The sequence below is a fragment of the Oryx dammah genome, unplaced genomic scaffold (assembly GCF_014754425.2).
Source record: "Oryx dammah isolate SB20612 unplaced genomic scaffold, SCBI_Odam_1.1 HiC_scaffold_8, whole genome shotgun sequence".
Lineage (NCBI taxonomy): Eukaryota > Metazoa > Chordata > Mammalia > Artiodactyla > Bovidae > Oryx > Oryx dammah.
Genome location: NW_024070192.1, coordinates 23,254,332 through 23,376,227, shown reverse-complemented (window position 1 = coordinate 23,376,227; position 121,896 = coordinate 23,254,332). Strand labels below are relative to the sequence as shown.

The 121,896-nt window shown below is 48.4% G+C and overlaps 4 protein-coding genes and 3 long non-coding RNA genes across 7 annotated transcripts in view; 5 read left to right on the top strand and 2 right to left on the bottom strand.

Annotated features, from left to right (window-relative positions):
• Positions 1-3,455: 3,455 nt before the first annotated feature.
• LOC120867254 lies at positions 3,456-9,291 on the bottom strand. Its single transcript, XR_005721829.1, has 4 exons — positions 9,194-9,291; positions 6,556-6,659; positions 4,193-4,318; positions 3,456-3,757 (listed from the first exon to the last, which is right to left on the bottom strand). It is a non-coding gene; the product is annotated as an uncharacterized LOC120867254 (long non-coding RNA).
• Positions 9,292-9,384: 93 nt separating this feature from the next.
• Positions 9,385-25,775, top strand: MRPL45 (mitochondrial ribosomal protein L45). Its single transcript, XM_040245546.1, has 8 exons — positions 9,385-9,567; positions 10,446-10,623; positions 11,013-11,130; positions 14,657-14,755; positions 23,006-23,054; positions 23,955-24,104; positions 24,470-24,643; positions 25,054-25,775. Exons 1-8 carry the CDS (start codon positions 9,502-9,504, stop codon positions 25,138-25,140), a joined length of 921 nt encoding a protein of 306 aa, XP_040101480.1. The 5' UTR covers positions 9,385-9,501; the 3' UTR covers positions 25,141-25,775.
• Positions 25,776-27,118: 1,343 nt separating this feature from the next.
• GPR179 (G protein-coupled receptor 179) lies at positions 27,119-43,921 on the bottom strand. Its single transcript, XM_040245545.1, has 11 exons — positions 43,128-43,921; positions 41,749-41,857; positions 40,033-40,120; positions 39,377-39,612; positions 38,536-38,604; positions 38,066-38,175; positions 37,532-37,770; positions 37,224-37,362; positions 36,504-36,609; positions 35,546-35,692; positions 27,119-34,156 (listed from the first exon to the last, which is right to left on the bottom strand). The coding sequence occupies exons 1-11, from the start codon at positions 43,919-43,921 to the stop codon at positions 29,159-29,161; spliced, it is 7,035 nt and encodes a 2,344-aa protein (XP_040101479.1). The 3' UTR covers positions 27,119-29,158.
• Positions 33,123-34,534, top strand: LOC120867253. Its single transcript, XR_005721828.1, has 2 exons — positions 33,123-33,209; positions 34,331-34,534. It is a non-coding gene; the product is annotated as an uncharacterized LOC120867253 (long non-coding RNA).
• A 6,249-nt stretch (positions 43,922-50,170) lies between the features above and the next one.
• On the top strand, positions 50,171-85,611 carry SOCS7 (suppressor of cytokine signaling 7). Its single transcript, XM_040245543.1, has 10 exons — positions 50,171-51,286; positions 58,627-58,691; positions 61,256-61,360; positions 61,837-61,938; positions 62,840-62,970; positions 63,441-63,609; positions 65,676-65,804; positions 75,821-75,956; positions 76,371-76,523; positions 79,955-85,611. Exons 1-9 carry the CDS (start codon positions 50,319-50,321, stop codon positions 76,492-76,494), a joined length of 1,929 nt encoding a protein of 642 aa, XP_040101477.1. The 5' UTR covers positions 50,171-50,318; the 3' UTR covers positions 76,495-76,523; positions 79,955-85,611.
• A 19,644-nt stretch (positions 85,612-105,255) lies between these two features.
• Positions 105,256-121,896, top strand: part of ARHGAP23 (Rho GTPase activating protein 23) — a 71,170-nt gene continuing 54,529 nt past the window's right edge. Inside the window, exon 1 of the mRNA XM_040245542.1 lies at positions 105,256-105,345. Coding sequence (XP_040101476.1) covers positions 105,283-105,345 — 63 coding nt within the window. The 5' untranslated portion in view covers positions 105,256-105,282. The remainder of the gene's footprint in view (positions 105,346-121,896) is intronic.
• Positions 113,892-115,319, top strand: LOC120867249. The gene is made up of 2 exons (XR_005721827.1): positions 113,892-114,274; positions 114,467-115,319. It is a non-coding gene; the product is annotated as an uncharacterized LOC120867249 (long non-coding RNA).

Below are 121,896 nucleotides of genomic sequence, written 5' to 3'. Positions count from 1 at the left end.
ATGCCAAAATCAAGAAAATGAAACTTGACGAGGATAAAATAAAACTCCAGATGTAGGGGACTTCCCTGGCTGTCCAATGGGTAAGACTCTGAGCTTCCACTGCAGGGGGCATGGGTTTTATCCCTGATAAAGGAACTAAGATCCTGCATGCTGGGTGATGCAGCCAAGAAAAATCAATTGTATCGGAAGGATTGGGGCTGCCTTGACAGCATTTTATGTGAAAAAGATTTAGGACTCACCAAACCCAATGTAGTCACAGTTTCATGAAAAGACACAATGTTAGATCAAAGAGATAACAGTGTCACTGTGTTTTAAACTGACCAGTTTTGGGTACCTCATGTTTAAAAAGATATTGATGGGGACTTCCCTTTTTTGGTCTAGTGGCTAAGACTCTGTGCTCCTAATGTAGGGGGCCCAGGTTCAGCTCCTGGTCGGGGAACTAGATCCCACATGCCACAATTAAGAGTTCAAATACCACAACTCAAGATCCTGCATGCCACAAGGAAGATCAAAGACCGCATGTGCCGCAACTACCGGGCACAGTCAAACTAAACAAACAAATGAGTGAATATTAAAAAAGAAAGAAAGAAAGACACTGATGAACCAGTGTATGTCCAGGGAGAGATCAGGTTGAAAAAGGATCTAGTAACTTCCCAAGTTAAGGAAGAATTTGATGGAGTTTAAAGATATTAGGCAATGGCACCCCACTCTAGTACTCTTGCCTGGAAAATCCCATGGACAGAGGAGCCTGGTAGGCTGCAGTCCATGGGGTTGCTAAGAGTCGGGCATGACTGAGCGACTTTACTTTCACTTTTCACTTTTATGCATTGGAGAAGGAAATGGCAACCCACTCCAGTATTCGTGCCTGGAGAATCCCAGGAACAGAGGAGCCTAGTGGGCTGCCGTCTATGGGGTCGCACAGAGTCGGATACGACTGAAGTGACTTAGCAGCAGCAGCAGCAAAGATATTAGATACTGGGAAGAGAAGAGCGAGGTAGATAAATAATAACTGCCCTCAAATAACTGGCTTTTTTCAAGCACAGGCTAACAACATGAAATTGCCAACCATCCTACTATCTTCATTTATAAACAGGCAACTTCATTTGTTTCAACCTAATAGAAGGCGATGTCAACTCCTTTTGCTATGCTGCAGAAGGTAAATGAGAATCAATGGTTGAACAAGGGAAGCAATTACATCAGTACAGGAAGGAATTTGTCACAATCAGATGCTCAAGAATACAATGAGCTGCTTCACAAAATTCTCGGTTCTATCTCATTGAAAGAGCCCAGGCAGAGCTGTCTGTTACGAATATTAAGCATTTCTGTATTTAGTGGGAGACTCTCCATGATCTAGCCTAAGTATCCAACCTCTCCACAGTACAGGGACTACACACGAGACCACTTTGACAGCAACCCTGGCCATCCTTGTGTTGTCTTACACTGCTGTGTCTTTGTGCACGTCAATCCTCTTGCCTCGAATTGCACATCTTCTTACTATGTATCCTGCAAATTCTTACTCATCTCTCCACACAATACCCAAGCATGGCCCCACCTGAACTCTAAACAATGTGTCATACTCTTTTATTTATTCATTTTTGGTCACGCTGGGTCTTTGCTGCTGCACTCAGGCTTTCTTTAGTTGTAGTGAGTGGGGCTACTCTTAGTTGTGCTGCACAGGCTTCTCACTCTGGTGGCTTCTCTTGTTGTGCGGTACATGCTCTAGGAGTGTGGGCTTCAGTAGTTGTTACACATGGGCTCTTATCTGCTCGAGACACGTGGAATCTTCCTGGACCAGGAATCGAACCCATGTCCTCTGCATTGGCAGGTGGATTCCTAGCCACTGTGCCACCAGGGAAGTCCCAAAGGGAAGTCTCTTTTATACCCTGTACCCTGTGCTTACTTCTGCAATGGGACTTAATATTCTTTTGCAATGTTTTTGTGTACTTCTCTCTTTCCTACTAAATGCGAGCTGCTTGTGGACCAGAAATGTCTCTTTCATTTTCCATATTCCCAGTGATCAGAGCAATATCTATGGTAACTCAATAAATATTCATGAAATGAATGAGATTAGATGTTTTGATTTTATATATAAAAAATTATCATATAAATACATTTTGAATCATGTTAATCAAAACTACTGTCCTTACTACATGTGATACACATTGATATTTTCTATTTTTTTCATTTTAAAAAATAGAATTATTCTAGTTTCCAAAATTAACTTGGGTTCTCAGCTTTACAACTGAAACACATTGAACTACAGGGTCAAGAGGCAGGGATCTGAATGGAAGATCTGAGAACTTGATAGGAGCTCTGGGCCTTCTTCCAGAAAGACACATATATACATTAAATCAGCATTCAATTTCAGAGGCTCTATGGACCCACTGAAGTCCTTCCATACATCACAGGTGGTGAGAAAGTTCCTTCTAATGCTTCAATCTTATTTTTGTGAGATGCATTAAGAAGTAGTCTAGGAATATTTTAGAGTCACCCATAGGGAGAGCACAAAACTGGCAGGGAAGTACATAAAGAACAAAGAATAGAGGGAAAATTCTGAGATGGAATAGGCAAGACAGATAAAGACAGATAAATACATGTGAAAAGTTAAAGGAATGGGGATCAGAATAAATCCTGGCTAAGAGTTAGGAGGAAGGGGAAGGTAGGAGCTGCCAGGTCAGGGTTTCAGGCCTGCAGAATCTGATATTCTTTCCAGACAACGGAACTTGGGGTTCCAGCCCTGTAGCTTTCATCTTCCCTCCAGAGGGCTCACTATTCCTTCCTCCTCTTTTTCAGGCAGACCTTATGGAAACTCTGAAACTCTTTTTCTCTTTTCTTCCAGATGGGAAGCTCTGGCAGAAAGAATGTTCTGGCCTGTGTGCAACGACTCCATTCTCTCTGCCAAAGGATAAAGCAAAAATCTGCTTTCTTGGAAACCAGCTCCTGTCTTCAGGAAGCATGACCCTAGTGAAGGAGTGACTGGGACCTTTGTATAAAGGGGAGATAAGGAAATAATCGTCAGCATCCACTAGCATGGTGGCACAGAAGGACAGTAATAGGTGAACACAAACAAATGATTTAAAAATGGAATCTCCTGTCTCCAAGATCTCAGTTCACACAGACAACTTACTACATTGGTCTTTGAATCTTAAATAACTCTGAAGTGTTTTCAACAGTCTGTTGAGGAGGAAACATACAACTCGCATTTCCACAGGACAAACAGTGAGAGGGACATGTATGAGGTCTAGAAGCTCCTATTAAGCTCTCAGGAATCTTGGAGATTTTAAGAACTTCTGTGAGGGTCCAGAAAACCTGGAACATTACAAAAGTCTAAAAGTAACTAGACTGAGGCAAAGAGAATGGAATTTGGGGTGGGGTTAGGAAACCTGAGTTAGTCTCTATATAGAATCCTGACTCATTTTGTGATAACAGCCAGTCACTTCCTGGCTCAGTGTTCCAGTCCTCGTCCACCCTTACCCCAGCCCCTTCCCCTGCCCAAGAAAAATAAAATCACAATTTTATTCTCTCTGGAGAAAGTTAAACATGATTATTTCTGTAAAGCAATCTGGAAAATAGTCGATTTCTCAGGGTGAGATGATTCTGTTTACTTTATAACCAGTGTAACCTCCTGGGTGGTATATAAAGCCATGAGGACAGCAAACTAATTTGTTGTTCAGATCTTCAGATGGGCATGGAGTTCACAGGTGGTGCGCTTGCTTCTTCTGTTTTCTAGGATGACACTGTTGTGTTGTAAAGGCCTCTGGAGAAAGGTTTGGGAGATAACTGGGTAACACCCAACTAGGTCAGGGAATGAGTCAGGGCTCAAGGACTCGATACCAACCTCTCCCACTCCTGCCAGGAAACCTCTGGGGTGAGAGAGAGATGAGAGAGGAGCCGAGGGGCGGGCCTTACTGCTGCCTGCCCTGGGGCCTCTGGCTTGCGGTTTCACCCTGGTTTGCCCTGCAGCTGTAACGTGTCTCCTGACACGCAAGCCCTGACATGCTCGCCCTCCCTTTTCCCCAAACTTCTGCTCAGTCTCAGAAACAGATGGCACATTCCACCCCAGAAGTGAATATAGGAGAGATGAGAAGGGAAGAACAGAACCAGGTGGAGAGGTGGCTTTTCAGAAAACGCAGGGCAAAATACAAAGGACTTTTTGTCAAGGAAGTGAGGAGGAAGTAGAAACTAAACTCACCTCCAAGGAAATCAAGATGAGAAAAAGGCAGAAGAGTGCCATGGCTGGGCTGACACAGAGAACAGAATAGGAACGAGGGCTGAGGCTGAGCAGGACCAAGAAGCACAAGCCTGGAAACCTGTAAGACTTAAGAGCAAAATGGCAAAATCACATCTCTTGTTTGGAGGTATACTTGGCTTTCGAAAATTCATCTTTCTTTCCTCAACACCATTCCCTGTTTGTGACAATTCTGAGGACTCTCCGCTAGTTAAGACACAATTTTATGTACCTACTGTGTACCAGTCACAAATTTTCATATAGGATTTCATTTAGTGTTCACTAGAGCCCTACATGGTAAATTTTGTTATTTAAAATGGTAAATTTTATTATCCCCATTTCACAGATGGGTACACTGGGCCTCAGAAGAGTTAAATAATGTGCCCATAGAATTCCGAAGTAGCGGACCCAGCCAGTTGAATTCCACTATACCAAAATGCATTTGATTTGATGTCAAATTAAATCAAAATAACGTCAAGAGTAGAGACTTCTTAAGCCTTCCACGAACAGTAAGAAGCAGACCAGGTAAGGAATAATGAATGGAGATCTCTTAATCTCTGACTGTAAGTACTAAGAAAACCCTGTAACTGTTGGGTTTGCATAGGCCTCTTTGTGATCGGAGATGCCAGTGAAACCTTGGTACCCTCTAGTGGAAGTTTTCTGCATTCACAGAGCTTCCACCCCGAAGCGCTGGAACTGGAGAGCATCCCCAAAGAATGGCCAGGTAGGAGATACATGTTCATATGTCAGGGTCCATAGAAGGTAAAGGAAAGAACAAAGACCAGAGGGAAGGTATGTTGAGCAATTGGTTCACAAGGGTCCCTAAAGGGAGTCTTTGTCAGGCCTTTATGCATTATTAATAGGAGCTCAACCCTGGTGGCTCTCTGTCAGTAAAGAATCCGCCTGCAGTTCAGGAGACTGAGTTTGATCCCTGGGTAGGGAAGATCTCCTGGAGAAGGAAATGGCAGAACACTCTAGTATTCTTGCCTGAGAAATCCCATGGAGTGGGCTACAGTCTATGGCGTCACAAGAGTCGGACATGACCTAGCAACTAAACCACCGCCACACATCAGGAGGGAGTGTAGGTTTTTAAGACTCTGGAGTGCTATTTTTTTTTTAATGGGGAAAATTAGTGATCAGTGATATGAAGTGACTCCTAAGGCCACAAGGAAGTCAATGTCAGCAATGGTGAGACTAGAACCCATGTTTCCTGCCTCCCAAACCTTTCCATTATATCACACTTTCTGTTTGTTGGGAACCCAGCCTATGAGAACAAGCTCCCAGGCTCCTGAACCTCATGCCCACACTCTGCAGGCACTGCTGGAGCTTCTTCCGCAAGTTCTCAGTGCCAAGATGTCAGATTTATTCCTGTCTCTCTCCTCCTGGAGAGGTAATCCCTGGGAATGGAAGTGGGTTAGAAACAGATTACTCTGATCCAGGGGCTTTGCTCTCTCCTCCCTGAACGTGGTGGGTAGGGAGTGGAGTGGGGAAGTCACAAATAGCCTGAAATTCCCTTTCAGGATTATCGCTTGATTTAGCCAGCTGGGGTGAAAGTGGAGCAAGAAGAGGGGAGGGATTAACTTGAGACCTCACTTGAACAGCAGGATGCATTGGCTTCTTTTCTGGCTGAGCCAGGACGAGCAGTATCTCTTCCTAAACATACCTTTAGAAATAAAGAGTCTGAGGCAGGCAGAAAAAGATAAAGGAGAAAGCCTTTGTCTTCAGCTGCAGGGATGAACGGAAGGATGGATGAGACAGAACAGCGAGGAGAAGAAAGTCATGCAGCACAGAAATAAGGAATCACTTTGGGGTACGGAAACAATCTACATTTTGATGGTTTTAGCTTTAACATAAGCTTTTCGCTTTTCCCTAGCAAGAGACCTAACACACATAAGGCTTCCTGAGGATTTCCAATTCATATGCAGGTTATGGGCTCTTTTGCTTTAGGGACACTGCACTGGGGTGGAATCCAGGACCACTGATATTATCTGTGTCAGCACAAGGAGTTCCGCTTACCAGGCCCCTGCTAGGCTCCATCTATCTCTTCCATGGCTATGATGGGGCTTGGAAGCAGTTATCCTACCTAACCAGAGCAGGACATGTATTAACTCATTTACTAAGTTAGTAACAATTCTATGAGTTAGGCACTTAATTACTCCTTTTCTATAGTGAGGAAAAGAGGTGGAACTAAGATGTACGCTGAGGCACCATTAAAAAAGAGCCTTGTCAACTCTCCAAGTGACGTAAAAACTCTGCTAACGTTAGCTAAAGATCAGTTGAGACCATTTCTTAGAAAGTTAGAAGTCATGGTTTCTATGTTACCTTACCTTGGACAATTCACTTCCTTTGCTCTTCATGCTCTCATCAAAGGGAGGGAAATAAACACAGGGCAAGCCTACTGCTCACTTCAATCCAAGTGTCATATTGTTTACTGTAATCAATAAACATATTGTAATCCAATTCTTCCAATTCTCCAGAAGTATTTTCCTTGTTCAAATCACCAGTGCTTCTCTGGGAAAGTAGGTTGGTGTTTAGTCGCTAAGTCGTGTCTGACTCTTTTTGTGACTCCATGAACTACAGACTGCAGGGCTTCTCTGTCCATGGGATTTTGCTAGCCAAGAATACTAGAGTGGGTTGCCATTTCCTTCTTCAGGGAATCTTCCTGACCCAGGGATCAAACCCACGTCTCCTGCATTGGCAAGCAGATTCTTTACCCACTGAGACAGCAGGGAAGCCCAGAATGTAGGTCTACCAGGCAGAATTTCAGAAGTTCCAATCTTTAACATCGTCTGCCAGTGTGGTGGTCTGGGGGGGATGCAGGCACAGTGTATGTCCCACTGCTCATGGGCTATCCCATCCTCTTTGGATCCATTTAGAATAAGACAATGAGTGGTCCCAGGAACTCCCTATATTTGGGGAAACAGAAATCAACTTTGCCTCTGCCTCATGATAGGTTTCGGAGAAGGCAATGGCACCCCACTCCAGTACTCTTGCTTGGAAAATCCCATGGACAGAGGGGCCTGGTGGGCTGCAGTCCATGGGATCGAGAAGAGTCGGATGCGACTAACCAACTTCACTTTCACTTTTCACTTTCATGCATTGGAGAAGGAAATGGCAACCCACTCCAGTGTTCTTGCCTGGAGAATCCCAGGGACGGGGAGCCTGGTGGGCTGCCATCTATGGGGTCGTGCAGAGTCGAACACAAGTGAAGCGACTTAGCAGCAGCAGCATGATAGTTTATCTGGGATTCTACTGATTCACTTATTTTTTCCCATGATCCACTTAATGAATAAATGTGTCTACTATGTGCAAGACTGTTTATTTGCAAGGCTGAGCCCCTAACCTTATTCCTTCCTCTAATTACAAAAGAGTTTCCTTTTCTTGTTCTTATCTTGATTTTTCTGTAGTGTGAACTTCTATGTTTGTGGAATTAAGAAGTATCCTTTTCATGTTAACATCCCCAGGTAGACAGCTCCCAATTTTCCATGCAGTTAATGAGACAGGAAGATAATATGAATTCTCCAAAGAGCAGCTATAGAACCCATTTACAACTGACCTCAGAATGAATTAAAAGCAATTGACTCCCCTTATTATTTCATACAGGTTGATATGAACAAGTTTGTGTTCCCTGGGAAACTGACCAGAGGGAAGGCGGAGACAGTCTAGGATGTGTTGGCTACCATGGGAGACAAACATAAGACTACAGTGAGGCAGATAATTCCAGAAAGACTGTATCAATGCTCTGCATTAATAACCACTCATCATGGAGTGGGGTTTCCTCACTTTTCAGGAAAACCAGTTAAAAAAAACCAATTCATGTTCTATAGGACTTTGTTAACAAATAAATATATCTCATTTAAATGCTTAATATATTCTTTAGCATATACATATAACACCTAACTTCATGTCACTGTTAATGTGTCATGCTATAGGTTCAAGGCTATGGCTAAGACTTGTGAGAAAATCCTTAGCTTTGAAGACTATATAGGTACTTTCCTGGCAGTCCAGTGGTTAAGACTGTGCTTCCACTGCAGACAGCATGAGCTCAATCCCTGGTTGGGGAACTAAGATCCTACAAGCTGCGGTGAAGCCAAAAAATGTGTGTGTGTGTGTACACAGTATAGTCAAAAAGTCGAGATTTAAGACATCAGATCCCCAAATCCAAAAGTAATCTCCCTTTCCTTTGACAGTTGTTAGCATTTTACTTGGACCTTTGTAGCAATTCTATTGTACAGCTCATAGATCCCAACTCATTGCAAAATACCATAGGTAAGTGTTCAATAAACATTAATTGGCAGAATGAGATAAAAACCTAAGGGTAAGTATGAAAAGTGCTTATTATTCACCTATGGTTACAGTACTGGATTTTCCAGGATGATCCCAACAACATGAATCCTTTAACCACTTAATGTTAAGAAATACAGTACAGTAGTCAGTGCATGGGTTCTGGAGTCAGACTGCTTAAATTTGAATCCCAGTTCTGCCAATTATCAGCTGTGTGACCTTAAATAAATTACGTACTTAATTTCGAGCCGGCACATCTTGTTATATACAAGAATATTACTCTTGTTTGTGATGAGGATTGAGTTAAAATATATAAAATAATCGGAAAATTGCCTAGCATCTGGTAAATGATTTCTAAGTATAAGTCATTTTTTGTTAATAAAACCTGTGCCTCTATCCCCAAATGGCAAACAAATGCTTTTGTCAGTCCACGTGTTTTTGCTTCAATAAACATAGTTGTCATTAATTTCCTTAATTCGATAGGATATTCTTCTGACGGTATAGACTGGGAAAATTAGAGCTCTGGCTAAGGTTACCCACCATATGGGATACAGACCCACAAGCTAGACATTTTCGTCCTTCCTAAGATCCAAGTAGGCACTGAAGAAAACACTTGTCTCAGAAGGGAAACACCTTTTCGTTCTTTATGGAATGGAAAAAAGGTGCAGCTCTGTCCCAAACCTGGAATGCAGTAGCTCCTGGCCGCCAGAAACCTTGGTGCGCAGGCGCAGTTGTAGCTCCACGCTCTCCGCCCGGCGCGTGACAACCGTGCTTCCACCCTACCCCCAACGCCATCTTACTGCGCAAGCGCAGCCCAACTCCACCCTCGCTCCCTCCGGAACGCGTACGTGCGCGTTCGCGCCCTTCACACTTGGCGGAGGGCGCGTGCCCTGGAAAATTCCACGCCCGAGCTAGCTCCGCCCTATGCGCCTTCTTTCCAGCCTCCGGCTCTTCACTGTTTCCTTCCCAGCTGCCTTTGCGTGAGCAAAATGGCAGCCCCCTTGCCGCGGAGTTTGTCTTGCTTATCCAGGGCTCTAGGACGATGGTCTCGGCAGGTGGGTAGGGATGGGGTGGCTGGAAGTCTGCGGGCTGGAGGAGGACAGAGTAGAGGGAAATACTCATTTTACGGTTGTCCTTGGTGAACTTGGGCGATACAGATCGTGCCTAAGTAGGGAGCAGTTGAGGTAGGCGAGACACAGCTGTCTGGCTGAGTGGGGAGAGCCTTCGTAGGGCTATCAGGGCGGGCAGGTTCTCGGGGATTAAGTTTCTCCGGTTTGCCCTGGGTCTCACTGGCGTACGGGTGTTAAATGGGAAAGAAGTAATGGTTTGGAAGGTGGTCTCGCTTCCCGTTGATTTTTTATAAACGTACTAAATTGATTAGTAGCTGTAAAGGAGGGAAAATCGTTCCTGCCTCAACAAACTTCATGGTCAGCGAGAAAAGGGATCTGGCCTTTAAAGAGCTTATGGAGCTAGAACGACAAAATAAAGTTTACGTTGAGGCTCCCAATAGAATGAGCACAATGTAATCTGAGTAAATGTAGAGATTTCTGAGTTAAGGTAGAGCAGAAGAAAAGAGAGTACTGGGTTGGTGTTTAAGTTCCCCATCAGACTGAGCGTTCTTTCATCAGTCTGATCAACCTTGCTTCCATCAACTTTCATCAACTCTGCATTCTTGAGTTGGCATAGCCCTGTAGTATGAAAAGTACTGAAAGAAAGCCTTTAGTAAAGGTTGAGTGGTATTAGTATTAGTAAAAGTTGCTTACTGTCTTTTAGTAAGAGACAGCTATAATTGTTAAGACAGAAGCATTTCCCCATGATGTGTGGCTTTATAATTGTTCCTAAGTCATTCTTTGGATGTGCCCTTTCTGTCTTTGCTTACAGTTTGTATAAGATTTTTTCCCAGGTTACCTAACCTTTTTCTGCTATCCTCCAGCCAATCCTGATGACTCAGTCCTCAGCAGTAGTTCCAGTGAGAACTAAAAAACGTTTCACACCCCCTCCTTATCAACCCAAATACAAAACAGAAAAAGAATTCATAGAATATGCCCGGAAAGCAGGACTGGTCATTCCTCAAGAAAGTTTGGAACGTCCCATACATCTGGCCTGTACAGGTAAAGCCCTAACCCAGTCCCCTTCTGTCAAAGGTCTTGAAAAATGGAGTGATTTGGACTGTGAATGATAGCATTTAATTAACCCCCAAATCAGTTCAGCTTTAATAATTTGTATACATTCATGAGGTCATCTTTGATCTTGTTTTCACAATATTCCTGGAAGACGAGGGTAAAATTTTTCCATTTTGTACAAGAAGAAGCTAAAACTCTTCTGAAGACTAAAGATTATCTTACTCTACTTTTTCTAATCCTGCATGATGTCCTCTGCATGGAAAAGTCTGTGGATAGTCTATTTTGTATCCAGGAGCCCTCCCAATTTTTTATGACCTCAAGATGACTTTTTCTCAATCTTGCAATGCTTGCTTAGTTTTCTCCTTCTCTCTTTACAGCTAGTATCTTTGATGCCTATGTTCCTCCTGAGGGGGATGCCCGAGTGTCAGCTCTTTCTAAGGAGGGACTGGCACAGAGGACTGAGCGATTAAAGAAGAATGTGGCATCCCAATTGTCGTAGGTATCTGAGACAGCTGGGAGTTCATACTAGAATAAAAATTTCTTGTTGCTACTTAATCCAGAGAGGCCATCTTGGATTAATTGTGTATAACTCCTCTGATAACTTGACAGTATATTCTTTCCATGTAATAGACAATGTATAATAGTATGGGCATTCTGAATCTTAGCATCTCAGCCTTGACTTCTCGTTTTTGTCACATCATTTAGGAATTTGACATTGAAGTTTGTAGGACACTTTTTTGATCACATATTTAACAATTGAAAGTAGTAATAAGAGAGAGCATATTTCTAAGAGAAATACCTGAGATTTTAAGAGAGTAAGAAAAACCAAAAAAGGCTTAAGAAGACAGACCTTTTCTAGGGAGCTAACTGTGCTTTCGTTAAGGAGCAGAAGCCAAAACTGTCTTCCTAAAGAGATTTTCAGTATCTGTCACTCTGGCTGTGATTATATGTAAATTATAGGCTCTTTAAGGTTATATATAGATTTCTATGCATAAGTGTATTGAGTTAGTGTCAATTCTTCATGTGGCTACAACATTCCTCTATATACAGATCTTATCATATCAACGCCTCTGCCTCAGACTTCTTGTGGCTCCTTATTATCTGAAGAATAAAATATAGATTTCTTCAGTGGTATTCAGGGCTTTTTAAAAAATGATTCAGCTCTTACCTTTCTTTTCACCATTGTCTATTTCATTTTTCTCATCCTAAACTTTAACATTTCCAAACTAATTGCTAGTTCCTTGACAGTTGCTGTGCTGCGTCTCTTTGTACATCCTTTCCTTTTTCTGAAAAATGTCTTTTTTCCTCAAGCATTGTGTCTGCTGTTTTTTGGGGTTTTTTTAATATTTATTTTTGGCTGCAGTGGCTTCTCTTGTTTGTGGAACACGGCCCTACACTAGGCCCTACACCCCACACTACATGTGGGCTTCAGTAGTTGCTGTATGTGGGCTCAATAGTTACAGCTGCTGGGCTCCATAGCACTGTAGCTGTGGCTCAGGGGCCTAGTTGCCCTCAACATGTTGGATCTTCCCAGTCAGGAATTGAACTGGTGTCCCTTGCATTGCAAGGCGGAGTCTTAACCAGTGGACCACCAGAAAGCCCTGCTTTTTTTTGTAATATACCCCTAGTTCTTCCCTCTCCTCTCCCCTCCCCCTTGGCAACCACAAGTCTGTTCTCTTTGTTTCTTTGTTGTTGTTCAACTGCTAAGTTGTGTCCAATTTGTGTCCACATGAACTGCAGGACACCAGGCTTCCCTGTCCTTCACTGTCTCCGAGTTTACTCATGTTCATTGGGTCAGAGATGCCATCCAACCATCTCATCCTCTGTCACCCTCTTTTCCTGCTCTCAATCTTTTTTGAGCAGCAGGGTCTTTTCCAGTGAATCAGCTCTTCGCATCAGGTGGCCAAAGTATTGGAGTTTCAGCTTTAGCATCAGTCCTTCCAGTGAATTTTCAGGGTTGATTTCCTTTAGAATTGACTGGTTTGATTTCCTTGCTGTCCAGGGGATTCTCAAGAGTCCACAATCAAAAGCACCAGTTCTTCAGTGCTCAACCTTCTTTATGGTCCACCTGTCACATCCATACGTGACTACTGGAAAAACCATAGCTTTGATTATGTTTGTCTTTCATAGATATGTTTCTTTCTGCGCCCCCCCCCCCCTTTTTTTTCTGGCTGCACCACTCAGCATATGGGATCTTAGTATCCTGACCAGAGGGATCAAACCTGCACTTTCTGCAGTGGAAACTCAGGGTCTTAACCACTGGACATCCCTGTGTTATATTTTAGACTGCACATATAAGTGATATTGTATGGTATATGTTTTTCTCTTTCTGACTTACTTTTTTAAGTATGATAATCTCTAGGTCTGCTTTTAATTTCTGTGTCTGCTTTTAAGCCTTCCCTGACTTTTTTTGGAGTTGCCTTTGTTATAACAGTATGCTTATTTTTACTATCTCCAATAACTCTGTATTGTGATGATCTCCTCTCATGTATTTCTTTCCTGGCTTGTGAACTCTTTGGTGGAAGAGTTCATGATGTTGATGAACACAACACTTATTGTCTAGGGGAGGAGACCAGTTACTGATTGTACACACATAATTACAGATAGGGTGAAGTATGAGTGCCATGGAAAGTTATCTTTCCCCGTCTGGGAGTTCAGAGTCGGCTTCTCTAAGAAAATGACATTTAAAGCTGGGATCTAAAGGGTTGCTTGGAGTTAGCTGAGTAGAGAAATGTGGTGAGGAATAGCATTCCAGGGAAACAAAACAAGGCTTTGAGGTGAAAAGAGTGTAAAGGAGTTGATTTTGTCAAATGCTTTTTCTCTGATCATTGACATGATAATGTGATATTTGTCCTTTATTGTATTATATGGTATATTACATTAATTGATTTTTTAGTGTTAAGCCAACCCTGCATTCCTGGGATAAATTCCTCTGGGTTATGGTGTCCCTCATCCTCTTAATACATTTTTGGTAACACTGATTAGATCATAATTCCCTGTTTACATTATTATAACTATGAAAATGCTGTTGACAGCTGAGTCATGCAGTACATTATTATTACATTTCCTTTCCTGCATAATAGTTTTTTATTTTCCTGGTATTAAGTGTCTTTTTTTCTCATTTCCTTGTAGAACTCCTGGTTGTGTTAATTTTCTCTCACTGTGTAGAAAACGTTATTCGATCAATCTCATCATAAAGAAGAAAGCCCTTCTGGAGCCTTCTTACCTTTTTCAGTCTGGACTGGTCACTCTTCAGGCTCACTGTACATTGTGGGATCTACTTTTATCATCATCCTGCTAATCCATTTGCCTTGCTTTTATATATAGTCCCTGTTTCCTGGATTTTATGTCTTTCTCCTTCATGGTACATTCAGTTATTTTGGTGGTACTCATTCCCTCGCAGCTTCCTGAGAAAGAGTGGAAGTTAAATAAATGAAATGTTGCAAGGCTAAGAAAAAGTCTTTCTTTTAGTCTCCCACTTCATTTATAATTTGCCCATAGGGCTTCCCTGGTGGTCCAGTTGTTAAGACTTCACACTTCCCCTGCAGGGGCCACAAGTTCAATCCCTGGTTGGAGAACTAAGAACCTGTCATGTTATGCAGTGTGGCCAAAAAAAAATAATTTGCCCAGATATAGAATTCTGGACTGGGAGTCATTTTTTTCTCCATGAAAAATACTCCTCCATTGTCTTTCTAATCTTTCTAACTTCTGATGTTGCTAGTTAGAAGCCCAGTGTCTTTCTGACTCTTGAACCTCTGTATGAAACCTGTTTTTTCTTCGTTAGTGCTTATAGGATATTTTCTTTGATGTCAAAATTCCAGAAATTCACTATGAGAAACATTGGTTTTTCTTTAGAATAATTGATTTAAGCGTAAGTTAGAAGGCTGAATTTATAGGACTTGGCACATTCAAAAAACAATTACTGAATAAATGGACAGAACATTAATGGAGGTAAAGTAAGCTGTTAAGTTATGGAAATTGAATGACATCTTTAAAATGATTCTCATGCTTAATTTTACAGAATCCGGAGGATAAAAGAAAGTGATCCTAATTTTAAAGTAAAGGACTTCCCTGAAAAAGCCCAGGATATCTTCATTGAAGCTCACCTGTGTCTAAACAAGTATGTGAACTCCCTGTCTTATACCCATTATGTTCTCAGAAGCTATTATTCTAGATGTTTCGTTTTTTTTTTTTTTTTTTTTTCTTCAGGTAAGAATTCTAGAGTGAGAGACCTTCCTCTCTGGGAAATAATTGGAGCCTGGAGCTATCTTTGACTTCTCTCACTGCATCTGGGAATTTTCACCATTTGGTCTGGCTCAGCTCCACTGGCAAGTGTTAGGACTCTGCTTAAAGGCAGCTGTTTTCAGCCCACCTGATCCCTAACTCATCTTGATCCTTTCTGGTGTCTGTCTTTTAGTCACTAAATCGTGTCCAACCCTTTACAAACCCCATGGACTCTAGCTCACCAGGCTTCTGTGTGTCTCTCAAAGTTTGGTCAGATTCATGTCCATTGAGTCAATAATGCTATCTAACCATCTCATCCTCTGTTGTCCTCTTCTCCTTTTGCCTTCAATCTTCCCCAGTATCAGGGTCTTTTCCAATGAGTTGGCTCTTAACATCAGGTGGCCAACATATTGGAGCTTCAACATCAGACCTTCCAATGTCTGATTGATTGATCAGACCTTCCAGTCTCTGATTACTCAAGGTTGATTTTCTGTAGAATTGACAGGTTTAGTGTCCTTGCAGTCTAGGGGACCCTCAAGAATCTTTTCCAGCATCACAATTTGAAAGCATCAATTCTTCAGCACTCACCCTTCTTTATGGTCCAACTCTCACATCCATGCCTGACTACTGGAGAAACCATAGCTTTGACTCCACATACCTTTGTCAGAAAAGTGATGTCTCTGCTTTTTAATACACTGTCTAGATTAGTCATAACTTTCCTTCCAAGGAGCAAACATCTTTTAATTTCATGGCTACAGTCACTGCAGTGATTTTGGAGCCCAAGAAAGTAAAATCTGTCACTGCTTCCACTTTTTCCCTTTCTGTTTGCCATGAAGCTATGGGACTGGATGCCATGATCTTAGTTTTTTGGATGTTGAGTTTTAAGTCAGCTTTTTCACTCTTCTCTTTCATCCTTATCAAGAGGCTCATTAGTTCCTCTTCACTTTCGGCCATTAGAGTGGTATCATTTGCATATCTGAGGTTGTTGATATTTCTCCCAGCAGTCTTGATTCCAGCTTGCGATTCATCCACCCCAGCATTTCGCTTGATGTACTCTGCATAGAAGTACATAAATAAGCAAGCTGACAATATACAGCCTTATTGTATTCCTTTTCTAGTTTTGAACTAGTCAGTATATTTCATGTCCAGTCTGTTTCTTCTTGACCTGCATGCAGGTTTCTCAGGAAACAGGTAAGGTGGTCTGCTATTCCCACCTCTGAGAATTTTCCGGTTTGTTGGGTTCCACACAGTCAAAGGCTTTAGCTTAGTCAATGAAGGAGAAGTAGATGTTTTTCTGGAATTCCCTTGTTCTCTATAATACAGCAAATGCTGGCAATTTGATCTCTGTTTCCTCTGCTTTTTCTAAACCCAGCTTGTACATCTGTAAGTTCTCAGTTCACATATTGCTGAAGCCTAGCTTGAAGACTTTGAGCATAACCTTACTAGCATGTGAAATGGGCACAATTGTTTGATAGCTTGAACATTCTTTGGCATTGCCCTTCTTTGGGACTGGAATGGAAACTGATCTTTTCCAGCCCTGTGGCCACTGCTGAGTTTTCCAAATTGCTGACATATTGAGTGCAGCACTTGAACAGCATCATCTTTTAGGATTTGAAATAGCTCAGCTGGAATTCCATCACCTCCACTAGCTTTGCAATACTGAAATCAGATTGACTATATTCTTTGTAGCTGAAGATGGAGAAGCTCAATGCAGTCAGCAAAAACAAGATCTGGAGCTGACTGTGGCTCAGATAATGAGCTCCATATTGCAAAATTCAGGCTTAAATTGAAGAAAGTAGGGAAAACCATGAGGTCACTCAGGTATGACCTAAATCGATTCCTTATGAATTACACAGTGGAGGTGACAAATAGATTCAAAGGATTAGATCTGGTAGACACAGTGCCTGAAGAACTATGGACAGAGATTCATAACATTATACAGAAGGCGGTGATCACGACCATCCCCAAGAAAAAGAAATTCAAGAAGGCAAAGGGGTTGTCTGAGGAGGCATTACAAATAGCTGAGGAAAGAAGAGGAAAGGCAAGCGAGCAAGGGAAAGATATACCCAATTGAATACAGAGTTAAAGAGAATAGCAAGGAGATAAGAAGGCCTTTTTAAACAAACAATGCAAAGGAATAGAGGAAAGCAACAGAATGGAAAAGACTAGAGATCTCTTCAAGAAAATTGGAGATATCAAGGGAACATTTCATGCAAGTATGGGCACAATAAAGAACAGAAATCATATGGACCTAACAGAAGCAGAAGAGATTAAGGACAGGTGGCAAGAATAGACAGAAGAACTATATTCTGAAAAGTTAATGATCAAGATAACTACGATAGTGTGGTCACTCAGCTAGAGCCAGATATCCTGGAATGTGAAGTCAAGTGGGCCTTAGGAAGCATTACTTCAAACAAAGCTAGTGGAGGTGGTGGAATTCCAGCTGAGCTATTTAAAATCTTAAAAGATGATGCTGTTCAAGTCCTTCACTTGATATGTGAAGCAATTTGGACAACTCAGCAGTGGCCACAGTTGGGTTGCTATTTTGTTATTGGGTTGCAGGAGCTCTTTATGTGTTCTGGATAGTGATCCCATATCAGATATATGCTTTATAAATATTTTCTCCCATTTCATGGGTTTTTACTTTCTTGGTAGTGTACTTTGATATAAGAACGTTTTAATTTTCCTTAAGTCCAAGTTACATGTTTTTTCTTTTGTTGTCTGAGTTTTTAGTGTCAAATCTACAAATCATTGCCAAATCCAGTGTCATGGAATTTTTCCCCAGTGTTTTCTTCTAAGAGTTTTATAGATTTGGTTCTCACATTTTGGTCTTTGCTGTAAAGTAAGCATCCAACTTCATTTTTTTTAAAATAATATTACCTATGTATTTATTTGTTTATTTTGGCTGTGTGTGCTGGATCTTTTGTTGCTGTTCTCGGACTTTCTCTAGTTGCACCAAGCCAGGGCTCCTCTTTGTTGTGGTGCCTGAGCCTCTCATTGCAGTGGCGTCTTCTGTTGCAGAGTAAGGGCAGTAGGCACACCGGCTTCAGTAACTGGGGCTTGAGGGCTGTAGAGTATGGGCTCAGTCGTGGCACACAAGGTTCATTGGTCCCAGGAGTGTGGAATCTTCTGGAACTAGGGGTTGAACCAGTGTTCCCTGAATTGGCAGGCGAATTCTTAACCAATGGACCACTAGGGAAGTCCCAGTGGTATACCTTTCTGATTCCTTTCTTTCCTTTTTTTACCGATTTTTAAAAAATTATTTTCTTAATGGTTACTTCAGGGATTAGAATTAGTATCTTAACAGTCTAGTTTGGATAATATCAAAGTTTCAATAGTGTACAAGCAGTCTGCTCCTAAGTATCTCTGTCCCTTCCCCTTTGCATTGTTACTGCCACTGATTATATGTTTATACACTATATGCCCATAACATACATTTGTAACCCATGTTTTATGCATGTGTCTTTTAAATCAAATAGGAAAAAAATGAGGAATTACAGATCAGAAGTACAGGAATACTGGCTTTTATGTTTACCTATATAGTAACCTGTACCAGTGCTGATTATTTCTTATTGCTTTAAGTTACTGTCTAGTGTCTTTTCATTTAGGTCTGAAAAACTCCTTTAGTTTATCTAATAGGACAGATCTCCTGGTAATAAACCCTCTCAATTTTTGTTTATCTGAAAATATCTACAATTCTCCTTCATTCTTTTTTCTTTTTTTTTTTTCTTTTGCCATACCTCATGGCATGTGGAACTTCCCCGACCAGGGATTTATTTAACCCATGTCCCCTGAAATGGAATTGCATTAACCACTGAGCCACCGAGGAAGCCCTTTCCTTCATTTTTAAAAGATAGTCTTTCTATCTATAGAATTCTTAGTTGACAGATTTTCTTTTAGGCCTTTAAATATATCATCCCACTGCCCTTTGGCCTCCATAGTTTCTGATAAGACATCAACTTTAACCTTTTTAAGGTCTCTTGTATGTGACAAATTACTTCTCTTTTGTTGCTTTTAAGATTTTCTCTTTGTCTTTTGGCTTTGACACTTGCACTGTACTGCGTCTCAGTGTGGATTTCTTTGAGTTTATTCTGCTTGGAGTTTGTGGAGTTTCTTGCATATGAACATTTATTTCTTTTACCAGATTTGGAATGCTTTCAGCCATTCTTTCTATTCTTTGTCTTTTTGGCTACACTATGCATTATGCAGGAACTTCCCCGACCAGGGATTGAACCTGTGTCCCCTGCAGTGGAAGCACAGACTCTTAACCACTGGGCCCTTAGGGAGGGTCCTTCAACTAGTATTTCTTCAAATGTTTTTCTGCCTCCTCTCTCCTCCTTCCGGGATCCTATGCTTGTGTGTTCATGCACTTGACAGTGTCCTACAGGTACCTCAGGCTCTACTCGTTTTTCTTCATTTTTTTCTTCTTTTTGCTCCTTAGATTGGATACTTTCAATAGTTTTATCCTCAAGTTATGTGGCTGAGCTGGTAAAGAATCTGCCTGCAATGTGGGAGACCTGGGTTCGATCCCTGGGTTGGGAAGATCCCCTGGATAAGGGAAAGACTACCCACTCCAGTATTCTGACCTAGAGAATTCCATGGACTGTATAGTCCATGGGGTCGCAAAGAGTGGGACACAACTGAGCAACTTTCACTTGCTCCTTAGATTGGATGCTTTCAATAGTTTTATCCTCCAGGTAACTGATCCCTTGTTTCTGCCTGCTCAGATCTGCTGTTCAACCCCGTAGTGAATTTTTTTTAAGTCTTTATTGAATTTGTTACCTTATTGCTTGCTTTTTTTTTTTTTTTTTTTAATGTGTTGGCTTTTTGGCCAGGAGATATGTGGGATCTTAGCTCCCTGACCAGGAATTGAACCTGTGCCCCCTACACTGGAAGGTGAAATCTTAACCACTGTACTGCCAGGGAAGTCCCTAACCCCTGTAGTGAATTTTTAATTTCTTTCACTGTATTTTGCAGTTCTAGAATTTGTTTGGTTCATTTTCATAATTTTTCTCTCTTTACTAATGTACTTATTTCGTAGATTGTTTTAGAATTTCCTTTAGTTCTTTTTCCCTGGTTGCCTTTATCTCAATGAGCACGTAGGACAGTTGATTTAATGTCTTTGGCTAATAATTCTAATGTCTGGGCTTCCTCAGGGTATGGCTTCTGTCAAAAGTTTTTTCCTGTAGGTGGGCCATAGTTTCATGTTTCTTTGTATACTTTGTAAGTTTTTGTTGAGAATCGGACATTCTGAGTAGTAGTGTGTGGTAGCTCTGAAAATCAGATTGCTCTGCTCCTCGGAAACTGCTGACTTTGTTGATTAGTGCCACTGCCATCCATTTGTGACTTTTCCAAACTAATACTGCTAAGTGTGTATTCTTTGTTGTGGGTAGTAGTCATTGAAGTTTCTGTTCCATTATCTCTGCAGTTGGCCAGTGACCTGACAAAGATTTCCTAAATTGTCTGACTGAATAAAAACAAAATAGGTGTTATTTTCCCTTTATCCCTTTATATCTGTTAATGGGAAAAACTGCTGCAGCCAGCAGGGCCAAAACAGTGGCATGGTTTGTGCTGGTCTCTCTGCCATCCACCAGACTGACCAGAATGTGCAAACTCAAATTTTGGAGGGGAGGGTCCCTGCTGCCTGCCCAAGTACCAGCCATCCACTCCAGAATACAGACCACTGTCCCACAGTCATGGCAGGGCTGAGGGAAAGAGGAGGGTAGATGGTTTGTACATGTTCTTAAATCCAGACTCATTGGCTTCTCCCTTCATCAGGCACTCCCCTGGTTGTTATAAGTATCCAGAGTCCTGAGATTTTGTTTTTCTTATTTATCAGTTATTTCAATGAAGGGACCCACCCCTAGTGCTTCCTGGTCTGTCGTTTTGCTTGATGTCTGTGTCTGTTGATTTTGCTAGGTTGATTCCAGGTCTGTTTTGTAGTGTTGATGATGGAGTGTGTTTCTTCTGAGGGAATTCCAGACAACCTAAGTTATGAATATGCTCCCAGAGAGGTTTTCTCTGTGTGTTTCTGCCAGATCCTCTAGGGATAGCATTGGCAAGGTATTAGTTTTTATGTTAATTTCTTAGTTTAGGAATTCTTGCGTCATAGAGATACTATAAATTTTGTGTCTACATCTGAGTATAATGTGTACTTAGAGCTTTAATTTTTCAGTTTTCATGGGGTTTTTTGGTGGTTGTTGTTTGTTTTTTAGATTTTTTCCCCCTCCTCAGAGCTCTAGACAGAGGGAAGCTTTGTCTCTAGGTTGGTGGACTATTTTTCTAGTTTCCTTTTCCTGCAGCTGCCAGACTCTTTTGAGGGTCATAGCTTTATACAGGGATTTCGATTCTAACTCCCTGTCGTTCCAACATCCTGGGTTTTAGGAAAAGTCAGGCTCTAGCCATCAGATCCTATTTCTCGATCCCTAAATCATCTCTTACCTGGTTGTGGTATCAACTTATGTTCTTTCCATTCCACTTTTAATTCCCTCTTCCTCTCTGGCACCTATGGACTTAGCTTCCTTTCTCGTGTACTACGCTAGAGATTTAAAAATGTGTGTGTGTCTGTGTTTATTATATTCTGTCCAACCTTTCTGGATGTTTTCAGTGGGAGGGTAAATTTTATTGCAAACTTACTTATAGGATAAGTTCTATTACAAAATACGGAGTCAGCTCATAAAAGGAGGAGTTTATTTCTACTGAAGATTTCTAGGCCGGGAGGTGGGAGGGGGGTTCAGGATTGGGAACTCATGTACACCCGTGGCTGATTCATGTCAATGTATGGCAAAACCAATACAGTATTGTAAAGCAAAATAAAGTAAAAATTAAAAAAAAAAAAAAAAAGATTTCTAGGCGAAGATAGTGATGAGGAAGAATTCATTCAGAGGTGCCAGGTGTGGTGGTTGTGGTATCTGTCACCACAACTTGATCTAGTCTCGTCTAGAGCTACAGGGAGGGGAAATGACTCAGAGTCTTTTTTATTTGGAATAGAAGTGGAAGTGAAACAAACAACTAACATATCACCCACTCTGGCATTAGAGGCACAGTTTTTCAAAGAGCAAGACTTTAACCACTCAGGAAGTGTTAAATTGCAGAAGACAGAAAAAAAGCAACAAAAAAAAATAAATTTCAGGAGAAAGTCATGAATGTGTATCTGAAAGAAACTAATCTGTGGTCTTAGGTTTACCTGAAGTTAGAAACCCTCCTAAAATCTTACATGTACAGGAGCTTGGGTTTGTTGTCTCATTTTCTTACTGAACAGAATCAGCATAACTTGGTCACTCTGGCAGCCACAAAGATGGGATGGAGGGACAGTTTGTGTGGAAAGGACCAGAAATGACAAGTGGTTATCTTTTATTTTTTCCAAACCTTAAGCTTTTTATTTTGTATTGGGGTATAGCCATTTAATGGAAGCCGTTGACTTCCCTGGTGGCTCAGACAGTAAAAGCGTCTGCCCACAATGTGGGAGACCCGGGTTGGATCCCTGGGTCAGGAAGATCCACTGGAGAAGGAAATGGCAATCCACTCCAGTACTCTTGCCTGGAAAATCCCATGGGCGGAGAAGCCTGGTAGGCTACAATCCATGGGGTCACAAAGAGTCAGACACGACTGAGCGACTTCACTTTCTTTCTATAGCTGTTTAACAGTGTTGTAGTGTCAGATGAACAGAGAAGGGACTCAGCCATACTGGTTATATCTTGGCTAGGTTCAAGGATGAAAGTGTAAAAAATAAAGCTAAGCAGTTGGTATTGATGATGTATCCATGGTAAAAGGAGATAAGCTGAGCTTTTGATTGTTGTTTGTGTTGAATCTTGTTCCAGCTTAGAACAGAAATCAGTCCCCATGTCCCAGTGAGGGTCTCTTACCCATCTCAAGGATATATAGTAATTTCAGAGAAATTTCTTTCTGCTCCTGAGATTCAGACATAAATTTGCACTGCTTTTTTAGCTCATGGTTTTCTGAGAAATTATGTTATTCTTTATCTTTATGTCTCTAGGACTTAGTATATTACCTGGCTTATAGTAGGTGTGCAGAAAATATTTGTAAAAATGAAGGGAATAGTTTTCCACTTTCAGGGCCATTTTCAACGTTCATAGGGAGTATCATAAAAGCAGCAGTCAGTGATACAAATTTCTTTCCTTTTTAGCTCAGACCATGACCGACTTCATACCTTGGTAACCGAAAACTGTTTTCCGGTAGGTTCTCATCTTCCTTAGAATTGTGGGATGCCTGAGTAGACAGATTCTAGATAGCACCTCAGTTTTCTTAAGGATCAGTTTTGAGAGTTCAGGAAGTTTAAGGCAAAAGACCAAAGTTCATTATGTTTGGCTGCATGGTAATGACTTGATATGGAGTCTGGTAAAGGCCGTGCAGTTGAAGATAGAGGAGGTCCCTGAGCAAGCAGTACTAAGACTACAGATCCTGAGGTGAGGGGATGGTCACATTAGGCCAGCCCTGCACATGCCTGTGCTACAATAAAGGATTTAACCAGTGTGCATGAGGCTTACACTGTGGTAACAAGGGTGCTAGGTACTTTGGGAGACTCCTGACTATGAGGACTTTGTGGTTTAGTTAGAAACTCAAGAATAAGAATTTCAGTTGCTCTCAGTTCTGCCTCATCTCCCCAGGCACAAGGATAGCTTTCTTAGTCTAAGCAGGTTATTAACCTTTATAAAAGTCTATAATTCCTATAAAAACTGCAGAAAGGTAAGAGAAAAAAACAAACGTGCAGCCAACAGAAATGCATGCAATAGTGAGCAGATTATGAAAGTGTGTGGGAGGGATAGCATATTAGGTAAGCTGGCAATTTGGAATGAGGTCTTCATTGATTTGGAGAAGGGTCCTCCAGGTGGTAATTGGCTCTTGAGTCATGATTTAGAAACGAAAAGAGAGTTGTTGTAAGGTGAGCTGGAGCAGTAGCTTAAGCAAAATTTAGAAAAGTGAGACAAAAAATAAGCACCAGAGCGCATTTGATGGGAAACGTTGCATGTTGACTGTGGCATTGCAAGAAGAGGAAGCATGGAAATAAGCACCCACTTCCGTAAGGGGGCGGGAGGTGCGGGCAGGAATCCAGTTGAGCTCTTCTCTGCCCTCAGGACATGGTCTGGGACATCAAATATAAGACCGTCCGCTGGAGCTTCGTAGAATCTTTAGAGCCCCCCCGGGTGGTGCAGGTTCGCTGTTCGAGTCTGGTGACCCAGAGCAACGCGTATGGCCAGGTCACCGTCCGCATGCATACCCGGCAGGTAGAGGCACCACTCTGCTTTCCTCCCAGCTTTTCTTCACTCTCAGGTTGAGCACCTACCTCTGAGTCCTGGGTATAGCTACCCAGGACTGTGAGTTCTAAGGAAAGGCTCACCATGGTCTTCCTTGCCTTGTCACTGCACCCTTCCCACTGCTGTATGTTAGCTGCGAACCCAGGTGTGGGGATATTATTCCCTCCCCTTCCTGGGACCCCTCCTACCTCCTTCCACTCCCTCCACCCTGACCACACTCCCCACCCAGTCAAAAACCCTCTAAGAGTAAAGTGTCAGTGGTTGATCGGTTAGTCTGGATTCAGAATTAAACAACTCCGAGGGCTAACCAACTTGATGTGCTTTCATCTTTGCAGACTCTGGCCATCTATGACCGGTTTGGCCGGTTGATGTATGGACAGGAAAATGTGCCCAGGGATGTCCTGGAGTATGTTGTCTTTGAAAAGCACCTGGCGAATCCCTATGGCAGCTGGAGAATGCATGGCAAGATTATTCCCCCATGGGCACCCCCTAAGCAGCCCATCCTTAAGGTAAAGCAGCTCACATGGTTTAAGGTGTGCTAAGTTGCTTGAGTCTTAGGTCCAGCTCTTTGCGACCCCATGTACTGTAGCCCACAAGGATCCTCTGTCCATGGGATTATCCTGGGAAGAATACTGTAGTGTGTTGCCATGTCCTCCTCCAGGGGATTTTCCCCACCCCGGATTTGAACCCCCCGCATGTTACGTCTCCTGTATTGGCAGACGGGTTCCTTACCACTAGGGCCACCTAGTTTAAGACATGGCATCCTCAGCCACTCCTGTTGGGCACCTCCTAGTGGAGAGGGAGGGTGATGCAGCCCCAGGAAGAGGAATCCTTTAGGGATAGGCCTGGAGGCAGGTGTGAATCTCTTGGGTAAACCATGGACTTGGATAGTAGATAACTCAGCTTCCTGCTCTTTCAGACGGTGATGATCCCTGGCCCCCAGCTGAAACCTGGGGAAGAGTATGAAGAGCTGCAAAGAGAGGCCCATAAGCCTCAGCTAGCGTGACAGCAAGAATGACTCCTGGGGTGAAGCATGGTTGATGAAGCAACTGGAAGCTGTGAAGTCTGGGTGTCTGGAAGCTGTGAAGTCACCTGTCTTTCTTCACACTGTAGAAAGAACTGCCTTTGTTCTCTTACCCTGCTTGGGTCTTTTAAGCAGTCTTATCCTCAATAACAACTGCTGCTGGTTGGACCCTGGTGGGTTGGTTCTATGCACAGCAATGGCTCCGCTTCTTTTTTTCCATCTTATATCTAGTTTCTAACTCCAGATGAAAGACAGTGTGTTTCAGAGAACATGATACTGGCTTGCCCATAGCAAGAACTGTCAGGAGCAAACTGGCAGGACTTTCTAATTACAGGGCAGGGATCAGAGTTGGAAATAAAACACTATCAAGTATTAGACAAATTGTGGGTTCTTTACATTTCTCCTGGTTTAGGCTGGAAGTGGACAAGCCTTCAAATGGTAGAAGTGGAATTTAACTGTGACTGATGTGACTTATAGGAAATCCAGACTTGAGAAAAATAATTAGTGTTTATAAAAGTGATGTCATTTAAGAGGGTCTCTTCTCATACACTGATTCACTAAATCAGTATCTGTATTTCACAAATGAATGTAAATCCAAAGAAATCATTTAGTCTTCAGCTTTTGGATTTTGTTCTTAATTATCGACTGTATCCTGATATAATCCCAGGAGGCGTTGGTGGAGGCAGGGGCCATGGGAGTGTGGATACACTTGGGAAATTCATCAGTAAGACTTGGTTCCCTGATTTCTAGCACCTTTTGGAGATGGTGACTATTTTTGCAGCTCAAATTTGGAGGCAAAGATTCCAGGATATGAACCTGTGGAGAGTGAAACAGCCCAGCCCCTACTTGTGCCTTAGCTCCAGCTGGAGGAGGATGTAGGACTTCACATGCTCATGTCCTGGGTCATCTGAAGTGTGACAGGGAAGTCAGTGTCCCAGCAGCAAGGTTGGCTTATAGCACTATTACACTGATCAGCCCATGAGGTCTCCTCTTAAAAATTAGAACCTTATTTCTCATATTTATGTTTTTTTTAAGTCTAGAGTTTTCTTTTAAGAAGTTTATCACTTGGCTAAGGATTAATCTGTTCTGACCTTATCTTGATAGTAGAGTCCAAAGAAATGAATCAGGTTGAGAATAACCTGATGACTCTCTGTAAAGCTACCATCTCAGCAAAGCAGCAAACAGACCAGGCCTCACAGGGGAGAACTAAGGTTTTAATAACAGCTGCCAAAAGTGCAGACCACAGAAACGAGATGTGTATGCTTAGGGGAGAGGCAGCACTAGAGGATTAATCCAAAGCAGGCACTCTCATAATGCTACTTAGTCTCAACCCTTTTGGCTTAAAAGTGTACATCAGTCTCCAGCATTGCTGCCCAAATGAGGTTTGGTCATATCCTATTTGCCTGAGCCCCGGATTAAGGCAAAATGAGAAGGGAAGTGCTTGCAAGTAGGGTCCACAGCTGGGAGGGTGTGGAGTAAGGGAGAGGCAATCCTGGGTGGGACAGGGAGCAGAAAATGCACACTTAATGACCAAACAGCATTTGGATTTCTATGAAAATATATAAAGCTTTCAAATAAGCTATTTCACCCCCACTCCCCTAGATCTGTCTCAGGGGTCTGCAGATAATCCTAAATAGCAGCTAAGCAATAGCTGCCACCAGGGAGCCAGAGGATAAGTGCAGTTTTCATTTCCCTTTGGGGTCAAATCCAGCTGAGCGGATGGCCCAGATGTACAGGATTGGCTCGTAGGGCTGGGCAGAGACCATCTGCAGTGCTAGCCATGTAGCTGGACACTGGCTGAGGATTAGCCAGACCGCCCCATAGTCTAAGGCTGCAGTGTGCCTACCTTGGACATTAGAGCAGGCACTGTCTTTTCCTTACGTGTCTACTATTAATGTTTAGAAATGTTGAAAAAGTAAATTTACCATAACAAATAAGCTAGAAACAACTACCATAGTCAAGAAAGCATTCTTTATTTTTTCCCCATGGCTTATTTCACAGCCATGATTACAGGGACGACTTTTCTGTTCCCAGCTAGTCCATTCTCAGTGGGATTGTTCTGAGGTGCAGAATTTGCATTGGTTCAGAAACTATGAGGGCTTCCCAAGTGGCTCAAGGGAAAAGAATTCTTGCCAATGCAGGAGATACAAGAGATGCAGGTTTGATCCCTGGGTCGGGAAGATTCTCGAGTAGGAAATGGAAACCCACTCCAGTATTCTTGCCTGGAAAATAACCATGGACAGAGAGCCTGGTGTACTACAGTTCACGGGGTCATGAAGAGTCAGATACAACTGAGTATACACACACACAGAAGCTGTGAGGCTGAGAATTCAGCCCAGAGCAAGAACACATTGCTCTGGAAGCCTGGGGAAGGGCTCCTAGGTAAGAGGGAGAGCTTACATAGGGAATGAGGATGTCTGGTCTCTGCAAGTGGGTTATTCCATGCTTTCTCCTCCTTTTTGGAAATGGAGCACTTTTGCTACTTTCTGTGAAGCCCTGTAGCTACCTAGAATATTATTTACATGCAGACTTTTTTTTCCCATTGGGTATTTGGTTGCCGCCTTTTGTCTTTTTTCCTCCTTGTGAATGGCATCAGTATCTGTCCAGTTAGAAGGTGGGTCCCTGCCCAGCTCTGCCGTGTTTAGTCTGCCTATTTCCACCCCCTCACCTCTGCCAGATCTGGGATGTCTGTGACCAGTGTTTTTCTCCTTTTTTATTTCCCTTTGGTAGTATCACCTATTTCCAGCACCCTTGTTATCTAGGACCGCTTAAGTAAGAGTAGCCTGAATTGGCTTGAAAGAATAGAACAAGAAAGAGCTCCCTAAGAAAGAAGGCTTTGTACTTAAGGATGCCCTTTCCCTGGCCGTTGGGCTCTAACCTGCCCCCACCACTACTCTTTCTGAGGGCAATTACAGTGCTGGCTGTAAACAGGACCTCCTTTCTTGCTCAGGCTTCTTGGAAAAGAGACTGATGTGGGCCTCTTGTTACTGAGCAGGTGAGCTGGAGTGGTTCTTGTCTCAGAACCAGAAATTTCCCAGGCTCCTGTTGCATTTGACAACAGAGAGGAGTCCCTTTGATGACAGTACTGAAAGGCTAGGAGAATGAGGCAGAGGGGTGAACTCTGCAGACTGTCAAAAGTTGGGGCAGGAAGAAGGGAAGGCCATCTAAGAAGGCTAGCAAAAGGCAAGCTTCTTCAACTGTGAGACTGTCTGGAAAGGAGAACTATCCCTCGGCCTGCGTGGGCAGGACCTGGAGCCTTTGGCTTTCCCTTTACGCTCCCTGTCTCTTAGGTTGCTTTGGATGCCAGGTGTTGATATGGACGTAAATGCGCTTGATTGACTCTACTTCAGCAGTCAAGCAGGGCAGGTAAGAGGATCAATAAGCAGAAACTGGAGATCCAAAGTCAAAATGACAAGATCTTTAAGGCATTACAGGGATCTCTTTTGAGCCATTTCAGTTTTCCTCCTGATTTGCCTTTGAACTTGAATTAAGTAGCTTTTAAACTTTCTGTGGTGACCTTTTATAATCTTCAGCCCCTATGTTGCCAATGCCTTGAGTGGTTTAGTTTCTTCTCAAAAAATATCCTTGGGAGACTTCAGAGAAGAATGGGTCTATCTTTGTGAAAGTGTTGCCCGGGTACAGCTGACTCCCTTTTGTCATTAACAGTTTTACAAGTGATGTCATAGATGGCTTGTGTTGAGTACTCTAGCTGGATGGGAGGATTAATTAGAAGCAGAAGGTCTGGCCCTTGTCCTCTGGAGCAGGAAGAAGAATTGGAAGTAAAGAGAGGATGGTACTTTCTTTTGGAGTCTGAGTTGCACTCTTCTTGTACAGTTTGTCTTTGGAATAAGTCGACTTCTGGCCTTCTTGGAGAGGGAAAGTGGCCAAGTTTGTTTGATTCAGTTTTTTGGAAACACCTAGAACTTGGAAAGAACCTTGACTGTTCTGAAAGCTAGCCACCCAGTGTATGACCTCACTGATGTAGTTGTTACTCCCAGTCCTAAGAATAGACAGGTGGAGGGGTGAGTTCTTCAAGTTGAGCTTCAGAAGCTACTTCTTGGTCTTCAGTTAAGGAGGAAGACTTCTGAGTCTCAGCTTCTTGGAGGGTTGGGTCTGGGGCTAAGCTGGTCATCGGCCCAGGTTCTGAAGGGACTTGGAGTTCTCTGACACCCTCCAGAGTAAAGGTACTGGTTGGCTTGTTCACTTTGGGGCGGGGGCTTTTGCTGTCTGGAAGGAAGCTACCCAAAGGTCTCTGGACTAAAAGGCATGGTGGGTTCTCAGGGGCTGTGGGGCAGAGCATTTGCTTCTGAGTTGCTGTTAAAGCCAGGAGACCAGATTCCTCAGATGGGGCTCCAGTTCCCTCCCAGAGACATGTGTCGATGTCTGCCATGGTGCCTGTTATTTTATTTCCTTCGGGATCTGTGACTTCCCATTGACACAGCTCTGCCACCCGGCTCCCCATACTGCTTGCTCCATGGGGACTGACTTTGGGTTGGTCCATGGCTGGAGCATCTGGCTGCGGAGAGAGCCCTTCTGACCTTGTGCCTTCCCAAGGGCAGATTGACTCCATCTCTCCGCTGACTTTTACTTCTTCTGAAGAGTGTTCTTCAGTCCCTCCAGATTCTGCCTTTTGCAGGAACATTTCTCCTTGCCCTTGAGATTCTCTGTCCACCTCTTGTTCACATCTCCCTTTCTCTGCTGTTTCTTGGCTCACCTCCCAAGGGCAGATTTCTGTTTTCTTATCAGGGGGAGCTTCTTGCGCTTCCCGTGGACACACTTCCGCTACCCTGGCCCCCACACTGCCTGCTGCCTTGGGACTTTCTTTGCTACTGTCAGAAGCTTGTGGGGCTGGTTCCTGCTTTCCATCTGCCCTCTCAGGCTTTTCCTGAAGGGCCACAGCTTTGTACTCTGATTTTTCTGGGGCTTTCCCCTTCTCCTCTTGAGTTTCCTCATCTCCATCCTGTCTTGACACCCCTTTCTCAGGGGTTCTTTTGGTCACTTCCCAGGGACAGGTCTCAGCCTTGGCCCTGCTGTCAGGTTTGGGAGCGTCCGTGGCGGAAGCGTCCCATGGGCAGACCTCAGCGAGCCTGTCCCCAGCGCTGGGCAGTGTCTGAGAGCCAGCTTTAGGTTGGACAGGGCACTGACTATGTGGGTGGGAGGAGGAGTCCCTGGGGGCCGTGCTCTCCTGTAGATGGACAGGTTGTAGTTCACTGCTCGCTTTTTCCTGCTCTTCAGCAGTGACTTCTGCTTTTTCTGGGGCTATGTGTTCTGCGGAGGAGTCCATCTTTGGGTCTTGTATCAGGCCCCCTTTTTCTGCTGACTCATCACTCATTTCCAGGGAGGGCTCCTCTGCCCCTCTGCTGGACACGTCTGAGACCTCAGGGTCCTGAGCAGAGGGTGCCCTCAAGTCCTTCTCCCAGGGACACACAGCTTCCTGCTCTGGACTCAGCTGTGTTTCCCATTTCGATCTGTCTTCTCCCAGGGAGGGGAGTCTCCCCTTTTCTAGCATTTTCTCCCTCTGCCCTACTGAATCAGTTCTCATCTCTTGTTCTAATTCCTTCCCAGGGGCTCCTTCATCCACCTCCCAGGGACAGACCTTGACTTTTTCACTAGTAGGTGCTCCTTCCGCTTCCCAGGGACACACCTCCACTGGTCTGCACCCGGCACGGTCCAGCTCCTGGAGCCCAGGTTTTGGCTTGTCAGTGCCCAGAGTGTCTGAATGCCAAGAGGAGCCCCCTGGATCTATGCTCTCCCACGGGCAAGCCCGTTCCCGCTCCTGGGCCTGCCTCTCTGGAGTAGCAACAGCTCTCTTGCTAGGTCCAGAATCTGCAGAAGGCTTCCTCGTTTTGCTTGAAAATTGCCTAATGGCCTCCATTCCCAAAGGCCTTCTCTCCCCAGCTCCAGCACTCACCTCCCAGGGACAGACCTCTGCCTTCTCGGCAGGCAGGGTTTCCTCCACATCCCAGGGACAAATCTCAGCAGTCTTGCTTTCCACACTGCCAGACACCTGGAAACTGGCGTTGGGTCTACCTGTGTCTTGAAGACCAGGCTGTGGGGTGAAGCTGCCAGGGTCCACACTCTCCCAGGGACAGACTGCTTCCTGAGTTGGCATCTGTCCCTCAGGCTTTGCCCAAGTTGGGCTAGCTTTGATGCCTGTTTCAAGCATCTCCTCCTTGTCCTTTTGAGATTCTCTTCCTTTTGTTGCCTGCCCTGATGTCCAGTCCTCTGTCGTTCTCTCACTCACCTCCCAGGGACAGACTTCTGCCTTGGCAGGTGTTGCTCCCTTTCCCTCTGACCTGAGATCTGGTGGGCAGACCTGCGCTGCTCTACTTCCTTTATTGCTGAGGAGTTGGCCATCAGCTTTGGATGAGGAATTGTCTAGATGTGGGCCAGAGAGCCCAGCAGCTGTGCTTTCCCACGGACACACTGACTCCTGCTGTTGGCTAAGTTTCTGCACTGCTTTCCCAGTCCATCCCCCCATCTCTCCAAAGCTCCCTGTTCTGGAGGTTTCCCACTTTTCCTGGGGAGATTTGCCACCTGGACCCTGACTCAGCATTTCCTTCCCCACCACCTCATCACCCAGCTCCCAGGGACAGATCTCTGCCTTGCCGATGGCAGGAGTATCTCCCGCCTCCCATGGACAGATTTCAGTGATGCTACTGCCCAAACTCCCCGAGCAACCGGGGGTTCCTGGAGCCTGAGTAGAAACCACAGAGGGGCCCCGGAAATCTGTCCTTTCCCACTGACAAAGAGACTCCAAGCCTTCACCCAGTTTCTGTTCTTTCCAGAAGATTGTTTTCTTGGGGGTTTTCTGCTTTTCCTGGGGGAGTTCCTCCTGGGATGGTTTCCCTGTCTCTCCTCCTTCACTTGCCTCCCAGGAAGTGGTGATGTCAGATATACAAGCTCCTGGGCCAGCGGCTTCCCACCGATGCGTCTCCACCTCTCTAGGCTCCACATTGCCCACTGCCTCAGACCTGCCCCTGGCTCTGTCCGAGTCCTGAGGGGCTGACCCAGGAGACAGACCCCCATGATCAGCACTCTCCCAAGGACAAACTGCCTCCTGACCCCTGACCAACCTCTCTGGCTTTTTCCGAGCCACAACCACCACATCTTTGGGCTCTGATTTTTCTGAGGCTTTCTCCTTCTCACTTTGGGAGGCATCTAGATATTGCCTTAGGGCCTCCTTCTCAGGGACTCCGCCCACCTCCCAGGGGCAGATTTCAGCTTTGTTGCTACCATCAGGCTGACACAGTTCTGACTCAGTGACTTCCCAGGGGCATACTTCTGTCACCCTGTGGTCAGCACTGCCCAGGGGCTGGAGGCCAGCTTTGGGTAGTTCCCGCCACCCCACAGGAGCTTCTTTTGCTTGCTTAGCATTTCTGTCCCCAGCTGTGCCCTGCCTGAGTTGCCTCAGTGTGGCAGGGCCTGTTTCACCTGCGCCCTCAGCCTTCCCCTCCCCTAGACACCGGGAAGTCCTCCTGCCTCTTTCTTCTTGCTCCCTGGGGCCGTCCCGGTGACAGGCTTGGAGCACCCTGCTGGTGTGAGCATTCTGTTGGTTTTGGAGGGACTCTTCGTCATCACAGGGGGCAAGCGCTGCCTGCTTACTCACCCCCTTGGGCCGGCCTGGCCTGGGAGATCTGGGGCATGCCCCCACACCCTCTCCAGAAGCTCGGCCCTTCTCCTCCTTCTTAGGACTCCCTTCCCCGCTCTCCTTCTCTCTGTGTGTGCTCCGAGAACGGGTCAGAGCTTTGAGAGCCAGGCCCAGGCTGCGCATGGAACCCTGCTGGACAGGGGTCTTGAGGCTGTGGGATTTAGAGAAGACCTTGGGCCTGTCCTCATCCTCCTCAGTTTCCCCCTGGAGACGCCCATCCTCTGTGTCTATCCCGTTCTCCCCAGGGCCCCTCTTCTCTACCGCCACAGAGAGGGCCCTCCAGAGACGGGCCCGAGCTGGGACATGAGACAGGTTGCCTTGCTCTGGCCCCGAGGGGCCTTCCTGAGCCACGTTTTGTTTCTTCACTGGCAGTTCTGCATTCTCCCAGGGGCAGATGTAGGTAAGTAGATTGGGGCTTTGTGGGGATACTGGGATGGGTGCCAGGGCAGGGGCAGGAGCTGGCATCAGAGCTGGGGCCAAAGTGGAGGTGGGAGACAGCATCCCTGGCTCCCCCAGGCCCGGGCCGGACGTGGCCATGATGGGTGTGGAGATCTGGTGCCGGACGGGTGCGTGCGGCAGCCTGCTGGCGGCCTCCCCGTGCAGCCGTCCGGAGATGTGGGAGCTGTCCACGCTGCGGCTCTTGGCCGGGGAAGGTGGGGCCGACACGGGGGCCGCTCGAATTCGCTCCAGCCTCCGGGCCGAGGGCCTCCGCGCCGGGCTGGCCAAGGCGGCCTCTGCCTTCCTTCTCTCCTCCCGCTCCTTTGCCTGCCGGTAGGTCTCCTCCAGGTAGGCCTGGCTGGCCACGAGCAGGGCCTTTTCCCTGGCGCCGGCCACGACGCTCAGCGACTTGTGCAGCGAGGCGGGCCGGGCGCGGGGCAGCCGCTCGCACACCGTCAAGTTGTGGGCGCTGGCCGACCTGAAGCCCAGCGCGGGGGGCCCGGCCGCCGACTCGCCGGACTCGCGGCTGTCGGATCGCGGCCCCTTGCGGGCCAGCTTCCTCCGCAGCAGCGAGTCGACCAGAGGCGGGCTGTGGTCCCCGTGAGGGTCACAGTCCTGCTCGCAGGCGCTGCGGGACTTCCGCAGGCCGGGCGGCGCGGCGGGCTCCCGGAGGCTGGCGCTGAGCAGCCGGCGGCGGGAGGAGCCGGGCAGGCTGCCGCGGCCCGCGGAGCCCGAGTCCCGGGAGTGCTGGCGGGCCAGCGCCTCGGGGAACTCGGCCAGGTACCTCATGAAGGAGCGGCCCAGGCCCTGGCGCCAGCTGGCCCGCTTCTTGGGCAGGTGGGGGTTGTTCGCGGCCATTTCCTTGGTCTTGTGAACCTCGAGCTGGGCGTAGAGCTTCTTCAGCTCGTCCTGGGGGCCAGAGAGCGAGCCGGCGTGAGGACCATCCTCTCCATCCCCTGGCCGCGCTGCTCTGCCCCTCAGCTGGTGCTAAGACCCTTTTTTCTGGGGGAACGCTTTCCCACCAAGCAGTGTCCCTTCCTGGCTTTTAAAACACTTAGAAAATTCACCTCTCCGTTTCTGCAGGGCCAACACCAACCTAGTCCTGAGCCCGACCCACTCAACCCTGAGGACGCAGGGCCCTGCCTTCTACCCGGCACTGTGGTCTGGTGGGCGGTCCCAGCTTGGCGCACAGGAAACCTGGGTTTGAGGCTGCTGACCTATGGTATGCCTCAAGGCTATTTTCTTGCCCTCTCTGAGCCTCTACTTCAATAAAGGAAGGAAATCTGACTGCCTAGTGTTCACTGCCTTAAGAGAAGTGGTGCGACCAGTGGGTGTGAAAACGGTAAGTGACAGGATGGGGCTTTGAAAGCTGTTTCTACTTTGGCGCTCTCCCCACAGTGAGCCCAGGGAGACCACACCCACTGCTGATCCCCAAGCTGGAGGGTCAAGGATGGCACCCACGCGGCAATAGCCACCTGCCTCCACTTAGGCCTACCTGATAGATTGGGGTCTCAGGTCAACCTATCCCCAGGAGGCAGGACACAGGCAGAACTCAGAGGGTGAGGAGAACACGGAGGCAGTTGAGACAAGGAAGGAATTGGGGGATGTAAACAAGTCAGATGTGGAGGGGGCTTCAGGGAAGGTGGAGGGATGGACCCAATGGCTTCCTGAGACTGTTCCCACTGTAGATTCTACAAAACAATGAGCTTTACTGCCAGTCTCTTTATTTCCTACTCTGTGAGCCTCTCATCAGGGTTGCTATCACCATTATGATATTCTTAAGCAGAAAAATAAGGTAAGAATGCTCTCCTGATGGAAGACTCAGGAAGCACTTCCTTTCTCTAACACTGCTGAGTCCAAGGAAAGAGGATCCTGGTATGGAAATCCTTGGTAGCCACTGGCTGAATCACCCAACCCTAATGGCCCTAGGAGCACTAGCTGCTGGGTGTGCTGGGGGCTGAGGGGCTTCTTAGTCTGCCACTCATGGTGGCCCTGTTGAGTGGAGGACACAGGTGATTTGCGCTCCACTCATGGTTCTGCCTCTACCTTGCCAAGTGGGCCTCAGGATGTGAGTTTCGGTATTTGGGGGCATCTTTTCATGTGTGTGGTCTCCTTTGTGTCGAAGCAGGAGAAGCAGCTTGGGGCAATGGTGGAGAAGAAAGGGAGGCAAGTCTCAGAGGAAAAGCTAGGGGGAGGACAGGGGACCTGCAGTGGCACACAGCCCGAGTGGCAGGGCATCACTGCTCGCTGTCCAGGCCCTAAGTAGCATCAAGAGGAGGTCAGGAGGGCAGCACCTACCCGAATGTCTCCGGGGTCCAGGCTGCGCTCACTCCAGGCGGAGGCGATGCTGCTGTTGAGGTAGGAGCCTGAGCGCTGCAGGTCCAGCTCGTCCTCGTACACCTCATCCAAGATCTCCTCTCGGGGAGGAGCCCCCGGCTTCCGGAGCTGGCCAGGGTGGGCATGATCAGGAAAAAGACTCCTGTTGGCTCCCTACCCTGTGGCATACGTATTTACTCCATAAATCCTCAACCCCTTCTCTGATTTGGGATTCTGGAGGTCCAAAGAGTATTGTTGCACCTCATCCTTCCTGATTTTCTCTAACTTAGAGACCAGGGGTGTCTAATACCCTGTGCCCACAGTTCCTAGCCACATCCTTCAGCCCCCCTCACCTATCTTCTGTAACTGCTTCCGAGTTGATTTTCAGTGTCTGCCAACCTTCCAATTGTGTTACAAGGACCCCCTTCAGCTCTAGCTCTTATTTCCCTTGCCCAGGGATTGGAGACAGAGCGTTCTTCCCCAACTCCTATATGCGTGCTAAGTCACTTCAGTCTTGTCCAATTCTTTGCAACCCCAAGGACTGTAGCCTGCTAGGCTCCTCTGTCCATGGGATCCTCCAGGCAAGAATACTGGAGGGGATTGCCATTCCCTTCTCCAGGGGATCTTCCCCACCCAGACATCAAACCTGGGTTCCCACATTGCAGGGGGATTCTTTACCATCTGAGCCACCAGGGAAGCCCTTAGCCAACTCCTAAGGTAAGGTAAGGTAAGGTGAAGTCGCTCAGTCGTGTCCGACTCTTTGCGACCGCGTGGACTGTAACCTACTAGGCTTCTCCGTCCATGGGTGGGCTCCAAATCCCTCTGGGCCCAGGTGTCATTCTCGCCCTGACCTGGAGAGGGCACTGTGGACACACTGGTCCACAATGCCCCTGGCAAAAGGGCCGGGGTCACCTCACTTCGAGGCCAGAGAAGACCTCACCTTAGGGATGAAGATCAGAGCCAGTGTGGCAGTGACTGTGCTGTGGGTGTGAAAGAAGAAGAGGAGGAGCGTCCAGTCCGGGTGCAGGGAGGGAACCAGCACAAACCTGGGGGCGAGGTGGTGGTGGCGGTGGGGTGATGGTTAGCTGCAGGTGGGAGCGGCCTCTTCCCTCTCACCTGTCCCAGTGGCTCTCCCCCCAACCCCAGCCCTGACCTCCTGCAGGTGCTCAGTGGAGTGGGGAGGGCACTCTTCCTTCTTCCTGCCCTCCCACCTCAGGGCTCACGTTAATCCCCACTTCCAAGAAGCCTTCCCAGACTACTCCAGCTTGCCCTCTCTGGCTGCTTACAGCACTATTATGAACCGCCCCGTGGGCTGGTTCTGCCTTCACCACAGGGCCAGGTCCTTGTGGACACGCATAGCAGGTCTGCTGCTGGGACGGCTGAGGTGTGAGGGGAAGAAGGCAGGGAGAATGGAGCCCGTGTCGGGAGGAGAGCAGTGGGGGATGGAATGCGAGAGCACTTAGGGTGTTGGGTGAGACATAGGGTACAGGAAGCATGTCTTTAGGGTAGGGAGAGAACTCCATGTGAGGACCTTCCTCATCTTGCTGTGGTGTAGCTGGTGTTGCCAGCAGGGTTGTGGGATGGGGGGTACCCTCACCTGGGAGAGGTGAGGAATGGTGTTAGGGTGGAAGGCGTGGTGGGTAGGAGGGCCTGTCCTCACCTGGCTGCGTGGAAGGCGGCAGAAAGCAGCAGCTCGTTGTGCAGGGCAATGCCCATGTACCGTGGCTCGTGGAAGGCTGAGGGGACAGCCCGGGAGGCGTAGCAGAGGAAGCTGCCCCAGCACAGGAGCAGTATCTCAGCTGTAGGGAAGGGAGGAGGGGACAGAGCCAGGTACCACCTCAGCAGTCACACCACCCCTTTCTCTGTAGGGGGTTCTGGGGGGAACCTGGTCCAGGTACAGGCGGAAGAACCCTTGGAGGTACAGGGCGGGGGACCAGAGTGAGGCTGGACTCTGTGGGAGTAACTCACCCACCACCATGATGTAGTCCCAGCGGTCGTGGTGGCAGAAGTAGAAGTGGAGTCCCGTGGGTGTGTGGCCTCGTGTTACCAGGGACGTGTGCTGAGTGCCTGGCTCCAGGACCCCTGCCGTCCACACAGCCAGGAAGCCCAGCACCAGCAGCAGGAGCAGCCCCAGACGCCGCAGCAGCCGCCCGCTGCTCAGGTGGGGGCCCCGCTGGGCCGTTCGAGACAGAAAGAGCTGGAGCACTCTACAGGGGTCAGGGTGTGGCTGGTAGACGCAGGGAGCGGGGACACCTCTGGCCATTGCTTCCCTCCCCTCCACACATCCCTGTTCTCCCATCCCTTCCATGGGTCACTGCCTCCTCTTACCGCCCCCTCAAAAAAAGTTAGATGGTGGGGAGGGCTACAGGGACGGGAGCAGGCCTTGGGGGTCCAGGGGAGTAGAGTGGGTAGGGGGTCTGGCAGTGAAGAATTCCATCCCATAAATGAGTTGGGGGGGCCTGGAGGGAGCTGCATGAGAACAAGGCCCTACCCAGACCCTACCTATAAAGCTTGAGTATAATGGTGCCGTAGACAATGGCAAAGCCCAGCAGCCGGACCCAGCGGAGGGCAATGCAGCGAAAGACACTGGGCTTGAAGTACAGGATGAAGACCTGGTGGGAAGGGGGTAAAAACAATCACTCTCCATTGCACTTGCCCTGGGTGCCAGGCCTACGCTAAGCACCTTGCTGATCCTTCTCAGCCCCCTCACAGAGACATCATCACCTCCACTCTGCAGAGGAGCAGCTTTGTTATCAGAGAGGTTAGATAACTTCTCCTAAGTTACACAACAGGTCATAGAGCTCTTTCAAGCCTCACTAGGCCAGCCTGTCACCTGTAGGTATGAGCAGGGGGATTTTGAGGTCTCCGAATCCCCCCACAGGATACAGAGGACAGATTCTGGAGTGTGGAGGGTACCAGGTTGGGACTGGGGGGGATCCCAGGAGGTGGGGTCAGGCTCCAGCCACACTCACAGGGAAGTAGAGCAGCAGGGATCCGAAAAGGATAGCTTCCAGGAGTACCACTCCAGATGCCCGGATCCTCTGTGAACCCAGGAAAGAAAGACGCATGTAAGCAGGACAGCAAGAGGATAGAGCCTGGAGGATGGTGCAGGAGGGTCTCAGGTCTGTTCGAGGGGTCACTCCGTGGCCCTGAGCTAAGGCTTCCCCCTATAACTTCAGCTCTGCCTTCTTCATCCACAGGCTGTTAGCTCCACTGGTACTAAGCCTGGCTGAGGCCAAGGTTTCACATAGCCCCTGCAGCCCCATGCCCCTCCCAATCTCACCCTGGGCCTTGCTGCAGACCTGGGCTGGAATCAGAGGCTGCTGGAGCTAGAAGGGATCTCAGAATTTCCCTCAAGCTTTGGGTCAGACAGCTTCCTTGCCTAGAAACTCCCTTCTCTGTCAGTTGACCTTCAAGCTTGGCTCAAGTGTCATGTTTTCCAGAAAGGCATCCCACACCACTCAGGTGGGATGACGGGGTCCCCTGTCTGACCTGCCCCAGCAACTGACACCTCCATCCTGGCCCCTGTCTTACTGTGCTGTCATTGCTTCTTCCACTCAACTGGGAGCTCCATAAGGGACCAGATCACTTCCCCTAGTGCCTACACAGTGTTTTGAATCAAGTCCAGCGACTTCATTGCACAGGTGAGGAAACAGGTCTACAGTGGTGAGGTCACTTGTCTAATGTCACAGAATGAGTTAGATTAAGGATCAAACTTGTATTTTCCAAGTTCTAGCCTTAGGTAGTCTTTGGTCTCCCCCTGATGCTAGAGATTCACATGTGCAGAGAAGAGAGGTGTGGGGCCTTGCTTGCCTTGCTCTGGCGGCAGCGATAGGAGACCAGCATGCTCAGGAAGACGACCAGCATACAGCACGTCTGACAGGCCAGCACCGCTGCCCTCAGTGTGGGGGCTTCCTCCGCCAGGCACGGCGTGGCATCCAGGCAGCTGGCACAGCCCTCGGCACATGGTTGGCAGCGCAGCAGCCTCCCAGGGCTGCCTTGAGGGGACCCAAATTGCCCAGGAGGCTGGGCAGAACCCTCCTCTGAGCCTATAATGAACAAGATGGGTACAGGGAGAGGGGCGTGGCTGGGGCATCCTGAGACCCCAGCCTTCTCTCCTCATGGTTGGCACAGTTCTTATCCTGCCCTCTTAGGGTCTGTGGCCCCTGGGGGAAGGAATGAGGAAGTGAGTACTTGCAGGAGAAGGCAGGAGAAGAGGTGATACCAGGCTAGGACTCACCATGAGGTCAGCTTGCATCAAATTGCCATGTTTTAGGCTCATTCTCAGAAGGCATAGACACCCCCAAATTAGACCCTGCCTGTGTCTCTTGCTTCTCTCGACAGTCTGCCCTGGCCCCACAAGTTTTTCTCCCAGTGTCTCACCCCAAGCTGCCTTTCTCCCACAGATACCCACCTCCAATCAGCCCAGCCTGTAAAACACCTGCCTGTCCCTCACCATTGTTACATACCCAAGGAGTTGCTTGCCCCGTAGAAGCCAGGTCGGCAGCGGCAGAGGTAGTGGCCAAGGACAAAGCCCTGACTCTCCAGGGGGACGCACTGTGGGCCAACAAGCACCATAGGTATTTATTTATATGGGGCTTTCCCGCCGGCAAGAGTTGGAGGGCCATCTACCCTCCTATCCACAGCCTCTGGGTCTACGCTGGGGAGCCCCAGTCCTGGGGAAGGCTTCCCTCCCTGCAAACCCTACCCTGACCCCACCATTGTCTCTCTTATCAAAGAGACCTCCAAACACAGAGTTTGGAGACGGATCAGCCTTTTATCCAGACTAGCTGTGACAGGAGCCTCATAGGTCCCATTTCCCAATCCCCAGCTGTTGCTAGAGCAAGGTGCTGGGGCGGTGGAAGCAGAGAGAACTCTGAGATCAACCACACCTGTGTGCCTACATCCTGCTTCAAAGGGTCAACATCAGCCTCCCTCTTTGGCACACAGGTGGGTTGAAAAGCACCCACAGGGGAGCAGCTTCCTCTATTAGGGCCATCTGCCTTTGGTGTAGGGCTGCTCTCCCCAGCCCTAATGCCAGGCTAATGCCAGGCTGGTGGGATGCCAAGGCCAGCTCTTTATTCCAACTCCACCCACTGATGTTTGCTCAGCAGGAGACAGAGCAGACCTCGGAGCCAGGCAGGGAAGATAAGCACATGGATGAGGTCAGATCTACTGTAGGGAGTGGCCAGGAACAGATAGCAGTGGGGCAAAGGAAGGAAGAGTCCATATCCAGCCCCTGACTTCACCTAAAAGGTGCTTCTGAAATCGTGGCCCAACTTTCCCCTCTGCTCAGATTGCTAGTAAACGCTCTGTTCCTTCCACAGTCTGCACCATCAGACAAATGCATACCCAGAGACATGAATGTGGCTGGGTTTAAAAGTGCACTGGACAATGGGAGCCTTTATGCATCCCTGGATGTATAGCTTCAGACACATGTGCCCTGAAGAGCAGCAGATGCCCAAACCCGTTCCACTTCCCAGCAGGCTGCAGGGCTCGCCTTGGCTTTGGTTCAGCTCAGGAACAAGCATGCAGTCAGTGTTACTGTGGAGTGGATTAGTTCACTGGCCTCCCAGTTGCCCAGTAGTGGGTTTGCAGGATTACCAACCATTGCTTTCCATTATCCAGATTCTCCTGCACCCACGGCTTTGATTTTGCCAGCACCTGGCGCAGGTTCCATCACCTTTACCAGTCCCAGAGCTCTTCAAGCTCCTTCTCTGGTTAGTATCCTCTTACATCTCAACTTTTTCCTACACTCCTCCTACATCCCGATTCCACTTATTTCAACAAACACCCAACAGAGGGTCCTTTGTGGGTTAGAAGGAGCCCAGAGCTCTGTTGACATGGAGAATGTGGTTCAGGAAAAGGAAAGGGGATGATTAATAGACGCTCAGGAAGCGGTCTTGGGAAGGGATCCTGAAGCACCCAGTACCAGAAGGGAGAGCAGACAGGGAGGCACATTGAGATTCAAAGGAATGAAGGTGGCTGTCTCAGATGGGGGATGGGGCTAGGCTGTAAGTGTCCTCCCTTTTAAATAGCCTAGTATCTCACCTCTATCTGTCTCATCAATAGGGACTTCCCTGAAGCCCTGAGAGGCTGGTGTGCCTTTGTCAGCTGCTCCTGATGGCATGATGGCAAAGGGGGAGGGAGGTAGGAAACCCATACTCCACCCTCTGTATCCTTACCTGGGTGCTGTTGAGATCACACAGGTGTGTGTTAGAGTACCAGCCTGGGCCACTGGCACACTGATTGACGTCCACGCTCTGAAGGTCTACATCCATCTGCACCTGCCCCCTAGGGCAGTGAATTGACAGTTAGGGGTATACTGAAGGGTGCCAAGGACATGTATCCTTGGATCTCAGATCCTGGTGCAACGCAAGCTTTATGCACTTTAGCACAGTGGCTATAGTGTGCCAGGAGACAGGGCACACTTGCATGCCACTTCTCCAGTGCTGTTAACCCTCGCTGTCTCTGCAGCAACAATCCTCCTCCCACTAGATTTTCCCCCTGCCCCACCCCCCATCCCTCAGCTTTTCAACATCCTAGCATTTCCTGATTTCTATCAGTGGGTAAAGGGAGTGGGCAAGACATATGAGAGCTGCGGTTCTGATGATCTGTCTGAAAGGGATTTTCACACTTCCCCACTGTGTGTATACACACTCACACTCAAACAGGCACACAAAGCTCAGCTCTTAACAACGCCCCGCTCTGCCCAAACCAGGTCTGAATTGATCACAGTGAAGGAGATATGGAAAAGAGGGGCCCAGATTCAAGAGCTGCCTGGCCCCAGGGCTCTCAACCCTGGCTCTGAGCCCAATGGGGAGAGAGCTGGCAAAAAGCCAGGCTGCCTGTGGCCAGGAGAGGAACTCTGCTGGGGACAATGAATGGGGACACAGAGCTGGGAAAACAACGTTGATTGTTGAATGTCTAGCGGTATAGTATCCACCTGCCCCCTCCTTCCCATCACGGCTCCCACTCAGCTCTTTACTCCGGTTGAGGGAGGAGGTCAATTGTTTGAGGAGCATCACAGGCTCCTGGGTCAGGACTTGATGTAAGAATACAGCCATGGGAGTGATGCTGGGACCCGGCCAACTTCTGGGCAGAAAGGGCCATGGTTACAAGCCTCCCCCAAGGTGTTTTCCTTCACTTGCAGAAGCCTCCTTTTCCAGTTCTAGATTGCTAGAGAGTAGCGGGTTTCACTCCTGGGACACCCATCTGACTCCTCCGAGAAGCCGGTACACAGATTGTCACGGCTATCTTCTTCATTGTACCTATTACTCAGATCTGAGAACCAGGACCTATGCCCAGCTGTGCCCCCATCAGTACACACGCACACGTGTGTATACCTATATGTAAATGGATTGATCGTCCACACACCTGTATATGTTAACACATAGATTCCTAGAGTCAACTGCAAATATACACAGCTGAAGGCAAATACACACATCTATGTCCCCCAGACGCACATGTGCATACCAAGTAGCCTATGCACAGCTAGGAGCTCCACTCCCCCGCCACCTCCACAGAGCCACAATAGCATCAAATCCTGCACAAACCCGCTTACCTGACCTCCGGGCTGAGGTCTGGCTTGAGTCCATAGAAGGTGGCTGAGAGTGTGATAAGCCAGCCGGGACGCAGTCGACCCTCCTGGCATTCCAGGAAAGGAGGAGACAGTCTCACGTGCTGCACGTCCCCGACATATCCATCCCCCTGTGGCCACTTGGGGCTGCCAAGGCTCCCTAGGTCATTGGTCAGCACCCGCTTTTGCAGGTCAGTGGGGTGCAGGGTTCCAGTTGAGCTCTCCTCCTGCACCCTGTTCCCGGACAAGTCCTGAAGGATGGTCTCCTCCCCAGTCCGGGTGGCCTGCAGGGCCAGCTGCAGGTGGCTGGCCCCCGGTGGAGGGTTAAAAGTCAGCAAAGCCCGGTATGCCCTTGGGTCCCCCTCGGCTACACTGCGGACCAGTGCCTGGTACCATTCCACATCCTCCTCCACACTGGACTCCCGGATGTCGTTGGCTTGTAGCAGCATGTTGAGGAAATTGGCGGCCTGGGTCACAGTGCCTGCTGCCCTCCATAGGACTGGGGGGAGCCCTGGTCTGGCTCCTGCCCCAGGAGCTTCATAGCGCTCACTGCAGTTAGCCCCAGACAGCTGTTGAGGATCTCCAGAGTAGAGAAAAGCCAGAGCTGCCTCAGCCCCCTCTGGGGGCACCCAAAAGGGTACAGACCCTGGCTTGACTTTGGAGGACAGTGCAGGCAGAGAGCGGAGGGTCCTTGGAACCCCCAGAGCCCAGCCAAAGAGGAAACAGCAGCCTAGCAGCCCTGCCGCCGGAGAAGGCATAGCCACTGTCCTGGTGTCCATCCTCAGGGCAGCCTGCAGGGCCCTGGGGTCCAGGCTGCCTGCGGAATTTGCTGGCTGCAGTGCTTCCACACCTCGTATCCTCGTTTCTTCTCTTCCTCTCTCTCTCTCATGCTTACGCTGTCTTGCTCGGGTGTTTTTTTTTTTTTTTTTCCTAACATCATCATCTGGCTTCTGGACGTCAGCATGAGGGCTCTGCTCCCTCCTCTCTCAGTGTGGCCCCTCACTGCAAACCCTCTTAATCCTGGCACACCACTCTTCCCTCCCGCTCTTATCCAATATCCAGGCTCCCTCCCCCTACTCCCCACTGTACATCTGCTCCAGAGAGACACAGAAGGGAGGGGAGACAAGGGACCAGCAGTTCTGTCTCTTCCTCCCTCCCTCCCTCCCTCTGCCCTTTGCTCCATTAGGAGAGATGGGCAAATCCAGGATGGGGCGCCATAGCAACCGCAGATGAGCCTGTGCCCCTCTCTCCACTCCTCTGCTCCACTTAGCCTCCTGGCAGCAATTTCGACGGCCATGATAAAGGGCCAAGCTGCCGCTCCCCGCAATCTGCTCTAGCTGCCTGTGCCCGCACCCCCCTCACCCTGACACTGTGCTGCTAAACTGGAATTTGAGACTAGGGATGGGGAGGGGTGGGCCAAAGAGCTCAATAGAACCTTAAGTGGTGTGTGTATAGACTGTGGCAGTGTACAAAGTCTTTTTCATGTGTGTTGTCTCAATCTCAATGAATCTTCCTCACACCCACCTGTGCTGAATGTTCTTATCCCAATTTCATAAACAGTAAGGCTCAGAGACTCACTTAGCTGCTCCATTTGAGTTGAGACTCAAACCCAGAGCCCTGACTCCCCTACCATGTCCCACCTGGGACATTGGTTTTTCCCTTGTCTTCAGACCTGCAGTCAACTTTTCCTGAGTACTGAGCCTGCTGCTCTTTGGACAAGAACTATACCACTGGCTTTCGTGGTTCTCAGGCGCTCAGACTCAGCCTTAAATTATACCATCAGTGTATTAGTGAGCTGGGGCTGCCACAGCAAAATACCACAGACTGGGTGACTTAAACAATAAGAGTATATTTCTCACAGTTCTGGAGGCTACTGAATCCAAGATCAAGGTGCTGACCAATTTGACTCCCTCCTGAGAGCTTTCTTCCTGGTTTGCAGATGTTGTTGTTATTGTTGTTTATAGAGACCACGTGTAAAGCAAGGGAAGTTTTTAGCAACCACCACCCAACCCTTCCTACCTGTACTCGGGGATCTGGGGCATCAAAGACTTCAGAAGGAGGGTGGGGCCGAGTGGGAAGGAAAGAAACTACCAGATAACACAAGCACGGGAGCCAAATCAGTGGGTGTCGGATCAGCAATGGGAAGGTGGTGGAAGAGGGGCAAAGAGGAAGGCTGAGGCTTTGTTTTGTGGTTGACTTCAAGAATCCACACTCTTTGGGATCCAAAAACATCAACCCCGTACCATCACCCTGTTATTCATCCTTAGAGACCTCAAGAAAGCCTCACTATAGAGGAGGAAAGCAAGGACCAGAGCTGAAGCAACTTCCCTAGGATCACGCTGTTGCTTGTGATGGAGCAGGTGTCCACTACCCCACCCAGGGGAGCCTTCCTTTTCCTACATCACAGTGGTTAAGATTCTGTACTTCCACTTCAGGGAAACAGGTTCGATCCCTGGTCGGGGAACATCTAAGATCCTGCATGCCAAGCAGTGTGGCCAAAATGAAACAAAATAACAAACAACAAACGCCTGGAGGTGGGGGGAGTCCTGGTGGAGGTGGAGTCGGGTAAGAGAGTAGACAGTTTTCTCTCCGCTTCTTTCACCTTCATTTTGTCCTCCCCAGCCCTGTCTTCTTTCTTTTTCGTGAAGACCGTGGCTAACCTCTCCTGCTTTTCCCAGTCTTCTTACCCACCACATCCCTCTCCCTGTTGGACACAGTAACTGGAAAGCCCAGAGTTAGCACTGTCTGAGGCAGCCTCCTTGGATCCAGAAGGGGGTGGATTCTTGAAGTCAGCCACCAAACGTAGCCTCAGCCGTCCTCTCGTCCCTCTTCCACCACCTTCCCATTGCTGATCCGACACCCACTGATCTGGCTCCTGCGCATGTGTTGTTAGTTTCTTTCCTTCCTACTCGGCCCCACCCTCCTTCTGAAGTCTTTGATGCCTCAGATCCCCGAGTACAGGTAGGAAGGGTTGGGTGGTGGTTGCTAAAAACTTCCCTTGCTTTACACGTGGCCTCTACAAACATCAATTCTGCTTTGGAACCTTCGTTGGGAATGTAAAGGGTGGGGGAAAAGATGGAGGCTAGAGGACAACCCCCCCCACAAAATCCCTATAATGCCTACAGCAAGTGGTCACTGCAGTCACACCGTATCACACATCCATAGTTCCCTCCTTTGCCTCTCTGATCCCATGTGCTAACAGAGAGAGGGATGGCAGGGAGCAGGCGTGGTGAGCAAGTGCCCCATTCCACGTTCTTGGTATTACTGGTTACCGTTAGCCAAGAGCCAACAGGACACTTTTGGTGAAGACATAATAGTTTTTTTTTCCTCCAAGAAGTTTTTCATAACAACTAATGTTTGTATAGCAGTGTAGCATTTGTCTTCCAGGTGGCGCTAGTAGTAAAGAACCGACCTGCCTGGTGGGCTCTAGTCCACAGGGTTGCAGAGTCTGACACAACTGAGGTGACTTAGCACACATACACGTAGCATTTGCATGTTAAGTTTTCATTTAATCCCTACAAGAGCCCCATCAAGGGGGTATTGACCTATTTTTACAAATGAAACATAGGTTCAAAGGTGTTTAATTATTTGCTCTTGGTAATACGTTCAGGAAGTGGCAGGACTAGGACTCAAACTAGATGGCAAGCTCCAGAGGGGCAGAGACCGTGCCTGTTTCATTCATCACCACACTCCAGAAGCCGCTGCTGAATGACTGCGTGAACTCAAGACTGGTTTAGATTCTCTGTGTTGTCCTTTGCAAACCTTTAAAACTAGGGTTCTACCACTGCAGAGACAACTTATATAGCCCTCAAGAGAAAGGTATCTATGGACACAAAATCCACCCAACACACACTCACACAAATCCAACTCACACAAAAATACACTTCCTTTACTCGGAACTTATTTTTCAATATTTTTTCCCAGGAACTGGGCTACAGGCCTGGATATTAAGGAAATGGAGAAAGGCAGCATTCCTTGCCCTGGCCTCCGTGTGTTCTCGGCTGGTGGAGATAACCCAGGGGGCAGACATGGCCAGCTTCCCTCTGGGGCCAAGAAATTAGCTGGACAGCAGAGGGTGCTGCAGAGCTTCAAGACCTTGCATTGATGGGGTCATCTGTTCCCCAGCCAGAATTTTCCAGAAATAACCAGGGTCTTGTTTGGGTAATCTTCTTAGGCCTCTGGTGTTCTATGCTGCTGCTAAGTTGCTTTAGTTGTGTCCGACTCTGCGACCCCATAGACAGCAGCCCACCAGGCTCCCCTGTCCCTGGGATTCTCCAGGCAAGAACACCGGAGTGGGTTGCCATTTCCTTCTCCAATGCATGAAAGTGAAAGTGAAGTCGCTCAGTCGTGTCCAACCCTTCGAGGTCCCATGGACTGCAGCCTACCAGGCTCCTCCGTCCATGGGATTTTCCAGGCAAGAGTACTGGAGTGGTGTTCTATGATCCTATAGCAATTTCTCTTCTTTTCTCCAGAAACTTAAGTGACACCTAAGAGGGAGCTGAGGGAGAGAGGGTAGAAAATATAGTCTGGAATCAGAACTGGTTTTGAATTACACTGCACCTTTTTGGACTGTGTGACCTTAGGCAAGTAACTTCAGTTTTTTTTCATGGGCAAGGGAGCTTATTAATTCTGTTGTGCAGAATCAGAGATCAATTTCTATTAGGAGTCTTTTACAAGCATGGAACAATCATTCCATGTATCAAGGGCCTACTCTGTGCCAGGCAGTCCTTGGCACTGGAGAGTCCATGATGGACAAAAAGCAAACTAGACCCCTGCTCTCACAGAGCTGAAGGTTTAGTAGGGAAGACAGACTTTAATCAAATAACTCCACAGACACATGAAAATCACACTTGTGCAATTAAGTGCAACAAAAGAGTAGTCTTAGAACTCAGTGAGGAGGAATTACCCAGGCAAGGAGAATTTCCCTGAGGTAGGAAGGAGTAAGTTTAACTTGAAGGATAAGTAGGAAGCAAAAAACGGAGGGAAAAGGCCTTTCAAGAAAAGGGAATCACGTATGCGATGGCCATGAAGTGTGTGAGCCTGACCCAGGGGCTACTGGAACTGCAGGGCAGAGAGAACAAGGTGGAGCTTGGTGAAAGATGAGGCCAGAGAAGCAGGGGTCGGATCACACAGGACCCCAAAGGCCTCCTTAAGGAGTTCTATCTTTAGCCTAAGAACAACGAGAAACCACAGAGGGTTATAATCACAGGCTACTGGTGAATATTCAGTTTTAAAAGGTCTCTCTGGCTGTAAAACTCAGAGCAGATGGCTAGACTATCTACCCCTCAATGCACCTTCAGGTACTAAAGTTGCTAAATACTGCTGGACGATCCTTCCTCCTTATCCTTTGGATCCTCAACATCTCTTCATGGGATGACTGCAGAAACTGGTCTCCCTGCCTCCAGTCACACCTCCTCTACACAGGCTTGATTTTATTTGATCTTCACAGCATGCTTGCAGGTAAGCAAAGGAGCAATCTTTATCCTGAGTTTGCAGAGGAGAAAACTGAAGTGTAGTGGTGATGTGGGACTGGCTTGTGAAAGACAACTGTCAAAATTTCAGAAATTCTGTAAGCCAGTTGTTAAACACAGCCAATTATTGAAAATTAAATCATACAAACTTATAATTAAATGTATTTTAAAAAAGGTAATAAATTCCCCAAACTCATCACTTCTTAATAATCTTACTGTTATTATTTACCTATGCTCTTGAGGCTATTTGTATTACTGTTTCTGCTACATAATATGAAACTACCACATAACAGTATTCTCTGCATTCAATAAAGTCAGGATGGTAGATTGAAACCAGCCTTGGTGGGAATCTGTGCACCATAGAATTGGCAAAGACTACAGAAAGGGACTTGATTTATTGTTTCTTTATCTAGATTTAAGAAAGTGATGAAGAATAATAATTCAGATTTTAAATGAATGTATTATGTCTGTAGCCACTACGTTCTGGATAGACAAAGCTTGAGGAAACATTCTTTCAGTTATTTGAAAACTGTTTTCTGATCAGCAAGGAAGTTGCTCCCATAATTGACACTTAAGACGTCTCTGTTTATTCATTTTCTTCTTACACTGACACAGAGGACATCAACCAATAACCCTGTCGCAATTACATTCCCCCCCTCAACCGAAACCAGTTTGGCTACCCATATAGGAGTTTGGCAAAAATCAATGAAAGTATTTTGTGAGAATAAGTTGGTTATAAAGAATTTGCAAATATACATTATTATTTGTAAATTCTGTGCTACATATCCTTTGAGTGAGTGAGTGAGTGAGTGAAGTCGCTCAGTCGTGTCCGACTCTTTGCGACCCCGTGGACTTCAGCCCACCAGGCTCCTCTGTCCATTCGATTCTCCAGGCAAGAATTCTGGAGTAAACCTACTTCCTTCTCCAGGGGATCTTCCAGACCCAGGAATCGAACCCAGGTCTCCTGCACTGCGGGCAGATGCAGGTAGACGCTTTAACCTCTGAGCCACCAGGAAGCATCAGTACAATTTATGTACATATATATTATATGCATACATTCCCCTTTTCAGTCGGCTGTTCAACATTTATCAGCACAGCCTGGCTCTAGAACATATTCCTCATGTGTCATTCTATAAATATTCACTGGATGCCAAGGCGGGGATACAGTCAATGAACAAATGACCCGGCCACGGTCACACATCCCAAGCTGCATAGGTAGGACCAGAGCCAGAGGTATTGTCCTCTCAAGGCCAGCGGCTCTCTCCCAGGACGATACCAGGCTTTCCAGGGCCATCCCATCTTACCCTCACCCGAAGGGGTGGTTTCGCTCAGAGCGCCTGGGAAGTGAAAAACCAGGATCGGGGTTGAGGACCAAAGCCCAGGCGAGAAGCAGCTCACGACCAATAGCGGCCCAGGCTTCGCTCAACGTCACTCTCTGAAGAGGCCAGGGCAAGCAAGCCCTGGGGGAGGGGGCGTGACCACCATCTCCCGGAAGTGACGCCATCTGGGGGTGGTGCTCGGTGGCGGCGACGCGCGGCCTGGGCTCGCGCTGGGCTCCGCGCGCCCCCCGCCCCCTCTATGAGGCAGAGGCCGCGGCGGCCGTTAGCGCTGTCGCTCCGGGGGCCGCGGCGGGCGGGGCTCCGGCGGGGCCCGGCCTAGTCCCCACCCCAGCCCTGCTCCCAGCCGCCCGCCCTCCCTCTCTCCGATGCAGGGGGCCGAGCTCCGGGATGGCGAGGCGGCGGCGGCGGCCGCTTCGTACCGCGTCCTGAGCCGCCTGCTCGGCTATGGAGAGGCGGCCCCCGAGCCAGGCCCGCCGCCGCCGCCCCCGGGCCATGGCCCCGCGCCGCCACCCTTCCTCGCGCGGCCCGGCCCGCGGGGCTCCAGGCCACCTCAGCTGATGGTGTTCCGCAACGTGGGTCGGCCGCCGGAGGAGGAGGACGCAGAGGCGGCCCAGGAGCCGGGACCCTCGGAACTGCTGTGTCCCCGGCACCGCTGTGCCCTGGACCCCAAGGCCCTGCCGCCGGGGTTGGCGCTGGAGCGGACCTGGGGCCCGGCGGCTGGACTAGAGGCGCAGTTGGCCGCTCTGGGGCTCGGGCAGCCGGCGGGGCCGGGGGTCAAGACGGTCGGCGGGGGTTGCTGCCCGTGCCCGTGTCCCCCGCAGCCGCCCCCTCCGCAGCCCCAGCCTCCTGCTGCCGCCCCGCAGGCCGGGGAGGACCCCACGGAAACGAGCGACGCGCTGCTGGTCCTGGAGGGCTTGGAGTCGGAGGCAGAGAGCCTGGAGACTAACAGCTGCTCGGAAGAGGAGCTCAGCAGCCCGGGCCGCGGAGGAGGAGGGGGCGGCCGGCTTCTACTGCAGCCCCCTGGCCCTGAGTTACCCCCGGTGCCCTTCCCGATGCAGGACTTGGTCCCTCCCGGGCGCTTGAGTCGAGGGGAGCAGCCGCAGCAGCCTCCCCCGCCGCCGCCTCCTCCTGGGCCCCTCCGGCCACTCGCCGGCCTTTCTCGGAAGGGCTCCCTCAAAATCCGCCTCAGTCGCCTCTTTCGCACGAAGAGCTGCAACGGTGGCTCTGGCGGTGGGGATGGGGCCGGCAAGAGGCCTTCTGGAGAGCTGGCTGCTTCAGCTGCGAGCCTGACAGACATGGGCGGCTCTGCGGGCCGGGAGCTGGACGCGGGGAGGTGAGACCGGCTCGGGGGCATTGGGGTTGGCTGACAAACTTACTTTTCTCGTTTCATTTCCCTTTTATCCTACTGCTAAAAAAAGATCCTGACAGTTCTTAAGATGTGGCCTTCATCAAGAGGCAGAGACTTGGGGCTAAAGGTGGTAATATCGCCCAATAGGTCAGAGCTGTTTGTGGGAGCAGCCTTCACTCCCTCCCACCCCCACCCCGACTTCTCAGCTGGTTAGCATTTCTCTAGTTGGGCGATGATTTGAAACCACCCCGCACCGGCTCAGCTTTTAAAGGTTTTTCAAGGTATGTGTCTACCATTACCCCTGGCAGGAAGCTTGCTGGAAAGGTGTGGCCTTTGGGGCAGAAAGTTTGAGTTTGACCACCTTGCTTATTTTTTCTGTGTCCCAGCAACACACCCTCTTCACGCTCATGCATGCAAATAAGGTGACCGACTTGTGTAGCTGTAGGCCAGCATTCAACTGGGCATCTCTAATCAAAAGTTTAATGTTTTCTTGATGGGTTTCTTAGACATACTTGATACCTCAAGCCTGTGTGCTAACCACTGTGAGAACAGAAAATAGCCTTGTTCTCAAAGCTGTATGAGAATTCTAAGTATGGTGTGCAAGCATACTCAGTCCTGTCTGACTCTTTGCCACCCACCAGGCTCCTCTGTTCATGGAATTCTCCAGGCAAGAATACTGGCATGGGTTGCCATTTCCTCCTCCAGGGGATCTTCCCCACCCAGGGGTCGAAACTGCATTTCTTGCATCTCCTGCACTGGCAGGCAGATTCTATACCACTGGGCCCCCTGTACATGAATTCTACCCCAGTTGATGAAAATGACAAACTTAGACATAGATTTTTTTTTCCTGCATTTCTGAAGTGCAGACAGCTCTCTGACATCCAGTGTTAGATTTTCTCTTGTGGTAACTGCCACTGTGGTTTGCACTGCTGAATGGGTTCTTAGAACGTTTGGAATTGGTTTTGGTGCAGCTCATGTGATGGATTCATGAGATGCACCAGAAGCCACAACCCAAGGCTGAAAAACAGGTAGACAAATTGAGAATTTTACTGTGCACCAGAATCACGTGGGGAGCTTTAGGAAAACATCAGGCGGCCCCAGTTTTTGAATTAAAAAAAACTCCCGCATATGATCTGAACTGAAAATCGCTCATCCATGGACTTCTTTCAAAGGATCTTTACTCCAAGAGGAAAGTATGGGGTCACTTTTTTGTTATTCTTGTTGGCTGCATGGCCTGGGGAATCTTAGTTCCTTGACTCAGGGATGGAACCTGTGTTCCCTGCAGTGGAAGTGTGGAGTCCTAATCACTGGACCTCCAGGAAATTCCTGGTCAGTTTGATTTTGTTGCCTTTTCTGAACAGCTTGCCAGGGTCTCATCTTGGGATCAGATAAAACCTAAACTCCCTGAAGAAACCGGTAATTTGATGTGTGTTGTCCCTTCAGGTAAACGTATGTTTCACCATTTGCCTCCCAATAAACTCACGCTGGGAGCTCAGGTCTGAAAAAGCGTGTGGCTGCTGAAGCAGCTTTTTTCTGGTAGACTCTGCATTCGATGCTCCACTTAGCGGTGTAGATGAAATTTTCATTTGCTGGGGGCAGGGCAAGATTGAAGCTGTGGGTAATGACCTAGGATAGATTGCTAATTTTCTTGTGGTTTGTCCTGCCTTTGTTCCATATTGACCAGGACTTGGTCTAAGATTCCAGAGACACCAAATATGAGGTGTGGCGTGAAATTAGCTGCAGTGTCTAATAGATTAGGAAGAGGAAAAGGCGTATAACATTATACGGTTTTTGCCTTTGGAAGCAGAATTTAATGGTCATTGGCGGCTCTGTCACCAACCCTCACGCTAAGCACAATACCAATTTCTCCTGCAGAGCGAATTGGTCTGTGGCTCTGCAAAGAAGCTGAGTTCCGGGCACTGGAGAATTACATTTTTTGGTCCAAGAACTTTTTCTGATGAATTGGAGAAGAGCTAGGTATTCATGTATGAACGTTTGGTTGACTGCTCTTAGGAGGCAGCATGTTGTACAGAGAATGTGAACATCTGGATTCCATGTAGGACTCCAACATCACCTGTGAGATGCAGGCCAATTTTGTTTTCTTCACGCTTCCCTCCTTTTTTAATCTGTAAAATGGAAGTGATTCCTGTCTTGTTCCTGACCTTATTATAGGACTAGAGTGAAGACAAGAGAAATTGAGATGGAATATTTTTTGCCTTTGGAGGAGAGGTAGTAAAATAGAACTGGTGAAGTTTTTAAAAATGCTTAGGATTTGGTACTGTTAGATTTTCTCGTTAGCTTTTCCATAGCTTACTATGTGCCAGTCTTGCTGGCAGTCTTGCAGCTGTGAGAAACTTGATAAGTCTGGCCAGGGTAGTTGTGATTTCTATGGATCTACACCTCAGTAAGTCTGCCCTGTTGGGAGGAAGGATAAGTTTGGATTTTTAGCTTGTTCTCTTGTTTCAATTCGTAGGACCTGGAAGCCATGAGAAATGTCAGACCTTTGCCAGAAGGTGTATGCCTGCCTTCTTATTGTTGGTTGGAGTTAATTATGAGTCTCTGCAGTCTTTGCTCTATAATTTGGGGCTTTTGCAGTAACCTCTAGGCATGATTCTCTTTGCTCTTCTCAGTATTTGCCTTTCCCACGAGAAAGTATCTCCAACAGTCTTTTTGTTTTGGCTGTTCTGGGTCTCCATTGCTGTGCACCAGCCTTCTCTAGTTTCAGTGAGCGCGGGCCACTCTTGGTTGCAGTGCACAGCCTCCTCGTTGCTGTGGCCTCTCTTGTTCCGGAGCACAGCCTCTAGGCTTCAGTAGTTGTGGCTTGTGGACTCTGGAGCACTGAGTCAGCAGTCGCTTCAGGGTATATGGGATCTTCTCAGAGCAGGGATTAGACCTGTGTCCCCTGCACTGGCAGGCCGCCTCCCAACCACTGGACCACCAGGGAAGCCCTCGCACCATTATTTTAAATTTTGTTTATTTTTTTGGCAGTGCTGCATGGCATGTAGGATCTTAATTCCTTGACCAGAGAAACTAACCTGCACCCCTGCGGTGGAAGCACAGAGTCTTGCTGAACCACAAGGGAAGTCCCCCGATGGTCACTTTACAAGGCTTAACAGTTTCCATATTTTAAAAAAAATTACTTATTTATTTGGCTGCTGTCTTTAGTTGCGGGACACAAGAATCTAGTTCCTTGACCAGGGATTGAACCCAGGCCACCTGCAGTCTTAGCCACTGGACCACCAGGGAAGTCCCTCATATTTTAACATTAAGCAAGACTTTAGTTCCTTTCAGATGCTTTGGATTCTGCTAAGTTGACCTTCCTGGATACACTGAGTCTTAGGTCCTGAGGTCTAGTATGAGTTAGCTTAGAGAACTCTTGAAGTGAAGGAATACATGGGCTCACCAGCTAATCAGGTTTCTGTTCTGGAGAACTGGGCTAGGCTGTGTAACACACATATGTTGAAATTCAGAGAGCTGGGCTTGATGCCTGTGGGCTTCGGTGTTATATAGGATTGCTATTTCAGGAAAACCAGTGAAGTTCCCTTGTCTGGTTCACATATGTTTAGCTGATTGTCTTCCTTTGTATTTGGTGAGAAATAGCATTCAACCCGACTTTTTTTGAAGCATTCCATAATACACATTTGGTTGGAAATGGGTACCTTGTTCATTTCTCAAGGTTTTTTTTTTTTTTTTTTTTTTTTTTATCCTACTTAACGGTTGAGGCTATTGCTGGCAGTCTTCATAGTTGTGAGGTGGAAAAATGGAGAACAGTTTTGTAGTGGTTTCCTATCTATTTGTTTGGGGAAAAAGATACAATTTTGGAAAGAGAGGCTGCCTTGGCATCAGTTTGGGGCCCTGCTGTCATGGATAGACCTGGCAGACATGAGAAACCCTTTTCTCTGTTTTCTTGAGTCTTCGGGTCTAAGAGAGTCTTTTTGAGAAAGAGCATGACATACTGAGAGAAAAATGATTTTATGGTGTGGTGAAGAGGGTCTGCCTTAATGTTTAGGTTTTGGGTCCATATTCTGTTGATCTTTTCAACTATTTTTCCATGAAGTGGTTGTGGTTGGCAGCTCTGTTTTGGAATGAGCAACCTGGCTTTAGAAATCTGTCCATTTGAGTCTTGTGTCTTTTACTCCTTTACATTTTGCCCACTGACATCATTTCTAAGGTTTTAGACCTTCGGCTGCCCCTCTCGGCTTTTCCCTGAAAGTTCCCTCCATAGGTTCTTTAGTTGGTTTATGGTGGAGTTTTGGATCTGACCTTGTTGCACAGATGTCTGTGTATTGGAACTAAAAATGAGCACATGGTTTTTGTGCCTGTAGCACATGAACAGACACTGGCTTGTGATGTGTTGGAAATGGCACAGGCTGGCTGACTTGGCATTGTATGCTTTAACAGGGGCAGAGGTGAATTGCGGCTGCAAAACCTGATATTTGGATCCTACTTTAAAAGTTAGCAAAGGACATGTGTAAGTCTTAGGACACTGTAGAAGGGATTTACGGACAAGAGAGAAAGAACATTACTATGTCATTGTTTGTATTTTAGGTTTCAAGGAATTTGAAAAGTGGCCAGTAGTTACATCAATGTGTTGTCAGCCTGTCTAGTCTAATGTTTTTAACTCCTTTTATCCCACAGATCTGTTGCCATTTAATTAGTAATTTGCAGAGTGGAAGTGGACAGAGACATCCTATGTCTTTGTTACTCACAGCACAAGCAGTGCATAGCTGACACAAAGGACTGCTAGCCGCAGAGAAGACCTAAGGTCTTCTGCTTGCCACCTTAGGTATAGCCCACCATGTCCTATCCGACATCACCCTTCAGGTCTTTCTGCTGCTAAGATGCAAGTGGTCCACTGGCAGAGTTACAGTGGCTTAACTTTGTACCCTAATGCTTGTCAAAGTGATTTGGGGAGAAGAATAAGATGGGAATGTCGTATAGAAGGGTTAGTTTAAAATTTTATATGGAGCCATATCATTCTTGTTGCTTTCCAAAAAACAGCATATCTAGCTTAGAATGGTTATTTTAAATGTTTCAGATATACAAACAGAAATTTATAAAATGTATATACTATAATAATAACGAAATGTATATTTAGGTAACCATCACTAAGCTTGACAAATAAAATATTATCAGTATCTTTGAAGACACCTGAGTGTGGCTTCCTGATTACAACTCTCCCCTCCCCAGTGTAACCACCATCCTCAATTTTATGTTAATCATTCCCTTGCTTTGTTTTTTATAGTTGTCTAGATTGGTCTTTTCATGAATGACTGCCATTAGAGTGCTCTCAGGATCCTTGAGACAGAAACTGCTTTGGATTTTTAGTTAGACAATATCTCCCCAAAGAGAGAAGGAAGCACTCATATTTGTTGTTGGCCTTTCAGCCTCAGACCTTCTACCTCTCTAAGCTTCCTTATTTGTCAGAAAAAAACCATTCTGAGACCCTCAAATGGCTCTGCCTGGATTTAGAGTCGTATATATTTCTTTTTCTAGATCCTAGAAACTGATTTTCTTCTTCAAAATGTCGAGAGTGGGGAGAAGATGAGCTGGAGTGAGAGGCCTCGGCAGGATGTGTGCATTGGGCGCTGCTGTTCTTCAGCGCCTGGCACTGAGGAGCTTTGTCCTCAGCATGGGCAGATGGCAGAGCATTGCAGCTTCCTTTGAAAAGAGGCAAACAGCCAAATGGCTGAGGTGTAAACCCTCTTGAGAGGCCAGTGCTTCAGGTTTCTGCTTGCTGAGTTTAATGTTGTATCGGCAAGTTACCGAATAAAAATCAGCCTGGACATTCTTCGGTCTTAAAGTTAATGTCCAGTGGAATTCATTTTCCATCCCAGACCTCTGGAGTGTTGGGACTAAGCTGCAGACTGCCACAAGCAACTTTTATAAATAGAGGGACTGTGTGTGCCCCCGTCTTTTCCTGATGCAGCCGCCTCTCCTGTGTGTGTTGTGGGCGGGGCGTTCACAGTGGGCACGTCATTAGACTTCTCAAGTCTCAGCATGGAGGCGGCTACAGAGGGAGTGTGAGATGGGTCAGGAAAGGGAATCCAGCATCTCAGCTATTTCTGAGTAAGGTCTTCACAGTATGGTCTTGAAATTCTGTTTGAAGTGAGTTCTGAGAAGCACAGACATCTGTGTTAAAACATAAATGCATAAAGATCTTCCAAAGTCAAATAATTCAAAGTAGGATTTCATTTTGGATTTTCTTTGCTTTTCCCCATCTCTTGGTGCAGTTGAAGTTTTATTTAAACCTTTGGGTGAGAGTAATTTTGGAAAGTGAGCCAGCTCTAAGGTGTGGAGTCAGGCATTTAATTTGGCTGTGGATTTTTTTTTTTAAAGGCTGATTTGTTGAGATACAATTTATATACCACCTAAAATTCACCTTTTTTTCGTTGCTTAGTTCTGTTAATTTTGACAGATGTCAAAATCATAACCTCTTCCACAATCAAGATATAGCATATTTTCATCACCTCCACTTCTTTCCCTTATAGTCAGTTCAGTCATCCTGAGGTGATTAGCACATTTCTAGTCAGAATGACTTTTATCAGTCTTTTGGATTCCTTTCATTTCATTTCTCACCCAAAACCAGTTGAAATTGGTGCAATGTGAAGTTACCTTTGGTGTGTCTTCAGAGATCTGGGTTTTCCAGCTGGTTTGGGAGCAGCATCAAGAACAGGCATGGGGTGGTAGGGAATCTATGACTGGCAGCTCAAAAAAGAAGAGGCCACCTTCTTTGGGTGCCAGGCAGAGCATCTTAACTTGAAGAGGCTCCCTTGTTGGCCTTTGGCTTTGACTCGTGGCTTGGGGACATTTTGCAGAAATCAGAGGCCTTACTGGTTGAAGATTGCATGTATATCCTGTAGTTCTATTCTCAAATCCAAAAATCTTGCCTGGTTCACTTTGGGACCTCCTGCTCCTGAGAGCAGGCCCAGAGGGAAAGCTGGTGCTCTGAAGAGGCACCTATTCAGGTCAAGAGCCTTTCTCTTGGCTTTCCTGTGAGAATCAACTCTGCATTTGAATTTCTTCCTCTAGAAATGGACTTACTAATTACCACTCAAGATGTTTTACTCTTTTAAGGTGATGAGTGTGGAAAGCTCCAAAGAGATTTCTTATTGCTTTGTAGGCTGGTGAATTCTGTAGCCAAATCTATCTAAGGAATCGCCTTAATTATTTTTCCCTCTTTAAATTTTAGTCTTTAAAGTGTGGTTGAGAGTGACTCGGGTTTGCTTTATTTTTCGGTGCATCTGGGGTTGAGTGCTGCAGTGATTTAAATGCATGTGTGTGCATTCTCCGCCTCATTCCCTGTGTGCTTTCTCACCCCTCAGGAAACCCAGGTTGACAAGAACTCAAAGTGCCTTTTCTCCAGTCTCCTTCAGCCCGCTGTTCACAGGTAGGTGGTCTGTTTCTTTTTCTCTAACATCTAAAAGCAGGACTGTTCTGAGACGTGTCAGGAAACACTTGCAGATGCATCGCAGAGGGAGCTGCAGGCGTGTCTGCAGTTATTTTCTTCATTCCGTGCCTGCTGGGTTTGGGGTGACACTATTTTTAAGGTGTAGAATATGTTCTCAACTTTGGATGCTTTATAGTTTGAGGTAGAGACTGCTTGCTGGTAATTAGGTGGCCCTGGCAGTTATGCAGGCTTTAGTTCAGGGTCATCACGTGTAAATTAAAAGTAGGAAATACAAATTTATAGGCTCATAGCACATAAAGGACTCTGGAAGTCATACAGTTCCTGTGCCTGCTTCCAAAGGGAGTTCATGGATTATCTAATAAACATAATCCACAATGATCTGGTCTATTTTTAAAGACTTTGGGCAAAGGGGAATCACATGAACTCTTGTCTTACCCATTTTGGGGGCTAATAGTTCTTGCAGCTGTTAAGCGTTCTTATTGGATCTAATTTAAGTCTCTCCTCATGCAGCGGGGAACACAGTTGCTAAAGTAAGAAAGTGGTCAGATATCCTTTCACCTTCTCCTTTGAAGGGGGGCTTTTTCTGAGAGGGAAACCTTTTGTTCTGTGAGTCAGGTGTGGAGTTTCTGCTTGAATGAGCTGTAGAAAAGGACATCTGAAGCACACAGCCTCAAGTTTCAAAAACTGAGTGCTCCTCACTGGGTGTGGCCAAGAATCCTTTAAACCTAATCCTAGTTTCAAACTCTTGGGTATTGTGTCCCTTGAAAAAGATGATTACAAGATGATCTGGGACTGGATATTTTCAGGAAAATAAATGTTCAACAGTCTGGTGGAACCCCCATTACTGAGTAGACTGCTGTGAACTGTCAGAACAGGTGAGTTTGGTGCCTGTAATAGGCACCGGTGGAGAAGGAGGTCCTCTGTTCTTAGCCCAAGCAAGGAATTAAAGGATCTTACCCTGTAGCAGAATGTCTTTCTAGTTAGTAGTTGTTTCCCTTTTAAAGTTATGAAACCCACATTTGTAGTTTCAGGTCCCATGTTCTTATTTCAAAGAACCTTAGCTCTCTTGAATTATTTCCTTTAAGTGCTATACTACCTACAAGCTAGACCTCTCTGACCCTTCCGGAAACCTGGGCTCATTGCATTGCTCTGGGCAGCTAAAGTGAAATGAAAGTCCCTCATTCCTATCTGACTCTTTGAGACCTCTTGGACTGTCCATGGAATTTTTTAGGCCAGAATACTGGAGTGGGTAACCTTTCCTTTCTCCAGGGGATCTTCCCTACCCAGGGATGGAACCCAAGTCTCCCACATTGCAGGCAGATTCTCTGCTAGCTGAGCCACAAGGGAAGCCCTGGGCAGCTAGGCCCTCAGTAATTAAGCTGTGTGATGAATTCCTAGAAGTTCCACTGATGACTTTTGGAAGAGCTTTTCTGCTTATCTTAGTGTTCAAGACCTTTGTTGGAGGGAAAAAAACAAAACAAAACACCACAAACTGTATTAGATTCTGAATGCCCAGTTTCTGGTCTTTTAGAGATATTTGTTACCTCATTTTCTTAACTGGGAAACATTAAGATTCTGGCTAGGGGCTAATTCAGCTTCCTACAAAAGAAAAGGTGTTGGAAATAACACCCTAAGGGCCAAATTAGAGAAATCCCAAATTCTGACTTGTGGATAAGATCTACCAAAACAAACTGACTCTTTGTGACCTTCGACAGAAGGTTGATAAAATAGCCTTCATTCTCTGGTGATTCATAAGGAGAGAGGGTAGCTGTGCTGGATGGCAAGAAGGAGTGAATATGGTAGAGAACAGAACTGCATAACATGCTGGAAAGTAAGAGAAACCATGTGTACCTCCCCGCCTCCTCCCAGTTCCTACTGAGAAGCTTCCTCTAAGCTTACCTGACTTTTGCCTGACTGTGGAAGTAATTATCAGGATTGTAAATGCACTTTTCAGCCTTTGTAGCCTCAGCTGTTAGGAGTTAGTTGATATCTGAAATGGTTGGGCCTCTTAGGAGTGACTATTCTGGAAAATCTCGATGTGGAAAGCCCCATTTAGGAAGAAGTTGGGGCTAACATTGGGACCTTTATCTGGATTCAGCGTAACAGTTCTTATATTTTAATGGTGCTTGCTGTCCTTGTCCATTTGGGCTTGTAAAAAGTTGCTTGCCTTGCTCCCCGAGGCAAAAATTGATACACAAATCTGTAAAAATAAATGGTGTGGGTTCCATTTGAATAAAGAAGACTTCTTGTTCAAGGTTATATCCTCAGTGACAGGGCCAGCATTAGTTGGCTTTTCCACTGTCAATCCCATGATTTTGTCTTAAAGATCCTTGATCTGTAACAGTAAAGGAATAATGGATTTTAAAATTGACTTCTTAGGTATCTGGACTGGGGGGATTCCAGCCTTGGGAGCGTTAGATTTTGCACTTTCTGTGAGCCATGGACCTCTGGCGTCCCTTGCTTGCTCTCTGCCTCCTTTTGTTTCCTGGCCTTGGCTTTGGGCAAGGTGCTACTGTAACATGCTTGCTCCGTGAATCCCTCAGGTGAAACAGTGTCACTTGTGGACGTGGACATCTCTCAGCGGGGCCTGACCTCTCCACACCCTCCAACTCCCCCTCCTCCTCCAAGACGAAGCCTCAGCCTCCTAGGTATAGTTTCCTCCCCTCTTCCTTCTTGCCCTGTGGGAGGGTGAGCTCTGTCGACCTGTTGTTCTTTGCCAGGAACCAAACAGATTCTTGGGTTTCTAATGATGACCCATTTATTATATTTCTTGTCCCATTCTCAGCACCCCTCTCATCTCCAAAGTGGTTAAATGGGTCTCTTACCTGCATGCTGTAACATCTCCTGTCCATATATTATTTCAATCTTTATTTATTTATAAAGAGTATTTATCTTGTTCTGAATCTACTGCCAGTGGGCAGCTTTGGGGATATCCTTACTTTCCTACTTTCAAGCAAAGGAAACCAGATTAAGATGATTGTGGCCCTCTGTGCAAAAAAGACAGGGTGAAGCTCAGGCCATTTTGCCCCAGAGGGCAGCCTGATGATCCTTTTCCCTCTCTGCCTTTCCTGTGCTCATTCTGTGCTCATATTTCTGAACCTCTTGCTTTTGTTCTCTCTTCTAGATGATATCAGTGGGACGCTGCCTACATCTGTCCTTGTGGCTCCGATGGGGTCTTCCCTGCAGTCTTTCCCCTTACCTCCGCCTCCTCCACCCCATGCCCCAGGTTAGCTTAGCTTAGAGGCAAGACTTGCAAGAGTGGGGAGTACAAAGTGAAACACTTTTGAAGGATGGGAGAGATCTATTTATGGAAATAAAAGAACTTAGGAGAAAGCTTAAATCATATCCCCTTGGCTGGACCAGAACTCCTTGGAAATGAGGCCAAGCACTAGTTATTTTAGCCTGTTTTCTTTATGGAGGCAAATCTGATTTTTGGTAGAGATAAAAGACTGTTGGATTTTTTTTTGTCTCTTTGCTACTGAAACTTGTTTGCAATCCTTGAGTCAGTATCACTTAGGAAACTGCCTTAATTTCAGTAGAGTGAGGAGGTTTAATATGTTGCTGGTTTTCAAAGTTCTGTGGTCTTTCTAAGCTTTTAGCGTTTACTGCAGCCTTGTAAATAAGTACCAAGCATTCAGTAGCCCATACCTGCTTGACCAGCCCCCAGTGCCCAAGGAATAAAATGAATGAAATCAGCATTCTTTTCTACTTGCCTGACAAAATCTACTCGCTTGGCAAAATCGTTGCTCTTCCTGGGCAAGTTAAGCGAGTCACTATTTCCAAGGCTGCCTTACCGGCACTTCACTTCGAGGTGGGAGAAGTTGGAATCGCTCTAGGCTGGTGCAGGCCCTGAAGTAGTCGCCTTAGTCAGGTTAGTGAGCTGCTGCCTCCCCCTTTCCTGGGGCTAAACGCCCCCACCCACCCTTCACAGCTTACACGAGCCCACACAGCTTTCTGTCCCAGCCCATCCAGCTCTTCCCCACTGCTTTGGCTTCCACCCTTTCCAGCTTAGCTTCTAATGCCTTGCCCGTCTTCAGTTAGCATCTCTGTTTTGGGGGGAGGGAGGGTCTACTTGAGGTTGGGAATTATAAGAGTCAACATGTGACCACCGCGCTCTTGCCCTGCAGATGCATTTCCCCGGATCGCTCCCATTCGAGCAGCCGAATCTCTGCACAGCCAGCCCCCGCAGCACCTCCAGTGTCCCCTCTACCGGCCTGACTCGAGCAGTTTTGCAGCTAGCCTTCGAGAGCTGGAGAAGGTAGGCGGTGCCTGAGGACTGACAGCTTGCCTCCTCTCACATTCTCCTAATTCTAAGCCATGCTCCCCTTTTATTTTTTTTAGAGGAAGAGTAGTTTCCTTGCTTCTGTATTTACAGTGACAAAACAATATGTTGCTATCATTAGTTCTATGAGATGTTGTAAAATTGAATCTGAAAAAACCATCTGAACCTGGTGAGAAAGGTTATGGAGAAATATTTACATAGTCTAAGCTGACCTAGGTCCCTCATCTTTTCTTTGTAGGGCTTTGGTAATGGAACTGTAAAGTTTTTCTGTTACTTTGGAGGCCTGAAAGTGTGATGAACCCAATATTCATTGCTAATGGTTGAGGCACTCCTACCAGCTTCTACCTACTGCAGTGTTTTGGAAATGAGGGGTTCTTGTGGTCAAAGTAATTGTGCTGAAAACTTTGACGCTTCTGTGTTCTAACTCCTTGCCACTTCTTTGATAGTGTGGTTGGTATTGGGGGCCGATGAACTGGGAAGATGCAGAGATGAAGCTGAAAGGCAAGCCTGATGGTTCTTTCCTGGTACGAGACAGCTCCGATCCTCGTTATATCCTGAGCCTCAGTTTCCGATCACAGGGTATCACTCACCACACCAGAATGGAGCACTACAGAGGTGAGAGGTGCTGGCATTTGAAGGAAGCCTTCTTTCCCCTTTGGCTTTTTCTACCTTTGGTATCTGACTTTCTCATTGGAAGGATTCACAGAAATGGAAATGTGAGTAGGTAGGAAAATCTCAGGCACTCAACCGAATATTGATATATGGGCACTGATTTCGATCACGAGAAATATTGGCGGAGATGGTGAGGAGCATACATGTTCCATTTAAAAGTTTTCTCAGCATCTTGTCTCCTAAATAGAGTCTGAAGAAGACTACTGAAGAACAGAATAAAGCCAGTAACACTCTCTTCATAGCAGGAAGAAATAACCTAGGACCATGAGACGAATTCTCCCAAGCTTTGGTCCATGATTAAACTTACCATCTAGAGATATTAGTCATGTATATAAAGAGGAGAATTTGTTGATCCTGTGACTGTTCTGTTCTGAATTTCTTTGCCTGGCAGTCACGTCAATGATAGTTATGTCTTTTTCTGGTCAGCTTTGTAGTCTTGCAGGAAATAGTCATCAAAACTATGAGAATTTGTGGAATCAACGTACCGTCTGTCTTCCTCTGTGGTCAGGTTTTGCTTAATATTCCAATCGCATCGAGAAGCTGACTTGTTCAGTACTCCTCTCTGGATGGACTTTGCATCAGGACGTTTGGTATTTGATTTGGGCCACAAACTTGTAATGGTTATTGGTGGCGGGGCTGGCTAACACATACTTTGTCAAAATACCTGCAATATGCTACAAATTTTAAAAATGTGGAGAACTCTGGGGAGTTTTATGGACTTGCCCCTCTGATTCCTCTTGCTCTTCCCACATGTGGTTAATCTTAAATGAACTGTATGAGATACTGCATTTCACGTAAGGGGCTCTTTCATGCTCTTCACCAAATCAGGCACCACTGTATCTTTCCTGCTCTCAGCCGCGTTCTGCTGAATTAATTTGGTTTCCTTCTCTTGTTAGGCAGGAAGTAGCTGTTTAGGTCAGCATAGCTTTGTCCATGGTTTCCTCTTCCCCCACCTCTGCTTTCAAGATGCATGAAGAGAAAGGAACTTCAGTCCAAAGACTTGAGAGAATTAGTTAGAGACTGTGGGATAGACTGCTGCTTGTTTTCCTGCTGCTCTTAAAAGTCAAATAAAACAAAACGCAAAACATAGCATTTCAGAGTGAAGTGCTTTTATAAATCTATTGAAATTATAAATGACTAGGCCATGGAAATGAATAAATGCTTGACCACTAGGTTCCAGATAGGCGGGATGCCTATCCGAGAGTATTTTCAAATGGTTCTCCAATTACTATTTGTTCAAAGGAACTTTTCTTCCTTGAATAAATGGAATTTTTAATAGAAGCCCTGGGCCTTTCAGTTGACAGTTTGCAATGGAACATTTGTCTCCATCTTTTTAAGTGATCCTGAAAGAGTAGCCAAGGTTCTCAAATCTGCAGTTCTCCTGAGTGATTAGTGTCCCTTTTGTGACTCTTTGGGGTTTAGTGCTTTAGTTGTTGAATTTTTTTTTTTTTTAAGTTATGGAAGTTCAGATTGCTTTTTGCCTTTGGGATTCTAAAATTTGGGGTGGGATCTTTGTAACATGTTGGGGTGTGGGATTTTAGAAGTTACAGAAGGAAAAGTCTTAGAATTTGATTTTTGTGCTTAACACATACATGAATGAGTGAGATCCACAAAACTGCTATTCCTGTCTTTCCTATTCTATGCATACTTGAAGATTTAAATCTTCTTGAGGGGATGTCATTTAAACTCACTTTAGCATAGCTGCCTTTTCTTTATGGTCTGTGGTTTAAAGATTAATGTTCATACTCAACAAAATCTTTTTATATCTTTTTTCTGACTCAAATTTATTATTGTTTAACAGAAATATTGTAAGACCTAATTTATATATTATTAAAAGCAACATCTTTCTTTCCATTAGTTGTAGAACAAGCAGGAACAGGGACCTCTGACTCAGCTTGACCACAAGCTACCTTTCCAGGAGGGAAAATCATTAAAATGTTCGAGCCAGCTTCTCAAGTCTTCCTAAAGTAAGTTTTGCATTTTTACCTCTCCTTAACTTTCCATGGCAGGAACCTTCAGCCTGTGGTGTCATCCCAAGTTTGAGGATCGCTGTCAATCAGTGGTGGAGTTCATTAAGAGGGCCATCATGCACTCCAAGAATGGGAAGTTTCTCTATTTCTTGAGATCCAGGGTTCCAGGTAAGGCTATCGTTACATTAATTATTTAACTTACTTGGGTATGATCAAGCATAATATCCACTCCCCACCCCTTCCCTCCCTCTTCTCCCACAGTTATTCAAAGCTTTATATTAATTAATTAACTTACTTGAGTATGATCGTGCAGGATCTCTACCTCCACTCCTCCACCCAGTTCAGTTCAGTTCAGTCGCTCAGTCATGTCCAACTCTTTGTGACCCCATGAATCGCAGCATGCCAGGCCTCCCTGTTCATCACTATCTCCCGGAGTTCACTCAGACTCACGTCCATTGAGTCTGTGATGCCATCCAGCCATCTCATCCTTGGTCGTCCCCTTCTCCTCCTGCCCCCAATCCCTCTCAGCATCAGAGTTTTTTCCGATGAGTCAACTCTTCTCATGAGGTGGCCAAAGTACTGGAGTTTCAGCTTTAGCATCAGTCCTTCCAAAGAACACCCAGGGCTGATCTCCTTCAGAATGGACTGGTTGGATCTCCTTGCAGTCCAAGGGACTCTCAAGAGTCTTCTCCAACACCACAGTTCAAAAGCATCAATTCTTCGGCTCTCAGCCTTCTTCACAGTCTAACTCTCACATCCATACATGACCACAGGAAAAACCATAGCCTTGACTAGATGGACCTTAGTCGGGAAAGTAATGTCTCTGCTTTTGAATATGCTATCTAGGTTGGTCATAACTTTTCTTCCAAGGAGTAAGCATCTTTTAATTTCATGGCTGCAGTCACCATCTGCAGTGATTCTGGAGCCCCAAAAAATAAAGTCTGACACTGTTTCCACTGTTTCCCCCATCTATTTCCCATGAAGTGATAGGACTGGATGCCATGATCTTCATTTTCTGAATGTTGAGCTTTAAGCCAACTTTTTTCGCTCTCCTCTTTCACTTTCATCAAGAGGCTTTTTAGCTCCTCTTCACTTTCTGCCATAAGGGTGGTGTCATCTGCATATCTGAGGTGATTGATATTTCTCCTGGCAATCTTGATTCCAGCTTGTGTTTCTTCCAGTCCAGCGTTTCTCATGATGTACTCTGCATATAAGTTAAATAAGTGGGCTGACAATATACAGCCTTGACGTACTCCTTTTCCTATTTGGAACCAGTCTGTTGTTCCATGTCCAGTTCTAACTGTTGCTTCCTGACCTGCATACAGATTTCTCAAGAGGCAGGTCAGGTGGTCTGGTATTCCCATCTCTTTCAGAATTTTCCACAGTTTATTGTGATCCACACAGTCCAAGGCTTTGGCATAGTCAATAAAGCAGAAATAGATGTTTTTCTGGAACTCTCTTGCTTTTTCCATGATCCAGCAGATGTCGGCAATTTGATCTCTGGTTCCTCTGCCTTTTCTAAAACCAGCTTGAACGTCAGGGAGTTCACGGTTCACGTATTGCTGAAGCATGGCTTGGAGAATTTTGAGCGTTACTTTACTAGCATGTGAGATGAGTGCACCCACTCATCTAAAAAACCCCCAAGCCAGAAACACTTAAAGCTTTTTTTCTGGCTCTTTTAGCATCCACTCTTCCTCGAGCCTAGTGGGTAATGGTCCTGTCCTTATACGTTAATCCCCCAAGAGCCTGGTGGGCTATAGTCCACAGGGTCGCAAAGAGTTGGACACAGCTGACTAACACACATATTGAGAAGGAATCTTTGCTTCTCTGATCACATGAATGAGAAAAATGATCCTGCTTCTGATGTCTGGGTGTCATGTATTCACGTTTAACTTTCAGAGGTCTTTCCTTGTCCCTGATCCAGGCATCTCACGTTTACAAGCGAAACAGAGGGCTCTCGGGTCATTTTCATGGGAAACTGGGAAAGTAAAAGAGTCTTCACTAGAAATGGGAGTGTCAAGGAGGCTGAATTTAATAGCAGTCCGCCCTGGATTCTGTGCATTTGTACTAAAATTTCTGTCAGAGAGTACTTTGTTGTGTCCTGTATCCCTGCCAGTATTGAATTCAGAGACTAGTCTCGGTTTGGGAGCACTGGCGGTACCTATCCTGCCCACTAAATAGGGGGTATCTATATCATCTCTGTTGAAGGCTGGGGTGAAGGGATGGTTTGGAGGAATCTGCTTTTATAATGTTGGAAAAAAGTAAAATGAGGAATTTGGAAGATAGAAACAGAACTTAAAATGAGAACATCATTCTTTCCCACTGAATCAAATTAAGATTCTTAAACTGGGTGTCAAGAAATTGCTCTAAAAAGAAGTTATAGGAAAGCCTCCGGCAGAACATCAGCAACATCTGATGATATCAGGAACATCAGTTGAGCCAGGTTACAGGAATGTGTTTTATAATCTTGGTGATTTAAATAAGGCATGACAGGGTGTGAACTGTATTAATTCTCACTTCATTAACTACTTGCCTCAGTACTGTTGACACAGTTGGGTCTCATGCAGTTGACTTGGTTAAATGGAAAAAGTTAGAATCCTTTCTTATAGGAACTGATTCTGCCTAGCCATTTTTAGAGTTTGTGGCTTTGGGGGGGTGTTTATTTAATAAACAAACAGTATCAAATAAACTCAGTATCAAAAATAAGCTACTTCTGTACCTCAGAGAGGGATTCTCAGGTGGCTCAGTGGTAAAGAATCCCCCTGCCAATGTAGGAGACACAGGTTTGATTCCTGGGTTGGGAAGATCCCCTGGAAGAGGAAATGGCAACCTACTCTAGTATTGTTGCTGGGAAAATCCCATGGACAGAGGAGCCTGGCGGGCTACAGCCCGTGGGGTCGAAAGAGTCGTATGCGACCGAGCACGTACACTACCCTCAGAGAGCTCTTAGCTTCAGAAAGGGGACAGGTAGGAAGAGAAGGCAAGAGCCCATGTTAAAGTCCATATAAAGCCTGGTGGTGATTGACAGGGACAGGGTGGGTAGTCATCTCTGCTTGTGGGTGGATCCTCTCAGGAATCTGGAGTCTGGAGCATGTATCACTTGTAGAGTATTGAGAGACTTCATGGAATCTTGGACTCCTCAGGTATAGCTCATTTCATTCTACAAATGTGCCTTGTCTGCAGAAAAAATTTTAAGTAAGATTTTTAACGTTGCTGAAGGTTAGTACTTGCAGTGATTGCTGCTATTTGTTATGTGCCTACTTACCATGTGCCAGGTATTTTGTCAGGATCTTTATTTAAATATCTCTTAATTTCTTGCAACAGCCTCAAAGTTAGCTAATAGATTGGTCTCTTGGGGAAAAAAAAGTTCTTTTTTAAATTTTGTCAATGAATAAACTAAGGGTGTCTCAAAAGTGAAGCCACTTACTCTAAAGGTTACTTAGCTAATCAGTGCTGAAGCCAGGATTCAAACCAAGGCCCAACTGACTCCAACTCCTGTGCTTTACTTCCCACCCTCTGCTATGGGAAGAAAAAAAACAGCAGTAAGCAAGTTGCAGATTGAGTTTCCTGGCATTTATGGGGAGGATATAAAGAAGTGAGAATTGTGTTTATCTGTGGATAAACACAGTGGAGAGTGGAGAGTGTCTTTCTAGGATACAAGTAGGATATCTATTTGCACTTAAAATTGTAGTCAAGTTGAGAAGGGAAAGCAAATTATTATTTGCCCCTAGACCATAAGTGACTTCTCTTTGAAAGATTGGGACAAAGAAGGCGAGGTCAGTGTTCTCCTTACGATTGTTTGCTGCCTCCCTTTGCTTATCAGCGGTCTCAGCATTCTGTGAGGCTGACTTTATTAGGGGAGAGGATTCCCGTGAGGAGGTGGTGGTCATTAGATTTAGGTTGAGCTCTGTCAGCTTATACCAGGGATTATAACTCAGGGGATGGTAAAAGGAGCCCTTTGTTTAGACTTTGGGATGCTGATAACTGCCTACAAGGGGCTCGTATTGTTTCATTTAACCCTTATGAGATCCCTTGAAGGAATGTTACAGTCTCTCCCTCCATTTTTGTCTTTTTAAAAATACAGATTAAGAAACCGATGCACAGTGAATCACAGTCAAGATGCAGAGTCAGGTTTTTCTGGCTCAAGTCTAGAGCTGAATGTACTAGCAGCATATCCAGCCTGGTGTAAAAGGAGGCCAGGGATTATAGGGATTATAAAGCCAGGCCTAATGAAAGTTCTAGATGGCCCCAAGTGAGGAGCAGAAAGAATTTAATCAGTAGAATAACTAGCAATTGGGGGAGGGATCATTGGTCAAAAGGATGGCCTCTGAGCTTGGTTTGCCCCTTATCTCTTCTCATGACAGTGTTGGAACATGGTCATGATAAATCTGAGGTTGCTGATTACATCTCAGTCTGGTCCGATTCACAGTTGTAAGCTAAACATGTAACACCAAGCAGCAGTCTCCAAAAGAATGTGATTGGATTAGCACAAAACTTCTGATGCTGGGAGAGCTAGAACTCAACTTGAATGTGTTCTTAGTTGGTCGAATCTCCATCATCTCTGAAGTGCCTGAAGAGAAAAAATATATATATATTTTTAATCACACTTTGAGTCGGACACTCTAAGGAAATCAATTGCTTCCTCTTTTGCACCGTTATTAAGACTATAATTAATTGTTCAGTGATATGTTTTCCTTGTATCTCAGATTTTTCAATTCAGTCCTGTTAACAGACATTTGGGGTTGGATATTTCTGGTCTTCAGGGAATAGTTTGTTGTGGGAGAAAGACCTGGGTGTTTGTTTGGGTGCTCAAGACCTGAAAGACATTCTTTTTACTTTTTTTCCGAAAGAGATTCATCATGCTTGTGTGAATGCGTGCTAACTCGCGTTAGTTGTGTCTGACTCTGCAACCCCATGAACTGTAGCCCATGAGGCTCCTCTGTCAGTGGGGTTCTTCAGGCAAGAATACTGGACTGAGTTGCCATGCCCTTCTCCAGAGGATCTTCCCAACCCAGGGATCGAACCTGTGTCTCTTACGTCCCCCGCATTGGCAGCTGGTTTCTTTACAACTTGAGCTGCCTGGGAAGCCCTCATGCCTAACCCTGGTCCTTTTAGGGGAAAGAGAAAAGAGCAAAGTGGCTGAAAATTGGATTTGTGCACACTACCCTGGCATGAGGCGAGGAAAGCTCTTAATGACCACTGTTGTATCTTGCCTTTCCCTTTCAGCTGCATTGGTGTCTTATGTTGGACTTATCTGCATTTCTGACCTCTTCTGTGAACATGCTTTGGATATCAGAGCTCCAATTGTTTGCTGTGTTTAGGGGCGAACAGTAAACAGTCAAGTTGGCAGTAGGGAATATCAGAGAATTAACAGGTTTCAAATAGCTGTTTGTGAACCTAAGTCTAAAAATAACACAATTAAATAGGCAAGTATATATGGTCATTAAAATTTAAGTAAGCAAACAGTCAAATAATTGTATGCTACTATTATCCTGACCTCTTTAAGTGCAAATCCTATAGTACTGTCTTTGGGAATAAATAATTAGGTACATAAATTACTTTTGTCTCTGAAACGTCATGTTGAGTTTAACAATATTACAACCAACCTTCCAAAAGCTTTCTGTTCATCATAGTCTAATTTACTAAAGACTATATTTAAAGCATATGAGTGAAAAGGTAAAATTCAAAGAGGCATTTGAACCCAGAATCATTTTAAAACCACTTGAGTTTAAATATATGCAAGAGAGAAATGCATGTGTGAATTTTTTTAATGGTGTATGAGGAGAGGGCCAACCAGTGGTGTGTGTGGGTGGAAGAGGGCTTTTGTTGTTCGGTCGCTAAGTCGTGTCCAACTCTTTGGGACCCCATGAACTACAGCACACCAGGCTCCTCTGTCCTCCGCTAATCTCCTATCATTTGCTCAAATTCACGTCCATTGAATTGCTGATAGGATGTAACCATCTCATCCTCTGTCGTCCCCTTCTCCTGCCTTCAGTCTTTCCCAGCATCAGGGTCTTTTCCACTGAGTCATCTGTTTGAATCAGGTGGCCAGAGTATTGGAGCTTCAGCTTCAGCATGAGTCCTTCCAATGAATATTCAGGGTTGATTTCCTTTAGGATTGACTGGTTTGATCTTGGTACCTAAAGGACTCTCAAGAGTCTTCTCCAGCACCACAAATTGAAAGCATCAATTCTTCAGCACTCAGCCTTCTTTATGGTCCAACTCTCACATTCATATGTGACTACTGGAAAAACCATAGCTTTGAATATATATGGACCTTTGTTGTTAAAGTGATGTCTCTGCTTTTGAAAACACTGTCTAGGTTTGTTATAGCTTTTCTACCAAAGAGCAAATGTCTTTTAATTTCATGGCTGCAGTCACCATCCACAGTGATTTTGGAGCCCAGGAAAATAAAATCTGTCGCTTTCACTTTTTTTCCTTTTATTTGCCATGAAGTGATGGGACTAGATACCCTGAACCTAGTTGTTCTTATGCTGAGTTTTAAGCCAGCTTTTTCACTCTCCTTTTTTGACCCTCAAGAGGCTCTTTCGGAGAAGGCGATGGCATCCCACTCCAGTACTCTTGCCTGGAAAATCCCATGGACAGAAGAGCCTGGTAGGCTGCAGTCCATGGGGTCATGGGGTCGCAAAGAGTCAGACATGACTGAGCGACTTCACTTTCACTTTTTACTTTCATACATTGGAGAAGGAAATGGCAGCCCACTCCAGTGTTCTTTCCTGGAGAATCCCAGGGACGAAGGGAGCCTGGTGGGCTGCCATCTATGGGGTCACACAGAGTCGGACACGACTGAAGCGACTTAGCAGCAGCAGCAGAAGAGGCTCTTTAGCTCTTCTTTACTTTCTACCATTAGAGTGGTATCATCTGCATATCTGAAGTTTTTGATATTTCTCCTGGAATCTTGATTCCAGCTTGTGATTCATCCAGCCCAGCATTTCACATGATGTACTCTGCAGAGAAGTTAAATAAGCAGGGTGATAGTATACACTCTTGTCATACTCCTTTCCCAATTTTGAACCAGCCAGTTGTTCCTCGTCCAGTCCTCCCTGTTGCTTCTTGACCTGCATACAGGTTTCTTAGGAGACAGATAAAGTGGTCTGGTATTCCCATCTGTAAGAATTTTCCATAGTTTGTTGTGATACACACAGTCAATGCATTAGCATAGTCAATGAAGCAGAACTACATGTTTTTCTGGAATTCTCTTGCTTTCTCCATGATCTAACAGATGATGTCAATTTGATCTCTGGTTCCTCTGCCTTTTTGTAAACCCAGCTTGTACATCAGGAAATTCTTGGTTCACATACTGCTGAGGCATAGCTTGAAGGATTTTGAGCATAGCCTTGCTAGCATGTGAAATGAACACTGTTGTTTGAACATTCTTTGGCATTGCGCTTCTTTGAGATTGGAATGAAAGCTGACCTTTTCCAGTCCTGTGGCCACTGCTGAGTTTTCTATATTTGCTGGCATACTGAGGGCAGCACTTGAAGAGCATCATCTTTTAGGATTTTAAATAGCTCAGCCAGAATTCCATCACCTCCACTATCTTTGTTCATAATAACACTTCCTAAAGCCCACTTGACTTCACACTCCAGGATTTCTGGCTCTGGGTGGAGTGACCACACTATTGTGGTTATCTGAGTCATTAAGATCTTTTTTATATAGTTCTTCTGTGTATTCTTGCTACCTCTTTTTTATCTTTTCTGCTTCTGTTAGGTCCTTACTGTTCCTGTCCTTTATTATCCTCATCCTTACATGAAATGTTCCCTTGATATCTCCAATTTTTTTGGAGAGATCTCTAGTCTTTCTCATTCCGTTGTTTTCCTGTTTCTTTGCTTATTCATTTAAGAAAGGCTTCTTACCTCTCCTTGCTATTCTCTGGAACTCTGCATTCAGCTGGGTATATCTTTCCCTTTCTCCCTTGTCTTTTGCTTTTCTTCTTTCCTCAGCTATTTGTAAAGCCTCCTCAGACAACCACTTTGCCTTGTTGCATTTCTTTTTCTTTGGGATAGTTTTGGTCACTGCGTTCTATACTGTGTTATAAACTTCCTTCTATAGTGCTTCAGGCACTCTACCAGATCTAATTCCTTGAATCTATTCGTCATCTCCACCATATAATTAAAAGGGATTTGATTTAGATCATACCTGAGTGGCCTAGTGATTTTCCCTACATTCTTCAATTTAAGCCTGAATTTTGAAATAAGGAGCTCATGATCTGAGCTTGTGTTTCCATCGTGTAGTGGTTAGCAGGTCATCTTTACATGCAGAAAGTCCTGGTTTCGACCCCCAGGGGAACCAGCCCCTGAGGATGAGGGTTACAGTGCTTTAAAAATATAAGTGTTAGATTTGAAGGGATAGGGGTGAGAAGTCAAGGACCAAGAGAGACTGGTCCTGAATCAAGAAGCTGTGACTGTCTTGACAGCACCCCCCGTTAAGACAGTTGCACAGGCAGGTATTCTTGGAAACTCCTAGAGAGCCCTCCTTTGAGGTTCCCTGGGCTAAACTCTTCCTCAGACAGAGCAAGTGCTCAGGGAATGCCAGCTCTGTTGGTTCTGTGCTGTGAGCAAATTCTCTAAGCTCAGTAGGCCTCAGTTTCTTCATTGTGCAGTGGGAGGTAATAGTGGTATCTATTTGGGAGCACAGCTTTGAAGACTGAGCTAAATAATTTTAAGATAAACTTACTTATATAGCATGAAATGTATTTCAATTTTTTTTAGAAAGTCTGTTATTAACAACCATGAAAAGGTTTTGGGAGACAACCTGCAAGCTTTAATTTTTTCTTCTCATGGCTTCAAACATCATTTTTAAACTGTTTGAAATTAAACTCCAAAAATAGATATTTTATTTTCCAACAAGTTGTGTCTACAGAGTTTCATTTGATTCAACAATGGTTGAGAAAAGAATTCTTTCAAAGGTTTTGCAACTCATTCTTTCTGAGAGCAGTTTGCTTGTTTACCTTCCATAGTCCTTTGTTTATTGAAACAAGAGTATTCTTTATTCTCTTGAAGTGTTTCAGTGTCCTTGCCCTTGTGGGTGTCTCCATTCTGTGGCATTGACCCCTGGGGGTTGGAATTTCCCAGCATGGATCCTGCTGATAACTGTGATGAAACATGAGTGTGGGGCTTCCATTGGGCCTGCCTGGCTTTAGTCAGCAGGCACTTGTACACAGAACAGTACCACTTCCAGCTTGCCCAAGCTACTGTAATTGCTTTTAAAAGTATTATCCTGGGCTTCCCAGGTGGCGCATCCTGGGCTTCCCAGGTGGCGCAGTGGTAAAGAATCCACTTGCCAAGCAGGAGACACAAGAGATGCTGGTTTGATCCCTGGGTTGGGAAGATCCGTTGGAGAAGGAAATGGTCAACCCACTCTAGTATTGTTGCCTGGAAAATTCCATGGACAGAGGAACCTGGTGGGGTACAGTCCAAGGGGTTGCAAGGAGTTGGACACAACTGAGCACACACAATTAAAGTGAACCTTTAAAAAAAAAAAATTAACCAATATGAATATTATTTGGAAGCTGTTTATCTAAAAAAGAAAAAGTATCATCATCTTTTTTTCTGTTCCTGTACCCAGCCTAAATTTTCAGAAGTAAGAAGGGTGGTTGGTGGGGGTGGAGGATTGGCAGGGAGTAGAAGGTAGCTAAACCTGACTGTCCCAGCTTGAAGTAAGCGACCGTGTGACCGGCCTGTAAAATTTGATCCTAGCTGCTGCCTTCTGCTTACTGTCTCTCAGTTGGAATTTGGTGGGGACCCCTCTTAATAGCCTTTCTGAGTCCTCACCTTCAAGATACTCCAGATGCTAAACAGGTGTCGCCCATTCCCAACAAGGATGCCTTTGACTGTTGTCCTCGGGCCTGAGATTGGCCACTTGGCTCCAAGCAAAGTCTCTAGCTCGGCATTTTTCACTGAGCTGTTTGAAGAGCAAGACTCTCAGTTGTTAGAAGTCAGGCTGGGGAAGCCTCCTGCCAGAGGGTAGGCTCCCCTGAGTATGAAATATGATAGCAGTACTATGGAAACCAAGTTTTGTGGAAGGGCACTTTTGCACTGAAGACCTATGTGAACTGTAAAGAAGCACCATTTCCCTTTCCTGGATTCTCTTCATAAGGAAGATTATATATAGTTAGCTGCCTTGTCTCATCTGAATATTTCTCTCGGTTTTTGTTCTTGAAGGACTGCCACCAACTCCAGTCCAGTTGCTCTATCCAGTGTCCCGATTCAGCAATGTCAAATCCCTCCAGCACCTTTGCCGATTCCGAATCCGACAACTCGTCCGGATCGATCACATCCCGGATCTCCCACTGCCTAAGTATGATGGGGTCTTTAGAGCCGGAGCGGGAATGGAGGGTTACTTACAGTGTCAGTGAGGCCTGCAAGTGGAGTGTACAGGCAGAGCCTGGCAATTCACAGGCGTCATTTTTCACTTCTCCTGTGTCTTAGCACTTACTTAGAAATGTCACAATACAGCCAAGAAGGAGGAAGGTGTGTGCGTGTGTCACTTTCCCTTCTGCAGACTCTGTGAAGAGTAGAGTGGAGATGGTAAGAGGGAGGGAGACAGAACTATAATAAGTGAGAAAGTGGGAATTTTCTCAAGTTGGCAGAGACTCTTTGGTGTTGTCTTAACCATATAGGGAATGAAAAGAAGGGAGGGTTGAATAAAGGTGATCTTTCTTTTTTAAGTTCTGTATAACACTTGTGTGTACCCCTTTTGTATTATTCGTAGGCCTCTGATCTCTTATATCCGAAAGTTCTACTACTACGATCCTCAGGAAGAGGTGTACCTGTCTCTAAAGGAAGCGCAGCTCATTTCCAAACAGAAGCAAGAGGTGTTGGAACCTTCCACGTAGCGAGGGGCCCCTGCTGGTCACCACCAAGGGTATGCATACTCCGCCTCACTGTCCGGCCCGGTCTCTTCCTGGGCAGTTATCCTGCACTGGGCCTTGCCCCCTTCCTCCCACCCCATGCACATACCCCAATCCAGGCATCTGTCCAGAGTGTTGCCATATCTGATTACGGAGTCCCAGGCGGGCACATACCCCAACGGGGAGAAGAACAAATAGATGAGAGGCTTGAGTATTTGCAAAGCAGCATGCATGCTAATCACCGAATATATTTAAAGAGGAGGACATAGAAGTGCAGCTGTTGCACAAATGGCATGTAAAGCAGGAAACCAGAGGGGAAGAAACCTTCATCAAAGGGAACACAAAATGCCCTCAATTGCAATAAGCATTACTTCAGTGAGAGTTCCACTGTCCCCTGGCTTGGAATATGGGCATGAGGAAAAAAACAGCTTGCTCTTCTGTTTAAAATTCCATCTGGGCCACTGAAAAGTAAATTGGTGAAAAGAATAAACGAATTAACTAAGGAATTCATTTATATAAGAGTGTATCCCATTGCTATACTGAGTTTTATTTATTTGTTTTCCCATAAAATACCTTGGAATACTGGTTTGTACAGATAGATTCTAATTAGTCTTGGGGATTCCCTAGTGGTCCAGTGGTTAGAACTCCGTGCTTCCAGTGCTGAGGGCTCCGGTTTGATCCCTGGTTGGGGAACTAAGATCCCCACATGCCTCGGGGCTCAGTCAAAAAAAAAGTCTTCTTAAATTACATTAATGTGAATATTGAAAGTACAGGTAAGTAGGGAACAGAATTTTCAGAAAGTGGTGATTTTGGTAGTAAGGGTTATGTGTAAGATCTCATGTTCTAGTGATCTGCTGGGGTCAAAAACTACCCTCACCCCTCTCAGTGGGGAGTGTCCTTTCTAAGCACTGAATTCTTCTAACCTCATCTGTTTCTAATCCCATCCCCCATACAAAACAAAGAGGGAAAACCCATAGGTGTGACAGCTTTAGAGTGGAAAGGGGGCTTTAACTCTTCCCACCCTCTCAGCTCTCTTCATAATGGGAGAGAGTGACAACTGGTGTTTTTGTTCCATGGGTGTTTTGGGGCCATGGCTCAGATGACCCCAGCTATGTGTCTCCTCTTGGCTCTGGATGTCTCTGATCCTGTGCTCTTGAGGGGAGAGCATGTGAGCCAGGACTAGCCAGGGGAAGAGGAATGAAGAGAGATCAAGAAATGGTAACTCCGGGAGGCAGTTAACTTTTAACTTAAAGGATCCTGGGTCGGACGTGCAGTTTCTGTGTCAAATCTTCAGTAGCAGGCATACCTGGGAGATGTATCACGGGTTCTGTTCCAGACCACTGGAAAAAAGCAAATATTACAATAAAGCAAGTCACATGATTTTTTTGGTTTCCCAATGCATATAAAGAGTTTTATCTACACTATACTGTGGTCTGTTAAGTGTGCACTAGCATCATATCTAAAAAATCTACGTACCTTAATTTAAAAATATTTTATTGCTAAAAAATGCTAACCATCATCTGACAAGGTGGAGTCGCCACAAACCTTCAACTTGTAAAGGTGCATCGAAACAAGTTAAATGAGATGTGCCTGTACTGGCAAGTTGTGTGCACTCAGAAGTGTCTCCTAAAACATTTAAGGGCTCTGTTGTCTAGGAGGGTTTCTCTGTTTGGTGGCTTTGCAGTGATTAGGGTAGGGAACTAGGGGGACCCACCTACTCGTCTGCACTGTTGAAGAATAATTGGGACCGTTCAATTAGAGCACTGCTTCTGTAGGTGCTGTGCCTTAAGGAGGAGCCCACACGAGCACGTGCATATTCAGAGAAAGGTTAGGGATGGTGTGGACTGTCCACACTTCATAATGCAGGGGATAAATGATTATCATGGACCAGAGAAGTTTTAGGGTGAGAGGGGCTCGGAGGCCAAAAGAAGTGTTTGATAGATTTTCCTAAGAGTGATCAAACTTATTCTGTGTGGTTCCAGGGGGCAGGGCAGGAACACAGAGTAAGTTATAAACAGAGTTCAGTCTCCAGTTTTATTTCTACTTTATTTTGTTTTTGGTTGCACTGCGCAGCATTTGGAACTTTGCTGATCAGGGATTGAACCTGTGCCCCAAGCAGCAGAAGCTCAGATTCTTAATCACTGGACTGTCAGGGAAGTCCTCAGTTTATCTTTAGAAGAACCTTTTGAACAGATCCAAGTATGGAATGGTTTGCCGCAGGAGTTAGTGATTTCCCCATTTGTTGATTCAGCAGACCTCTATATATTAAGTAGCCAGTATGAATTGGGAAGAGAGTGCTGAACAAAGATAGTCAAAGGCCCTGTTCTCACAGAGCTGCAGTTCTTAGGAAGAGATAGCAACACTGAATAAGTGAATAGGCTAGTTTCAGTAGACTGTACATGTTGTGAGGGAAATTAAATTGGGTGAAGTTCAGTGGTTAGTGGTAACATGTCATTCATACTTAAGTTTGAATGATCAGGGAAGGTTCTTGTGAGGAGGTGACATTTTAGCTGAGATTTGAGTATCAAGGAGTTAACTGTGAGAGGACCTGGGAGCAGGCATTCTAGGCAAGAGATCCTCTAAGTACAAAAGCCCTGATATGGTCAGGCATAGGCTGGGGCTGGCCATTGGTCATGAGCGTGGAGGGGCAGTCATGTATTAGTAGAGGATTGCACCGAACTCCCGGGGTCTCTTTTTTGCTGTGATACGATTGTTGCTTGTAGCAGAGAATAAGCACCCTGCTGTGCTTGCTCTGAGGACCCCTTGAAAAAACAAGGGAAGTTCTCTTGGGAACACTTCCCAAGGGAAAGGCCTTTTAAGGTATGAAATTTGGCCATTATGATTTCTCGTTGGTCAGACTTGTTTTAATTTCAGAGTTCTTAGTGGCTACTTGGTCTGTGCATGCTGTTGCCTGGAGAATTTCTTGCCAGGGCGCTTGCAGTTATGGGACAGAGTGACAGCTGGCACAGTGCCCTTCTTGAATCGGAAGGTTGACGCCGCAGTGGCCTTTGTGATGATATGTCAGCCCTCTTCACTGGCCAGAAGCTGCTGGCTTGCAGCTGTCTCTAGCCTGACTCGTCAGGGATTCCTCCAGGGACTCAGTTCCTTTTTTGGTCCCTAGAGCAGGTGGGCCTTAGGGGAGAAGCAGAGGGGAAAGTGAATGGAAAATAAAGGGGAAAGGGAAAGAGAGAAGGGAAGCGGTGTGAGGGGCATCTTTCTTTGTCATTTTAGGACCTTTTTTGGTGACCAGGCTGTAGGCTGCTCAGGTCTCCATGACAAAGGCCACACTACATCCCCAGCAACCTGCAGTGTTTGTGGAAGCGCTTGGCTTTCCAGGCTCCATTCTCCCTTTGAGCTGTACTTCTCTACCTCCAGAGGCTGTCCTTTGACTCCGTTTTGATTCCACTGTATTGAGCCACTCTGATTTTCCCCTTTTTTAACCTAGGCATTTGGTTGCCAAGCTCCAGTTTCAAAGAACCAAATGAAGCTACCATGAAAAGGAGAGTGAGGAAAACAGGAGGGAGTAGAAAGGATTGGGATCCTCTGTGCAAGAGACTGGTTCCCCTCACCACCCTGGGGCTTGGATGAAGCACACCAGCAAACTCTGAGCAGGGCTTCACCGTGTCACATCCAGCCCTGCGCTCCTGGAGCTGGATGAACTCCCCGGAAAACCGGAAGAAGTCTCAACACTGTTCCTTTTTCAGAAGTTTTGTTTTGTATATTTGCATTTCTCGGTACAGAAGATTCACCCTAAAGACAACTGGGGCTTGTGCCCATTGGATTGGAAGTGGTGCCGAGGGTGAGCAGGTCTGGGGGAGGGAAGGGGAGGAGAGCGGGTTGCCAGTGATGGTCATTCAGCTGGTGCCAAAGGCAGAATTCCAGCCTTCACATTGACCTTGAAGAAGGGGAAAGGAGTCAGAGTGCAGATCAAGTTGGGAGTTTCTGATTGAGGAGAACCTGCTTCTCTGTAAGCATGGGTAGCTTTAGCAGGAGCAGGAAAGAAAGGAGAGTGGAGAGTCTCAAATAGAAGATGCTGGACGAAACCTGGCACACGGCCCCACTGGGGAAGTAGTGACTCCTCGTATACCTTCCTTCTAAGGTTTAGGAACCTAACTTCAGAATCACCTCTCATAGAAGCTGCATTCGTTCTGTTTTACTGAATTCTATGACTTCACGTTAGCCCTGTTCCTCTCCCCTCAGCCCCTTCCCTTGAGATAACTTCATTTCACTCTGGTCATGGTAACATCATTCCTATTGCTTCTACCAGCTGTCAAGGCGGTAGTATTTTCATCACCTGAGCAGTTCAGAGCTCCAGTCGCGGGCTGCTGCCGTTAATGGAGCGTGCTTCCAGATTCTTAATGGCAAACGGTACCCATGACTTAGGAGTCAGTGTTCCTTACCTCCATATGTCTGTCAGCTAGTAAGAGGGAATGTGGAGGAAGGTGAGAAAGGAAACTATTGTGCTCTTCCTAGAGAAAGCTCCCTCATGGCTCAGCTTTAATGGGATGTTTGAGGTTAGTGAGAGGGAAGAGAGCATTACAGCTCATCTTCTTAGGTTGGTCTGAAACGGGAGGTAGCAAAGGCTTCTTTATTTTCCTGAGTTCTTTCTAGCAACTCAGACATTTTCCTGAGTTAGATCTTGTTTTGCCCTCCTTTCATTGGGAAGTCTGTCAGATGCTGATTGGAGAGTTGCCTCTTTTCCAGATGGAAGTAGAGGAAGAGGGAGAAAAAATGGCAGTGCTTTTCCGAACTGGGCCATTGTCAAATCACATAGCAGTATGAGTTTGCTTTTCTGTAGAGTTACTCTGGGGAGAGGTTTGTTATTAAGATGTGAAAATTGAGCTGTTTGATCTTTATTACTCTTTTGCAGTAAGTGTTCCAGTAGACTGCCTCTTTTGGTTCCCCTGTGTTTATACCTGCCTCATCTAGTGAGATAAATAATGTCAGGTTTGTGGTTTCCTGGTGGTTTAGGGTGAGGCCCCAGTATTTTGGTAATTTATAGGACTGCCTCACCTGGAAACATTGACCTTCTGCCTTATGTCCTGCGTGTAATGACCGTTCCTCCTCTTAGCTGAATAGGGTGGAAACTTGGATTGTTACCTGGCTATCAAGAGGTAACGCACAAAATGAGCTTTGTAGCATAAACACAGCCCACCTCTGCTTTGCTGTGTGGCACCTCTTCTCTCTTTGGCTGTCGTGGTAGTATTACCAACCAGTTAAGATAGTGATCCCAGGAATTGGCTTAACCAGTGGGTCTTAACCTCTTGAGTGTGCAGATTAACTTGCCATCTTGCAGAAAGTGCCACCCACCAAAAGCCTACTGACTGGAATCTACTGAGATCCTCAAGTGGCTGTTTTGCAGCTACCTGAAATCTTTTTTTAAAAAATTACATTTTAGTGTGTACTTGCCTGGCTCTAGGCTAGCTACTGTGGAAAACACAAGAGGTGGAAGACATATTATCTGGCCTAAGGGAGCTTTTAGGTGATGGCCACATTTGGAGAATGACTCAGCGCAGCAAAGGAGAATCCAGGGCTGGCTCTAAAGAAATTCAGAGTGGGTAAGATCATGCTAGGCCAGATGGTCTAGGAAGCCTCTGGGGATGTGAGACTTTGGTTTTTAGGTGAGGGGAGGACACTGAGAGATGCAGGAACAAGGGCACAGAAGCAGATGCCTGCACGGCGTGTGCTGAACAGTGCACAGCCCTGAGTTAGAGCAGCGGCATCAAAGGATCCTTTTTCTGTGCTGTGGTCTAGACCAAAACTTCCTAGTCACCAGGTAGATGTGAATGCTGAGGGGTTATGATGGCAAGGTGGAGCCCAGAGCCAGAAGTCATCCAGGGGCCCCTGTCCCTGCCCATGGCTGGGGCTTCACTGCTCACAGCATAGCCAGAGGGAGGGAGGCAGAGCCCTGGACCCCTTGTGGTACCAGTGGTTTCCAATGGAGAATCTGTACTCTCAGGTACAAAACCAAACCAGCTGAAGAGGCGTGACCCACCCTCAACCACCGTCCTTTCTCCTACCGGGAAGGGTAGTGTGGACCGTGTCTATGATCTGTCTGTGCATGAGTCACAGCCCAGGTGCTGCGCTGCTTCTTCCTCAGTAGAGTGGCTACCGAACAGAATTGTGCCAGAGGAGACAGGCTCCATCCAGAGGTGAGGAGGAAGGGCACCAACCCGGTCACAGTCAACAGGGAGAGGGGGCAGGAGCAGCTGGCTGTCGTCAGCACCTCCCCTTCACCTGCCGGCCGTAACCCCGGCCCTCTACCAGTTCTGTGTAGTGCTAAGTGAAAAGCAGTCTGCAGAAGGAACTCATTCCTTTTTGGCTGTTGTATTCTCAAGTCACAGACTGGAAAAGGCTCCCACTTCTAGGGACCCGTCATTGGTTGTGGCTAGGTGATGTCAGTACCTCGGGTCTGCCTGTTTAACCTTCACTTGTTTATGACTGATCTACTGTAACCTTCCTCAGGACAAGTGTGAACCACTGTGATCTAGTGACAGCTACTGCTACAACTTGCTATTACTTGAATTTCGTGTGCTGTGGTCACACAGGAGTGAGGAGGTCTGGGGTCTTTGGTGTGGGACTAGATAAATAGGTGACGACCAGGTCTTAGGGACAGCTGGCGATGACCTTGGCCTGGTTGCCTGCCTGTGCCTAGATACAGTGAGTGTGACACCCTGGAAAGCCAGCCCTGGGTGGTAGCTCCCAGCCTCGTGAGGGCAGAGGTGTGGTGGGGAGCCCGTCACCATAGTTTCTTCTGCTTTCATGCTTGTCCCTGGGGCTGATTCCACAAGCCCCTTATTCAGGTTGGGAGTGACGTGGGGATGGCCACAGAGCCCCTACACTTCCAGCAAGAACTGGCGAGAGGCAGGGTGGTTTGGTGTTCCCAGATCCAGGGGGAGAGACTATAGCAAAGCTGGGGGCCAGCCTTGAAGCCCTCACCCTGTGACCCAGAAGAACGTGGCCTGCTTGAAACCCTTGACCCTGCTAGGGAAATGGCGATTGGAAGAACTTGCCCCTTAGGTTAGATTCCCAGCTGCCCTCCCACCTCTAGGGGTTGAGCCCTGAAGTTAGAGGCCTCAGCACTGGGATGTACAGCTCTGTGGCTGCTGGAAGGAGGTCTGAAAGTCTCTCTGTGTGTATGTGTGTGTGTGTGTGTCTTTATTTGCAGAAGTCTTGCCACTAATGGGGGTGTGGAGAGCATCTCCACCGAGGGTAGACCTGCTTTTGTTGTCCACTTCTAAGAGAATGACATGCCCCTGTCCCTAAGGGAGGAGCTTTTGAGTTAGACATTTTCCCTATGGGAATCCTCTTGGTTTGGTTCGTGGGAAAGGGGGAAGTGGAGAAGTGATTTTTAGCTCTAATTGTCGACACAGCTGTTCTTACGCGGAATTTGTGCTATTGCATACATGGAGCCATCTTTCTTTTCACTGCAGCAGTGTTTATCAGTAGTTCAAAATGATTTATTTGCTCCTGGGGAGTAAAACCTTTTTTATTAAAAAAGAAAAAGAAAAAAAAAAGCGTGCCCCCCTCCCCCCATGATAGCTATAGGATTATTGGGCCACACAGCTCAAGAAGGCAAAGTCAAATCTGCCAGTCCCCGCGACCTATCCTGTTTTGACATTGAAGTCTTCATGCTCAGCACAAAATGGCAGGAGGCCTTGAGAAGAGTGAAGCCTTGGGAGGTGTGAGGTAAGAGTTGGAGCATAGAGACAGAGGCACTGGGGACTCAGATGCTGCAGTTAGAAAAATAGAGTAAGGAACTGTATTTAAATTATCAATTCTCTATAATCTGCCAGGGAAAGACCTTTCTTTACATGCAGATTCCATACTGTCTTTGTCTTTTTCATGCTTCTTGACCTTCCTGGTAGGTGCCTCTGAATTCCTGTTTCCCATCTCTGCCCCTTCTCCCATTCCTTCCCGCTCTGGTCCCCCTCCCAGGAAGCCAGTCCTGCATGCTGAGTCTGTGACATGCCTCCACGCCCATTTCATCTTCTTAAGAGGGTACCTGGAATTGCTTCCTCCCCCCTTCTACCCCCTCTTTCAAAATGCTGAGAGGGCCAGGCAAACAGCAGCCAGTCAGGGCAGTGAATGTCTGCTCGCAGCTGGACTGCGATCCTAGTTGCTCCTGGAGATGGAGTGTGATTGAACTTAGGACACTTCTGATCAGAACCCAGGAGATCACAAACCACACAGCCCCGCAACAAGCTGCATCCTAAGCCCCCTGCTCAGCTCTGGTGGAGTGGGAAGGCTGGTCTGACTACTCCATCCCTCGTGCTCCCTTGAACAGGGACCTGCCCCCTCACTGTTAGGCCCAGAACCTTTTCCAATGGACAAGCATAATCCAGGCACCGCTCTGTGGGCAGGCCTGTTGGAATGCCCAAACTGGTGCTGCCCGTGGCAAAGCCACTGCTGTACATTTTTTGGTTGTTTTTAAGGAACTCAATGAAGAGGGGTGTCAATCTGGGCTCAGGGTGGTTGCCAGTTCTTCACCAGAAGGGGAGCCACATCCCCCTGCAACCGCTTCCGTCCTCTTTTGCCACCCCACCCTCCTCCAAGCCAAAGCGCAGCCTGGCTTTTGTCTTCCCATTTAGTTTTTCTCCTTTCCTCAACCTTTTGTGCTTAATTTATTAAAATATTTGCTGTATAATTTATTTTCGTAAACTATAAAAAATTACTAAATGGTTAAAATAGACTTGCAGGCCAATCTTAAATGGGGTGGGAGGGTCTGAGGGTGGGGTGGGGAAAGGGAAAGATGTTTTGATATAAACAAAACAAATGCACTTTGGCTGTGTTTGGGTATTTTTCTGGGGATAGATGGGGGGTGTTGGGATGTCCCTGTAGGTTAGTTCCAGAATGGGGTGTCTGTATATACTGTATTAATAGGCATGTTTGACTCTTGTAAAGGGACATTAGTAGCTGCTGCAGGTCCTGTTTGGAAAACCCGTGTACAATTCCCGGTTTTTTTGTAAAGTGTCCGTGCGGGAGACATTTGACTCTTGTGTTTGTATCTCCTTTTTATGATTGCTGTACTGACCCATGTCTTTTTGCGGAAGGGGTGAAAAGAGATTTGAAATAAAAATGTTTAGAAATTGTTTCATGTTATTTGGGTGGTTGTTTCTCAGTCCCTCTCTCATCTCACGACTCCTCACACCATAACGACCCACTTAGGGTCAGATGGCCCACCTGGCACTCAGGAAATCCTGTGATGTCAGCTGAACGGATCACATCCAGAAGTGGTCTTGTCAGAATTAGAGAGACTGGAAAATTCTTGAGGCTGAGGGCCATTGCTCATAGCTGCTTTCTCTTTCCCTAGAAAGTGCAGGAGAATTCCAGAGAGCTTTCTGGGCCTTTCTGCTCTATTTTGGGAGAGTTCATATTGCTTACCATACTGGTCATTCCTAGTTTATAGCTAGACTGGCAGTCAAGGTTTTTCATGAGTTTAACCTGTGTCCCTCCTGTCTTCCTAGCCTACTCCCTCTTGAGTGGTCCTCTTTGGAGAGGAAAGGACTAGAAATGTTTCTCTGATTGTGGCTACTTGGAGCCACTCAAATCTTCCCTCTTAACTTTCTCACCCAGTCCGTCTCCAGGTTCCCCACTTAGAAGTTTGGTGCGCTAACCTTGGCACATTTTGGAGAGTTTCTGCAGTTTCTCTGCACCCTCAGCATGGAAAGCACACTCAAGTGAGCTGAAACCCTGGTTCTCAGCTGTGGCGTTGTCTTAGGGTTGATTAGAGTGCCCTAGGAAGGAGTCTCAGGATCCCAGCTGGCCCCACTCAGCTCACTCCCAAGTCACAGGTCCATATTAGGATTAAACAATGTCTTAGCAATGTTAATAACCATTCTGTGACTGCATGAACTCCTGATGAAAATTCTCTTCCCTTTTGGAAGAAAAAATGCTCCAAACTATGAAGCAAGAGGAACATTATAAAGGAAAATGCTTAACTTGGAATCAGTAATTCCAGTGCTCTAATGTCCCCCATTTGGATACAGTTTGTCGATCATAAAGATCTCTGCCAACACCAACAGTCAAGAGTGTTAGTGGGCATTTCTTGAAAGTGAAGACATAGGTTTTCACCATTTCAAATCAACACTGTTCATGTTAGTGACGATGTGTGAGGTTTGTTGGGAAAGAGGTACTAGTCCTCTCTGGCTTGAGTGATAAAGCCATGGAAGAAAAGGCATTCTTTTGGAAAGAGGGAGCCCCAAATAAAATAGTCCCTTCCTTCCCTCCTCACCCCCAAAACCTGAAACCACCTCCTTCAATTCCTGTCTGCTTTCAGCTTCCGCTTTCATTCCATCTCACCGCAGTTGTGTCCTACCATGCCTGTTCCTAACCTACTTGAATTCAGTTACAAGCGCATGACAAACGGCAGGAGATTTCCTCCTCCATCGCATCTGGGTCCCCCGGTTGAGGGTGAGATGGGAAAAGTGAATTTTCTGTTTTGGTTCCTCTCCAGTCTCTTAGCGTGCATCTTGTGCCATACGGATTCTGAAGACCGACTGTTTTCTTCTGGTGCTCAGCCAAAGGCACGAGAGTTGACTCCAGCTCTGAAGAAGTACTAAAAACCGAGTTATCATTAATCTCTAATGGAGCCCCTTCCCCAGAGGTTCTCAGGAGGAATTTTGACTGCAGTTTTACTCTGTTCACAATGCCCACTGAAGCTACAACCTGTCATGCATCCCTCCTCCGTTGCCATACCCTAGTTCAGGCCCTTCCCCTTTTTCACCTGGACGATTTCAGCAGCTTCCCAACTGGTCTTCCTGCTTCCTGTTTCCCCTCTCCAGTCCTTCCAGAATAAAGATGTGCTTAAGTCACTTCCCTAAATCACTGATGACTTTTAAACTTGATATGAAAACCTTAACTCCTCAACCTAATGTTCAAGGGCATTTCTGCTGCTCCCGCCACACTGGATGCACTTGGTCACAATGCATGACTTGAAGTTCCCAGATCATGGCATCTCTTCTGACACCCCATCTTCCCTCATGCTATCTTGTCTACCTGGAGGACCATTACTCTTTACCGTCTTTGCCCGAAGAACTGCTATCCTTCAAGGATTTCCCTCTAGTCACCTCTGGAATTTTCACCAGCCACTCTCAGCCAAACAAATGCTCCTTTCTGTGTTAAAATATTTGTCCATGTGTCTGCAGTTACTTGACTATAATCTCTGGTCTGTGAAGGACAGAACCTGTGTTCTATTCAGCTGTCTCCCTGCTTCCGGGCTGGCACAGTGCCAAGGTGGTGGTGCTTGAGGAAAGGTGAGATCAGCCTCCCTCCCAGGAGTGCAGCCTCGTTTTCCTAGTCAGCCAGCCTTGAACCTGGATTTTCATCATTTGCCCAGGACAATTTGGTTATATGGAGTCATGGGGGTTGGGGGTTTAGACCCTAATTGTCAGGCTTCTTGAGAATTTTAAGGAAGGGATTAGACTTTTGGTGGGTGGAGTAAGAGCATGGATTAAGTGATGTAGCTGTAATGTAAGATATTTCAAGGGGGATGTGGACCGCTTCCTCATGTCAGTGGTATCAGAGAGAATGACAAAGATGCTGCCCTTTAAGTGGAAGATGCTGCCAGTGTAGGGTCAGCAGGCTTTGTCCAGTGACCAGAGGTTGCACTGAACCACCCACAGGCCCCTACTGGATTAAACAGCTCAGCTCAGACACCTCCTTTTTTTAGTTTTATTCCATTTAAAAAAACTTTGACTGCAATGGGTCTCTGTGGCAGTGCATGGACTCAGTAGTTATGTTGCACGGGTTTAGTTGCCCAACAGCACATGGGATCCTAGTTCCCCTTAGTCAGCCATGTCTGACCCTTTGCGACCCCATGGACTGCAACACACTAAGCTTCCCTGTCCATCACCAACTCCTGGAGTTTGCTCAAACTCATGTCCATGGAGTCGGTGATGCCATCCAACCATCTCATCCTCTGTCATCCCCTTCTCCTCCTGCCTTTGATCTTTCACAGTATCAGGGTCTTTTTCAATGAGCCAATTGTTCACATCAGGTGGCCAAAGCATTGGAGCTTCAACTTCAGCATCAGTCCTTCCAGTGAATATTCAGGACTGATTTCATTTAGGATGGACTGGTTAGATCTCCTTGCTGTCCAAGGGACTCTCTAGAATCTTGTGCAACACCACAGTTCAAAAGCATCAATTCTTCAGCACTCAGCTTTCTTATGGTCCAACTCTCACATCCATACATGACTACTGGAAAAACCATAGCCTTGACTAGATGGATCTTTGTCGGTTAAGTAATGTCTCTGCTTTTTAATATGCTGTCTAGGTTGGTCATAGCTTTTCTTCCAAGAAGTAAGCATCTTATAATTTCATGGCTGTAGTCACCATCTGCAGTGATTTTGGACCCCAAGAAAATAAAGTCTGTCACTGTTTCCATTGTTTCCCAGTCTATCTGCCATGAAGTGATGCCAAGATGTTTGGTTTTTGAATGTTGAGTTTTAAGCCAGCTTCTTCACTCTTCCTCTTTCACTTTCATTAAGAGGCTCTTTAGTTCCTCTTCACTTTCTGCCATAAGGGTGGTATCATCTGCATATCTGAGGTTATGGATATTTCTCCCAGCAATCTTGATTCCAGCTCGTGCTTCATCCATTCTGGCATTTCTCATGATATACTCTGCATTTAAGTTAAATAAGCAGGGTGGCAATATACAGCATTGACATACTCCTTTCCCAATTTGGAACCAGTCTGTTGTTTCATGTCCAGTTCTAACTATTGCTTCTTGACCTGCATACAGATTTATCGGAAGGCAGGTAAGGTGGTGGTCTGGTATCCCCATCTCTTTAAAAATTTTCCAGTTTGTTGTGATCCACACAGTCAAAGGCTTTAGTTTAGTCAATGAAGCAGATGTTTTTCTGGAATTCTCTTGCTTTTTCGATGATCCAGTGGATGTTGGCAATTTGATCTCTGGTTCCCTCTGCCTTCTCTAAATCCAGCTTGAACTTCTAAAGTTCTGGGTTCATGTACTGTTGAAGCCTAGCTTGAAGAATTTTGAGCATTACTTTGCTAGAGTGTGAGATGAGTGCAATTGTGTGGTAGTTTGAACATTCTTTGACATTGCCTTTCTTTGGGACTGGAATGAAAATACCTTTTGCAGTCCTGTGGCCACTGCTGAGTTTTCCAAATTTGCTGACATGTTGTGTGCACCATTTTAACAGCATCATCTTTTAGGATTTGAAATAGCTCAACTGGAATCCCATCACCCCCACTAGCTTTGTTTGTAGTGATGCTTCCTAAGGCCCACTTGACTTTGCATTTCAGGATATCTGGCTCTAGGTGAGTGCTCAGACCATCGTGGTTATCTGGGTCGTTAAAATCTCTTCTGTATACTTCTGTGTATTCTTGCCATCTCTTCTTAATATCTTCTGCTGTCCTTTATTGTGCCCATCTTTGCATGAAATGTTCCCTTGGTATCTCTAATTTTCTCGAAGAGATCTCTAGTGTTTCCCATTCAATTGTTTTCTTCTATCTCTTTGCATTGATCACTTAGGAAGACTTTCTTATCTCTCCTTGCTATTCTTTGGAATTCTGTATTCAGATGGGTGTATCTTGCCTGGAGAACCCCTTGGACAGAGGAGCCTGGTGGGCTACATACAGCCCATGGGGTCGCAAGAGTCAGACACAACTGAGCGACTGATACACACACATCTTTCCTTTTCTTCTTTGCCTTTCACTTTTCTTCTTTTCTCAGCTATTTGTAAGGCCTCCTCAGACAACCATTTGTCCTTTTGCCTTTCTTTCTCTTGGGGATGGTTTTGGTCACTGCCTCCTGTACACTGTCACAAGCCTCCATCCATAGTTCTTCAGGCGCTCTGTCACATCTAATCCCTTGAATCTATTTGTGATTTCCACTGTATAATCATAAGGGATTTGATTTAGGTCATACTTGAATGGTCTAGTGGTTTTCCCTACTCTCTTCAATTTGTATCTGTATTTTGCAATAAGGAGTTCATGATCTGAGCCACAAGCACCTCCTGGTCTTGTTTTTGCTGACTGTATAGAGCTTCTCCATCTTCGGCTTCAAAGAATATAATCAATCTGATCTCGGTGTTGACCATCTGGTGATGTCCATGTATAGAGTTGTCTCATGTTGTTGGAAGAGGGTGTTTGCTATGACCAGTGCATTCTCTTGTCAAAACCCTGTTAGCCTTTGCCTTGCTTCATTTTGTATTCCAAGGCCAAACTTACCTGTTACTCCAGGTATCTCTTGACTTCCTACTTTTGCATTCCAGTCCCCTACGATGGAAAGGACATCTTTTTTTGGTGTTAGTTCTACAAGGTCTTGTAGGTCTTCATAGAACCATTCAGCTTCAGCTTCTTCGACATTAGTGGTTGGGGCATAGACTTGTATTTCTGTGATACTGAATGGTTTGCCTTGGAAATGAACAGAGATCAGTCTGTCGTTTTTGAGATTGCACCCCCCCCCCCCGCCAAAAAAAAAAAAAGAGAGATTGCACCCAGTACTTCATTTCAGACTCTTTTGTTGCCTATGAGGGCTACTCTGTTTCTTCTAAGGCATTCTTGTCCACAGTAGTAGATGTGATGGTCATCTGAATTAAATTCGCCCTTTCTGGTCCATTTTAGTTCGCTGATTCCTAAAATGTCAGTGTTCACTCTTGTCATCTCCTGTTTGGCCACTTCCAATTTACCTTGATTCATGGACCTAACATTTCAGAATCCTACCCAATATTGTTCTTGACAGCATTGGACTTTACTTCTATCACCAGTCACATCCACAACCGGGCGTTGTTTTCACTTTGGCTCAGCCTCTTCATTCTTTCTGGAGCTATTTCTGCACTCTTCTCTGGTAGCAAATTGGACACCTACCAACCAGGCAAGTTCATCTTTCAGTGTCATAACTTTTTGCCTTTTCATATAAAAGTTCTCCTATAAGGGATCAAACCTGTGTCCTCTGCATTGGGAGGTGGATTCTTAACCACTGGGTCACCAGGGAATTCCTCTGGTGCCCTTTCACATAGGCCTCTCATCTCATCCCTGGCTTTCTCCCTCCCCCCTTCTAAGAAATATGGCTTTGTTTCTGGGCCTTTATTCTGTCAATCATGAGGGGGGATGGGATGAGCAGGAAAATAGGGGAGGCTTGTTAGATTTATCCTTAAAAAAGTAAGTATGAGAAGGTTCACAGCTGAGCCTGGAGTTTGGAAGATGTGGAATGGAGCAGGGGCATCAGGCAGCAGCTATCTTGTTTGAGAGACTGGCAGAGTTAAAGAAGATTTCAAGAAGTTTCACTGTGGATTGGGTGTCATCTCCTGGTGCCCCTTCCCTGTAACCTTTTCCAATGTCCTAATGTTGCGACCAAAACGGCAGTAGAGATGGATATCAGGCTATTTTTTAAATGGGACACCATACGTAGAAGTGATGGGAGGATCAGCTTTAGACAAATGAAACACATCGAAAGAGTGTTTTATGTCTTGTTCATCGTCAACTTGTCCTCCACCCCGCAACCTGGTGGTGTGCCAGCATACCGAGAGATGCCCCGTGAATGTGTGAAAACCCTGGAGCAGGCCAAAGGCAGCCAGGCTGGAAGTGGAAGCAGCAGTGGAGAAAGGCCCTCTGGGCTGGGATTACCTTTGGGCCTGAATGGGGTGCAGTCACACTGCCTTGTGAATGCAAGGGGAGAGCCCAGAATGCCCTGTGGAGCCTGGAGCAGAGCCAGGGGCTGAGGGTGCTGTGGTTCTCAGCCAGGGAGGGGTTTTTGTGAGCCTGAATCACTTGTGTAAAGTTTTCAGACCTCACACTCACCCCAAGACTAAGGCACCCTCCTAGAATCTCGAGAGGTGGGGGAGGGGAGCGGGGGTGGTAAGGACACAGTTCAGATGCATCTGAGGGGTCCTTACCCTCCTCCCCACGCCTACACCCGCTAGATAACACTCCCAAGTCAGGACCCTGGGTTTGAGAGCCATCTATTTATGCTTTCTCCATCTCCTCTTGAAAAGAGAGAGAGGTTTTTTTTTTTAACTTACCTCATGTGTGAGTAGATGAGGTAATGCATGTGAAATGCCTTCAGCACTCAGACAATCACGGGCACTAATTATTAGCATTGCTGTGAGTAGCATTTCCCCTTCCCAAAGGCAAAAAGGAAGAATGAAAAGACTTCAGGGGCCCCATCATGGGAGGCAGGAGGCACAGTGAGGGATGGGCTGGAGGGAGGGGAGGGGAGGGGAGGTTGTGGGTGGGTAGGACTCGGGGATCGTGGTGGGAGCAGGTGGTGGGAGCAGGTGGAGCTGGCCGAGTTGTTGGGCTTTTCCTGCCACCTAGTGGCTGCTCTGGGCTAGGCCACCAGCTGTCCCCTCGGGTCCGGGTGATGGTGGGGGGCGGTTGGGCTAAGATATCCTGAACACAGTTTCAGCAATCCTCTTCTGCTGCCCCCATTTAATATGCACTGTCCCCTTGGGGACCCTGGCCAGTGATCCATCCTCCCCATGGCCCTGGAGGATGGGTCAAGCCCCTTTTCTCCAGATGGAAGAGGGGGAAACTTTGTTCTCTTGGCTCCCGACACAGTGGGGAGCTGAGGCAGACACCCAGCGAGGTTGGGGAGGCCCCCTCCCACCCCACCCCCATCCCCACCCCCACCCCCACTGGCTTGATGGTTGCTGATGGTACAACTGCCCCAGAGGGATGTCAAGCCCCAGGGGCTTCTGGCACTGGGGACCCAGACCTGGATCACTGTCTGCCTTGGGTTTTTCTTTAATTCTATAAAAATGTACTACTTTGTGCAGGGCCTGGGTGAGATTCTCCTGGGCCTTCCTGTCCCACATTCTCTGGAGGGTTCTGCCCTTTGTCTCCAGGCAGGAAGGGGACCCTGAGACTTGCAGCCCCAGGCCTGCTGGTGAAGGGCCCAATGGGGGCTTCCGAGTCAACTTGGTGTCTGGGGCTCTTGTCATTTCCCGCCCCTTGTGGACTGATGACCTCGTTGCATCATGTCTGCCTCCTGCATTGAAGGCAGCTGTGACTCTTTGGGGTGGAGTCTGACCCTGGGTGTGGGGCTTCAGGAGGCAGCCAGGAGCCACAGGAAGGAGTCACATGTTGGGCAGGGAACCAGAGTCCAGCATCCATAGGGCCCTTGCATCTGCCCTGCTGCTCCTGCTCTCCGCCCCCCCCACTTTTCCCTCTCAGGGCCTTGTAGCCTCAGCTGCACCAGGCCACGATTGCATCATTCTTGGCTTTGTTTGCAGAGCAGCAGGTGGAGGAGCGAGGCCCCCGCCCCCCGCCCCCCTTCCCTCATCTCCTGCTCTCTCCTGGGTACTCCTCCTCTTTCCTCTCTTCTCAGGCCCCTGGCACCCGGGGATGGTCTGCCTTACCTGGTGACTCTCAGCTCCCTTTCCACTCCTTCTGCTCCCCAGGGAGCCCTGGAGGCTGCTGAGGCAAAGAGAAGGAGGCTAAGGGGCAGGAATCAGCACCAGGCTGGAAACCACAGCTGAAGGCAGGTGCCACCTTCAAAAGGAGCGCCTGGTTGTAGACAGCATTTGGCCTCCCAGAACTTGGGAACAAGGTCAAAAATTGTCATCGGCTGAACTAAGGCTAATAATAATTGACATGAGATGAATTCATTCAGCTCTTTGTAGACGGTACTTAACTTTTATTGATCATTTATGGGGCCTTCAGGGGACCGGGCATTTTATACTCCCATCTCATGTACTCTTTCATCGACCCCATGATGTGGAAACTGGAGCTCAGAGAGGCAAGATTACCTGCTCGAGATCACAGGGGTGCTGAAGAGCAGCCCCGGGACTGGAATCTCAGTCTGCTTCCCCTGAGCCTGACTTCTCAATGAGATGGAAAGGAGGGCGCTGACCAGACTTGGACATTTTTTTTTTACCCCCTAAAAGGAGGTTTTTGCCCAAGACACTCTTCAAGAGATAAGACCGTCCTCGTCTTAATCTTATGAAGCAGATAAAATAAGACAACCTGAGCTAGGCCCCGGCCCCCATCCACCGCCCCGCCCTGAGGTACTGCTGTTGTTGAAGGTTCTGAACCATGTCCAGTGTAGAATCAGGAATCAGAGTAGGAGCTTGTCAGAGATCCAGCCTGCCAGACAAGAGGGAGGCCTGCACATGTGGACCTCGCAGGCTGGGGCAGAGACAGTTGAGCAGTATCATCCCTTCCCTTCTGTGCACTGGGATTCTCTGTTTGTGAAGCTTCCTGTAGTGCTCAGGGTGCATTGATAAAATAGCTTTGGTGTCTAGCAATCTAGACACCATGACTTTGGCCAGTAGAAGTCCACTCTTTAGGGCCAGATCAGCATCTTAGGGGACAGACAGTTCTCAACCTTGCAGAGCCCAAGCCCAGAACTTAGGCCTGGCCAAGCAACAGTTGTTTCAGAGGCCAGCATGTGCAGCTGCTGCTGATGGGCCATCTCCTCCACCTCGCAATTTTTACTTCCAGTGGCTACGTCAGCACTGAAAGAGAACCAGAGGGCTCTGGGAAGAATGGAGCCTGCCTTCCACAGCCTAGAGCCCAGCTCCACCACAGCCTGGGAGAGGCCAGGTCAGGATCTGGGCAGTATGCTTCTCTGTCTCCCATCTCTTTATCCCAAGACAGACTCCATTTGAAGGGACAAAGGGCCTCATTGACCCCATAGCCTTGTGACCTCACCAAGTCTGTCCCTCCCTTCCCCTGGCAGCCGGCAGGGCACTCACTCTGGTAGCAGACAGGGCCACGAGGCCGCTAAGAGGGCATGGCTGGGAAGCCAAGAGAGTCTGCTGCCAGCTGGGTGGGGCAGACTGGGAGTGTGTGGGTAGTGCCCCCCAGATTCCCAAAAGGAGGGGTAGCTGGGGATGAAGTTCTGCCGGGACTCCTGGCTGCAGTCCCAGGAGCAAAGCAGCAAATGCTCTGCAGGGCCAAAGCATGGGAGGGCAGGGGGAGTCCAACCCCAGCCCCAAACTGGGCTGCCCGGGGGGCTCAGGGCCTCCCCAGCCTGCATTCCTGAATTCCTCCCCCTAGCATGCCCCCTACACCCGGCCTATAAAGCCCCCTTTGTCTGGGCCCACTGAGGATCTTAACTCTCCCCATCTCAGCTTCCAGCCCTCTGCTCCCTCACCCTCTGGTGCTAACAAAGAGGCCAGGGTGCAGTGGGAAGCCTGCAATCCCCTTCATGCCTCCTGGCACTGGCCCAGGGGTGTTGGGCCACCAGCCCCTGGACACCGATGCCCCAGCCCCACTGCCCACCTCAGGGCAGATTAATTCCCACCCCTGTCCACCCAGGACTCCACACTCCTGTCCTGGGCAGCATGCCTGCCTCTCACATGCCTGAGCATGTGATAACCCCTTGGTGTGGCCCTGCCCTCACAGGGGCAGGACAGAGGGGCAGCAGGCAGTCATGAGCCACCCCTGATGCGGGAGGGGGGTCTCAGTGTGGGAGGCAGTCTTTTTGCCACCTCCTTGGCTTTCACCAGAGTTGGTGGCTCCACTGTCCACAGTGCAGGTTCCCAGCTGGCATCTGGAGCTTCAGATGACCCTTCTTTGGCAGTAGACAAACAGTTCAGCTCCTCCTCCTGCTTGGCACGTGCCTGGGGCAGGGAACACGGGAGGCGACAGGAATTTACATTCCTGTTCCCCACACCCACCCAAGGGCCTCAGAACACGTGTGAAGAGAGGCAATAGGGAGTGGCCTCTCCCCGTCAGCTCCTGACCTCCTGGGGTCACAGGGCTCAGACCTCTGCTCATCAGGGTGGGGGCTCCCTGTGGTCCAGGCTGTATCTCTCTGGCCGGCTCTTGGGCAATCACAGTGGTCTGAGCCAGGGGTCAGCTCTGTCATCAAGCTGCTTGTGACCTTGGGCCAGCCCCTCTGAGGCCTCTGTAAAATAAGGGGTGGGGCCCTTCCGACTCTGATAACCTCAGAAATGAGGAGAGGGGCTTCCGTTGGAGGCGATCTTCTCTGGACTAACAGTGCCCCCAGGACAGGCAGAACAGGAGAAGCTGGCAGGGATGCGCCCCTGGATGTGTGAGGAGAGAGAGAGAGAGAGTGTGTGTGTGTGTGTGTATGTGCGTGTAAGGGGTGTGTGTGTGTGTGTGCGCGCGCGCGCGGCGCCTCTCCCCGCGGGTGGGGTGTGGAGGGAGGGGCGGGAGGGGCGGGGCCTGTGGGCGGGGCCTGAGTGGCGGACTCCGGGCGCTCCTCGCGCGCGGCGGTGGCCGGGTGCGGTGCGGCGCCACTGACTGGGTGCATGGAGGGGCCGCCGCCCACTGCGCCCCACAGGGCTGGCGCGGCGAGGACTGCATAGCTGGCAACAGCATGGAGCAGGTCAGCGGGTGCGGGGCCCGGGGCTCGGGTGCGTGTCTTGGCGGGGAAGGGCGGGGGGCGGAAGGACTGACTGAGGGTGGGCGCGCTGAGAAGGACACGGCGGGAGGGGTTTGGGGCTTTGGAGCTCCGGGCGGGGCCAGAGCTCTGGGGAGGGGATAGGGCTGGTGTGACATAGAGCTGGTGCGCGCGCGCGCACACACACACGCACACACGAGTACTCTCCCACCACTGACACAGAGGGAGGCGCTCACCGAGGGCTCACACGCTCCCTCGCTCCCCATCCTTGCTCCAGGAGAACATTTAGAAGCTCCCCTCCCACTCGATAAGGTCCCGGCCCCTTCCAGGATCCTAGCAAGCTCTGCATAATAAGGAGTGGCAGAGGTGGGGGTGGCTCTCCCAGGGCATGTAACTACCGCTGACCCTCCCGACCTTGTCCCTTCCCCACCGTGGGACCTCAGGATACAACCATCCCCTCCCCCCTTGCACATCAAGGGGCTTCTCCCTGCCAGGCTCTCCCTCCAGTCCCAGTTACAGCAGCTGCAGCAGCTGCTGCCACCATTTCATGGCAGTGAAAAGATGGGGTGGGCTGGGCAGCTGGTCCTCATGCCCCCCAAATACAGACAAGCCGCCCCAGCCAGGCCCTGGGTGGCTTCCTTTCACACAGTCTCCATCAGAGGGGTCCCAGTGATGGCCTCCTTAGGTCAGAGCACCTCACTCCCTCCCAGAGCTCAGTAAATCCTGGACAAGAGGGGCCGTCCCCTTAAGTGGGTGGGAGGGGCCCTCTATCCTGACTTGCTGCCCCCAGTTCTAAGAGGGGCAGTATCCTGAGGTGGGCTGGAGGGAGAGGGCTGCCTTGCTCCCTTCCTGGTCACAACTCAGTGAGAGGTCTTGGGGTGGGGTCTGGAGTGGAAAGGTTTTCTGTTTCTGCGGGTGCATTTACATGTCCACGCTCCCAGGCTCAGCTTAAAGCTGTGTCTGGGGCCTGGGCTCTGAGACCCCTCCCCTCTGTGGCCGAGGGGCTCTTGGGTTGCCTGTGACGGTGGTGAGAAGGGGCGTGAAGGGGTGGAGGGTGATGAGTCAGGGGATGGGGTGATCCTCAGTTCTGGGGGTTGGAGGGAGACTCTGAGGAGTCATGAAGGGCTCTCGGCATCTTCTCTGGGCTGGGCGTTATGTGTGGGGAGGGCTGTGGGCTGGTCTAGTCTCCAGGCCTGCTGGGCATCTTGGCTGTTAATTTAAATCGCCCGTGGCAGCTCCCTGGAGCACCAGGCCTGGCAGGGATTCGTCATTCTCTGCCGTTGTCATTACTGACTCTACCTTTAACCCCACTCTGAGCACAAAAAAGCAGGGGTTGGGGGGACAGCACTAAGTGCCCCTGAATTGCTCGCATTAAAGTAGTTAAATTTATGTTATGTGAATTTCATTTCCATTTCTGTTTTTTTAAAGAAAGGAGAGCTAAGGCTAGGGAACACCACTGCTTTCTGCCTGGAGGACCCTAAACACATCTCAGTGGGCCTGTAGCTCAGTCTGAGGTGCTCCTCCATTTGCCTTTTGTACGTCTTCTGGGGGTGAGCTGCTTTCCGTTCCCAGAGGTACAGCCTGGCTCTCCTGTGCCCTGGCATTGTGGAAGGGAGGACAGAACATGGAGGAGAGTCAGGACGTCAAAAGGGCACTGGGAGCCCTTGGACGTCTGTCCTCTCCGGGCTGCTGTGAAATCCCTGCCCACTGTGCTGAGGGGTGGCTTTCCAGTCCTTTCTAGGTGTCCTAAAACAGCCCTGTTGAGAAGCGCAGCAGGCAGCCTGTCCCCTGGACCATGACACACCCTCCCCCGCCCACCCCACAACGGGACTCTGACGATCAACACAACCGTGGAGGTGCCCACGCTGATGTCAGCGCCTGGAGGCAGCCGTGGCCCTGCCAGCCTTCTGGGTGTCGCCTGAATGTGTCAGAAGCATGAGGTGTATGGGGTGCTTCTGAAATCAGAGCTTCTTTCGCCACCCCAGGGGAAGCTCCTATTTTAAGTTTCCCATGTGCGGAGCCCTCTTGTAAAGCAAAGAATCCTTTTATAGTGCAAGGACCGCCCTGATGTGTCTGTTTGGTATGTGTGGATTTTGGCATGGAGGGTTTCCTTAAAGGGGAGCATGCCTGGAATCTCTCACAGGGGCTGGAATGGCCGGGTGGAGTGAGTGCCAAGACAGAGGGGTTTGCCCCTCTGTGGTCAGTGCCCTGCCCCTCTTTTTTTCTCCATTTAATTCCCCTCACTCCTTCCCCAGGCTGGCTCGGTGCCAGACAGAAGAGAGGGAAGCAGCTGCCGGGGATTTCCAGAGCTTCCAGGGGGAGGTGGGAGCCACCCCTCCCCACCTCCTTTTGCTGCTCCCCTGTGTTCCTCTCCTCCCGCCATCTCTTCCCTGCTTCTACATTCCCCTCCTCTCTCCTCTTCTCACCACACCTCATCCTCCCAGAAGGGCAGAGAGACTGGGAGGAGAGTGGAGCAAACCCTGCTCCATGCAGGGATGTGCAAGGGGCCAGGTAGTGTGAGGCAGGGTCCAGGTGGCGTGTGGCAGAAGCAGGGATGCAGGCCAGTTGCTGGCAGCAGTTAAAAGCCCTCACCTAGAACCATGAATTTAGCATCCTGGAGCTAAAAGGGACAACCTGGCCTAGCTCCTCCCAGAGGTATCGTGCTTGGTGGAAAGAGTAAGCGCTCAGCGTCAGACTTCAGCAATTTATTTACACTCTTTGAGCCTGTTTCTCCATTATAGAGTGAAGCTAATAATACCTACCTTATAGTGTTGTCATGGGGAGTCATGTTGGTAAAGAAATAATATTTGCAAAGAGCTTTACACATAGTAGGTGCTCAACATACTTTAACTCCATTCCTCTCCATCTTGGCGTTTTCAGGCCCCTGCTAGGTGATGTCACAATCTTCATTAGTTGCCTCTTAGCCTTGCACACGCACTCACACACACACAGTCCTCACCACCAGGCCAACCGCCTGGTATCACGCAGTGGAGAGCCTGTGGGGCTGAGACCCCAGCCCAGGGCCAAACTATGACATAGGTTTTCCAACATGATTCCCTGGGGGAGGTGCTACCAGTTGAGAGTGGCAGGGATGGGCGTCTTTTGACCACCCCTGACCTGATACTAGGGTTCACAGAGTGTGGCTTGCTTGCCCTGCTGCTGGCCCAGGGAAGCAGCCACCTCTCTCTCCACCAGGGTCAAAGGTCCAGAACTGTACCTCTGGACTGGGGCCCTAGCTGTTTGGCAGGTTGCCAATGCCTCTCAGCCCTCACCTGGCCAGAGGGCTGTACCTCCTTCCTCAAGGAGTTTCAGATAATGGGGTCCCTCTTGTACAGGACTCCTCAGAGACCTGGCAGCAGGGATGAGGGTGAGGACTGGCATGAACTCCCGTGGACTGAGGCCCTACCCTACGCCGTTCAAGGGACTTGGTGAGGTCTGAGGTCCCCTCTCCGGGATGCCTGGGCCCCGCTAGAGCTGGGTCCCCCACGCTTCCCCAGCTCTCAAGCCTTCAGGCCTCCTTTCCCTGACACCTGTCTGTTATTGGCCTTCAAGGTCTAAGCCAAGCGCGACCTCACAAGGCCCCTGCCTTCTCCCCTCATTATGGAAGCCTCCCTCTGTTTTTGTCCAGTGCTGTCTGTAGTACCATCCCAGCAACCTTTGCTGTGCTTGTTGCCCTCCCTGGAAAATGAGCTCTTTGAGGACAAGCACATTACCTGGTCCATTCCCTGCTACCCCACACAGCAGTTTGCATGTAGCCAGAGCTCAATAAATGTCTTTGAACTTGTCTGGACTGGGCCACCACCTTCTTTTTTTCTAATTAATATTTTTTATTTATTTGGCTGTGCCAGGATCTTCATTGCAGCATGCAGGATCTTTAGTTGTGGTATGCAGACTCTTAATTTGTGGCATGAGGGATCTATTAATAGTTCCCCCATTAGCGATTGAACCTGGACCCCTTGCATTGGGAGCTCTGGGTCTTAGCCACTGGACCACAAGGGAGGTCCTATAGGCCACCACCTTCCTTGGAGATGAAATTTTAGGTAGGCATGAGTTGCTTCAAGGGAACAAGCAGAAAACCTGGGGGCTGAAAGCCAGAGGAACAGGTCAGGTCTCTCTTCAGCCCTTCCTTCCAGTCCTGCGCTCCTGCCCTTCTCCACCAGGGGGTGCTCTCTCCCCTTCCGTGGAAAGGCCAGAAGCTGTAGACAGGTGTATGTTTGGTCATCACGCCTATAACCCCTATGACCAAAACCCCTATGGTCATCACCCCTATAGTCTTCCACTCATTGCTTTAATTCTTTATCAAATGTGAGCTCTCAGTTGGAGATTGGTGGAGAAGGCCTATTGTTTTCATCTACAGAGGGTGAAACTGAGGCTCAGAGTATGTACTTTTCTTAAGTACATTAAAGTACATTAAAGACATTCAGCTACTACGTGGGGTGGGCAGGATGGGAACTTGAATGTGCTCTTGGTTCGGGGCTCCTTGATGACACCATAAAACCCCGCAACAGCTCCTAGGCCGGGCCTGATCCTGGCCCTGGAATGCTCTGGTCTGGGGACTCCCTGACTTGCCCCCCACGCTCCTCTCCTAGCCCTACCTGGGTCTGGGGAAGGTCTCTCTCCCTTGGCTCCTGCTCCCCAACCAAAAAGCCTGCTCAAGTGCCCCCTCCCCCCGGAACTGGAGCTGTGCCTCAACCTCACTCATCTGTGCTCTCCCCTGTCCGTTCCTGCTGACTCTCAGTGGCCCAGTTCCATTTCTTCACCCTTGACGCTCTTCCTGCCTGCTCTGGCCTCTGCCCCGCCTGTCCCCTGCTCGCCAGCTCTCTCTCCTCAATCCTCCTTGCTGCCTCTTCCTGCCTGCCTGCCCTGAAAGGTAGGTGCTCCTCGGGGCCCATCCCACATCTCATCTCCTCTCTGCAGTGTCCCTGGAGAATCCGAACCTCACTCCTGATCTACGAATGACTTCCAAAGCCATGTCTCTAGCTCAGCGTTCTCTTCAGGGAGAAGGACCCAGGGTTCAAGCTGCCAATCACTACCCCACCAGCAGCACAGCCTGTATGTTAAGTGTGTGGACTTGAGCCCAGATGGTGTGTGTTAATCACCCAGTTGTGTCCAGCTCTTGTGACACCATAGACTATACCCTACCAGGTTCCTCTGTCCATGAAATTCTCCAGGCAAGAATATTAGAGTAGGGAGCCCAAATGCCTGGGTTTCAAATCCCGGGTGGCCTCAGGTAAGATGCTCAAGTTCTCTGGGCCTCAGTTTCCTTATCTGTAAATGAAGATTATAATATCTATTTCATAGACCCTTTATAAGGCTGAATTGGAATAATATATACAAAGGATTACTTAGCCCAGCGCCTGGCATGTCCCCTCTCCCTGAGAACACTCTAGACACCTAATATCTCATACTCTGAGCCATAAAACTTTGAAGTGTAATGAAAGTTGCTCAGTCATATCCAACTCTTTGGGACCGCTTGGACTTTACAGTCCATGGAATTCTCCAGGCGAGAATACTGGAGTGGGTAGCCGTTCCCTTCTCCAGGGGATCTTCCTGACCCAGGGATTGAACTCAGGTCTCCTGCACTACAGGTGGATTCTTTACCAGCTGAGCCACAAGGGGAGCCCACTGGGAGTTGTTCTAGACTCTTCCATTTCTTTTCCATAATACCTCGTTGGTTAACAAGATCCGGGGGCCTCTGATGATTGGTGCCCCCTGCCCAGGTGCAGGGCCCTCCTATCTGATCTCCTACCTCTGGCTCCTCACTGCCGCCCCCCACCCCCGCCTCTGTTCTTTCCCGCATCACGCTACAGTGGTCCCAGCACATCTCTGCTTAAATCCCTGCCACAAGCTAGCCTGGAATCTAAGTGCCTCGGGCCTAGTCACTCCACGGTGACATCCCCACCCACATTTCCTTCCTCATCCCTCCGTGCTTCCTGCCCACGAACCTTCCACTTGGCTCCAGCCACACTGCTGGAGTCTGCTTTCTCCTGCTTCCCTGCTTTTGTCCACAATCTTCTTTCTTCTCGTGGCCCACCCCACCCTGTCCCATGACACCCTCTAAAGACCATGGCTGCTTGCTTCTGGAAGCCTTCCTCTGCTTCTGCAGCCTTCCATGGCTCCTCTCCTGGGATCTCACACTAGAGTCAGGATTGGTAAGACCAGGACTCCTAAAGGAAAGGAGCTAAGCCTATCTCCTATCCCCAGGGGCCACCTCCACTCTCCTACCGCAAGGTATATTAGGACTCCCAGTAAACACTTGTGAAGGAAAGAAGCTGAGTGGGCTTAGAGAGGAATTTAGAAAGGGAGGAGTATAAAGAGGATCCTCAGTGAGGGGCACCCTCCATCCCGTGTTGGACTTTATTGCCCTATTCCCCAGAGAGTGTGCCAGGAATAGAGTGGATTCCGGGGAGGATGGTGGGATGCAGGTAACGGGATACAGATGTCAGAGGGGATGGGGAACTGAGGTGAAAAGGAAAGATGAGAGAGATGCCGGAGAAGATGGATGGGGGAGGGCAGGACAGGACGGGGGTGCAGGTCAAGGTGCAGGAAGAGGTGGGAGGGGCAGCAGGGTGGGGGAAGAGTGCACTTTCTGGGAAGCGGAGAGGGTGGGGGAGGAGAGCGCAGTGCATTGTGGAGGGAGGAATTGCCTGCCGGCCAGTGTGAGCTCATTTCCTCTCACCACCTCCTGCAGTGTCTGAGGGCATGAGGCTCTGGAAAAAGTGAGTCAGGGGTACCCCAGGGGCCACCCTCCCCCCTTCCCCACACCCTCAGTCCAGTCTGGATCTCAGATGCCACTGCTCCCCCCTTACACAGGCAACCCATTTGTTTTGAGAGGAAAGAACCCCTGAACCAGGCTTGGACTGTTGGAGCTTCAGGGCAGAAAGTCAGACAGAGAGACCTGGTTGAAGACTAAGCCAGAGAATACAGGTGGTGTGATGGGTCACAGATAGCAGGAAAGACTTCTCAGAAGTGGGGCATAATTCCAGCTGCATATGACCTTGATGAAGAGAGGTGAGGAAGGAAGAGGGCTCATTAACTGCCCCTCCACCGTTACAAGAGCATCCTTTTCTACTGACTTCCAGGGAATTTAAAATAAATAAAACATAAAGACTTAACAAGTCACTATCTCCTTCCTCAGGCTTATAGGAGTAGGGGTGGTCTAGATGGTGTCTGGACAACACTGTCCCCCATAGGATCCGAGTCCTTGATCCTGAGGATCTAGGACTTGAGGCTGATCGGCTCTCAGGAGGCAGGGTGGTGATGGTAAAGCAAATAGGTTTTATGAGGCTCTTGCCCCAGAGCGGGTGGGACATTTCAGTAGGCAGAGTTGGCTTTCCCGCTTTCATTGCCTTCTTCATCCAAATCATATTCCTATTTATCTGTGACCTCTGCCTTCCTTTCTTCACAATCTGGGTGAAGAAATACAGGAGCCCTTTAGAACTACAAGAAGGCGAGGGAAAGAGGTAAGCATAGGCTGTAAAATAAAAGGAGGTACGAAGGATGTTGTTAGACAGCAGAAATAACTTTCCAGCAGAAACTAAAGACTGGGAGACTGTCCCTTCCAGGGTCATCAGGGGATGGGCTGCTTGGGGGCAGGGAAGTGAGAAATGGACTCAGGACCCTGGTTTGTTCACTGGGCCCAGCTCAGAATGAGGCTGGGAAAGGAGGCTGTGGGAGCTTGTGACGGGAAGGCCTGGAGGGCCTCTGCTTTTGTTGTCACCCACTGCAGGGTGGGTCTGTGAGCTGTCTAAAGGCGTGAGAGCCACAGGCTGGCTGGGTGGGGGTCTGAAGCTCTGCTTCTTTCTTATAGCTTCCTCTCCCCTGCCTGCATGAGCTGAGACTGGGAAGGGAGTCCTAGATTGAGGAGCATAAAAACTGAAAGCGCCCGTTACCCTCACCCCTCCCCCTCCTCCATCTCTGCCCTTGTCTCAACTGCTATGCGTCTCTGAATGGAAGGCTCCCTAAGTCTTTTTTCTGTCTCTCCCTCTCTTCCGACCTGAGTCTCTTCATCCTTGTCTCTGATTTTCTCTGCCTCTCTCTATCTCTATCTGGTCTCTGCCTCTCTCCTGCTTTCTGAATCTTTCCGTCTCTGTTTCTGATCCTCTCTGTCTGGCTTTGTTCCTCTCTGCTTCCCTTTCCGTTTCTTCCTCCCTCCCTCCCTCTCTCGGTGCTAGCTAGTCCGGTGTTCTGTGCCCGTATCCTCTTTGCTTGGCCTGCCTGGATCGTCTTTTCTGGGCTGGGCCAGCCCAAACTGTCTCCCTTAGACCGTCTCTCTTCTGCGGGCTCTGTCAGCTACAACCCCGACCTCAGCCCTGCGGTACGCATCTGTAACCCAGCAAAAGGCAGAGGGTGCGCCCCGTCTGGAGCGCAGGGGGCGGAGCGAAGAGACACCCCACCCTCCGCGTTCGACCCCGCCCCTTCGGTCCCGCCCCTCCCGGGTCCCTGCCTGCGCCCCCAGCAGTGCCCTGGCCACAGAGCCTCCCCTGCCGCCCGATGAATGGAGTCGCCTTCTGCCTGGTCGGGATCCCGCCTCGCCCGGAGCCCCGGCCCCCCAAGGTGAGGGCGCTGATCCAGGAAAGGGGGCGGATCCAGGCGCTGCCAGGGAGGTGGCAGCAGGGCTGGGGTCGCGGCGTCCCCGCTCCGTGGGTACAGCCTGGGGCACACGGCGCGGGCACCGCGCGGCACGGCCGCAGAAACATCCGCTGGTGATCGGGAAGGGGGCTGGAGCGGGAGCTGCCCTGGGCAAAGGACGGGAAGGAGGAAGGTACTCAGGGGGTCGAGACGCGCACTGGGCTGCCAGGGCCAGGGGCACCGACCCGGGCAGCGGTGCCAGGCCCCCGGCGGCCGGGCAGCGAGGGCAGGAGGCCCGCGCCTTTTGTCCGGGTTTTTCAGGCGGGGCGCCTGCCGCCGTTTCCTCTGCCCGAGTTTTCGTTTTCCGTTGGCGAGGCCCGGCACAGCTGGAGGGAGAGGGAGTGGGGGAGGGGGTTCCCAGAGCGGGATGTCCTTGGCCACTTGTGGCCGGACACCCCCTCCCTGGGCCACACTCCCCTCCTGCCGGGCCGGACCACCGACAAGCTGCCCGGCGCGGGTCCACCGCCCCACTGGGTCCTGGGGGAGAGAAACAGGGCCGGGACCCCCGGTCCTTCAGGCGCAGCTGCCCTCCCTTCTGCCCCTCAGGCTGGCTGTGGGTGGGTCTGGGCACGGGGTGCCAGGGGCATTACTCAGCGCTGGGCTGCTTTGCTTGGGTTCTTTCATCTGCCAGCTGCTGAGGCTGGGGAGGGGCCAGCAGGGGCCTGCGGGCTCCACTGGGGCCAGCCCCCTCCATACCTCTGAGCCTGACTGCCCAGTTCTGCTGGAGCACCACCCCAAAACACAATCCCCCTCTTTCCAAGCTGAAGAGTTGAACACTGTAAGGTTAGTGGTTTTTGGAGCTGGGGAAAAAAGTTCTCTGGGGGATCCAGGTTGGGATCAAGGCCTGGGCAGAGGTCTCTTGCTCTTTTAATGCAGCTGGAAGATTTAGGGCTATTCCTCCCCAGCCATCTGCCCAGTGTTGAGCTGGGGTCTGGTGCTTTGGAATCTCTGAGCATGGTGTTTATCTCAGAAGCTGGATGTGCACACAGTTCTCCCTTAATCTGCATCTCTATCCCCGATTCCCCCTCTACCTTTCAGCCAAAAGTGTTTCCTAATTACAAACTTGAATTTCAGGATGGACAGGGGATGGAAGTGGAGGTCATTATCCTTGAGTTCCTTGGATCACCCCCTCCACACACTCCACCACCTACTTCATCCCCACCCCCCCCTACTATCTCCACCCCAAGCCCCACCCTGTCTGCTGGGGGTGGATGGCATTTGATCTCCTGGGGTTCTCCCCCTCTGCCAGGGCAACAACCCCATTCCTCAGAGTGGCCGCCGCTCTTACTGAGATGCACGCATTGGCATGCAGTTTGAATCTCAGTTACATAACCAGTCATCTCACCTCCAAACACAGCCCAAAGGGTTGCTCAGAAAGTATTTGGGTCCACCCTAGGTTTCAATACATAAATCCTTCAATGCTGGATATGAAGGCCTCAAAAGCCAAGCCCTAGGAGCAGGTAGGGTGGATATTAGGGGCTGAGACTATAGAACAGTAGTGCCGGATCTTCTGATGGGAGTCATGGCACAAGATGAAACTCTGAGGAGGGGGGGTAGTATTAGGAAGATGGCTTTGGGACACCATGGAGAATGGGGCAGGCTTTTGAGGATCTCAGCTGAAGCAGAAAGGGACTGGACCCTGGGAATAGGCCCTGTGTTTAGGCAGCCTGGATGGGGACCTCTATGCTCCCACCTCAGGCCCGCTCTGAGCTCATGGGCCAGGGGTGCAGGAAGCCTGACTGGCCCCCCATTGGGTGCAGCACTTTGAGTGGGGGATGAGGGAGGCTGCTGGTTATAGAACAGAGAGTGCAGGAGTGGGCAGAGGCATTTATTGCTTCATCCTGTATTGCAGAGATCCTTAAGGACTTCATGATATATCAGATTAAGATAGTCTACAAAGGAGAATGGAATAAGTTACCAAACGAAGGACTGCAGTTAGCTCTTTGACAGAACTTATAGGGAGAAGTTTATAAGCTGTAGCATCCCAGGCTAGCCTGGAGCATCCTGCAGGGAAGTGGGCTAGGTAGATTCCTCTGATGTTGGATTCCAGTGTAAAAATCTGGAGAGATTCACGGGAGGTGCAAATATATTCAAATGAGCATAAACATTAGTGCCTGAAACAAACGTGTTGTAAGGATGAGTAGTTGCTTTAATAGTAGAGCTGATAGCTAAGACATAGATAGCAGTTTCTCTGGGCCAGGATTTATATGTTACATCTTTCAGTCCTCACAAAACCACAGTGATGTGGGTACTATTATTTTATTATCCCCACTTTTCATTGAAGACACTGAGGCACAGAGAACCAATAGTGTGGCCAAAATCACATTACTAATGAGTGGCAGAGCCAGGATAGGAACCCAGCAGTCTGGCTCAAGTTCATGATCTCACTCCACTACCCTACGTCTCATGACCTGACTTGTCTGCTGTTACTCCCACCCTGAATCTGGGTCTGTCTTGGACACAGGCCAAGATCAAGGTCAATCTCTTGCTGGATTGGAGCTTGGTGGCTTGTCTTTCAGCTGAGACAGAAATGGGGACAAGATGCCTCAGGATGGCCAAGCCTCAGGTGTCCATCCGTGTTTGATGGGTGGAGAATTGGCTCATTTACTCCTCCAGCCTCCCATCCCACCCCATGCCAACCCACCACACTTGGTCCGTGGCTTGGTTCATTGGTGTTTTCCTTCCAAAGGGGCATCAGCTGTGCTCTGTTGGCTGCAGGGGTTCAAAGGTGAGATATTGGCTTGGTCAGGGGTTTGGACAAAGCCTGGTTTTAATTATCCTGCTCTCTCTCCCTCCCCAGAGAGAGCCATGAATAGGGCCTGTGGGAGCTGGCTCTGCCTTTCCCCTAGCACCCTCCACCCCCTTCAAATACCCGCCTTTAGATCCAGGCCCCCCTCTTTCATGTGAAATTGTGCCAGTTTGTCAGCAGGGCAGTGCCAGTCAGTACCAGGCTGGCGTCTCCTCCTCACTGCCTCAGTGGGACAGCAGGCTGGGATGGACTCTGGGGCCAGTTGAAATCTCTGTTGGGGTGGAGCTTGTCACTTGTCAGAGTGGGTCAGGACCAGAGGGGCCATCTTGTCCAGCAGTGGGGAGCCTGAGGCCAGAGAGTGGTGGACGGAAACCCAGGGGTTCTGACTCCCTGGCTCCTGGCCTGTGCCTTTCCCCATACAGCTCTGTCCTGGGTGCCCCATTCCAGTGCAGGGTCCTGACACTGGGAGGGAAAAGGGAGGGCAGGGAGAAGCCAGGACAAGTGGACAATGTGTCCTGTTCATCTCTCTGTCCCTAGTGGCCAGCACAGTGCCTGGCACAGAGCTGCCAGCCCTCCATAAATGTTTGTGAAATGCAGGCTGGGGAGCAGCCCCTCCCTTGGACCTCTAGGGTGCTCTGTGCCAGTTCTGCCCAGCATCGGGATGCTTGGTCTACACATCAGTCTCCCTGCCAGACGAGTTATTTGAGGGCAAGAAAAATAATCACGGCCACCACTTCCACGGGGGTGCATTGTCCCCATCCCATGTGACGGATGAAGACACTGACACAAAGAATTATATGGCTTCCTGAGGTCACCCAGTTAGTAAGTGGAAGAGCTAGGGAGTTGACCATGCCTATTCTAGCAGCCTCAGAGGTGCTGTGTTTATTTTGGTATCCACAGAGCCTGGTATACAGCCAGAGCTCTGAGAATGTTTATTGACTGACTGACCAACTGTGTGGAAAAAAACATGGAATCCTGTAGTCTAATCCTTTGGAGGTAACTGGGTTAGAGTCTTGAGAAGGTAGCCTAGAGGTGCATCATCTTATTCTGTGTGCCAGGACTGCCTGAGCCAAACCTGGAGAGGAAAGGAAAGCTCACCCTGGGGGCTTACCAGGCAGTCCAGTGGTTAGGAGCTTGCACCCCCGAACCTGGACGGGAGCTAAGATCCTGCAAGTCGTGTGGCATGGCCAAAAAAAAAAGCTCTCCCACATCCTATCACACCTGCCCTCCAAGACCACTGGGGGCCCCCAGCTTTCTGACTTCTCTCTTGCTCTCACTCCCTCCCTTCCTTCCCCAGAGTTCTAAGGGAGTGGTGCAGAGCAATGAAGATGGCTGTTCCCTTTTCATCTCTCTGACCCTGAGATGCTCAGCCCAGTGTACCATCTTGGTGGAAGATTCTTTCCCTTTCAAGTTGGAGGATGGACAGAGTAGCAGGTTTGGGACAGGGCCTGGCACAACTAATAATTCTCCATCTCTTACGGGAAGGGGTGTTGGGTTTCCAGTGACCTTGAGTTGTAACCCTGAAGCCCAAGGCCACCTTCTCCAGCCTCCTCCAGCCTGTGTGCCCCAAGGGAGATGACGTCTTCCCCTTTGACTCTCTCTGTTCCCCATGGACTGCTTTGAATTAGCATCAAACTGTCACTATCTGCAGCCCACACTTCATCTGCTGACAAAGGCTGGTGGGAGCTAACTAAGAAAAAAGAAGTGTGGGGAGTGTGGTCTGCCTTCTAATATAGACAGGCCAGCGGGAGATGAGAGCCCCAGGTCGGCGTGGCCTCTGTGCTCTGGGAGGCACATTGGGTGTCTGGCCTTGCCTTCAGCCTGAGGGGGTTCAAATTTCAGCTTTACCCCTTATTAACTGTATGACCTTGGCCAACTCACTTAGTTGTTTTTAGTTTCCATTTTCTTGTCCCTGAAATAATCCCTCAAAATTGTTGAAAGGATTAAATGAGGTAATACTTTACCTGGTGGCTAACATTTGATAATTGCAACTATTAGCTGAAACTGTTGTTAAACAATAATCAGTGGATAGAAATGAAAATGACACACTTTGGGCTCAATAAAGAGAACCCTTTATGGTTGGAGTAATCTGAAGAGCTGTCCTTGGAGGTAATGAGGCCCCCACCAGTGGAGGTAAGCAAGCACAGGTTGGACTAGAGAGAATTCAGGCATTGTGTGAGGAGTCAACACAGAAAAACCTAAGGACCCTGCTTTGGGATCAGCGCTGTGTGGTAAGAAATTAGAGGAGCAGGTGAGATGTGGTCCCTGTTATCAGGAACTGGGGAGAAGAGTGAGAGGCTGGCTGCTGTGGTTTGGGCTGGGAGGCACCTCTGAGGAAAGGGAGTTCTGAAAGGCTGCCTGGAGGAGGCCTGGAAGGATGGGTGTGGTTCTGATGGGTGTGAGAAGTGGCCTGGGAAGGGCTTGGTGACTGAGGGGCAGTAGGTGTCTGGACCGCAGGCTCTGCAGTCAGCCCAAAGCTGCCTCCACATCCTGGCTGCCCAAAGGTATTGGGTGAATGGTGGGGGTGGGAAATGGGTAGTTCTCTGACCTCCCCACCCTCGAGACTTAGCTGGACCACTCCCTGTGGCAAAGAGCCGGGGCCTGTAAGGAACAGAACTGGGGAAAGAAAGACTTCTCATGCCCAGTGCATTTGGGGGCGTCCGGGGGTCGAGGGAACAGTGGGGCCTTTGTCCCCGGCCACCGGGAATCTGGCCCAGCAGCCAGCCCTGGGTCTGGCTGGGCCCTCGGCGGGCAGGTCCTCTTTGAAGTGACCCTTTCAAAGCTCAGCCTGAATCCCTGGGAGGAGAGAACTGGGGCGGAGCACGGGGATGACAGACCCACAGCCAAGATGGAAACAGACCCGGCGCCGTTCCCTTCGGGTGGGAGGGCTGGTGGGAGGTGTGTGGGCCGGAGGAATGTGGCCAGACTGGGGGGACATGTGGGAGCCATGTGGAAGGACAGCCGCTCCAAGGTCTGGGCCGCCAAGTGGGGGTTAATTAGGGAAGGACAGAGCTCATTTTGGCCTGGTTTCCAACAGTCCCTAGCTTGATTTCTATCTGACTGTGGGCTCCTAAGTCTGCAGCTTCTTCCTTTTCAATTTCCTCAAAGTGTGTGAGAGCTCCTTGGAGAGAAGTGGGTGTAGACACAGGACTTAGAGGGTGTGTCTGAGAGCCCCCGAAAGGCTAGAAGGGGAAGCTGCAGTGCAGACGCCTACCCGCCACTGCAGTTTCCAGCATTCTCTGAAAGAGAATGGATATTAGAGGCCGCCCCCACCTCTGGGCCTAGAGAAAGTCCAAGGCCAAAGGGGCTAGAAGCAGAGGGGAAGGGACAGGCAAAAGTGGGAGGAAGAGGAAGGCTGGATGCCAGGTGAGAAGCAGGTTCAGGCTGCTCAGTTCTGACCCAAGGGGAGTGGACAAGATCCCATGGTCTCCCCAGCTCTGACCTGCTGTGTTCCATGAAAGGGAGGAAAGGAAGGACCGAGTGTCTGTTGGTGGGTTGTTTAGGACTGAGCGGTGGACCATGGAGCCTTCGGAGCCCAGAAGAGACCCCTCCCTCACCCTGAGGCTCTTCTCTGGTTCAGGCCCCTCATCCCCATCTTCCCCTGGCACCTCGGCACTCTCTGTACTTGGGAAGACACTTCTAAATCTCCTTTTCCTCTTCTGAGGGTGTGGCCCCTGGTTCCTCCCCGAGAGAAGGGGAGGAGGGAACTGAGCACCAGGCCGTGATGAGGGGGCTGCGGGTGGTTCTGGTACTTTCCTGTATCTTGCACTGGCATCTGAAGGGCTGAGCCCTCATTAGCTCTAATGAAGCCTTGGCACTGTGCCCCCCTCTGGCCTGCAGCACCTGGTGGGGGTGAGGGGATAAGGGGGCAGCCGAGGTTGGACCCACAGCCCAGGAGGGGATGGCATGTCTCCAAGAGGGGACAGTGGGAGTCAGGCAATGGGGGTTATTCAGCAAGGCCAGGATTGCTGGTGGGATGAGAAATGGGTCCCCCTCCCTGTTCCACTGGGACCTTTTCCTCCTCCAGTGGCTTCCAGGTGCTTAGATCCCCACAGTGCTAGGGAAAGCATTCTCTGAGACTGGGTGTGGCCCAGGGTGCTGAGGACATCCCCAGGCCTGGCTTGCATGAGAGTGTCCCTCTCCCTACTTTCAGCCTGGGGCAGGAGAAGGACCTGACGCCAAGAACTGGAGGCCCAGTGCCTGGGAAAATCAGGCAGTGGCGAGATCTTAATGCAGACCAGACTGGACTTTGTTCATTTGGTGGCCGTTTCCTGTGCACTGCCTGTGTTCCAGGCTCTCTCTATGGATGAATATGAAACAGCCTTGCCCTCAAGAGGTTCCTTCTCTGCTTCCCCATCAGCCAAAAGCTCCACTAAGGTTTTATAAGGGGTTCTGAGATGTGCATGTATACTATCCACCAGTGCAGACACCCCTTGCCACCCCCCAAAAAATATTACCATGAAAACTGGCCAGATCTAACCAGAGAGACAGACCTACAGAAGATTCAAATGGTGTCTTCACCATGACATCATCTCAGTGTAAATGTGGTCACAAAAGAGATGACGAGAGTTGAAAGATGGAAACAGTGCCACTGGGTAGAATTTCTGTAGGGATTGGTTAAAAACCAGTTGGTGATATGATTGATCTCCTTTCTCTCATCTCGTCTTTCCAAATCTATTGTTGAGAATTCTTCGGTGAAACCTCTTTTGATCAGTTTTCAAGTACTGTCGTGAAGTGGTTGTACATTTACAAATAATGAGAACCAAGACCCTGAGAGGCTAAATTACTCCACCAAAGGTCATCCAGCATCCAAATTTAAATCTGGGTCTTTCTGAATTCTAACTAAGGCTATCGTGTGTCATGGCTACTTTCCCAGACAAGAAAGACCCTGGGAGCACAGTCCCCATCCTGGAAAGGTGACCACTTTTCCTTGCCCCCAGCTGAGCCTTGAAGTCCAGGTAGGGGCTGGCATAATGAAGGAAAGATGGTCTTTGACTGGGGTCACACAGCTGGGACCTGATCTTAGGTCTCTTGGACTCCTACCCCTTGGGGACACCTAGTCAATCATGCCAGAATGAAAGAAAGAGGAGCCAGGCTCTGAGGTTGACTGAATCTTTTAGGGGCACACAAGGGGTTGCATTGGGCTGGGGACTGAGTGTCCTGTTCCTGGTCCAGTGTGCTCCCCACTTTGGTCATTGATGAGAAAAGGGGAGGCAGGGATGGGCTGCTGTAATTTTCCAAAAGCCCAGCTGTCAGACACGAGCTCCAAGGAGGAGAGGCTGACCTGGCCCTGAGGTGGGCAGGGAATGGTATCTCAACTGCAGAGCCTTATACCAGGGCCTCGACAGAACAGGTTGAGAGGTTGCATATATCATTGCGACTCATCCAAGGGGTGACCGGAAGGACTGTTGGGGAACCGTGACTGCGGGCCAAAAACAAGTGTGAGCAGGGGCCCAGCGCAATGCTGGAGCGCGTTCGGGACACGCTTCCGGGAGGGCAGAGACCCACCAATCAGATAAGCCAGCTGCCCTCTATTTGCATTTCATCTGCATGACCACACCTCTTCGATCCTGCCACTCAGCCTCCGCCCCCAAGCGTGACTCCTTGGCCTCCGCCCCATTTCGGGACCTTGTGCAGGGCTGGGCTGGGGGCTGCGGGCGTTAAGGGCCGTCCTGGGCGTCCAGCCTGACCGCCCTATTCATAGCTTAGGGGCTGGCGTAGTTCGCATACTTGGCGTTACTCACGTCTGGCTGGTCCGAGGTTGCCACCCTCTGCGCTCCTCCTTCCCTCCACTCCTCTTTCCTCCCCTTGAACTTCTCCCTGTGTCTCCTCCACCTCTTTCCATCTCTGCCTGTTTTCCTGAAGTCTGGGGGTGGCCGAAACCTCGGGAGGAAACTGAGGCCTAGAGGGGGGCGTGTCTCTCAGCCGGGCCTCAAGGGAGAAACGTAGTAATGAGGCGTGTGATGAGGTGGCTGAGAGCCTGGACTCTGCCGGCAGACAGACCTGGGCTTGAGTCTGCGCGGCTGCTATCCGTGGCTCCCTGGCAAGTCCCTTAGCTTGCAGTCTGGGAAGCTATTCAGAAACAGTCAAGCTGATACCTGGAGGGTAAGGGAGAAGTTAAAGGAAGGTGGGGGAGGGAAAGACAAATGTTAAATTCCAGGGAGCGAGAGCTGTGGGTGTGGTGGGCCAGCGCTGAGTGGACAAGGGCTTGGCCAGCTGGGGTAAGGGGACAGTGCACCCTGCAAAAGAGACGAAGCAGCTTCCCTTTTCTCCTCACCCCTGCCTCTCTTCTTCCAGCACCCCCACTTTCTGAATCTGGTTCCTACCGAGGAAGGAGTTGGGTGGGGGGCAGTACAAGAAGATGGACAAAGATCTGAAGCAGTGTCTGCCCCAGCCAGACCTTTCCTCGGAATGGGGATTTGCCAACCATCCACCCTCTCTGAGGAGAAGCTCACTCAATTCCTGAACATTCAGAAACAAGTGTGCTGAGCATCCATGCTGGGCCAGGAGCTGACACGGTCCCAGCCTTCCAGAACCTGCAGCCCCGGGGGGAGATGTTGGTCAAAATAACCTCATAAATATATAGACACCATCTCAAGAGTACTGTGAGATCTCACCTGGTCCGGGGGCCAGAGGAGGTGTCTCTGGGGAGTGACTCTTGCTGAGAACTACAGAGTGGGTTGGAACTAATTAGGGTGTGGGTTGATGAGGCAGGGAGGGAGCTGGGGAAGAGGGAACAGCATTCCAGAAACAGCATGTGCAAAGGGCCTGAGGCTGGAAGGGTGCCTAGTCTTCAAAGGAACTGGAAGGAGGCCAGGGTAACTGGAGCACAGAGAAAGGGGGTGTGGTGGGCATGGAACCCAGAGGCTCATTGCACAGGGCCTGGTGGTCGTTGTATTTAAAACAATGCATCCGGACTGTCAGGGGCCAGAGGAGTGACGGAGACTTGAGTAGAGTGGTAGACATGGTGAGGTGGGTGGACTCAGGAGACGTGAGGGAAACAGAGTCCACTCTTGGATGGTGGGATGTAGGGCCCGGGCTATAACCCCTCCCACTTATCGGTTCCCAGGATGCTTTCCCAGCAACTTTGTCAGACTGCAATACCTACCTTTGTTTTGTAACTGAAGAAATAAAACCTATGTGAACTCGACACAGCCAGAAAAGGACTAGAGTCAAAACCGTTGGCAAGTGTGACCCTTTCTCCAGGTCAGCTTTCTCAAGGCTGGGTCAGAAGTCTCCTTCTCACCAGCCTTCTATCCCACGCCCTTAGGTGCCCTATGGTTTAGCTCAGCACCAGGCTGGGTGGGTGACCTAAGAGGCCAAGGTGATGTGTGGGTGTGTGTCTCGCTTCTCCTAAGAAGCTGCTCTGCTGTTAAATGAGGTAATGCATGTGAAGCGTGCCTGGCTTATAGCAAGGGCTCAACAAATATTAATTACTGCTGTGGCTGTCACAGTGTCCCCCAATGCAGAGCCTGGCACCTGGTGAGGGGGAGGATCTGGGGCCGAAAGCAATGCTGTCTGTCCTCTTCAGACCACAGAGCCCAGCCCAGAACCCATCCCAGCTCCCTCTTGGGCAGAAGCCAGGGGAGGTTATTTGTCCCTGCAGAGCCACCGTCCCCTCCACCCTGCCAGCTGCCTCAGGGGCAACACAGGCTGGATTAGGGAGGGGTTCAGCTCTTACGCTGTGTGCGCTGGGGCGTAGGATGACCTGGGCAGGTTGAGCAGGGCCTGGGCTGAGGGGGTGGGTGGTTTCAGGGGTGGAGCTGAGAACCTCTCCCTGTAGGGAGCCCCATGTGCCCTTGGGTAGACTTTCAGAATCTGCTGAGACCTGCCCTGGGAGGGGATACCTCAGCTTGACTTGGACTGAGTGCTCCCCTGAAAGAAACCAGTGGATGCACCTGTTGTCTCTGCCCAGGAGGTCAGACAACAGGAAGAACTTCTGGAGAGAGGAGTAGGGAACCACAGGAAGAGCCACGCCCAGGGTTCTCCCCCAGTCTCCTCTGGAATGAGCTTTTCAGTGTGGAGTCAAAGAACGGATATGATGACTTTGGGGAAGAGTCATTGCAGGCATCCTCTGGCCTTCAGGAATGGCTGCCCCTAACACGATCTAGTCTGAGAAAGGGCTCTGGCCTCTCTCCAGGCCTACTTGACCAACCAAAGTGAGACCCTTCCTAAGGGTCCACAGTTGCTTTGTCCTTCTGCTCCTCTGTAACAGGCGGGGAGTCTGACACTGGGCCCTGGTTAGGGGCCTGGACAATGCCACAGGGAAGGGGAGTGAAGGGAATGAGGGTTCCCTGCCCAGTCTGGGCTGTGAAGGAGATAAGTGTGCCAGACCTGGGCCAGCAGGGGGCTCTGCCGCATGTGGGACCTGCCGGCGTCTCTGCCAAGGCTGCATCCTTCAGCGTGCGGGCGTGGTTTTCTTGGAGTGTGTGCCTGAGAGAGCATGGGAGAACAGGGATCTGCCTCTTTGTGCACACCCTGGTGTGTGTGTACATGTTACAAGTGGTGTGTAAACATGTACGTAGGCTTTGAGGGGAGGGTCAGACCTCAGGGGATCAGGAGCCCCATACTCAGCCTGACTTTGCTAGAAAAGCTCTTCCAAGGTCCTGGCACCTTGGAATGTGGCATTTCAAGACACTGCGTCTGTCTCTCTGGCCTCTGATAGATGGTAAGTGAAAGTGTTAGTCGCTTAGTCATGTACGACTCTGCGACGCTATGGACTCTAGCCCACCAGGCTCCTCTGTCCATGAAATTCTCTAGGCAAGAATACTGGAGTGGGTTGTGATTTCCTTCTCCAATGAATCTTCCCAACCCAGGGATCAAACCTGGCTCCCCCACATTGCAGGTAGATTCTTTACCGTCTGAGCCACCGTGAAGCCTGATATATGGTAGGTCCTCATCAATGTTAAGGATCTACTGTGTTCGAGGTTCAGACTCCCCTGGTCCTGAGAACCGCCCCCTGCAGGGGAATACTAGGGCCCCAGAGACGACAATGGGGGTTCTGAGAGGACACAATGGAAAGGGATGGGAGGGAAAGGTTCTCCCCAAATGTGGTGCCCAGCTGCCCTGGGCATCCACTGTGGGCAGGGCCTGCTCCAGGGCCCCACTGGAGGACCCGTTCATTTGTTCTATTTTCTTTCAATAATATATATGTTTTTTTAAGTGTACGGTTCAGTGGCATTAAGCCCATCCACATCGTTGTGCAACTGTCACCACCACAAACCTCCAGAACCTTTTCATCTTCCCAAACTGAAACTCTGTACCCGCTAAAGGATAACTTACATTCCCCTTTCCCCCAGCCCTTGGTAGCCAACATTCTATTTCCTGTCTCTGTGAATCTAGGTATCTCATATAAGCAGAATCATACAATATTTATCTTTCTTTTTTAAAGCAGTGTTGTCTCTCTCTCTCTGTTTTTTTTTTTTTTTTTTTTTTGCTTTTTAACCATACCACGTGGCATGTCGGATCTTAGTTCCCAGAGCAGGGATCAAACCCGTGCCCCTTGCAGTGAAAGTGTGCAGCCCTAACCACTGGACCACCAGGGATGCTCCAATACTTGTCTTTTTGATCTGGCTTATTTCACGGACATAATGTCTTCATGGACATAATGTCTTCACGGGTCATTGTAGCTCAGATGGTAAAGAATCTGCCTACAATGCAGGAGACCCCGGTTCCATCCCTGGGTCGGGAAGACCCCCTGGAGAAGGAAGTGGCAACCCATTCCAGTATTCTTGCCTGGAGAATTCCATTGACAGAGGAGCCTGGTGGACTACAATCCGTGGGGTCACAGACACAATTGAGTGACTTTCACTTTCAATTCACGATGTCTTCACGGATCATCCATATTGTGGCATATGTCAGAGTTTAAGACAATAAAATTCCATTGTGTGTATATATATATATATATATCACATTTTGTTTATCCAATTCATCTGTAATGGGTTGTTTCCACCTTTCCATAAAGGGAACCTTCATGAAATATGCTGCTGTGAACATCATTGTACGGGTATCTGAGTTCCTGCTTCCACTTCTTTTGGGCACACGGCCAGATGTGGAGTTGTTGGGTCATACGTGATTCTGTGTTTAATTTTTTTCATAACCACCATATTGTTTTCTACCATTTAAAAAATTGGAATATAATTGTTTTACAATGTTGTGTTGATTTCTGATGAACAATAACGGAGATCAGGCATAAATATACACATATCTCCTTTCTCTGGAGCCTACCTCCCACCACCCGCGCCCTACCCCCCCGGGTCATCTCGGAGCAGTGGGACTGGGCTCCCTGTGTTTTACAGCAGCTTCCTGCTAGCCATCTGTTTCACACGTGGTAGTGTCAACGCCACTCTCTCAGTTCATCCCCTCCTCTCCTTCACCTTCTAAGTCCACATGTCCAGTCTCTGCAAATGCAAATAAACCATTTTGCATTCCCACCAGCAAAGCGCAAGAGTTCGAGTTTGTCCACATTCTGACCATCGGGCAAATACTTTTTGAGAGCCTACTACAGACAAAGCACTCTAGCCGTACAAATACATTTCCGAAAATGTAGTAGCTATGCTCCTTAGGAAACTCTCAGTCTAGTGGGAGAGATTCAGGCCAGGCCCTGGAGCACTCTCCAATCTGAGGGAAGGACACAGGCCTTGACTGCTGGGAAGAGACTCTGGACTAACGTAGAGCTGAACAACAACAAGCCTGCTCTCAAAGAGCCCAATCTGATGGAGAAAGCACGGCTTCTTCCTTCTGATGAGTCCCCAGACAGGCCCAGAGATCAGAATGGCTACCGAAAGGGCATGCCTTGAGACAGTTGAGGGGCTGCTGAGTGGAGTAAATCAGGGGTTGAGAGGGCCTGTGGTGCGCCCTAGCCCACGCCGGGGCCACGGTTGCCTGGGCAATGGCCCAGCTGTTTACTTTGTGGTTGGCTCCAGACTCACCCTGCTCTGGAAGTGCTCATTTCCCACTACGAGGAAAGACCCCTCCCTCTGGTGTCCCTGAGGAGGGCACTGGCTCTCCTGCTGGGAGGAGGCCCTGCCAGCCTGGCACCTTCGCTATGCTCCTTGTCTGCTGGGAGCAGGCTCTGTCCTGGGGTCTTGTGTTGGCTGCCCCTTCCTCATTCCCAAAGGGCCTACAGACAAGGCTCAGGGCCTGAGGAAGTTCTGCTACAAAAGTGTGGGGGCTCCTGATGAGTCCTCCCTGCTTATTAGGGGGAGGTGGGGCACGTAGGGGGCTGGCAGTGGAGATGATGGTGATGTCCACGTGAATAGGTTCACCTGGGTCTGTACAGACCTTCTTGAGCATCTGTACGTGTCTCTGTGTCTTTGTGTACGTGGGGCTGAGCTGTTTGTATGTCTGAACGTGAGTGTGGTTGGGTGTGTGAGAGTGTGAATATCCAAAAGATGCTGAAAACATCTTGCGCTGACCTTGAGGGCAAATGAAATAAATCAGAGAAAGATACTGTAAGTATGATTTCACTTATATGTGGAATCTAAAAAGAAAACCCTCCAAACAAACAAAAAAAAACCCAAACCAGGTTCATAGACTGGTGGTTGCCAGGAGTGGGGGGTGGGTGAAATGGGTGGAAGGAGTCAAAAAGTAAAGTCCTGGGGACGTCATATATAGCATGGTGACCATAGTTAATAATAGAGTATTATATGCTTGAAAGTTGCTAAGAGAGTAGATCTGAAAAGTTCTCATCACATGAAAAAAAAATCTGCAGTATGGTAACATGTTTAACTAGACTTGTAGTGATCACTTCAAAATATATGTGAATATCCAATCATGCTTTACACCTGAAACTAATATAATGTTACACATCAGTTATACCTCAATAAAAAAGCCTTTTAAAAGAAAAAGCCACAAACAAAAGCTTGCATTTATTGAATTCCTACTCAGGACTTCCTTTAATTGACTTAATTTTCCCAACAACCTATGAGGTGGAACTTAAGTGTCATTCCCTTTTTATTGGTGAGGAGCTGAGGCTCAAAGAGGTTAAGTAATTTGCCCAAGGTCTCATAGCCAGGAAGTAGTAGAGACAGGACACAGACCCAGAAGTTCTGGACTCCAGAGGACCCTGGAGTCCACGTGCTAAGCCCAAGCCATACTGCTCCTGGAAGAACCAGCGGATTCGGTGCTGCTTGAGATTGTCGGTCCCCCCTGGATTTCTGGCATCACAAGTGCTTCCTCCTCCCTTTTCTCTCAACTTCCCCTCCCCCAGCCTTCCTGGGGCCCAGTTTCAGAGTGGGAGAGGAGTGTCACCACACCCCCACTCAGGGCAAGACTGACCCTGGATAGGGAGAGACCCTCTGAGCCACCCCCCTCAACTGCCTGCAGGCTAGACCGAGTATAGGGTCCTCAGGTTCCCAGTGACGCGGGTTATCTGCACACTGAAGAATGTTGGGGAGACCCGGGCCTGCCTGGCCGGCTTGTCAGCTTCGCCTGTTGGGGCACGTCAGGCTGCACACAAGCGGTGCTGAGAAGCAGGCATCCGAGTGGGGCAGAAGGGTGGAGGAGGAGGGAGGGGGCGGCTGCCCTTGAGCGAGGAGACTGGGGCAGGGGTCAGAGGCCCAGGCGTGGGCGGGCGGGCATGCCTCGGTGTCACATTGCCTGCATGCCTGGGATGGACCGGCTGGCAGAGGATTTGCTCTGTCTGTATGTGAGGTTGTGGGGTGGTTATGGTGATACCGACCAGGGTTCTTGGCCTTCCCCAATCAATAAAAATTGACTAGAAGCCAGACAGGAAATTCAGGCAAGGCTTTATTAGGGCCCCTGCTGCAGCAGAGTCTAGAGAGAACAAACAAGTTCCCTTGCTTGCTGCTACCTGAGGAAGGGGCAGGCCTGTTCCTTATATGGGGGGAGGGGAGGAGTGTGTCCAAGAGTCAGGCTGGAGGGGTGTCTTAGGTATTTTGCCCACCCCTCTGGTGGTTTTGAATATAGAGGGCATTCGTAATACCCTTTTTTTCCTCCCAAACTCCTGCTTTTCTTCTGGGCTCTTCAAAAGTGGCAGTTGGGTTTTTTTGGTCTCTTTGTATCTTTAGTCCATAATTTTGCTCCAACTGTAAATGTGTACAGTTATTTTTAGTCCCATATAGTTTCTTTGCATTTTGTTGCTGGAGGAGAGTTTTGTCCAGGGGCAAGCACTGCAGCAAAGTGTCCCAGGTCCCAGCGTGTGTCAATGGGTCCCAGTTTGGTCGTGTGCAGTGGGCGTATGGAACCAGTCAGACCTTTGGAAATTCCACATGATGCTCTTGGGGTGGTTGCATTGCTTGTCTCAGGGTTTGGAGCCTGTGTTCTGGGAGGAGGCACTAAGCAAGCCAGAGGAAGTAAAAGCAGGCGAATTGCCCAGAGACCCCTCTCTCTCACTTCCTGAACCACATACCCTTCAGCAGTGTCTGTTCCCTCCTTCTCCTCTCACTTGACCCTCGGGCCCCAGGATGCTCTCCTTTCCCAGCTCCCGGTTGTCAGGCTGGCCCCTGCAGCCTTCCGCTCCACCAGCCCCGTCCACCCCCTGGTTCAAAGGCTAACTTGGGAGGCCCCGAACGCCACCCTCAAACAAGCTGTCCCCTTCCAGAGAAAAGAGGCCTAGAATCCCTGACACAGGGGCTCCTTTGGTGTGTGTGTGGGGGTCTCTGTTGGTGGGGGTGAAGGCATCTGGCTTGGGCCTAAATCTAGAACTGGAGACCCCTGAAGATTTCAGGAGCTAGGATAGCACTGTAAGTGTCCTGAGGGTGAGG

Bases quoted from the DNA above. Each gene is read 5' to 3' on its own strand.
- GPR179 (XM_040245545.1), bottom strand. From the start codon at position 43,921: ATGGACACCAGGACAGTGGCTATGCCTTCTCCGGCGGCAGGGCTGCTA. The intron at 39,613-40,032 runs GTATGTAACAAT...TGTTCATTATAG, and splicing joins CGGGGCAAGCAACTCCTTGG to GCTCAGAGGAGGGTTCTGCC. The intron at 34,157-35,545 runs GTAGGTGCTGCC...TCTGGCCCCCAG, and splicing joins TGGACCCCGGAGACATTCGG to GACGAGCTGAAGAAGCTCTA.
- SOCS7 (XM_040245543.1), top strand. From the start codon at position 50,319: ATGCAGGGGGCCGAGCTCCGGGATGGCGAGGCGGCGGCGGCGGCCGCT. The intron at 51,287-58,626 runs GTGAGACCGGCT...CTCACCCCTCAG, and splicing joins CGGGAGCTGGACGCGGGGAG to GAAACCCAGGTTGACAAGAA. The intron at 61,361-61,836 runs GTATAGTTTCCT...TCTCTCTTCTAG, and splicing joins ACGAAGCCTCAGCCTCCTAG to ATGATATCAGTGGGACGCTG.
- MRPL45 (XM_040245546.1), top strand. From the start codon at position 9,502: ATGGCAGCCCCCTTGCCGCGGAGTTTGTCTTGCTTATCCAGGGCTCTA. The intron at 9,568-10,445 runs GTGGGTAGGGAT...GCTATCCTCCAG, and splicing joins TAGGACGATGGTCTCGGCAG to CCAATCCTGATGACTCAGTC. The intron at 11,131-14,656 runs GTAGGTATCTGA...TTAATTTTACAG, and splicing joins AATGTGGCATCCCAATTGTC to AATCCGGAGGATAAAAGAAA.